This window comes from Hakea prostrata, chromosome 10, assembly GCF_041222555.1.
Source record: "Hakea prostrata isolate BN-2017 chromosome 10, UWA_Hpros_2, whole genome shotgun sequence".
Taxonomy (NCBI): domain Eukaryota; kingdom Viridiplantae; phylum Streptophyta; class Magnoliopsida; order Proteales; family Proteaceae; genus Hakea; species Hakea prostrata.
This window is the reverse complement of record NC_142609.1, coordinates 36,830,981-36,968,816: the sequence shown is the minus strand read 5'-3', so window position 1 is coordinate 36,968,816 and position 137,836 is coordinate 36,830,981. Positions and strand designations below refer to the sequence as shown.

Here is a 137,836-nt window from a genome sequence, read left to right as displayed (position 1 = left end):
ATATACACCTATGTATTATTATTAAAAATTCATAAAGCGATATCTATTGCAGTGAAAGAAAAACAGATACGTAAACATTCTTCTTACGTGTAGGTTTGAGAATAGGTGACCTTAATATATCTCTCTAATGCTTCCATTTAAGGCAACATTAATTCGAGATCTAACCCAGAACCTTAGGAAATTATCTGGTCATGATCCAACAATGAAATATTCTTTTTTAGAACCTGTAGTTTTACATAAGAGTGGACGATAATTATTATATATATAATACGATGTTTCACCTTTGGCTTTAAGAAATATTGTACCGTTGATCTCATACTATGAGACATCGATCTTTGTCAATTCATACAAGAAAACTCAATTTGAGAAATTGAAATCAAATAAACTAATCCCAACCTCTGTTAAGGTATGAACTGAATCAAGTTACATGGCTTGATTTGACCAATCCCATTAAAACCCAGATGAAATCTAATGTCAATATGATGCATGAACATGTGGCCAACATGCTATACTTAAGATGTATAGATAGATGATCCAGGTTTTCTATGCCATTTGGGTACAAGCTAGAGATGCTAATACATGTGAGCAGCGCATAAATCCCCAGCACCAAATTGATAAGTGGCTTTCACTGACACTTAAAAAAATCCACAACTGGGAAGCACAAGAGACAAAGCAGCACTCTCTATGCAGGCCAGATGATTAATTAATATCCTCTTTTTCATAATCTCCTCCATTAAAGTAGGGATTGCTCTTATGTTTAATAATCATGCCGTCTAAGGGGCATTTTTCCTGCTTAATTACATGCCAAATGCCCCTTCTCTCCTCCATTATTTCCTACCAAACCTGAAATCCTGTTCATTTCACCATTACCAAGAACCAACAACTCCTTCAGTCCCAACTTTTGGGTTATTTTTTTAAGTATAAATACAAATCAAATCCACCCCATCTAGGCATTACTTCAAACTTTCAGGTCTCTCTCTACCAACCCAGAATTTTCTTCTTCTCTGTCATTGGGTAAGAGATGAGTCTGATGAGAAGATCTTATGCTTACTCAAAGGTGGAGAAGGAAGACCCAGAAGATATAGCTCATCGGCGAGCACAGTTTTTGATCTACAAGGTCATGGAAGAAGTTGCAGAGTCACAATCGCGAAGGAGACGGCCATGGATTCTGAGGGTGAAGATAAGTAAATTGACTGTGAAGACTGGGAAGAGACTGAAGACAATAAGAAAAACTGTGCTTCTCAATATATCTGCAGCAAGGATTAGCTTGTACAAGAACATAATGGCTCAATTAAAGGCTATGAATCGTTTGCTTCGTGGGGGAGAAGCCATGGTTAGTCTTTCCCATGCTCCTCTCTGCAATTGAGTTTGAGTTTCCTTCTTCTTCTTCATTTTTTATGGGTCCTTTTTCCTTCCCCTGAGCATCAAACTGAGGTGATCATATTTGAATATTCCCAGAAGCAACAGGGTTGTTGTTGTTGTTGTAGTTAAACTAGAATTTTGTCTTTTGTCTTTGTTCAATTAAATAGAATCACAATTATAAGGATTCAAGTTTTTCTCTTCCTCTGAGTTTTGGGTAGTTGAAGCTGTGAGGAAATCATGAAACAGTTCTTAACACAATATGGTTGGCATGTCTGATCTTTCAAATAGAACTAACATGGATGGATTGACTGATTTAAAATTGAAGTTTCCATGACAATTCTATAGCTGGGTTTACAATTTGACAGCTTTTTCCATTTGTCATGTATCTATTCTAGAAGTTTTTTAAAAAATCTCACCATTAGAATATATTTCTTTTTCAAATACAATATAATATGGCACTATTTTCCTCTTTCAAAGAAAAAAATTATATATAGTACTACTTATCATACTATATAAGTACATAAAAGAAACCTGATGATAGTCTCTCAATATACCGATTACCAAGTAGTGAATCTATACATAGTTGTGCAGGGCTAGGTCTTTTTTTGAGATAGTAAGTCTAAAGAAGTCTTAGATTCGGATCTCTGGTTTTTTACACATTTCAAAATTAATTTTAAGTTCACGTTAAATTTAGAAAAACTCATTTAATTATGACATATACTAAAAAGTAAGGATTCTCTACCTTCTAAAGTCACTCTTCCTGATACTTCAAAGGGGTTACCTAGAATGCAAGAACAAAAATGGATTTATGAAAATTTAATTACTGAATCACTTTCCAATGACATGTTTTAGAATCATTTAGATAATAAAGATTTGATTCCAGGTTATGTTTTAAGAATAATGCTATTCTTTACTCTACTCTGGGAAATATGAGAACCAGACTTTGTATCAATGGTCTTGTGGAGGAAAGAAAATGACAAAATCCCCAACATCCCTGGGTGGAAATTCTAAGTGAGATTTGGATCCCATCCTTAAGGTGGGGCTCACGGCTCACCCCTCTATTGGCTGTTTGGCTAGTGGCCCCAGTGAAACCCACTGCTTGACTTAGGTTGGAAACTTCAGCTACCCTACCTGCTTGACCTTGACTGGTAGATCCAATACATCACAGTTGCATTGAAGTGAAGAAAGTGAAAAGAAAGGAAATTAAGCCCAAGAAAATAGAAAGAATAAATAATAAAAAAACCAAATTCTAATGGGGCGTTTGGTAACAGGGTAAGAAAGAGTTTTAAGTATTATTTTGTTCTCCGAAATGCCAAAAACACTAAAAGCATTTGGTAAAATGATTGTTCTTTCTTTTCAAAAAACAAAGAGGTTCAATTTTTGTATTTGAGAAAGCTTTTTACAAAGCAACTTTGACTTGTTTCGTTGTTTTTAAAAACAAAAAACTTGCCTCAAAATTACACATAGATGAACACTTGAACCGAATTTCATTAAACACAACTTTTAATTTCTTCCTGCCTTCAAAAGAAAAATGAAAAATAAAAAAAAATCAAACGCTTTTTGGCACAAATTTTACCAAATGCTCAAAATTGTGCTTATACCCACGTTCTTTGATAAAATGTTAGAAAATGATTCTCAAAAAGAAAGCCACTTCAAAAAGAAAACCCTGTTGCCAAACGCGCACTAAATAAATAAAAAATATCTTTATGATTTTGTAGAATGAGGGAAATTTTTTTTTGATAAAAAGAAGTCTTAAATTAAACATAAAATTGAAAGTAGTTACAAATACTACAAACCGTTCTGTTACAGTTATCCAAAAGGTTTCTGCCATATTTGCATACTCCTCAAAATAAGTCTGGAGCATTGGGTTTGGGAATATAATAAATTTAATCAGTATTGTTATCATCGCTAATTCCAATAACATTGGTAATTCCCCGAGAGTTTATTTTTGTCTTGAAGGCCAAGGTAGTAGGTCTACTAACTGGGTGTTATTTGTCCAAATTTCTTCTATCTTTAACCCTTTTTCCTTCGCTCTTTTCGTAGTAGTCTGATAGCATGAGGGGATTGATTGAAAAAATATTCCTCTCTATTTCCTATTGATGCTATAGCCTTAGGCTATACGGCTTCTAAGTAGAACTTGATTGATGCTTTTACCGTACACATCCGCACATCTTGCGGTCGATGGTTGAAAATTAAAACATATACTACATGAAATCACTTTCTTAAGACCTTCTTTTGCTGTTTTAAGGTATAGCACTAAAAATATCTCAAAAGGGAATGTTAACTTTACTCTCATATTTTCTATATTTTTTTTTTACCAATTATGTATAATTTTAAACTAACACACATCCTTTTCACCACACAATTAGGTGTTGGTCTTGTCTCTAAAAATTAACAAAGTGAAAGCCTCCTAAAAGCAAAGATGACCTATCACATCTTCTGTAATTCACTTCCTTGCAATTACCTGCAATACACTACTAGGATTGTGACATCTAGCGTTTTATTATCTAATGGTCATAATTAAAGCCCAATTAGAAACTATCTCTAGAGAATTCCTTAAGTTTTTCTCAAATTGGTCTCCTTTTTTCCCATCGCTTGTATTACTCCTAAAATTTCTCTTGAATAGATTTTAATTGTTTCCATAGGATACTAAAATGCATGGTGTCACAATCCTAGCAGTCTATTATTACTGGGAATTGTAGGAAAGTGAATTATAGACTACTAATTCTAAAAAAAAAAGTGAATTACACACGATGTGGATCTTGTAAATTGAGGAAATCATATATTTGAGTCTGCGTCTCTCCACACCTTTCGCAACCCCCTTCTCATTCATTGGGCCACTGGGCTTCGAGTCATTGTGATTATAAGAAAAATGGCGAATCCCACTAAAATCCAATTGGAATCTACATAGTCAAAATAATGATCAAATGCTTATTTTCTCCATCATTATTTCCTACCAAACTTAAGGTCATGCAGCCCTCACTATTCAGATCCCAACAACTCCTTCAATCACCTTAACATTCTGGGTTGTTTTGCTTAGACGTACATATCACTTCACTCCATTAGACGTCAAGGTCTTAGGTCTCCCTTACCAACTCTCAAATCTCACCTTCTCTCCATGCCTAACTTCTTCCTCTCTTCCACTGGGTAAGAGATGAGTCTCTTGAGAAGACCTTACGTTTACTCAAGGCTAGAGAAGAAGACAAGACGACACAGCTCATCACTAGGCACAGTTCTTGATCCACAAGGTACTGGCACTAGGGGCAAATTTACAACCACAGAAGCAGCGGACAAAATTGGCAATAGGATTGAAGAACACAGAAAAATATAGGGTTTTGTCACCTCTCCAACTATTTCTCCATTTAGGTAGGATTTTCTTCGCCCAAGCACTTATTTGTCGAGGAGAATCGATCCAATTTGAAGTTGTTGATGTTTATATCGGTCATCATAGAAGAAAACGTGTTGATCTAACCGCCATCAAAGCCACAAATGACTGTTTAAATTAATTTTTTATGTCGATAAGCTCCTAGTGCATCATAAGAACTACAAAAATAGGATTTTTTATTTTTACTTTTTATACTTATAGTTATTATTGTCAATTCTTTCATTTTGATAGTTTCTTGGATTTCATGAATTATGCCTATTTGCACAAATACCTCAACGATTTTCGATCATTAATACATAGGGTACCATAAGCATATCTTGATATATGTGGCAAGCATTAGCTTGTACAAGATAATAATGGATCAGTTCAATGCTGAGTATTGAATCCAAGGAACAATCGCACAATGAAAGAAAGTAAAAAAAAGATTGAACACAAAACACACAAGATATTACGTGGGAAACCTCAAGGGGAAGAAAACCCATGAATGCCAAACAATCTACTAATTTCAACAATCTCGAAAATCAATTACAGATGAGGAGTTACATATTTATACAAAAATCTTTAACCTGAGATATACCAACACCCTCCATATCTCATGGTAGTCTGGGCTGTTGGATGAAGAATTTCTATGTGTATTGTAAACTAAGCCTTCACTCACTTTGTTGGAAACTCCACTCACTCTGCAAGCTCTGTTCCCCATTGGGAGGCTTTCGCCTCCCTTACCACTCTCCACAATCACATAGAATCAGACCCACATAAATAACATTCAAGACTCCAAAAAATTTGCTTCGTGGGACAAAATGTAATAACCCCTGTATTTTTAACCCATGATCCATATCGCAAGTCCGAGTATCTAGGGGTGTCAACGGTTCGGGTTGGGCCGGTTTCCGGCAGGGCCTAACGGTTTCGGGCTGAAAAACACTCAGCCCAAACCCGGCCCATTAAGCAAATAACGGTTTCGGGCTAGTTTCGAGCCGGTGCGGTTTGGGTTCGGGCTAACTAACGGTTTAGAATTGGGTTTACTAACGGTTTGGGTTCGGGTTTACTAACGGTGTGCTTTGAGTACCTTGTTGATATGTGAAATTTATCAAGAGTATGTGAACACATATAAATATTAAGTTATCTTCAAGTCTTTTGTGTTGGGTATTTAAAATCAAAAACCTTTTTTTTACAAAGAAATAAAACTTATAGAACTACTATACAAAAGAAAGCTAGCATTTTGATGAATTTTAATGGGTTGTCTCGCTATTTTCCTCCCCTTCTTGACACTTGTAAAAATGGATCAAAATAAAACATAAAAGATTTTCAAATGATAATACACTTGCTAAATATTTACTAAGCCCATCTTCCAAATGGCGAAAGCTTTGACAAGCTTGTTGTTTGCATATTCCAAAGCAAAACAATTAAGGAAAACAAATGGATATTTGGGGTTTTCTTGTCTTTTACATTAAATTGAAGTTATATTCTATAGCGGGTTTAACGGGCGGATTGGTTGGGGGTCGGGCCAAAGCAGCGGGCCACGCACGGGCCGGCCAGACCGAACCATTGCGGCTAACCCATGCCGGTGGCCGCGGGCATAGCGGGCGGTTCGGTCCGGTTTTAACGGTTCGGGTTAGGTTTTGACACCCCTACGAGTATCCAAAGGTATAGCCTGAATAAGTTGTGGAGTATCTAGATTGAAGTCTATGATCAATACCCTAAGTCCATGGATCTGGATTCTGTGCGATGAAGAACCTGCCTTGCTAGGAATCCGAAGAAAAACCCGTAGAAACCTTGACGGACTAGGAAAGTGGATCATCAGTCGGAATCATGATGTATTTGAAGATGTCCGGAATTGAGGTAAGATCACCCCCACATGTTGTATAGGGTTAAGTTTGAGTTGGGGATCAACCCCTTGAGCAAAACACCCCAAAACTAAAAATACTAGGGGCCAGGTTTGCTTGCGGGATTTTGAACCCTAATTTGCCCCAGTCTTCTCTATATAGCCAATCTCAACCTTTATACTCATTATTGTATTCGAAATTATGGCTGAGGATGGTTAGGAGGTAAAGAGCACGTGTTGGAAGGTGAGAGAAGTGTGGTTTGCAAAGAAGATCCAATTCTTTGTCCGTTTTGCGAATTAAGTGGAAGTAAGTGATTCCACACTCTCTATATTCTTTCCTCATCTCTTTGAATGGTGTGGATCCATCCTCTTTAGTGGATTGGTATTGAGTTAATTGTATTGGTTCTTTTCCCCATCAGTGATCTTGATTAGAACATGTCCGAAAATGGATCCTTGCATTCGAATAAATGACGAGATTGATTGAAGGAGATGATATGAATATTGAATCATTAAAATTCTAGGGTTTTATTTCATGCTTGTATTGTAGGCTCCTTAAGGACAAATTTCGGATTTAGATCATCCCATAATCGGATTCAAATTGGGAGATCAAAAGTCAGAATTTTGGACTTAGAAGTAGTCTGGAATAGGGGCGGTTGCTTATGGCAGTCACTTGACCAACCAACCGCCCCAAGCGACCCGCTCGATCATAGTAGCTCTCTGAAGTTGATTATTGCCCTAATTTGACTCATGTACTTAATGTAACTTTATATTCTATATTTAGGTGATCTCTGAGGTATAAGGAACTGTTGTGGGTGAGGTCTACTTGCATTTTTAGTAAACTTTTTACATATTACAAGTAATGATCACACTTTTATATATATGCGATGATATGCTCTATGATGAACTGTTTGATTTCTTATATATATCATTGCTCTTATAACTTGATGTAGTTGTATCATTCTATGATTAATTAGTAGTCAAATATATGTTGTAAATGATGTTTATATGTATTTTGTTACTTTGTGATATAGAATGAATGGTTGTTTAAGCATGGTTGGTGATGTGTTGTGATTTTGATGGAATGGATATCCATACTGGTTAGTATGGGACACTGTCTACTGATGTCCCCAGCACTATCATGATTGTTGGATGACATACCTAGGGAGTCTATATTGTATGGCTAGGTACCCATACATGCTACTACCCTTTTGGTAATGGGAATTGAAGCCGAATGACCCGTGATAATAGTGACGTGACTCTGTTTCATCCTACAACGTTAACCAATACATGCAGAGATTTAGTGGTCCATTGTTGATCATGCATTGGTAGGGTTGTATATTTAGGGTTCGGGCTCATGGACATCCAAGGAGCGGCCTAGAGTAGTGAGGGATCATGAGAGCATCCGCCCTAACAATATGTGGATGACCATAAGGTTAAGGAATGAAGTCCAATAGCGGTAGCCAGTCCATAAGGGTTCTTATTCCTTGGTAGAGAAGGATATTTGTCACGACCCCAGTTTTCACAGGCTTAGTGGGGCCCACATCATGTACATTCCACTAGGGCACGTGGCAGCTCCTATTCATTAACACCTCTTTATAATCAATAAAAACAAAATGCTACACAAAACATTTTTCTCGGCAAAAGAATATATATCTGGCACATCCAGTTATACAAAAATCAAATGTAACAAAAGGAATATGAGATTACATCTTCAACTTTAAAGGCATTGACAGATGGCAACACCTTGCCTTTATCATGAATCCTGTCAACATTTACAATAATGAGCTTTGCGGCCCAGTAAGCAATAAATGACAACCATGCAACTAAGTCAGGCAGTTCATCATGCATCAATAATCATAAAACATCATACATTCCAATTTTTCCTTTCGTTTTCCTTTTCTTTTCTTTTTCCTTTTTCCTTTTCTTTTACTTGCATTTCAGTTATCTGAAATTATAGTCTTGAGCCAAAGCAAATCCAGAGGATGCACATATCTCTTCACCACCGAAGTGGCTTCGTCTCTTCACCACCGAGTGGCTCCGTCTCTTCACCACCGAAGTGGCCGCTCTTCACCACCGAAGTGGCTCGTCTCTTCACCACCGAGTGGCTTCGTCTCTTCACCACCGAAGTGGCCGCTCTTCACCACCGAAGTGGCCAGCCTCTTCACCACCGAAGTGGCCGCTCTTCACCACCGAAGTGGCCGCTCTTCACCACCGAAGTGGCTTGGTCTCTTCACCACCGAAGTGGCTTCTAGGCACAAGGCCTTGTACACCTCGTGGATTGCCATCGGCATAGACTCAATCTTTTCACTTTTCAGTCTTGCTTCATGCCTTCACATTTGGGTACATAAGTACCAGGACTTACAGAAGCCATTACATTTTCATTTCTTTTTCTTTTACTCTTTTCATCTTCAATTCCAGTATTGCATTACCATACTCTGCCCATTTCAATATACATTTTTCATTTCAATCATCATTCAGTCTCATATGAGTAAAGCTGGACACAATTCCATACAATTCAATCATTTAAACATGAGAGCATGATATCATTCAATCTCATCGAACACGACTCATGTAGTTCCATCATTTAAATATGAGAGCATGATAATTTACATTTAACATGCATAATCATTCTTTCAAATGCATAATTAACAGCTCAAGAATGCTATCAACATTCCATTTCAAGCGTTCAATCAAGTCATTGAGCTGTCATCCAATCCCATGCATTTTCGCACAATACACATAAATATATATCATGCACTTTCCATAAATTGCATCAACGAATACATAAAATAGCTTTTATGTTATCATGTGAAGGAAAACACCCACTTATCATACATAGGTTGGTCAATATTACTTATCTGTTCCGTGCGTGTCCTGACCTTGGTTCCATCATAATCCGCTCTCCCTGCATCTTGATCGATCAACGGCAATTACGAAAACGTAGGAGCCAACAGGGAATTTTCCCCCCTTTTATATTATTTCTCTCTCATCTTCATTTCTCTCTCCTCCCTACGGTTTTCCTCTCTCTCTTCTCTTGTTTTATTTTCTCCACTTTCTCTCCACTCATTCTCTCTCCTCTTCTCCCCACTTCTTCTCTCTCCTCTTCCTTTAATGGCTTCCCTCCACTTTCTCTATTTCTCTCATTTCTCTCCTCTCTCCTTTACATGAACTCCTTCTCTCTCCTCTTCTCCACGTTCTCCTCTAAGGCCTTTAATGGCTTCCTATTTCTCTCTGACTTCAGTTCTCCTCTTGCTTCTGTTTTGATCTTCTTCTCTCTCCACGCCTCTCCCGTCCACTCGTTCTCTCTCCTCTTCTCCACGTCTCCTCTAAGGCCTTTAATGGCTTCCTATTTCTCTCGACTTCACTCCTCTTGCTTCGTTTTGATCTTCTCTCTCTCCACTCCTCCCCGCCCGTAACGTTCTCTCCTCCTCTTACGGTTTCACCTCCCTCTCTCCTCCTTAATCTTCTTCTCTTCTGTGTCTTCTCCACTACGCAGCAACGATCACTCTTCCCCCCCCTCCATTTAGTCAGGCCTCTTAAGTCGGTCTTCTAAGTCGGTTGTGATATATATATATATATATATATATATATATATATATATATATATATATATATATATATATATATATATATATATATATATATATATATATATATATATATATTTAATTATAGGACTAATGGGCTTTGTTATGGGTTTGTGGGCCCGCTGTAATATCTTATGCAGGGCCTACACTGAGGGTTCCGAAAATCATGCCGATCATTTTCTCGTTTTCCGTTCAGTCTAATTCCACTATTGTGGGACCCACAAGCGATGTCTGACCTCGACCACAATGACACGTACACCCACAATAATAAAATAATAATAGAAAAGATGCGGGGCATTACAATACTGAACCGAGTTGGTTTGTGCCGTAGGGGAAGTATTTGGTCTACATGTAGTATGTCGTTGTATGACCCGCATTGGATTAGAAACCCTACCATGTGCCAGTACTCATGCCAATGGTCGTGGTAAAATGGTAAGAGAGTGTTGACCTAAACCCCAACCATGGTTGATTAACGAGGATTGAACTCCTTGCCCGAGATCCCGACAGAGGTAACTTAGTCCATGAGGCATCAAAGTGACTAGACCTACCTAAAGGAGGGCTGGTGTTATATCTTAAAGCATGTCCACTATATATAGACTTGCATAGGTAGACTTATAGCTACATTCATATATTTGCATATCATCCTTTATATATGTGCTTACTTTGATGTACTGATGATATGTATGTGAGATGTGTTTTCATTACTGAGTTCGTTAGAATTCATTCCTTTCTTTGTATGTTAAATTATATTATACAGATGGGTATATTGGACCAAGAAAAGTTCCGTATGACTGGAGCAACTCACGTGAAAAGGATGTGGTGGCGTCAGTGGGTGATGGAGATATATATTATGAAGCCTCTTGCGGATGCTTAGAGTGCGCTTATAGCACCCATTAATGGAAGGAGATAGATCGCTTGGCATTTTGAGAAGTCTTTGGAGCAAAGCTGGATAGTTCCCCACGTTGCTAAAACTGAGGAAAAGACTTTAGTCCAAGAGCAAGCTAAAAGAATAAAACTAAACTAGATTATTTTTGCTTTTGCTAAATTCGATAAATTTTGGACTTGATTTCTTTAATTCTTTTTCTTTGATTCTTTCCTTTGGAGTATTTGGACTCTTGTATGATGTAGCATCTTTATTTAATTAATTGAATTTACTCTTGTTTTTTATATTATTACTTGCATTTATTGTTTATAGATGATGAAACCGTGGATCTTATGACGGATTGCACCCACGGATTGTCGGGTGGGACCAATACCGGCGGGTGGGGTGTGACACAAAAAGCCATGGCTAATCTTTCTCCTACTCCTTTGTATGTAGCTGAATTTCTTCCCCTCATGGGTTCATTTCCTTTCCAAATGATCCTTATCTGATAAAAGACAGAGTAGTTAGTTTGTTACTATTTTAGTTTCTAAAGAGGCATTGGAGTTGTTGGTGTAGATTTTTAATATCTAACAGTGAAATGGAAACATACTAAAGAGAATAAAAAAATTTCTCTTTCCCTGAATCATAATATGTTATTACATGAAATATATTTCCTAAAACATTGTCAATGCTAAATTAAGAAAAATATTACTAATTACTATACTTTGGGTTATTTTGCTTGAAGTACAAATCACACAACCCCATTAGACGCCAAGGTCTCCATTACCAACTCTCAAATCTCACCTTCTCTACATGCCTAACTTCTTCCTCTCTGCAACTGGGTAAGGGATGAGTCTCTCGAGAAGACCTTATGCTTACTCAAGGGTGGAGAAAGAAGACCCAGACGACACAGTTCACCGCCGGGCACAGTTCTTGATCAACAAGGTAATGGCCCAAGCGGAGAATTTACAATCAAAGAAGCAGCGGCCACTGGTTAGAATAAGTAAGTTGAAGGTCAAGACTGGTAAGAGGCTGAAGACAATAAAGAAGAGAGTGCTTCTCAATTTCTTTGTGGCAAGGATTAGCTTGTACAAGAGAATAATGGCTCAGTTAAAAACTCTCAAGTGTTTGCTTCGTGGGACAGAATGCCATGGTTAATCTTTCTCCTGCTCCTGTGTGTAACTGAGTTTCTTCTTCTTCTTTTGCTCCTCATGGTTTCCTTTTCTCTCCTGATGATCCTTGTCTGATAAAAAACAGAGTTGTTCATGTTTTAGTTCTTGCAGAAGCACAGGAGTTGGTGGTGTAGAGTTTTAATTTCAAGCCAATGCCTAAAATGCAAACATACTAAAGAGAATAAAAAATTTCTATCGCTGAAAATTTCTTTTGTGGAATCTATCCCGGAATAATAATATGCTATTATTTTTTTTGGTAAGTGATAATATGCTATTACAAGAACACATTTTCTAGCCCAGATTCAGATCATCTGTAGTCAAGGATATGTGGGCCATTCTTCAGCTGAGCAGAGTCCGGATCAGCTCCCCCAACGGCGAGCACAAAGTGCTCCCCCGACGGTTTCCGACCACACAAAGCAGTGGGGCCCACGGTGAAAACACTTTTTGGAAAAACACAAAAAATTAAATACCCGGGGCCCCACGTTTGGGGGAACCCGCGGGAGCACCGGCCCCCGACGGGGGAGGACTAGATTCAGCTGAGCAAGGATGAGAGACAAACTGTCAGCGAGGTAATTCCACACCATTGAATGATTTAAATTTTAAAATTTGAATTTCACAGTTTTATGGCGCAGATCGATGAATTAAATATTTTATAAATTAAGAAAGAGATTACTAATTCCCCCCCCCTAAATGTCATTATTTGTAAGTTATTGGGAATAAAGGATGATGACTATTACATATAATATCAGGGGGATCGAATCTGACCTTTTCACTGGGAAATGTTGATCGCAAACTTAGTTCACCTATGATGGTGAAAAAGAGCCCTAATTACTATATAAATCATAAGAATGACAATGTGCTCTCACACTTTCATTTCCAACCCCCATCAAACACCCCCTAAAAAAAAGCCATATGGTTTTATTCTATATGTAGTTTTTTACATGCACCCCTCGAAAGTATACTAAATATAAGGCACCTTTAAATTAACTAAATCAAACCATATATATGGACCCTCCAAAGCTAACCATGGTACAGTGTGTCGGTGTCGGCGATATATCGCTGACACACGGCAATATATCATCGTGTCGGTTGGGGGCAGCGATACGACTTATTCAAAAAGTTGACGATAATTGGCGATATATCGTGAAAAGTCAGTGATGTATCGCAAAAAGAAAATTTTTCGGCGATATATTGCCAAATTCACTATATTTACAAGAATTTCATTCGGTTTTTCACCGATTTTTGCCAAAGTGACGACAACAAAATTTAAAGCAAAATGTGAAGCATGAGTCATACTCAACATAATTGTATAATAAATTGTAGAGTTTAATACTTCTCTTCACTAGTTGTGTATTTGTATTCTCTTTACATGTTTACATTAGTTTATATGAGTTTTCCAAATTTTCAGTTTTGACCTCATAAAGCCTGGCATGTGCATATTAGAAACTTTAGATTAAGTGATGTTTTAGACCAGAATAATGCTCCCAGTGTGATTATTAGTCTCAAATTAGGCAACACAACAAAATTCAAGCTAAAACGATCTTAAATACCCCCAAAAACGAGGGTCTAATTTTTATTGACATTCTTGCCAAAAGTTGCTAACATATCGGCAAAATGTCGCCGTGTCGGTGGTGTCGACAGTCACCAACACGGCGATACTGTCCGTCGGACCTTGAAGCTACCACGTAAAAAATGTGTTACTAGTTACTTTTCATCTTTAATACTAAATAAATGGTTTCGATATAGAAGTGGGGATATGTGATTAGGAAACTTAAAAATGGGGTGTCACTGAGACTAAAAGGTTTGTGACGTGTCCCTGTCCCATGTTATGGAGAACATATCTTTAGCTTCATTTATACCTATTACATCCATGTTATTTCCAAAGAGTTCCACCATTGGTTGAATCTCCAATCATACATGCTTTATTTTCTTTTCTGGTGGTCATGCCTCCTCTGAAGACCTGAGGTGGATGACAACTCTCCATCAACTTAGATGGGAGGGTCGTGCTTCAGTGCTGCGCATTAAATGCGCAGCATAGTGAAGCGTACGGTCGAGATCAAAATCTCGATCGAAATTTCGATCTCGACCGTCCGTCTCGGTGTCGAGACGGATGATCGAGATCGAAATCACGGTCGAGATTTCGATCTCGACCGTGCGCTGCACATGCTGCGCATTTAATGCGCAGCATGCAAGTCACACTATAGATGGGATGGCCCTTTTCTTAGTGGCTTCAAGATCACATGTGGACGCCTCATGGAACCCTAAATATAATAGATTTGGTCTAAGTATTCCAATAGAAAATCACTTGGTAATTGTATCAACCCCTTCTAAATTGAAGGATACTTTAGCTCGAGAATCAATGGTTGAAGGTGAAGAGTAACAATTCATTCCTAACATAAAACATTTAAAAACACTAGAATGGAAACAACAAAAGAAGAATTCAACATAAATAACAGTGGGCAGTTTTACTTCGTCCTACAGACAGCAAGTGTCTTATTGTCGTTATTAGCATCATTTAACTTCAATACATAGCATGGGCAGTTTTATAGTTATTTAGGCTAAGATATACCATAGCTCTCAGCGGAATCAGGATTCAATAGTGGGGAGGCCGAATAATAAAAGTTTAGATTGGAAAAACACCAAGATATAGGTAAATTAAAGTATCAATTTAAAAAAAAAAAAATACACGTGATTTTAACCCTAAAAAATTTGCAAACAAAAAAAATATTTGGATAAGAGATGCAAACCAATGGTAGTTGGTTACCTTACAATTATAGCCATTTTATTTACAATATAAAATTAAATAATAAAAAATTACAAAAAAGAAAAGAAAACATAGAATATAAAATCAAATAAAAAATAACATAAAAAATAAGTAAAAGAGAAAAAATAAATAAATAAATTGAAAAAGAGAAAGAGAACCTAATTGTGCAGAAGATTTTTTCCCAAAATTTCTTTAATCCGCACTTATAGAATAAATAAAAAGAAAGAAACCGAATATAATAAATAGAAAGAAAAGAGGAGATATAAGAGAATAAATAGGGATTGAGGAGTTGACATTTTGAATATTTAATAATTTTTTTTTTTTCAAAAATTTTCCTTAACCCACGTTTATAGAAGGAGAATATATAGGAAGAAAATATGTGAAAGAGAAGAGAGAGGAGAATTAATCGGAATCGAGGACTTAGTTTCCATTGGAAATGGCATTTTAAATATTTAATAATAATTTTTTTTTTCAAAAATTTCCTTTAACCCACGTTTATAGAAGGAGAATAAATAGGAAGAAAAGATGTGAGAGAAGAGATGAGAGAATAAATAGGGATTGAGGATTTATTTTTTAAGTAGGGATGATATTTATATCCATTATTTTACCTTTAAAATTTGTTTTCAAATTTTGGGAGGGGGCAAATAGTGATATTTCACATGTGAAAAGAGAAAAAGCTAAAAAAATGAAAGAAATTATTATAAAAAATGAAAAAGCTAAGCAAATAATACAAAATTTTAAAAATCCGGGGGGCCATGGCCCCCGGCCCTTTAGTGGGTCCGCCCCTGGCTATCACTCACTATTATAGAGACTGTTGTAGAGGCTAAAGCTATTAGAGATGAACTTCATTTAGCTTTAAACTCTTATGTTGATAGGGTTATTTTATTTTCAAACTGTCAGTCTATTATTTATGTTTTAAATGATAACCATCAATCTATTGACTGGATGAATATGATTAATGAATATGAGTATTATTGGAGAAATTCAACAGCTTGTTGCAAATTTCTCTTTTGTTGAATTCAGGTTTATCAACAGGTCATTAAACTATACTGCAAATAATATTGCTCGTGGAACAAATGTGTTTGTTCTTAAGTGGTTTGTCATTCTTTGTTTGATGTGTGTAAATAATGATTTTATTTTTCCAGGTTTATTATCAAAGGGATATGGTAATAAAAGATTAGTAAATTTTTGAGAAATTTTTTTTTTGGAATAGCTGATGTAATTGATTATAAATGGCAGAAGGTAGGATACTTGTATGCCAGATGTGAATTCCAAATTCGGATCATCACCCACCATCACAAACCGACGACCCCCCGTCGGGGAGCACGAGTGCTCCCCTTACCACCACAAAGTCCTATGGGAAAAACTTTTTCACTTTTTCCAAAAAGTTGAATAAAAAAAGAACCATCACCAAACCCCTGGCCCCCTGTGTTTATGTGGTCTCCCCCTGTATTTATGTTGGTAAAGTCATGGGCGGAGCCAGGATTCAATATTGGGGGGTCCCACTTATGAATTATTTTATTATATTAAGGATTAAACCACATATATTTTGTAGGGCCCACACATTTTTGACAAAAATAGGTAAATTATTGATGATGATATTTTTTTTTTCAACAAGATATAGGTAAATTAAAGCATCAGTACAAAAATAAATACACATGACTTCAACCCTAAAAAGTTAGATGCAAACCAAATTTTTTTTAAAATAAGAGATGCAAATCAATGGTAGTTAGTTACTTTACTAACTATTGCCATTTTATTTACAATATAAAATCAAATAACAAAAAATTGCAAAAGAAAAGAAAAAAAAATAAATAAAATCAAATAAAGAATAACAAACAAATGAGAAAAAAAAAAAAAAAAAAGAAACAACAAATAAATTCAGAAACAGAAAGAGTACCTAATTGTAGAGAAGATTTTTTCCCAAATTTTCCTTAACCCACGCTTATAGAAAGCGAATAAGAAATAGGAAGAAAGAATTCTAACCAAAAATATAGAAAGGCATAAACGGAAGATAATAAATAGGAAGAAAAGAGGAGAGAGAGGAGAGAATAAATAGGGATTGAAGAGTTGGTTTTTAATTAGAATTACATTTTAAATATCTAAATGATTTTTTTTTAAAAATTTCTTTTAACCCACGTTTATAGAAAAAAAAGAGAATAAATAGGAATAAAAGATGTGAGAGCAAAGAGAGGGGAGAATAAATAGGGATTGAGGAGTTAGTTTTTTTACTATGGATGACATTTATACCCATTATTTTATCTTTAAAATTTATTTTCAATATTGAGAGGGGGTCAAATAGTAATATTATATTTCACATATGAGAAGAGAAAAAAGTGAAAAAATAAAAGAAATTAACATAAAATAAAAATAAATTTAAAAAATCCGAGGGTCATGCCCCCGTCCCTCCCCTGGGTAAAGCCGTGGAGTGCTCCCCGGACGGGTAGCTGATCCGGACTCGTGAAATCCTGGATCTTAGGTGGTATTTTCAATTTGTTATGCCGCCTACACATCGAGACTGCTACCAATGCAGGACGATGACTTGGAGTCTTGGACCAAATCACGCCGTGTGACATGTAAATGTTAAATATTCCTTTGATATGCTAAGAACGTGGTCTACTTTATACTAATTCATGACGAATCAGGAGACGTAAATCAGAATCTGGTGGGCGCATGCGGACTTTGTCTTTGATGACGTGCTTCCAAGTACTAAGCATGATGATCTTAGAAGATTAATGGGCCCCACTTTCCCACTTCAAGCTGACGTGGAAGTAAGAGAAAACGTAAATGGTTTGGCTCAACGGAAATCCGGAATTCAGAACCAAAGACTTGTTTCTTTCTCGAGCAAACCCTGTGAAATCGTTGCCACGGCTTGCTGTTTGGCTTCAAAACGTTCCGCCTTTGCTCTTGTGTTCGTAACCTTCAAAGCGGGGTTCTTATTTAGCGGGCGTTGCTTCTCCCTGCCACCATCCATTCCCTCGAATCTCTCCTTCTCTCTTTAATTCTAGGGTTTTCAGCACCGCTCTGCTCTCAGGTCCGTTATAATTCTCATATCTTTGAACCAATTTTTGTTGGTATCTGTTTCATTGAAGTTAACATTATTATCTTAGCGTGATCGATCATCTTGGTTACTCTTGTTCTTTCTATTTTCTGATTGCTAGTTGGTTATCTAGTGAATTCTCTAGATAATCATTTTATTCGTTTTCGTTTCTCATTCTTGAGCTGTTATAGTCGTTAGGGAAGTTTATTGTGATTGATTTACCCAAATTTTGCTGCTTCGCTGTCGACTCAGTTGTTTTAGGTTGCTCTTATGGAATGTAGTGTGTAGTTATTGAGGTCGAAATAATTTTGTGTTCAATTTATGGGAATGATAATCGACTTTTCGTTGATATTGCAGTGAGATTTTGTTCCGGCTACCTGAATTTGATTGTTTTGGGCTCTGATTGAGTTAAGATGAGTGTGGTGGGATTGGATGTTGGAAACGATAAGTGCGTCATTGCTGCTGCGAAGCAGCGAGGCATTGATGTCTTGCTTAATGAGGAATCCAATCGTGAAACACCGTCTATTGTTTCATTCGGTGAGAAGCAACGGTTCTTGGGCTCTGCTGGAGCTGCTTCTGCAACCATGAATCCAAAATCCACGATCTCTCAGGTCAAGAGGTTGATTGGTTTGAACTTTAGGCAGCCTGATGTTCAGAATGAACTCCGTTTCTTCCCCTTTGAAACTTCAGAAGCTGCTGATGGTGGAATTCTCATCCATTTGCAATACATGGGAAAGACTCAGAAGTTTACTCCTGTTCAAATTTTAGCAATGCTTTTCTCACATTTGAAGCAGATGGCAGAGAAGAATCTGGAAAATCCAGTCTCAGATTGTGTTATTGGCATTCCTTCATACTTCACCGATTTGCAAAGACGTGGATATTTGAATGCTGCAGCAATAGCTGGGTTGAAAACCTTGAGGTTGATGCATGACTGTACTGCCAGCGCACTAGGTTATGGGATTTACAAAACAGATTTCTCCCCCTCAGGTCCTACTTATGTTGTGTTTGTCGACATTGGTCATTGTGACACGCAGGTCTCTGTTGCAGCCTTCGAGACGGGGCATATGAAGATTGTTTCTCATGCTTTTGATAGAAACTTGGGCGGAAGGGATTTTGATGAGGTTTTGTTTAATCATTTTGCGTTGCAGTTCAAAAAAAAGTATAATATTGATGTGCACTCGAATATCAAGGCATCTATAAGGTTGAGAGCAGCATGTGAGAAATTGAAAAAGGTCCTAAGTGCAAATCCGGAAGCACCACTGAATATTGAGTGTTTGATGGATGAGAAAGATGTGAAGAGTTTTATTAAAAGGGAGGAGTTTGAGACGCTGTCATCGGGTCTATTGGAGAGGATTACAGTTCCTTGTAAGAAGGCTTTAGCTGATGCTGGTCTGACTGTGGATAAGATCCATTCAGTTGAGCTTGTGGGGTCAGGGTCTCGGATACCTGCTATCACAAGATCATTGGCTTCTTTTTTCAGAAGGGAGCCTAGACGGTCACTGAATGCAAGTGAATGTGTGGCCCGTGGATGTGCTCTTCAGTGTGCGATGCTCAGCCCAATATACCGAGTCAGAGAGTATGAGGTTGTTGTCTTGACCTTTTAGTTGTTGAATCTTGCCAACTTTTTCCATTTAGTAAAAGCAGTCAGTTTTCAGGAATATATGCTGTTGGGTTAATCATTATGCCTTATGCTTTTATGGTGTGTTGCGTGGTTCAAGTATCTACATAGGTTCTCTATTGAACATCTTGTAGTTTCAAGTAATTATCATGTTTCTGATGTCTCTTCCAAGGTCAATGTCAACTGGATAATTTCTAATTCAAGTAGTTACTATGTGTTTTTTTTTTGTTCTTCTTTATTTTCCCTAAATTTCTAAAACCATTGTAACAACTTCAGATATTTAGAAGGCCAGACCAGCTGGGATGATGAAAGTGAGAAGAGAGGAGAAGAAGTAGAAGATGAAGAGAGAAAGGGGGAGATAGCTCGTGTGCATTGAGACTCTCCCGTATGTACTTTATTTATCATGTAGAATCCAATCTCAGTTTGGGAAAACTTTCCTAAACTGTGTTACGGGAAAACTTTCCTAAACTGTGTTATAGGAAAACCTAAAATATATAGTGCATAAAATCTCCTAGATCTACTAAAATGGAAAATATAGATCTTTAAAAAAAGAAATATCCTAGGGAGATTACTTGTCAGCCAAGTAATGAGAAAAATAGTAAGCAAAATAGAAAGTAACCATCCACCAGTTGGAGCATACTATCTATCTTCAACACTCCCCCCTCAACCTGGAGCATATGTCTCCCATGCCAGCTTGCAACATTCATTATTGAATGCAAGCCCAAACAGTGACTTGGTAAAGATGTAATGTAGTATTATATTTGATTGATCAAAACAATAGCCAAATAGGACATTTCACAGGGAATCAAGTTTAGATTTGATAAACTTAAGATGAAATAGAATTTAGATGTGAAAGAGGGCTGGAATTAGAGTGGTATTATAAGGATAATAGTAGTATAACAATATGAGCAAAATAGATCTTCAAAACAAGAGCAGAAATATGATGAAGAAATTGAAGGGACAATATGAGAGAATTGAGAATAACAGTATAACACCCGGGCTTCACACCGTAAGGTGGAGCAATTGGATCTAATACCAACCTACCTTGATCAAACACAAGGAGTCTCCATAGAGAAGGAATGTTAACAAAACAATTTGATTTCAATTGATGAGTTCTCTTCACCTCTTACATAAGTCTCTTTATATAACATTCTAAAGAGACATAAACATTAATGGTAACATCCAACCACTAGCTAACATCGCCTACCTATTAATAACTCAACTACTACGTAACTCTTGACAAGGAAAGCTCCTTTGACGATGAGTTCTTTTATTTTCAAAGCACAACCCCTTTTATTGACTTTTTAGGAACTAGACTTGGGCTTAGGTCTAGAGCATAGAGATCAAAATATGTGGGCTAATTTTAACCCACTAAAACAGTCCTTGCCCATGAAAGCCGTGGGCTGATTCAGGTGATAGCGTTAGGCCTTTGATGGGCCTAACCTAATGGGCTTTTTCTTTCTTAAATATGTCTTTAATTCTACATCAAGATGTCTCCTCATTGCTCAATAGTAGAAAGAATGGAGTAATAATCTTCTTTTCCAAAACAACATCTTGAACAAATTGGCAATCCACTTTGATGTGCTTAGTGTGTTCGTGGAAGATAGGATTATTGGCAATATAGATTGTAGCTTGATTAACTCCAAAAGTGGACAACATAGGAGGTGATTTAAATGGACATATTGGAAAAGATCAAAGAGGATATGAGAGTGTACATGGAGGATATGGTTTTGGAGAAAGGAATGAGGAGGGGATTTCAATTTTGGATTTTGCTACTGCTTTTGATCTATCTATTATAAATACTTACTTCAAAAAGAGAGATGAACATTTAATTACCTTCAAAAGTTGACAACATAGAAGCCAAATAGATTTCTTCCTAACTAGAAGGACTGATAGATTGCTATGCAAGGATTGCAAGGTGATACGGGGGGAAAGCTTAACTGCACAACATAGACTTGTGGTCTTGGATATGTGTTTAGTCTCAAGAACACATAAAAGGTCTAAGGTAAACTATCCCAGGATAAGATGGTGGAATTTGAAAGGAGAGTACTCTAAATCCTTCGTTAATGAAGTAGTCAAACAAGGAAAATGGGATTTTAAAGGGGATACCAATGCAATGTGGAATGAGCTGGCTATGTGTATTAAGAAGGTGGCTAAAGATGTTCTAGGTGAATCAAAAGGAAAGCTCCATTCCTATAGAGAGATGTGGTGGTGGGATAGTGAGGTTCAAGCTGCCAGTAGGAATAAAAAAGCTAGTTTTAAGACATGACAAAGAACAAAGGATGTTAAGGATCTTCAAAGGTATAGGTTGGATATAAATGAAGCTAAGAAAATTGCAGATAAACCAAGGGAAAAGAAGTATGAAGAGTTATACAATAAGTTGGGCATGAAGGAAGGGGAAAAATCTATTTATAAGATAGCTAAGATGAGGGATAGGAAGAGTAGAGATCTTGACCATGTTAGATGTATTAAAAATGGAGATGGTAAAGTATTAGTTTGTGAGGAGGACATTAAGAAAAGATGGGAAACCTATTTCTCTAGTTTACTAAATGAGCATTCTTCAAGCACTTATGTTTCGGACGATTACACCTTTCACCAAGGCACCAATGTCCGAACTTATATACATAGAATTTCGATGTCCGAAGTAAAAGAAGCTTTAAGGAGGATGAAACTCGGCAAGATACAAGGTCCTGATGAAATCCCAATTGAAGTATGGAAGAGCTTAGGAACCCATGGACTGGTTTGGTTGACTAAGTTGTTTAATAAGATTATGAGCACAGGGAAAATGCTAGATGAATGGAGGAGAAGTGTTGTGGTTCCAATTTACAAAAATAAAGGAGATATTCAAAGTTGTAATAACTATAGGGGCATTAAATTGATGAGCCATACGATGAAGTTATGGGAGAGAATAATTGAAACTCGTTTGAGACAATTAACTACAGTTACGGAGAACCAATTTGGGTTTATGCTAGGAAGATCTACAACGAAGGCTTTTTACTTAATTAGGAGACTTATGGAAAGGTATAGAGAATGTAGGAAAGACCTTCATATGGTATTTATTGACCTAGAAAAAGCTTATGATATAGTCCCTAGAGCGTTAATTTGGCAAGTACTAGAGAAAAGAAGTGTTGCAAGTAAATATGTAGATATAGTTAAGGATATGTATGATGGTTCGATGACTAGTGTTAGAACAGTGGGGGGACAAAGTAATGAATTCCCGATAACAGTTGGGCTACATGAAGGGTCAACTTTAAGCCCAGATCTATTTGCACTGGTAATGGATGAATTAATTAAAGACATTCAAGATGAGGTCCCCTGGTGTATGCTTTTTGCAGATGATATTGTGTTGATTGATGAGACCCAAGAGGGGATTAATACCAAATTAGAATCATGGAGAATAGCTTTGGAATCAAAAGGCTTTAAACTTAGTAGATCAAAGACAGAATATCTAGTTTGTAACTTTAATCATGATCGGGTAGATGATGAGGTGGTGATACTTGACGATAAAGAGATTCCTCAGAGTGATTGTTTTAGGTACCTAGGTTCAATCATAAGTAAAAGAGGTGATTTAGAGGATGAGGTTTCCCAAAGAATTAAAATACGGCGGATGAAGTGGAGAGGTGCGTCCGGGGTCTTATGTGATCGGCGTATTCCATTAAAGCTTAAAGGAAAATTTTATAGGACCGTTGTTCGACCAGCTATGATGTACGGTGCAGAGTGTTGGGCTGTTAAAAAGTATCATATAGATAAATTCAGTGTAGCTGAAATGAGGATGCTAAGATGGATGAGTGGCAAAACTAGGATGGATAAGATAAGAAATGATCATATTAGAGTTGGTCTGGGAGTTGCTCCCATAAGTGATAAGCTTCGAGAAAGTCGTTTGAGGTGGCACGACCACGGAGACCTATAAATGCCCCTGTACGGAGAAGTGATATAATCCATATTGAAGGAACTAGAAGAGCTAGGGGTAGACCTAAGATAACCTTAGGAGAAGTGGTGAGAAAGGATATGTATAGCTTAGGCCTTGTATCTAGCATGGCCTCGAATAGAACTGATTGGAGGCAAGAATCCATGTAGCCGACCACATTTAGTTGGGACAAGGCTTATTGTTGTTGTTGTTGTTGTTGTTGTAGCTTGATTATCACAAAACATTCTCATAGGTTGAGTCACTGGCAGCCTAACTCAAGAAGGAAGGATTGGATCCATACCAACTCAGTAGCGGTTTGAACCATGGCTCTATATTCAACTTTCGCACTCTACCGTGCAACAGTAGTTTGCATTTTTGCTTGCCATGTGACGAGTTGCCACCTATAAACGTACAATAGCGAGTAGTAAATTGTTCATCACCATCAGTCCCTGCCCAATCAGCATAAAAAAACCCAATGATGTCAGTATGGTGATGGGATGATAGACAAGTCCCTTTCTTGTGCTCCTTTGAGATATCTCAAGATACGACATACAACTTCCCAATGTATCTTCTTGAGAGAATGCATAAAGGGACTCACTACACCCAACAAAGGATATGTGAAGTTTAGTAACTGTAAGATATATAAGCTTGCTTACAAGTCATTTGTATTGATGGGGATCTTCAAATTCCTTATTGTTAGTAGAACCAATTTCTGATGTGGATCCATGGGAGTATCTATAGGTTTGGCTGCAAGGAATCCTGTATCAATCAGTCAATTAAGGACATAATTCCTTTGAGGCAAATTGATCCCATTTTTGCTTTGGATCACTTCAGTTCCTAGAAAATACCAAAGTAAACCCAAATCCTTCATTTGGAATTGTTGGTGAAGATAGGTTTTGACTTTGGCTTGACTAGTAGAATCATTGCTAGATGATAATATCATCTACATATACTACCAGAATTATTACTTTAGAATCCTGTCGTTGAATAAAAGACAAAATGATCAGAGTATCATTGTGAAAACCATATTGGAGTAACTATGGAGCCAAAATTTTCAAACCACTCTCCTGGAGATTGTTTGAGCCCATATATTGCTTTGTGAAGCTTGCACATTTCCTTGACATCTCCCCTAAGTAACATGCCCAGAAGGTTGCTTTATGTACAATTCTTCTTGAAGACACCATAGAGAAAAACATTCTTCATGTCCAACTGGTACAAGGGCCGATCAAGATTTGCAGCTAAAGAAAAGAGATAGTGACGCGGATGGCATTAAGTCTGGCAATTGAAAAAAAGGTCTCAGAATAATCAACAGCAAATGTCTAAGGTATAGCCCTTAGCAACTTGTACTTTATTTATCATGTAGAATCCAATCTCAGTTTAGGAAAACTTTCCTAAACTGAGTGATAGCAAAGAAGAAAAATACATAGTGCATAGAGTCTCCTAAATCTACTAGAAAGGAAAATATAGATCTACTAAACAGGAAATATCCTAGGGAGATTACTTGTCAGCCAAGCAATAAGAAAATAGTAAGTAACCATCCACCAGCTGGAGCATAATATCTTCAACAACCATATTGTACCTTAGTGCTTCTCTTGTTAGGTCTAATCCACATGCTTGGTGTGCTCTGCTAGTCTTGACGTTTGAGTGGCATTCATGATTTTTTCCATTTACCTCTTCCTGTGTTTTGACCATCACCATAGGATGTCTGTAGTTCTCTCTGGTAGATTCGTGTCAGATCTTCTTCCCCTCTCCCAGCTTTTGCTGTTAGGCGTGTGAATTGCTTGTCTATGCTTGTTCCCCATTACTGTTGTCTGTTGGTTCTGCTTTTATTGTTTGGCTGCCAAATATGTTATTGGTTCCATTGAATGCAAGTTTTCCCAGGATTACTTGTTTCAATGTCAGTGCTTGTTCCAGAGTTCACTGCACCCAAAAGAGGTGGTTATCCAAGGAAGAAAATCCATTTGATTCCACAGCATGGGATATAGAAACTGGAAAGAGATGCCTAAACATATAAGAAAATAAGTCTGTCTAGCTCTGAATTTTTTGTGGAAAATGCCTTCTCAAATTTGATGTTTCTTCCATCTTTATGGTTCATTTTTGTTCTTAATCGCAATCTCAAATTTTGAGCAAAACACAAGGTCATACTCACGGTTGAATGAAGTTGTACTTCAGTATATATTTAAGAATAACGGGGTTCATTAACTTGTTAGAGTTTAAAAATGGATCTGAAAACTTGATGCTTTCTTAATAGGAATTGGATTTGCTTTGTCCTACAGTTTCGCATATTGTTATCCGAAAAAATGTAAAAATGTTGAAACTTTGTCGAATGGTTTACCATTTTGTGTATATGTTTTTGACATGGTATACACTACACACATACAGTTTGCAGTTAATATGCGATGCATCACCGGGGGATTGGGATGCATTACTATCCTATGCCATGCATTGAAATGAGAAAGACCACTGCACCTGAAAAGGCAAGTGGTTTAGAGCCCAGTCTTCCCAACCAAGGAGATAATGGAAGCGAGTCATTAACACCCATAGGCCTACACCTAAAATTAGCCAATTTACATGTGTTTGTATCCGAAGTTGAGTCACCTTTGAATTTACAGATCCTGGTTTCTTTCCTAGTTTGATAATTCAAACTACGAGACTAGGACTACATTAGACTTCCTTTTTTCTCTGTCTCAAAGCACTGTATTTTCTTGTGACAATGAAGTATTTGGTAACTTTTTATTCTGATCCATGATAGAGAACTTCTTGCTTTTCTCATTGTTAAGTTCTCGGCTGTATGCTAGTTTCAATCTTATCAATTTGGGTCTTCCTTTCAATTGCTAATGACTTCAGTATGGTACATTTTATAAATAATTGAATAAAAAGGGGGTGGGGGGGGGGGGAGACTTTGAAATAGAGACATGCCTCAGGAAATATTGCATTCCTTCAGCATTTATTTTTCAGTAGTTGGGTGGGGGTTATTTCTCTTTATATACTTATAAAATGCAATTACAAAGGGAGAAAAGCAGACATAGAAACCACCACATGCGTGGCCAATGTAAGCTGCCAAGCCCAATATATCCTTCTTTACAAATTTGAAAGTGGAAAAAAATAGAAACATATTTTAACATAAACTTTATCATTTTGATTTCAATAGACAATAAATCAGATAACTACAATAATAGAAACTAAAGAAGTAGCTAACTAGATACCAACTCTCCTGCAGATACCCTTGCTTTGGGCCAATTCTGATCCTAGTTTTTCGGTTTCTTCTGACACAGTATAGGCCTGTAATTTGTTCTCTTCAATAAATTCTTTCTCTACCAAATGAGTACTATGTAGCAACTCATCTAGCTGTTAACTCCAATAGAGATTGACTATATCTTCATTAAGGGGGCCATGCAAAGATCCATTGGGCCCCTCAAAATCTGACAAATATCTTCCACTGGAGTCTGGACAAGCTGTTCCATGGCTGTTTTGGGCAGGACCTGGCTGGACCTGTGAGCCTAAATTAGCACACCAAATAGGCCGAATATGGGCATCTGCATGGCTTGTACTGATGCCCAAATTAAGCCTTGTTTCGGGTTTCCTATAACCAAAACCGTGCGGACCTTAAGGCGCCTGTTCGGATTGACCTCACATTGCATCAGTCTTCTTACTGCTTGCTGCATGCTCTTTCTTCTGAATTTTTGCTACTCTTGCCTTTAGGCTGCCACTTTTGTAATTATTTGTATATCCGTTAGTTCCCCAAAAAACTCAACCATTGTGAACTGGGTTCAAGGATGAGCCGGATCAAGTAAACAACTGGATTAAGGAGGTTGGTTCAGCGCTAGCCTAGGATGAGACTAATTTCGTCCATGCTGGCCGAAACCAAGAAAGGACGAGATAGTTGCAGAAGTTAATGGTGGTTGCTCACTTTCTACATTCAAATTTCTTCTTCTCCAAATTATTGGGAGCTTATTCAGAGTTTGTTTAGGGTGGTTATGGATGAATAGTTATACTCAATCTCTATAAATACTTGGTGTAATGCATTTGCAAGGGACAACTCTCAGCAATGCCAACAACATTACACTTATCTTTATATCTTAGAGTAGATTTCCTTCTTCTTCTTCTTCTTCTTCCTTAGAATTGGCAGTAGAGTACGATGGTGTTCACCATTTGAAAGAACCCCACGAGTTTGGTTGCTTTCTCCCAAAAAGCATCAAAGTCCTCGATATGCCGAGGCAAAGAGAACCCATATAGTTTGATTGTCACATCCCTTGGTTAGTTGCAGACCTTGGCATGCCAGCACTTTCCTCAGCCAAATTTTGTGCGATCAGTATCATATTAGTTTTTCTACACCATGAAGTGGTTTAATCATAAATATTCAATTCTTTCATTGCTTGGTTGAGCTACAACGGTTTACTTGTTGATTATGCCAATACTTTGATATTCTTGGGCTCATGGTAGGAGAACTCCAAGATCTGGTGAGATATCTTGCCTTTCCATTTAGTGAGACGAGACAATGTGCTAGATGAGATCATGAGATGATGTGTTTAGCACAAAGGGTCCCAAGTCCTAACTCTCAATTGTAATTTTGATGATTGGATCTTCATTTGAACTATGAACGTGTGTAATGTATTAGATTTGTTTGAATTTTGAACTTTGAACATTAATATATGAGCATATGATATGTATGGTAGGCTATTTGAAGGTTTCATTTCAGTGTAGTTGTTTCCAACTTTGGGTCCGAAGTTGAACTTAAATATACATTGTTTTTCTCATCTCTGAGGCCACCAATGTGTTTGGAAGGCCTGAAATAGGCTGACAGCAAGTTTCATCCTTAAATGACCCTTAGTACCCCCCCAAGTCGGGGAAAAATTTCCACCAACTTGGTGAGATCTCACCAAGATCTCGAGTCAACTTGCTTTTTTGAGTTGGCAAGGCCTGTGCTCTTTTTTTTTTTTTGGATGAATAAATAATTAAGTTAAACAAAAGAGAAACAAGAACAAACGGTCTTTAAGAGGAAGACCTCAAGGAAGAATTTAGACCCCAGGAGACAACAATAAGCTTGTTCCTTGGGGTGTCATCAGTCGGGGGGGGGGAGCTGCAAGCCAAAAGGAAACATCAAAATAGATAGAGTTCTAGATCAAGTCTTTTGAACAGGATTTGGAAGTCCATCTACGAAGGTTACGCTCCCACCAAAGATGGTGTATAGTGGCATAGAACACTAGCTTACCAACGAGATCACAGATGGAAGAACTGGAAAAGTTTCTCAGAATCCAAGATCAAACACTAGCGAAGCCAAAAGAATGCCTTGGATGGGGCTAAATGGAAGAAAGGGCTTTTTCCAAGATAGATTTGGAAAAAAGGGCAAGAAAAGAAAAGGTGATCAATGTCTTCCGAACCATTCCAACAAAGAATGCATTTTGGGCTAACAGGGATATGATGGCAATGAGGAAGGATTGGGTGGGAAGGGCAAGGTTAAGAGCCCTCCAAAGGGTAAGGGAATGGCGGGGGATATGCCTTTTGAACCAAACTAGGGGGGCCCAAGGGGGTTTGGGGTTGTGGTCATGGAGAAGGTTCCAAGCTAAAGAGGTAGAGAAGGTTTTGGTAGGCAAAGGAAGCTAAATGGTAGTGTCACAGGGAGGGCTGGAGGGGAGGGGGAGAGAGTCCCAAAACTTGTGTGAGAATGGGGAGGGGAGCAGGGGTCTAAGAACCATCAGAAATAAAGGCGGACAAGGGGGTGGATTTGGGAATGCGGTGTCATAAACAAAGCAAGGGCCAAAAAGCAAAAAGAGAATACCCATCGGATGCCACGAGTCAAGCCAAAAGAATGTGGAGGAGCCATTGGAGACAGAGATTGAGATAGCGGAGAGAGTGCGGTGATGCAATAAGAGAAATTTTCCTTTAGACCCATGAAGGGTTGGAGGGCATGGGGACTGTCCAGATGGAATCTAATCAGAGAAGGTGAGAGTAGAACTAGTTGACCCAGATGGAGTCTTGCTTTGAAGCGATTTTCCAAGTAAGCTTAAGAAGGCAGGCCATGCTAACGTCAGAGATCCGGCGAATGCCAAGGCCACCTTTAGAGGTAGGACAACAGATGGTCGACCAACCAACAGGGTGGATGAAGCGTGAGGCTTCACGCCCTTTCCAGAGGAAAGCTAAGAAAAGGGACTCCATAACATGGACAGTGGATTTCACAATAGAAAAGATACCATACCAGTAGAGATAGGAGGATTTAAGGACTGAGCGGATGAGCACCACTCGATTGGAAAATGAGAGGAGCTTGCCTTTCCAAAGTTGAAGCTTCTTATGGATATGATCAAGCATGAGGAGACAATGATGGCGAGTGAACCTACCAGTAATGAGAGGAAGGCCAAGGTAGGTGATGGGAAATGAGCCGGGTTTAAACCCCGAGAGCTGCAGAAGGGAGACTCGCAGATGATCAAAGACACCCTAAAGAAAGAGAGTAGATTTGTCGAGGTTAACTCGGAGCCCCGAGGGAGATTCTGTTAGGTACCTGAATGAGGCTACTTAACAAGGTGGAATAACTCAAGAAGAAAAAAGGGACTTTGAATAAAAGTTGAATAAGAAACAATACATACTACCAATAGTAGGTGATTCCTACGGCTACCCAAGAGCAATTGCTCTCACATAAACTTTCCCAATGCTCAAAACATGTCTCTTCTACTCTTCCTTCCCCCTATTTATAGCAACCATGTTCCTACAATATTAATTAACATAATCATCCCAATTCGAATAGGACTCTTCAAAAGTAACATGAATTCGAATAGGTCTTCGGAAATAACCTGAATGTAATATGACTCTAACCTGAATGTAATATGACTCTTCAATCTAATCCTAAAAAGTAACCTGAATACAATAGGACTCTTCAAATCTGCCAATCGTTTCCTTCCCTAGAACTTAGGGATTTGCTTTCCCTGTCGAGTGTAGACTCGTGATACTAGGGACCTATCAATACTCCCCTCCAACAGTTTCACCTTGTCCTCAAGGTGAAAATCTGAAAATCTCTTCTGTTGGGGTTTAATGGAGTGGGCTTGACCCAAGGGGGTTTCTTTGGGGGTCTAGTGGCCTAGTCTTTGTGTTGGGTTTGTTTGGGCCTTAAGTTTGAGACAAAACATAACTTATTGAGGCCCAAATAACACAATCTTTGCCTCATAGGGATTGGACCAAACCCATGAACCGATTTGAGGTGAACCGAACCAACCCCAAAAACCCTAATACTCCATCATCTTCTTCCTTTCCTGCGACGATTTGCTGCAACCCTAGCTGCCGCCTGAGGTGTTCTGCCGGCAACGATTGAGCTCTTCTTCTTCAATTCAGCGGCAAGAGTCCTCGCAGCCCCGACGTTAATCCGGTAGGCATCGACACCCAAAACTCTCATTCGAATCGACTTGGATTTTTCATCGTGTACTTTCGAATCGACTTCGGCTACGTTTGTCTCAACCACCATACTGTGGTTGTCCAAAGCTGAGATGGATTTCTTATCGCTCTCATCTCTGAACTCCATTCTTAAGGCCTCCGTGAAGTTCGCCCAATCCAGTTTGGCCAGTGTCTCCAGTAGACCCAATCTAACGCATCATCTTCCAGATGTTCGAGTGCTACTGCAAGCCAGTGTTCTTGCTGAATCTGATGTTGCCAGCAAAAGAGCTTGACTTCAATCAACCATTCCTCCGCTCGTTCTTCACCTAGAAAGATCGACAATGTCATCTCACTTCCCTGAGACCGTGAATGCTTTGATACCAATTTGTTAGGTACCTGAATGAGGCTACTTAACAAGGTGGAATAACTCAAGAAGAAAAAAGGGACTTTGAATAAGAAACAATACATACTACCAGCAGTAGGTGATTCCTATGGCTACCCAAGAGCAATTGCTCTCACATAAACTTTCCCAATGCTCAAAACATGTCTCTTCTACTCTTCCTTCCCCCTATTTATAGCAACTACGTTCCTACAGTATTAATTAACAGAATCATCCCAATTCGAATAGGACTCTTCAAAAGTAACCTGAATTCGAATAGGACTCTTCAGAGGTAACCTGAATGTAATATGACTCTAACCTGAATGTAATATGACTCTTCAATCTAATCCTAAAAAGTAACCTGAATACGATAGGACTCTTCAAATCTGCCAATTGTTTCCTTCCCTAGAACTTAGGGATTTGCTTTCCCTGTCGAGTGTAGACTCGTGATACTAGGGACCTATCAGATTCAAAAAGGGAAAGGGCCTAGAGGATGTTAGAGATGGACAAATGATCAGCTTTTGAGAAGATCATAAGGTCATCAGCAAAAGCGAGATGGGTGAGATTAGGGATTTGCATTTAGGAATGGGAGAGATGAGGAGCTAATCAGTATTGGTTTGGAGAATACGAGAGAGAGCCTCCAAAGCCAACGAGAAGAGGTAGGGGGAGAGAGGGCAACCTTGGCAAATGCCAACATGAGAAGAGAAGAATCCCACCGGAGACCATTAGTGATAATGGAGAAGTGGGGAGTGGAGATACAAGTCTCGATCCAGTGGATGAAGAGAGAAGGGAAGCCCATGGAGGAGAGAACATTACTGATAAAGTCCCAGCAAATAGAGTCAAAGGCTTTATGGAGATCAACCTTGAGAAGGGTAGCCGGAGAATGAGAAGATCTATCAAATCCACGGACAATTTCGCACAAAGGAGGATATTGTTTGCATTACTACGGTCAGAGATAAAGGTGGATTGATTCGAGCTCACAAGAGAAGGCATAACCTTTTGACCCTATTCGTTAAGACTTTAGAGATAAAGTTGTAGAGGAGATTACAAAGGGAGATGGGGCGGAAATCGGAGAGGGAAGAGGCACCTTGCTTCTTGGGAATGAGACAAATGAAGGTTTGATTGGTGAAGTAAAGTTGGGAAGTGTTAACGAAGAAACTACGGACAAGGTTGTGCTTAATGAAGTCTCAAGTGGCAAGGAAGAAACCCATGCTAAAACCATCCAGACCAGGGCCTGTGCTCTTGATTTCTTACAAGATGCATATTTGACTTTAATCTGAATTTCAATATCCAAGAATCACATCCTACAGAGCACATAGTTCAAAACACTGAGGAAATACCTTGTATCTCCCAAGTGATCACTCCTGTAGCTCTGTAAACTTTCCCTTGTTTGAGATGTTGATTTTTTGAATAATCCAAGATCTCACATCCTACTCCACCTAAAGGAAGAAAGTGAACCCCTTGTTTCTTCAATTGGCTAATCACCCATGGAAACATTCTTTAGGCCAATTCAGCATAAATTCAAAAAATTGATTCAACTGAATCTAATTCAGATAATCTAAAACACATTAAACGAACCTGTTGTTTGATATCACATGGAGGAAGACAGCTGTGGCACTCATAGCTCGAGGTTTCCTTTTTTTGAAACCTTGAGATGAGATCTCATGCGAGTCGAGATGATACCATAAAACTTCACAGTCTGGATCGAGATCTCGGTTTAACCCATGGTTTATAAGTACATTGTCTCGGTTGAGTCGTCAAGATATCTCAACTTGATCTTAACCTGTCTTGACACACCTTCTGACTGCTGGATTTGGTGTTTTGGCCAGGTTTTTCATCAAAAAGTTGGTCGGATCTCTACCTAGGCTGCTGCATCAATAAGCTGTTTAGTTCGTCTACAACAAGGATCTACTGAATCTTCAGTAGATCCTTGTTTAAGGGATTTTACTGGTTGCAGTTGATTGTCTTCACTGTGATGTAGCCCAGGGTTTGGGTTAGCCTTCCAGGATCCTCTTTAATTAGAACCAGCTCAATAATGGGTTATCAATAAGGGTTAGGTCTTCCTATGGGGTGGTTTGGATATACTATGGGATGGCTTGAGTGGAAAGGGTAATAGATTATGTATCTTTGGCCCTATGGAATGATTTAGGGTTGACAGGAAAAGGGAGGGAGTATCCAAGGGTTAACAAAATTGGTATGGGTAGGGATTTGAGATGTTAGGAAGATCAAGGAAGGACAGGTGAAGGAATTAAGATGTTCGTATGGAAGGGGAAGTATCTTGGATAAGGTTGGGAAGGCAAAGGGAGGGAGGGGCTGAGAGCTGCGATTGGGAAGGAAGGGGTAGTGGAGCATTGCAGAAATAATTCCAAGGTTCTTTCAAGAATCCTGATTTTCTTCTTCTTCGTTTCTTTCTTTTTTCTTTTCAGTTTTGCTGCAAGATTCAGGAAATAAAAGGAAACAAAAAAATTAAAGAAACAGAAAAGGGGGAGAGTGCGGCTGCCGCAAGAAGAGAGGAGGGGTGGTTCTCTTGCTGCCGCAAAGGGAAACGGGGGCTAGGGAGGGGCTGCGAAGGTGAGGGAAGGCTGGGATGGGGCTGGGATAGGGCTGTGAAGGAGGGGAGGGACTGGGGTAGGGTTGCGAGGGTGGGGAGGGTGGGGGAGGGAGGAGGGGTTCTTGATGGATCCTAGAGCAGGGAACAGGTTGGGGAGGTGCTGTCCTTGGAGGGAATGAGGATTTTGGAGGGAATAGTGTGGTGGCTATGTATAGCCTTGCATTAGAAACTTGGACTTGGACTGAGACTCAACAACCTAATAAGACTTAACCACAAAAAAAGAATACTTAGATTACTAATAAAACTCTAATTACTTGCCAACTAATTAGGACCACAGAAAATAAAATAAACATTATTCAGAAGGAATCTTGTAATTAGATTCCAACTAGGGTTTCCACAAGAATTGGACTCTCAAATAACTAGACTTTGACTCAATTAATCAAGGAAAAGAAAATAGATTTAGAATCCTAAAAATACAAGGAATTTAATTAGAACAAGGACACCCCAAGGAGGGACGTGGAAAATGACCCAAATGTCCCTCAGGGCATTCGGTCAGCCCTTGCTGCTGCATGCTCAAGGTGGCTATTTGGGCTCAATTTGTGAGCTTCCATGGGCCTTCTTTTGGTGGTTTTTTTTTTTTTGGGGGGGGGGGGGGGCATGGTTACATCACACTGAAGTTTCCTCGTTGTCCTTTTTCCTTCTTTTTGTTAGAAGCTTCTCTCCTTTGTCTAATATAACTCAACAAGGGACACAAGACAACAAAATCTGATATCTTGTAGCTGGTGCTAGAATAGTAGGAGTTGGAGGAGCTGCTTAGTTATTGATTTTACTCTTACTCTTTTGGCGTAACTTATAAGTACATTGAAGTTGTATTGGCATAACTTATAGGACTTTTGTTCGACGAGCTATGATATACGGTGCAGAGTGTTGGGCTGTTCAAAAGAATCATATAGATAAATTCAGTGCAGCAGAAATGAGGATGCTAAGATGGATGAGTGACAAAACTAGGAAGGATAAGATAAGGAATGATCATATTAGAGTTGGTTTGGGAGTTGCTCCCATAAGTGATCAGCTTTGAGAAAGTTGTTTTAGGTGGCATGGCCACATTCAACGAGACTTATAAATGCCCCTTTACGGAGAAGAGATATAATCCAGATTGAAGGGACTTGAAGAGCTAGGGGTAGACCTAAGATAGCCTTAAGAGATGTGGTGAGAAAAGATATGCATAGTTTAGGCTTCGTATCTAGCATGGCTCAAACATAATTGATTGGAAGGCAAGAATCCATGTACCCAACCTCATTTAGTTGGGACAAGGCTTATTGTTGTTGAACAATTGAACATATTTGATGTCTTATTTGATTTAAACTTTTATGTTTTAATCTATATCAAGCAATGGTTATGTATTTCCTGTTTTTTAAGTCTGCCTGTTCACTCCAGCATATACGGTTTCAAAGTTAGAGTATATTTAGAACTCATATATCCATTTGTTTTCTCACAAAGCTAAGGCCACCACTATGTTTTGAAGGCCTAAAATTGGCTGAATATCAAATTCCAACCCAAATTGAACCCTAATACCCATTGAGCCAGGATTTTTTACTAGATCTCAGCTGAGTTCTTGTGGGATATTGGTTTTTTGAGGGACCGAGATCCCTATTGAGATTGAGATCTCAAACGATGGTGGCGCCCATGGCCCACGTACGCTTGTTTATGTTTGACCGCTACTCCCTAATTGACATTCCATTCTCTAGATTGAGTTTCCTCTAGTGCCATTGATTTCTTTTAGACCTGCACTCATAGGCTTCCATGATACCCATACCACATTCATGTGGTGGAAGGCAAAAGCAAATCAGATGAGATCATTGGGCCCATCCTCCATACCCTTAACCCTAAATTCCTGTGCATTTCTCTGAAGCTTTTCTGGTGAAATTGTTGGATTGCCATTTGATAAAATCCTCCCTGGATTCCTATTAATCTCTTACTGCTAACAGATATATGAGAAAGTATTACCTGAAAGCTATGAACTCAGAACAGCATAACATCAGAATAACTCAGATAAAGCATAACAGCAACTATGATATGGATATAGCTGAATCAAAACAGATTGATTATACTACTGATAAACACTTCTGAAAATAAGATGAAACTAAATAAAACTCAGATAAGCTAGAACAGCTGATGGCTAGCTAACCCCCCAGAGGTTTCCCTCTCCTCAAGCACTTGCTTGTCTCTTTTCTCCTCCCCCCTTTTCCAGCTCCTCCCCCTCCTTTTCATACTTCCCTCACCAATGTAACAAACTCTAACCGACTCCCACTCTCCTATCCAATCTCCTTCTTCCAGCTCGATTGTCTGCTCTGCAGCTCTTGGCCACAGCAGACTCGTGGTTGCTGTCCAATAGGGAATTGCCTCCTGTCCCAACCCGTGCCTCAGATACGAGTGGTGCTATGTTCTCTCTTGTCCCTGCTGTAAGTGATTCTGATTTCCCCTGTTTAACCTTGCATCTGTATACCTGAATAATAAGGGGCTTATCACCATTCCACTCATTCTAAGTAGAGACTGCATTCTCATCACTCACAAATTAAAGACTAGAAATGCAGATGAAACAGAGAAAGGGCCTTTTTAGTGGAAATAATCCTTGGGTTGGATTCTCTACGTGTTGAGACTTTAGTCCAATGATTTTTTCTATGGGTAAATGATGAGTTCCTCCCCTCTTAGTCAAATTAATGACAAGTATCTCCCTTCTTACGCTCATATTACCTACCCTAAAGTGAACTAGAAACTTAGTTTTATAATTAGGGTACGTGCATGAATGCTAGAAATAGAAACTATCTACAAGATTTTAGGTCTCACCAGATCTTGTGGTATCTATCATACAAAAGCAAAATAAGTGACATTACAGTATTTATGTGAACAGTGTTTTGGCCTCTTTTTGGTGCTTCTAGAAGATCAGCTTGGCTAATTTGACCTGGTCCTGTTTATCCAATTGAAGTTGGTTCTGTTCTCCTTTCTCACCACTTCTCTCAAGGTAGTCTTAGGTCTGGCCCTAGCTCTTCAAATTCCTTCAATTTGGATTATATCACTTCTGCATACAGGGGCAGTTACAAGCTTCCACTGAATGTGGCCATATAACTGACCCCATTTAGTTGGGAGAAGGCTTCTTGTTGTTGTTGAAGTTGGTTCTGTTCTGCCCATGTTCCAGGTTACCAAACTAGCAGCCTTTCTCTTTCTCTGATGATTTTGGTTTCCAAGTCTTCCTTTCTTTTTGTTTATCTACTTTCTCATCACAGAGAATGATGGTTGAATTTCTTATATTTGTGGTTGATTTTAGTAACTTGTGTGGTGGAAGACCTACCTGTTATTAGATTGCAGATTTAACTGATTGCGAGTTGTACATGCTAGTTTTTTTTCCCCTGGATATCTTTTATACATGCAAGTGCCCATTGATGTAGGACATATGGTGTATTGGTGCTTATAGATGTGTCACAAATTTCTGTTGGCAGGTGCAAGATTTGTTTCCTTTTTCGATTGGATTCTCCTCTGATGAAGGTCCCATTCACACAATATCAAATGGCATATTATTTCCTAAAGGGCAATCCATTCCAAGTATTAAAATGCTTTCATTTCATCGAACTCATACGTTCCACCTTGAAGCCTTTTATGCTGATCAAAATGAGTTGCCTCCTGGTGTTTCTCCAAGAATTAGCTCTTTCACGGTATGCACACTCAATTGCCTGCCTTTGCTTCTTATTCTTGTGCTTGTAGAGTAATGATATTATTTGATGTAATGCATTAAGTTTTGAATGCTCATTATCCAAACTTGGAAAAAGGTTTTCTTGCCTGTGACTGGTTGACCTCATCAATTTCACCAGAAAGTATCATGGTGTGTTTCCATAGTTATATGTACTCATGTGGTTTATTTATATAAATACTTCCAGATACTTGTTTCTGATCAGCTTAGGTGTCAATGCTTGTCTCCTTTCTGGCTAAAATTTCCTTATGCTACTGCCAAGGTTATCAAGGCAGCAAGGTGACCGAGGCATTTAGGGCACTGCTTAAGCGCCACACTGAGCTGTTGTGAATTAGTCATGTCCACCGGTCATGAAGCCATGAAGGACGGGTGGGGATGCCCAACTGCCGGTCTATATGATAGTACCTAGTCATATCCCTTGCCCATGAAGCCCTGAAGGGTGAGTTATAAAAGGTCTTAGATGATAAAGGACTACATGAGTGGGTTCCCCATTATAATCTTTCAACTCCAGCTTGACTTTGTCTTTGTCATCATTAAGCCTATCACAAACTCAGCAGTGTGATTGTGTCATCTTTGTTTTCTCTTTGAATCCCTTGAGGTGGTGATTAGGTGAAGGCCTGTCCATGGTGTGTTGTTGTCGACTCTTCTTCAGTTCATGCACTTTGCTATTGGTGGTGTCAAAACTGTCTGTTAAACAATGCATACCTGAAGAATATCATTCGTACACAACGGAGTGTGGGAGTGCTGGTTAAAACTAGCTTTGTCAACCATGGCTCTAATGCCAAACATCGTAGAGCTAGAATTAAGATTTACTTAACCCCCAAATACCCACAAAACTAAATTAGAGTGTTAAGGAATATGATCAAAACCAGTCTGTAGATTATGCGTATCCAGCACTGAATTGGGCTATTTTCCGTTAAAAGCAACCTAGTATTCATAGACATGGGTGTTGGGCCTTTGTTTCATAAATTTATTTTGTTATGGGCCTAAAAGTTACTTGTCTTGGCCAAGTACTAGAATAGGTTAATCAATTGGTTAAATTGGTCTAATTGTGTAAATTCTGCCCAACTTAAGTTATAAGAACAGAATACAACAACAACAACAACAATAAGCCTTGTCCCAACTAAATGGGGTCGGCTACATGGATTCTTGTCCTCCAATCAGTTCTGTCCGAGGCCATGCTAGATACAAGGCATAAGCTATACATATCCTTTCTCACCACTTCTCCTAAGGTTATCTTAGGTCTACCCCTAGCTCTTCTAGTTCATTCAATATGGATTATATCACTTCTCCATACAGGAGCATTTATAGGTCTCCGTTGAACGTGGCCGTGCCACCTCAAATGACTTTCTCTAAGCTTATCACTTATGGGAGCAACTCCCCAGACCAACTTTATAAGAACAGAATAATCTTTTTTAATGCTTTGTTTTACTTTTAGCGCACTGTTGTCCAGGTGTTGCCTCGGTGACGCCTTGGTTTTTGTTGTGCTCTGTCTCCTTGCCTCGCCTTGTCACCTTGAGAGCTATGGTTTGAAGTATCATTGATGGCCCATGACTATTTGGGTCTTAGTCTATGTATGGTCAGGGGTCTACTTTGTGGGCCTAAAAATTAAGTACTTAGGCATGTACAAAAATTGGTTAATTAATTGGTTTATTGGTCTAATTATATAAATTCTGCCCAACTTGGGTAATAAGGGCAGAAGATTTTTTTAAATTTTTTATTTTAGTTTTAAGTGTCATTGAAGGCCCACAATTTGGATCCTTGTCAATGTAAAGGTCTGACTTAAAAGGACCTAATTAGTTAGTTTCTATTTTTCTAGTTAGAAGTAAGTTAGGAGTTCTATTTACGTTAGTTCTCTAGCTTATTGTTAAAAATAGCCCTTGGTACTTGATGGAAGGCAGTCATTTATTTTAGATTACAATGAAGTTATTCTCAGTTTGGTCGCCTTTGTGAGTGTTGCTGCTGTGACCTTGTTTTTTCAGTTTGGAAAGTCCACGATTGAAGAACATTAAGGTCCAAGTTGAAGTCAAGCCTGGATTCATACGATTGCTGAAAGGACAGGCTTCTATGACACCACCTCCACTTGAATCAAGCTTCTACAAGGCCCCCCATCTAGGTATCTTGCAGCCACCTAATCCCCCTTCTCATTCCACTTTTATTTTCAGTTTAAACCCCCCCATCCCCAGGTTCGATCACCCTCAATCAAGAATCATCAGATCTCAAGAATCAGCCATCACAACCATCCAAACTTGAGCCACCATACCCTGCACCCCTTTGATCCCCATTGCAGCCAAACACCCAGTCAATCCATGGACCTGCTCTTTCTTGATTTTGACAGCCTTTTTTCCCTCCAAAATCAAGATTCCTCATAGCTTTAGGTTCCACAATACAGATTCGATGAAACTTGGTGAGCATCTCCTAAGTAATCAGCACTAGGATCAATCTTAGTTTCACCCCATTCAACTGTCAATAAGTCCCCTAAACTCTCTCAAGAAACCTATCTCTAGTACCCCTCTCCCCCAGGGGGAAAAAAAAGAAAAAGAAAAAGAAGGCCACTCAGAAAAAAGGAAAACCTATTTTTGGAATTTATGAAACGTCCCCTAGACCCTTTGAACACATTCCAGACCATCCCATACAAACCCATTACAGCCTCTTTGTCCAACTAGGGGCTTTAGAGGTTATTAGTTTAAAATCAATAGGGGTCACCACTTAGAGGCCAATCCCATGGGCCATACCTGAAGTCACCCTAGCGCATTATATTAGTGATGTAGGACCCAAAAGAGCCCTAAAAGGGGGGCCCAAACAGCCCCCTTGAAGCACAGAGCAGCAAGGGCTGGCCGAATGCCTGTAGGGGGTTTTTTGGTCATTTTCCATGCCCTCCTTGGGGTGTCCTAGTGTAGTTAGATTCCTTACCTCTTGAGGATTCCAAATTCATTTTGTTTTCTTAAATTGGTTGAGTCAAAGTTAAAATATTTAAGAGTCCTAATTTTTTCTGGCCTAGTTGGAATCTAGTTTCAAGATTCCTTCTAGAGAATGTTTTTTTTTTGTGGTCCTAGTTGCAGGTAGTTAAAGTTTTACAAGTATTTTGAATTTTTGTGTGTGTGTGTGTGTGTGTGTGTTTGTGTGGTTTGAGTCGAATTAGGTTTTTATGTTTTAGTCCAAGCCCAAGTTCTTTCATCTAAGGCTATGCCCGCACATCTCCTTGTAAACCTCAGTTGAAGTTGAATGAAATCAAACTTGGAGTTGTGGAAGGCATCACATTGCCTGGGCTGAAGGTTTTTGAGTCAAGCAATCTGAAATTCCAGCAAGTTCTTCAACTCAAAGCAACATCCCTCAACCTGTAAGTGCATCCAACCCCCTCCCCTCTCGTCCCAACACCTCCCCTACCCTTCGGCAGACCTAGAAATGCTCCTCCTTCACTTGCAAGCTCTCCCCACCCGTCCCCCTGCCAACGGAACCTCCCACAGCCCTTTCCCCCACCTTGTGGCAACCTTCCCCTCCTCTTTTCTTTATTTTTTCTCCCTTGATTCTTGCAGCTGATCTGAAAACAGAAAGGAAAAGAAAGAAGAAGAAAGAAAAGAAAAGCAAAGAAAAGGAAGAAGAAGAAAGAGAGGAAAAGAAAAGAAAAAAGAGGAAGAAAGAAAAGAAAAGAAAGAAGAAGAAGAAGAAAGAATCAAGATTCTTTCCAAAAAAAAGAAGCAAGAATCAACCAAGAACCCGCTCCCTCCCTAACTGCAAGCTCCCAACCCCTTTTTCCCTAACTGTAGGCCTTCCATGCCTTTCCCATCCCCATTCCATTGATCCTTGCTCATTCCTCAAGTTCTTCCTTCCCATTTGGGTTTGTTAAAGCCTGAATAGCTCTCAAGCCTACCCATATTATCCCTAATTTATGTTGTTCTTTTTCCTATCAACCTTAGTTCATCCCGCAGGATCTTTGGGTACCTCGACCCTAGTAATTTCAAAAGCACCAGCCATTCTCATCTTGTTAAAACCCTAAACTTTTCCCTAAACCTCCCAAAACCAAGATACACAATATATTACCTATTTTCTTCACAAAAACCATCCCATTGGATACCCATAAGTTTCCAATCCTCTCAAAACAATTCCATAAACAAAACCTTAACCCTGTATTAGCCCATTTATTTACTGGTTCTAATTAAAGAGGGTCCTGGAAGGTTAACCCAGATCCCGCGGGTTACATTAGTTGGACCAGGATTTAAGCCTAGTCTAAGTATCTTGCAAGAGCAGGTCCTCGGTAAGTTGGATCAGTGATTGATTTTTAGGTTTTGTCGTAAACCTAATTGGTTACTTCCAATTACGTAAATCAATAGTTCAAACCGCACACAAAGGTATTGCATTTTCCAATCATAGGGCGTTTCCTATTTTTATAGAAATGCCAGAAAGAATGGAATCTCCAATTATAGCCCCTCTGGGATGTCTTTTCTATCTCTTATCACCATTCCACAGTGTATGAGACAAATGTATGCATTTTGATTGGGGGTCATATTCTATGGTTATGATTCTACCCTCTTATGTTTTTTTAATTCCGTCGAAAATCTATTTTATGGTGTTTATATGTTGTGACTAAAAAAAAAAAAAAACACTGCTGCAAATTCAATTCAATTCCAATGGTTGAATTGCAGAACACACTGAATTAGAAACATAGGGGCTGCATGCGAAAATAGCCGTCAGCTTGTCTCCAAACTTGGATTGAATATTGATCTGGATGAGGTGATCTTATGCTGCAGTTTGCTTAAATTCTGACCATCAAAATTCTTACCATGGAGGTGTCCCAACAGTGAAGTGAATGGATGGATGGATTGAAGAGGAGGTGAGATGGAGCGAGTTATTAAAAAATTCAGTTGTGTTTGTAAAATGGAAGGAGGTTCTTGATGATGCAGCCACACAAGTTTCTGAGCAGCAAAAGACCTGCTTGAATGGAAAAACAGCAGCAGCAATCAAGCCAAAATTGGATGGTCTGGGAGGATCAGCAAATAGCCTTCGAAAGTGTCTTCTAGATGTAGTAATAGCAACTTAAGGTATTCAGCATGAGAAAAGATGAACGACAAAGGAGAGCTTTAGGAATAGATGGATTTAGCATCAACAGAAAGGCCTTGAGCTCACCATGGACAAGGGAAAAGCAGCAGCAAAGCAAAAGCAAAATCATGGGAAGGCCTAATGTAGATTACATGCTCACATATACCATTAAGAACAAGCCCAAAAACCAGCCAAGCAAGTTTGTGGGATGCGATAGGTGTGAGAGCTGCCTGGTCTGACAGACCATCACATAAGACCCCACTCCAAATAGAAGCATGAATGAAGAAGAAAAAAAGGCAAAAAACTGTTCATATGAAGGGCATTACAGCCAAGATTTGCTTTATTTGGGATTGCTTTTCAGAAGACCTTATGAAATAAAATCCATGTTCAACACCTGAGATTAGGGGTGTAATTGGATCAGATTCAGATGGCAATGGTATTACCATATCCACATATCTGATAGACTGAGATAATATCCTATCGGTTCTTGGACGGATTTCCGTCGCGTTTGGATAGTTATTTTTGAATATAGGTTTGCCTAAATGGCTATGAAAACAGATTGAATTCAAATTTTTGACTACCTGTTGATATCTTTACCATTGTATTGTCGAGGGTTAGAGTTGAGATTTGAGAATCTTGCAACTTTTCTTTCTTCCACTCTTTTTAGTCTTTGATTTTCATAAATTTTTTACTATTGATTTTATTTTATATTTATTTTTTAACAGAGAATCTAGAAAATAATCACATTAAGTTAAAATTCATAAATATAAGAAAACAAATCTAACAATGCAACGTAATCAGATAATGATCATTTGGAAAGGTGTATCACTTATCCACATCCTATTAGTTTTCAAATGGATTTGGTTCCCAAAAACAGATATGGATGCAGACTTGGAAGCGGATATAATTTATCCATTTACACGGGACCTGGATAGCTTTAGGTAAGAGCTAGGTTTGAAATCTCGGTTTTGAGGCTGGTTTCACCCAGCCTCAAAACCAAGATGGTGGCAAAACTTCAGCCATCTTTGGAGACCTCTTTTTCTTTTTCTTTTTTTTTTCCAGGAAATAGTGGTGATTGGAAACTAAACCAAGAAAATTAGGTCAGTGAAACATGAAGAGAATAGATTGAATGTCAGAATAAAAGAAAGATCCAACTAAACTAAAATTACAGAAGAAAAATTGGGGTTGCAAGAGAGAGAGAGAGAGAGTGAATCAGGGTCTGCACTTACAAATTCCTTGATGATCCCTTTGTAGATGAGGACTGGAAGAGTGATACCAAAGATGCTGGCCATAGCTAAGTTACGACAAGTCCACAAGAAGTTGTGCTCCAAATTCTCCCTTAGTGCATTCCAGTCTTCTATGCATCTGTTCTTATTCACTTCCATTGCCTCCACCCATCTTTGCTGTTTCTGCTCTTCTGCTCTCTCTCTGTCTCCCCTGCAATCTCATGGTCCTGCACTGGTGAAAGTTTTCTATCCTAAATAAGGGCTTCTTTGCTCCTTTAATCCAGGGTTGAAATACCTTGTATCTGAATCAGACTAACCCGATTGACGAAGAGTCAATACTGAAAACTCCAGAGGTAGGTCAAGATGAGATCTTTGATACCTGCAGATCTTGTCGAAACCTGCTAATTTATGTTAGAGATTGACTGAAATGGTTCGAAATGGGTCGATACTGGTGAGACGGTCGAATCTCAGTCAAAACTTCGACTGATATGACCCAAGATATGGTACATTTTTTGGTTAAGCAATTTTGCTGAAATTTCACCTGGTTTCGATCAAAATTTGTACAGTGTGAGAGTGAAGACCAAGGTAGCGCATCCTCCTATCCCTTTCTTGTTTCATATATCTTTTTCATCGTCTTATCCTTTTCTTATGTTCTTATTTTTTATTCAAAGGGAATAAAATGGGCAGTAAAAGTTTCAGTTTTATTCAGTCGCTCATCCTTATTTTGTTGATCCCGGGTGTAAACAATCTACCACTGCTTTCTCTGTTTTGAGTTTGACTTTTTCTGTAGGGTTCTTACAGGCTATTATATATGTTTATAGAGCACAAGCAATTGCTCAAAAATTAGAAGGTTACTAATTAAAAAAGTAAAAAGTCATGATAATAGAAACTAAGGATTTAGAAATTAGGAATAACATAAAAATAGAAACTACCAAATTCTTCGAGTCTTCTGAAAGAACTCCAGGCTATGGTTGTATCTTGTGGATCCCTCCCTGAGTGTAAGTTAGTGTTTGCAGTTGCTTTAGTTGGTGATGCAGTATGTTCATCCTTATTGTTTGATCCCAGGTGTCCAGCACCCTTTTAATTAGTGATTCTCAAAAGACGATGACTGCCCTTCACCAAAAGACTTGAACAGCCTAATGAACAAAAGACTACTGGGCCCCCAGGATTCTGTTTGGAAGACCAGTAATTCCTAGCCTCATTAGGCTGGTCCAACCCATGGTCTATTGGTCACATGAACCAAGCCCTGGTTTTGTGAGCTCTTCTCTCATTATTCTTGAAGTATTTGAGGTATATATTGAAGGTTACTAAATGCTGTTAGAGAATGGAGGAATAAAGAGAAACACTTTGTTGCCTAGATAGGCACCTTGTTGTCCAAGCACTTAAGCACCCCTCCAACACATTGTGTCAAATTGCTACCTTGGAAATTATGGTTCTTGTATAAATTAAGTCTTCTAGCAATTTCAGCTCATTCCTCCAATTTCGGCCAATTTCTTTAATTGTACCAATTTGACTCATTACAACTTGGGAACTAGTATTGTATGTGAAAGGAGTGACATTTGCGACTTGTCAACATTTCCATTATTCTGACTGGAATATTTACATTTTTGTTTTGCTCATTTGATGAGACACTAGAGAAAAAAATTGTACCTCTCCATCTCCCGTGGTATTGAATACCCAAATTATCCTTCTTATTGATATTTGTAGGAGCCATGTCTCACTCTTCCCCCACTGCACCCCCTTATGATGTAACTCCCAAATCAAGGGCCAGGTCCAGGATCGTCTTGTAGCGAACAAGCAGTAATTTTGGGTTTCAACCATGCTGTTTAGGGAAAAGTACAGGTGGACAGCAGCTTGAATTGATCAATGATACCCTGCAGCTAGGGTGTCAGGGGTGTAGGGAACTGTTAGGGTTGATGGGTTAGGGTAAGAGGGTTCTGCCAGACTGCTTTAAGGGCAGGAAGTTAGAGGATTAATCTGACTCTGTGAATTACAGTTTTAGATTTGATCCTCAAAATACAGGGTTTGGAATTTAGGGTTTTCTTCAAGTTTAGGGTTGCTAGGAGTTATTAGAGTTCTAGGGTTAATGGGAGAGGGAATGGGGTTGGCCAGGCTGGATGAAGGTTGGGATTTGCAGGGAATAATTCTGATTTTAGAAGGATTTATAATTTCAGAATTATTTTCCAAGGTTAGGGTTCCTAAAATTAGGGCTTATAATTACTAGGGTTTCTATGGTTGGGTTAGGGATAGGCCTGGGGTTGAGTGTTGGGAAAGGATGGTGATTTGGATGGGAGGTTTGAAAGTTATGACTAAAGGAATTTAGGGTTTCGAGGGTTTGAAGGAAGAAGATGAAGTGCAGGTTTTCAGGAATCTAATGAAGGAATAAGGGCTGTGATGAGGATCGAAGGGGTTTGGGGGGGGGGGGGGAGGTGTTGCAGTTCAAAGGGGAATGAAATAGCATGGGGAATAGGGAGGTTAGGGTTTTGGAATTGGAGGGGGAGGGAAGTAGTGCAAGAAAAATGAGAGAAAAGGGGGTTTGTACAAGAAGTAAGAAGGGGTGGGGTGGGATAGAGCCTTACTTGTGTTGAGGAAGGAAACTCTTAACAGTTCTGTTAGGTACCTGAATGAGGCTACTTAACAAGGTGGAATAACTCAAGAAGAAAAAAAGGACTTTGAATAAAAGTTGAATAAGAAACAATACATACTACCAGCAGTAGGTGATTCCTACGGCTACCCAAGAGCAATAGCTCTCACATAAACTTTCCCAATGCTCAAAACATGTCTCTTCTACTCTTCCTTCCCTCTATTTATAGCAATTACGTTCCTACAGTATTAATTAACAGAATCATCCCAATTCGAATAGGACTCTTCAAAAGTAACCTGAATTTGAATAGGACTCTTCAGAAATAACCTGAATGTAATATGACTCTAACCTGAATGTAATACGACTCTTCAATCTAATCCTAAAAAGTAACCTGAATACAATAGGACTCTTCGAATCTGCCAATCGTTTCCTTCCCTAGAATTTAGGGATTTGCTTTCCCTGTCGAGTGTAGACTCGTGATACTAGGGACCTATCAAGTTCGCTAAATTTCCTTGAAGATCCAAGGTTGCTGCAGGCTTTGAGAGGAAAACAGAAAAACAGTAGCACGGGACAGCTGCTGGTCCCCCACTTGGGAAACACAACTTCAATAGTCTTCCTTCAAGTTCAGTTATTCAGATAATCATAATCTGAGCTGTTACATGTTTGGAGGGCTATTTATTAGAACCCGCTAATCCAATATGAAATTTAATACTAAAACCAAGAGATTAACAAAGATAATCTGGTTTTAATGGTACCAGTCATCCCCACAGCATATAATGCTGCCCCTCAGCCATAGGCTGCCCAAAACCAGTCACATATACATCTGATACCCCTTTCCTCACACCTTCTCTCTTATTTATAACCCCCAACTGAAGTTACTTCTCTCTCACCTCCATGTGGCCTGAACCTAGAGCCCTACACTACCAGTCCCTCGAAATTCACCTTGTCCTCAAGGTGAAGGAAAATTTAAAGTTTGGTCTCACATTCTTGCCGCACAGCGACACCAATTTTGTGTTGTCAAGAACAAGTTTCTTTGGACTCCAACAGATTTGGTATCCTAATAACTGGAGAGAGCACATATGAAGGAAAACTCCAGAAGCTTTAGATGATGGAAGAATGACCCCAGTAAGAAGCTGTTGGAGATGGGTTCAACTGGAAATCCATAACAAAAAGGATCCATATACAAGACATCACCTACTGCACTGAGGTTATTGTGAAACCTGCCATGTGAAGCAGCACCCACAGTAGCTGTCCTTGGATTGGACGAATCATCACTAAACCCCCCCCCCCCATCCAACAGAGCAGCAAAAGAACTTCTTTTTGTAAAAGATCACCTCCATGTGGGACACACATTGGATTCATCTTGAAGTTCCCTCGGACTTGAGTCCCACCCGGTGCTCATCAACCAGAACTAGCACACAGATTAAATTCTTCCCTGTTCTTATCGTCAAGTTTCAGACCTTCGGTGGCAAAAACAAAGCATCTCTCCGTGTGCTTCTTGCACGGATGCTGAAAGGATTCCTCCTTTTCTTCCTCGCTGTTTAGATGGGCTATGGCAGCTGCGAGTGACCTAGCAGTAGCTTTCCCCAAGAATAGACCACCGTTGCCGACAACCCCTCTGAGGTTGTTTTCAAGGGCGAGATGTATCACCCCGCCATTTGAAGTGATGCACCCTCCTACGTCACGGTGAGCAGCCCCTGATAGCCTGGTCTGCAAATCTGGTCAGTCGTCTTGTCGCAGGGGCAGAGTTAGGTCAAGTTATGAAGGTTGAGAACGACGGTTCACATGCCAGTTGGTTCAGCTGGGTTGCTATCGGTTCAATCCTTTGAGTTGTACCGGTTTCTCAGTTGGCTTCTGGTTCAACTGCAATGGTGGGGCTAGAGTTAATATAACTTTGTGTTGGGCCCAAGTAATTAAGGCGATGGGTGGGCCCAAGTGCTTAATGCCATGGATAACAATGATGGGCTGGGGTTAGTAGGGGCTTCCTCAGCAGGCCCATGGTTTGAGCCTTGATTCTTCAGTCCATTGCCCAGGAAATTGGGCTTTTAAGTACTTGAAACTGTTGAGCTTCTTAAGGTACACTTAATGGGTTTAATATGTTGGGCCAACTGCATTGGGCGGCCCAGGATTGGGGAAGTAACTAATCTGACCCTGATTTGGACATAAAACCCCCATCCAACGAAAATCCCTAATTGGACCATCTCTTCCCCCATGAAACTTGCAAAAAAACCCTACTGTGGTCTTCCTCTTTCCCCACCGATTGTGATTCATGCCATTCTCCTAGCTTGAGGTCTACTTGTCGCTCGAAATCACACTGTTTCTGTCTCCACAATGCCGATGAGTCCCTTTTTTACTGGCCTTTTCCAAGGGGGTTTCGCTGGTGCTCACACCGCCTCACCGTTCATCTCTCTGGACTGATCATGTCTGCCCCTCTTTCTCATCCCTTGACCTCCTCTTCTTCCCCTGTGCTATGCCTTTGGCCTTTAGAAATTGCACCCATCCCTTCAACGAAGTTTTAAAGGGTGGTCCGAACAATTGAGCTCCTTCATTTTTTTCTCCAAGTTTAGTGAGAGGTAGCTGTCACCTCCACTCCTTCTCTCCATCCACTAACTTGAGCCTTCTTTCTCTCGATTTTACAGTTTTACCCTGTGATTCCTTCTCCTTGCCACTAATTTTAGTGTCAATTCGATGTCATTTAAACAACGCTCGAATAAGTCTCGTTACCATTATTGAACTCAGTTTTCAGGGCTTCTTTGAAGTCTGTCCAGGTAATCTCCGGCCGGCATTCCTGGTATACCCAATCCATCACGTTTCCTTCCAAGTGTTGGAGACCCACCCAAATTCTGTGCTTGTCCTCAATTTGGTGTTCCCAACAGAATAGCATAACTTTGAGAAGCCATTCTTGTGCATCCTTTTTGCTAGAAAACATGGATTATCTTGTCTCCAGTCTCCATATCCCTTCCTGCGGATTGAAACAGGCTCTGATACCAATTGATAATGCAATATGAAAATTAATACTAAAACCAAGAAATTAACAAAGATAATCTGGTTTTAATGGTGTCAGTCAACCCCACAGCATACAATGCTGCCCGTCAGCCATAGGCTGCCCAAAACCACTCACAATACATCCGATACCCCTGTCCTCACACCTTTTCTCCTATTTATAACCTCCCAACTGATTGTAACTTCTCTCTCTCCTCCACGTGGCCTGATCCTAGGGCGGTAACATAATCATAATCTGCCCTGTTATGTGTGTGAGGGCTATATTTATAGCCTTTTACAAGGAAGGAAATTATAATAGGACTCAACAAAATAAAGGGACTTGGATTAGGACTCAACAAGTAATTCTATTTGGATTGGGATTCCTTCTCACACTAAGACTCAACTCAAACAACTAGAAAAGAAAATCTATTTAAGAACTTCTAAACAAATAAGTTGTAAAATTAAAACTTCCTACTTAAAGAAGGAATCCAACCTGAAAATAGGATTCCTATTGGGACTCCTACTAGGACAAGGACTCTGCCATATATAGACAACCAAGGGCTCAAAATGGAGACTAGGTCTGGACGACTCATAAAATACTGGATTTAACTGGGACTGATGGGACTCCAAAAGGGCTGGTAAAATGACTATTTTGCCTCTTTCTAGGTGCAGCCATCCTGTAGGGCTGAAGGAGAGGAGGCTAATTTTGGGCCTTCTTTCAGCCTTCCATGGGCCCCCCCTTCTGGTTACATCATCTTACTTCCGGTGGCCCTTAGTCCCTTACCCCCTCTCCCCTCCCCTCCATCTGATTTCGGCAAAATTAGACCCTACCTAACCTGCTATGCGTTAGACTATCCTGAACTCAAAGTGGCTCATCCATTTGACTGTGGATATGTTATGTGAGAAATGGACTAAAAATGTTGTCATGCAAGAAATGGATTGGATGAGACTTAGGTAATCTTTGTAGAAACAGGACTGAAAATAATTTCTGGATCTGAACAGCTTAGATATCTCAGCTTCTTTCATTAATAGTCCCAATCAGGCCTTTTCAGGCTCAGAATTGGAAACCAACCTTACTATTCAGTTCCTGTGTCCCAAGCCATTAACATCTGACGAGCAGTTTCCACTTAATCGCCATTGATTAGTCAATCCTCAATCCATTCACATTGATTTCAATGAATTATGAAATGAAAGCTAATGAATTTTGGAGGCAATTACTTTTAGTAGCTTCAAAAACTATTAACCTCTCTTGAAAAGTTAATAATGATCACAGCATCTCACAAGAATGTTCTATCTAATACTTCTTATCTGTTGGGCAACTAATTTTTTTTTAATCCCAACTGCATCTCTGTGTAAACTTCCAAGTGCCTTGTAAGAGGATCCTATCACTTTCACACTCAATAAGGTATATAAACACAAAATACAAGTCTTTGGAGCCATAAATTATTCTATTCAAACTCAAAATACTTCACCTGAAAGGACTTTTTTTTGGGCTTAACTAAGTTATTTAACAGCACATTTGATCCACACAATCTTATTGGTATACTTAATCCCGTTACAACAGTAAAGAAAAATATATAAAGTTCCATACTATCTATCCATGAGCAAAATAAAATTTTCTGAGGCATAATTTGTCCAATTGGTCATTCTTTAACTGCATCGTGCTGACTTCTCATGAGACAACCAGTACTTCTTTTCTGCAGTTTGCTTGTATCATTTAATTTTTATTTCATCTTCTGGCCTTTGATTTAGATTCTCTGTATTTTGCTTGCATTCAATATTAGATTGATGATTCAATATTTCCACAGATTGGCGCTTTCCAAATTTCTCATGCTGACAAATGCAAAGTTAAAGTTAGAATCCAATTAAATATTCATGGGATTGTTACCGTAGATTCAGCATCTGTAAGTATTGAATTTGAGTTTTTACTTCTGTAAAAGTTTTGAGCTCTATGCATTTTCTGTGAAATCTTATTAATTACCTTTTGAATATCATATAGTTGTTAGAAGATCATATTGATAATCCAAGGACAAGGGATAACACTCATTTAAATACGAGAAATTCGGAGAAAGAGTCTACTTCTGGTTCTTCTGATGCTGTGGCAAATGGTGGTGAAGGCATTTCGCATCCTAGGTTTTCAGAGATGCCTGCAGTAAGTTCACCCTTAGTCTTTCATATTACAGTTTATGCTTATGGACTAGGCCCACCACTGGAAAATCTTAATGCATCTAGTAATTTCCTGGTTTCTGGATATGTTACCTGGAGTAGTGATGAATCGGAAGACAATGATTTGAGATGTAAAAGTTACTCACACTATCTTCAACTTATGCAGGATGATGGAATGAGAAAGGGTAGGCACTTGCAGAGACATGAAATACCAGTGAGTGAGCATCCTTATGGTGGGATGTCCAATGCTGAGCTTTCAGAAGCTCAAGAGAAAGAACGTCAGTTGGAACAACAGGACAAAATCATGGAGCAAACCAAAAATAAAAAGAATGCCCTGGAGTCATATGTCTATGAAACCCGCAACAAGGTAGAATTTTGAAGCTAAATATAACATTTACTCCTTTAGGGTTTCATTGTTGGGTCTGAAGTAATTGACCTTTCGGTGCCTAAGCTAATCCAAGAAAAAATGCCTTGCCTGGATGATGTAAAATCTGACCAGGAAATGCAGTAGTAATAGTGTATACATTTAGTTTTGGGCCTTTCCCATGTTGAGACATGGGTGGTGATGCTGTCTATGAATTGGTTTTACAATCAGGTCTATTTTAGGGTTATTCAAGGTTTTTGGTTAAATAGCTAGCATTAATAAGTTGTCATTTTGTTGGTTTTGGGAAATATGTTTAAGTTTCTAATTTCTACCAGAAAAAAAGAAAGTTGTTTTAAATGGAAGTAAACTTAAGGCGACGTGCTAGTTCTGTTCAATCTAGATTGGAGACTAGATTTTGGGATGTTACAATGTGTAATTTTTTTTTGGTTTGGGAACTGGTGACTTTTCATTTTATTGGGGGTGGGGGACTATTACAATATCACTAGGGATAGTTGAACCATGACCTCTTCACTAAGAGGCGTTGGTCATTGCCAACTGAGCAAAACATTTTGGTGGTTGTTCCATGATGTTTTCCATCAACGTTTTATTTCAATTGAAAGATTTTGATGTTATTTGAGGAGTCTGAAAACATAAGTGTGTTTTTACCTTTCCGTTTCTTTTATAATCTTCTTCTCCTTCGTTATCTCCTTTTAAAAGTTTCTGCTGCTTTTGTGCAGTCAGCATTGATCATCTTTTCTTTTTAGTCCATTCACCTACAAATGTGTAAGATCTCTGGATCATTAATTTTAAATTAACTTCTTGTAACAGCTTTCAAGAGAATCTTTATGACAATGGGATGACTTCCCTACTCTGCTGAAAATTGTAAACCAGAATTTCATTTCTGCTGCCTCTCCTGACCTTTCACTGAATTTACAGAAATATGTTTTGGAGTTCCCATCCTTTGATGTCAAGGCTGCAGTTGTCTTTTATTTATCAAATCACCAGCTAGCTGCATTTCAATTTGTACCCACATTGGCAAAATCATCCCTTGATCATAACAACACATTGCATCAGAATTGGGTCTAAGTACTGAAATATTACAGTTTACATCCAAGTAGTGATGTATATGTACTCAGAAATTTAGGACTGGTTTATATCATTGTTTGGACACTCTTTCTCTTTCTCTCTCTCTCACACACACACACACTCTTTCACCATATGTGTCTGATGTGAATCTGCTATTCTTTTTTTTTTGTCTCCCCCGTGTAATGATTGATGTACTGCAATAGATTTTCCATACATATCGGAGCTTTGCAACTGATTCAGAGAAGGAAGGGATCTCCAGAAATTTACAAGAGACAGAAGAGTGGCTTTATGAGGATGGAGATGATGAATCTGAAAAGGTCTATACATGCAAACTGGATATTCTCAAGAAGGTGGCTGGTTTTTTTCCTTGGAAATTGTAACATTGTAAACTTCCTTGGTAATGAAGTTTTTGGTAATATTCTTAGTAATGAATTGGATTTGCATTTTCTGGTAGATGGTGGATCCTATTGAAAGCCGCTATAAAGATGAAGAGGCGAGAGCACAGGCCACCAGAGATCTGATGCAGTGTATTGTAGATCACCGGATGGCTGTGAGATCACTTCCACCAAATGAAAGAGATGCTGTATGGATCAAACTTAAAGAATTGTCTGATAAGGATGTTATCTGAATTATATGAGAAGATTAGTGTTGTGCAGCGGGCATGGGGTTGGATTTACTGCTAATAGATTTTTACTTTGATGTTGCAGATCCTTAACGAATGCATCAAGGCAGAACAATGGTTACGAGATAGAACCCAGCAGCAGGATTTGTTGCCAAAGAATGCTGACCCAGTACTATGGTCGAGTGAAATCGAAAGGGTGACAGAGGCACTACACACGTAATGTCCTCATACTGTTGATCTACATTCAGAATTCATAACTGTGTTATCAGTCAAATCATTCACTGTTGGATCCAAGTAGTTTATCATAAATGAGCATGATATGTCATTGTTGATTTGTTGGGGGGGGGGGGATTTTTTTTCAGAAAAGAGCCATATGCATTTCAATACTGATCAACTGTGATGATTAATCGGTTTGGTTAGGTGACTTGTAAGATTTGTGACCTTTTTAGCAAATATAATTCATGCTGTAGCAGTTTTCTTTATTATTTATTTTTTTCTTTACCTGCTTTCATGCTCAAGAATCTGATGAAATCAATTATGGTATTCAGGAACTGCAGACATATATCAGGAGCCAAGACTTCTTCAAGGCCGGAAAACACAAGGGGACAAGAGCATCCAAATACACCTGATAACATGCGAACTGACTGAGGTCGTGTTCTACAAGTTTTGAGATTTATGTATACTGTTTTCAGGTCCATCGATAATTTTATACCCAGACTTCCATCAGTTCCCCTTGTTGCATTCTCTTGATGAAGAAAGCAGTCCTAAACCTTTCTATTTTAGATAGGTGCCAGCTCTTGCTTCACATTTGAAGGCTCTGCCTCTGCTTTTCAGCATTGTGGTGCTCTTATGATCTTCTGTAGACTATTTCATCATGTTCCAGTGTTATTAATCATTCATCCTCGGTATATCATGCTGCCATGGTTTGGTTGGGCCTAGACCAATTTTGTTTTGATTTAGGTGATCCAGCAGATGGTTAACAATACTGTCGCAGTACTGTCCATTCTGTTGTATTAAATATAGTGGCCCAGTTTAGTTTTAACAATGTATTCCGCAGGTCATTTTGCCATTGGAGATGTAACTCATAGAACTTGATTCTACTATGTCAAGAAGTCCAGGACATGATCCCCTTCTCTCTTTGCCTGGGGTAGTTTTAGTTAGGTCATTGAGTTCTTACACCTCCCAACTCCACCCCCTCTTTGTTTTGTTTTGAGTTTTTAACACGGCATCCACTGTCACCCCACTATAATGGCATAAATTACATGGCACCTACTTTCAAAATTACAAGTTAACCATAGTGAGGATTTTCTGTTAAGTAGGGTGTAAAATGACCTAAATGCCTTTTGGGCAGTAAAATGACTTTCCTCCCATACCCAACTCTTGGGTGGGTGAATACCCAAATCTTAGGTGGGGGAAGCTTCACCCATCTTCTTCCTATTTTTTGTCGAAAATTGCCCACCACTGCCATAAACCACTATATCCCCTCTCTGCCGACGACGACCACTGCTGACCCCATTTAATTACCCTTGTTCTCTCTCTCTCTCTGAGCAAGAACTGAGCAGAGGGATCGCATAAGAATGCCTTTGTGGTTTACCTCTCAAGTAAAGGCCTCCAGGCGATGAGAGCGGAACCTCAATGAAATGGGGATGTTCGAAGTGTTGATTTCTGCAAAGATAGTAAGCAACAGGAAACATTCTGGTCCGGTGCTTTTGGTGAGGGCGGCTGCCAAACTCCCATTCTCTCTGGGCTCGTTTGCCTATATTTTTCAGACGATCATCCATTTTATTCTCTAAAAATCACTCCCGACCAAAATGGATCCAAAAAGAAAACCCTCAAACATGAGCTCCAGACCTCCAACAGAAGAAATCAGAGTAACTATCAATTTGACAGATTTCAGAATACTCCAATAACAGCTCTGTAGGCAGCCGGTAGATCTGAGCCCTAAATGTGATAACTTCCCCTGACCATAAGGAGAACTTTTTTTTTTGGTAATAGACCATAAGGAGAACCAAATTCACATTTTGAAAGGAAGCATTTATAAATCGAAACAAGTCGATGGCTAGGGGCAAAACAACAGTCAATTAAAATCCCCATTTCCTGAACTGGGTTTAGCATCTTAACAACTCAACGTCAACCACACGTGAGAAAATGGGATCTTTTTTTATTTTATTTTATTTTTAATTTTTGTGAATGCATCTGTTAATGAACCGATTCAAAGGGATCTTTTTTTTTTTGGGTTGGTGCTTTGCGAGGGGGGGCCCACCCAAAGGTTTTTGGGGGGGGGGCGGCGCGATAAGAAGCTGGACAAGAAACAAGAAGAAAAGTTTTGGGGTGGGCATGCCGAGGTGGCTGGTGAGGGTGAGGATGGTCAAAGGGCCCACGCGGACCCCCCCCCCCCTTCTTTCGAGTCATTGGGCTAGGGTGGGATCAGAGGCGTTTCGGAGGAGGAGCATCAAGATTCCTCTATGCCGGTAGAGGCGAGGGCCATCAAAGGAGGAAGGTAGCGTGGATATGGGAGCATGGCCACCCGATGAACGCTTGAATGCCGGGGGAGGGGGGGGGGGGGAGGGGAAAAAAAGGGGGGGGGGGGCAAAAAAAAAAAAAAAAAAGGGGGGGGGGGGGGGGGGGGGGGGGGGGGGGGGGGGGGGGGGGGGGGGGGGGGGGGGGGGGGGGGGCGGTTGGGTATGAGAGGGCATTAAATAAATGTAACTAAGTTATTTTACTGTCCAAAGGGCATTTAGGTCATTTTACTCCCATATAATAGAAAATTCTAATCGTGGATAATTCGTAATTTTGAAAGTGGGTGTGATGTAGTTTTACGGTAATTTTTAACTTTTGATCCGAGAAAGAGTTACGGGACCCATATCATATCAAAATAAACAGTTTTTCAAGCACTAACAGTGTCCCTATCGAGGTTCACTTGGGACAATGTCCGTACGTGTTATTTTGACCCTTGAATTCCAATGTTTAGTCGGTTTTTGGAGAACTTTTAATTTTTTAGTTGGTTTTGAATTCCTATTTAAGTCGGTTTTAGGGTTTTAGCTTTGTTTTATTTTTCCCAAATATTTTTTAGAGTTTCTTAACTATAAATAGGTGTCATTATTATCTTGTAAGGTATTTTTCTCTTTTAAATAATAACTTTCATTTTATTAGAGTTTCTAGAATTTTTTGTTTTACACTATACACTGCTACGTTAGGATGCTATGTAATTTAGGCCAAAATAGTGGGTAGACACTAGTTTCACCCCAATAATATATAGTAAGTGTCGTATAAAAAACTCTTTTGTTTTTCTTTTGTGAACTTGCGGTGACTAAACATTCACTCTCCCACAGATTCTCAAATTAGAATTCCAATCCCTTCTATTTTTCAGCAGTCAAGCTTTTAGGGTTCAAACCAAATCTGAACCAAAATGAAATCACATTGAAGTGGAATTGGCTGACCTGATAGATATTTTATCTTTATTTTAAAAATATGTTGAATTCCCTTCTCCATCTTCACCCACAAAATTGATAGGCTTGTCAACCCACAAGATATTAAACCAATGGGTGTACAGTTCTTTTACACCCAAATATAAAAAAAGTTACATTTAGGAAGCTTTCGAGGTGCACTATAATCAAGTGAGTATTTTACAACAGAAGTATGATTGTTTCTCAAATTCCTCTCCTCTTGCTCATCCCTGTTCTTCTTCTTACTCTAGGAGTGGTTCCTTCTTTTCATCCCACTTTGCCAAACGCTTCTTTGCCTCTTCTACCTGAAATCAAACACAAGACACAGGTTTCAGCTATTGTGTTTTTGATCATATGCTAACTAATTCAAATTTTACTGAAAACAATGGCAATTACTTGAAGAGTTACCTCTTTATTCCAGTCAGTCCGAAATGTAACCCACAACAAAATGATGGTCTGCATCACTGTGCCACCTATCATCCCAGACCATAATCCCTACAAACATGGAAAACAAGAACAACTTCAGTTAGGGTTTAACCTTCAGTCCTCACCTGTTTTTCAGGCCTATTCCAGCTGTTTCGATCTGATCTGAACTGGGTATGAACTTAGAATCTTGGCAGATGATAAAATCCCTATTGAAGAACGAAAATTGTTGTACCTTAGCACCAAGATTGAACTTGAAACCCAGTAAGCTTCCCAGTGGGATACCAATCAGGTAATAGCATCCCACATTAACATAAGCAACAAACGTTTGCCAACCACAGCCAACAGCCACACCTTTGAAATGAAACCAAAGTAAAACAGATCATTTCCACCACCACAACAAAAGGGTCTGTTCTGTTTTGATGAGAAACTGAAACAAGCTGAGAAGACATTAATGGAGAGAAAGATGGGTTTACCTGATAAGACAGGTTGAATACCATTGAGTATGAGAGTGATGCCTAGAAGTGGGCAAAGTTCAGAGACAGCATCAGCAATGATTTCACCTTCTGTGAAGCCATAGCTGATTACATGACGAAGTGCAAGCACTACACCTGCTAATATAACTGATATTACGAAAGATATCAGATTCACCACTACCACTGAGAATGCAGCCGATTTTGGGTTTCCTGCTCCAAGTTCATTGCTTACCCTTACACTGTTTTAAAACTGAACTCTTAGTTAATCCCAATTATTAACTTTCTTCACCATAATAGTTGGGAAAAAAAAAATCAACAATGAATTACAGAAGGGAATAGCTAGAGAGTTATGTTTAACTAACCTTGCAGCTGCATTGAATCCCACAGAAATCATGAAAACCCATCCAGATATTGTCATACTGCCCATGAATATATGAATTTGTAAAGCTCCATTTCAAAACAAAAGTAGTTCTGCAGTGAAAGTATTATCACTCTCTACATTGGGGTGGCTTACCTGATGAGGAGCCTGGAGCCTGGTCCATCACCAATACTGAAGAGCAAAGGTATCCAGGATCCTCTGCTCAACATTCAGGATCCACCACCCAAGCAGAAGCAAAACAATTGAAAGTTTTATTTTCACTTACCAAATTGAAAGTGAATCCAAAGCAACTTCAGGGTTTTCCAGCAAACCAGCAAGAAGAACAAGTATCTGCATATACCAAGTCTCCAAGCAAAGCATCACAGCAGATGAAACTGATAGTTTCAAGAACTCTGGCAACTCAGAAAAAGCTTGCACTGTAAACCCTTTCCATGTGTGCTTACATCTCTCACTCGTCACAATATATACAAACTGAGCTATCACAATCAACCACCATGAAAAACTTAACACTAACGAAGCCCCTAAAATCCCCACGCCCAATTTGTAAACTGCAAGCCAACTCAGTAACAGATGCAGAGCTAGTGTTGCAGTGGATATGTAAGCACTAGGAGTAACTATGCTCTGTGCTTGCAAGAACTTCTGGATAGGGAAATTGGCTGCATAAGCGAATATCTGTGGAATTAATCCATAGACGAAAACCGCTGCAGCAGAAGCAATCCGTGGAGATTGGCCTATAAAGATCAAGATAGGCTTGGAGAAAATGTAAATCATCATGAGAGGAATCGCAGTTGCCATGAGAAGAATTGTTGATCTCTGCATGTAGATTCCCAACATTTCATACTTTGAAGCTCCATATGCTTGTCCACATAAGGTCTCCACAGCACTTCCCATTCCTAGCTGTTCAATCAATACTTATTATTCAGTTTTTTCTATCTATAAGAAACAGAGAACTCAGAAATCTGTGTGAATTTATACATATATACCATGAGGCCATAGGTGAGGACTTGAATTCCTGTGTTGCCAAGTGAAGCAGCAGCAAGTTCAAGGTTGCCAAGATGGCCTGAGATGATCTGGGTAGACATGGACATGAAATAGTTAACCATGTAAACAGCCACAGCAGGGGCAGCAAGGTGGAAGAGGAGTTTCAGTTCGATTGAAGTGGCCAATTGGAGACGCTTCCACTGTGGTAGTGTTGTGTCACTGAGTACTTTCTCTAATTGATCACTTGGTTGATGACTAGGCTTTGATGATGTTCTTGGTATTGATGGTGGTGACGATTTTGGTAGAGATTCATCGCTTGCTAAATTAAGGAGAGGTTGATGTATTTCTTCTTGATCTTGTTGGTGAACACCTTCCATGTTGGAGGAGACAATTTCTATTCAGAGAAGGAAATTTGAAGAATAAAAGGATTCAAACATGAACCTTATACGAGTGAATGGCTTATAACAACAGACACCATTTGTACCAGATCACCTACAGAGCAAAAACTTGAACCAGAAAAGAAAAAAAAAATTAAACATCGTGATAGGTCATCAGTGACTCAGATTGAGTGAGTCAATTTTGGTGGGTTCTAATGATTGAGGAAGAAATTGGGGGTTCATTTTTGGTACCATTAAACTGGTTTAAGCTTCTTTTTCATTTATTTAGTAGATTACAAAGATCATCACTCATGTCTTAACATTAATCACGGCACGTTTCTTCATGGAAACACTTCTCTTTGGCTAGATACAAGGCATCCAGTGGGAGTTTTTGTTTGCTGCGGTGTAGATGATATCTACGCGATTCTCAAATCATGACGCATGATATTTTTTGATGTTTGAGATCTAACGACTATGATCGTAAGGGTGGCAAAAATTATAGTATTGGATCTCGAAACTATCATGTATTGCGATCTCTCGCATGACAATAAACAAGAATTCCATCCAATGGTTGTTGCACTTTGTGCTCTCCTATGGCTTCCTGGCCACAAAAATTAGTGGGTCCCACTGGTGAAATTTTTTTTCTTCCAAAAAGTGTTTTTCACCGCGGGTCCCCCACTGGTTTTTGTGATCAGGAAGCGTCGGGGTCGCTGATCCGGACTCGCAAGTTTTGGGGGGGGGGGGGGGGGGGGGGGATATTCTAGCTCCCCACTGTTTTTTGGCCTCAAATGGATTACTCTGGTTAGGTCTATTTTGTTTTAATGTTAATTTGTATGGCTCTGTTTCCTTTTTGGTGGGCTCCTTCTTTTTGTAAACTTCCTAAAGGTCTCTCTTTTCTTTATTACTAAAATATCATTTATGGAAAAACGCATCAATCGGTAGGTGTGCCTTTTGCATCTAAACACAAGATGAGAATAGGGTTATCACCATCGTAGGGTTGTTGGATAGATGTGCCTATTACATCTAAGCACAAGATGAGAATGGAGTTACTACCATCGTAAGTGCTAGGTAGATGTGCCTTTTACATCTAGTTACATCTAGATACAAGATAAGAATAGAGTTACTATCAATGCAGGGTTGCTAGGTTGATAAAACCAACACCTGTTAGTAAAGCTGTAAGTTAATGATTTGGATTCGTTTTAGCCATGATGAAATAGGTCTTTCAACATGTGACGAAAGCTCAAAATATAAGACTTTATTTTATTTATTTATTTATTAATTTTTGTTACTATCATTATTTTTTTTAATTTTTTTTTGGGTATATCAATTTTTTTCTTTTTTAGATCTAAGACCCCGATTTGACTGTTGCATTTTTCAAATCATATTTTCAAAATTAAGTGACACAGCCACATACGTAAAAGTCATCTTCTTCCTTTTTGTCTATGATAATGAGTGATTCAAAGTTAGGCAGCTTCTTTGTTTTTGTCTTATGGAAGTTTACGTAATCATTAACGTAGTGCTGCACTCAGCTATTTCTTTGAACTTGACTTCAGTGATGGGCAATTAATGGGCAGCACTCTATTGCGATAATCGAGATTTTGATCTCGACTGTCCGTTTATCAAGAAGTGTGAAAATATACTTTTGGAAATGGACGGTCAATTTCGATTGTCCGCTAAATGTATAGTCCTTTTTCCACCTTAAAAAAATGGTATGACTATATTTGATCAATTGATCGATCTCAATCTTGAGACAACTTTTATTTATAGTTGGAGTACTAAAGCTGCATAGGTCATTCTCAAGTGGTTTGGTAAACCTCATGTCCCAGGTTTGAATCCCTTCTGTTTCTTGCATTGGACAGTTGTGTGCTCTTTGGCCTGAGCATGAGTCATACCGGCTTCTGTGGACTATATTAGGCCTCCGGTGGGGCTCCGCTGACGGGGCCAGTGCTTGGGTTGGTAGTGCACAGGGCTAATGCTTGCATAGGTCGCACTCGATAAAAAGTCCAAATATTGTGTAGGGGGGGGGGGGGCGCTAGGTCGCCGCTACTGCATCCCCTTTATTTCTTTATCCAAAAAAAGAAAAAGAAAAAAAAGAGTACTAAAGTTGCATACATTACATTTCTTTCATGACCTTATTGTGACAGAAGCCTTATACAATGGTTATATTAAGAGTGCAATAAAGTTAAATTCACCATGCAAAATGTTTTCGGACCTATTTTGAAGTTTAATATGTCCAAATTATCGTTTTCGACAAAAACAAGTTGTACTCAGAATTCATACCTTTTTTTTTAAAGAAGAATTCCATACTTTTCAAAATGACTAATTATGTATGAAACATGTTCAAAAGTCTCCTTTTTTTTTTTTAAGCATTTTTGAAATAAAGGTATTTTAAATTTTTTGAAAAAAATAGAGTTTACACCTTTTCTTTCTTCTTTGTATATCAAAATAGTAGATGGAATTTTACCATTCTTTCTTGATTATTTATTATTATTATTATTATTATTTGGGATAATTACTGTTGCTCCCTTCCTTATAACGGTGTTAAGTTGCCGTTAAGTTTGAATATGTAATGTCTAATTTGCCCTTCATTAAAATTAAGAAATCAAAAGACGATTCTACCCCATTTATAAAACCAAATTAAATGTCAATTTTACCCTAAACTTCATTTATTTTGAATTAATGAAATGAGCAAAATCCAAATCCAGTTTGGTTTCCCACTTTCACAAAACTTCATCTATTTTGAATTAAAAAAATGAGCAAAATCTAAATTCGATTTGGTTTCTCACCTTCACTAAACTTCATTTATTTTGAATTAAATAAATGAACAAAATCCAAATCCAATTTGGTTTTCCACCCTCATTAAACTTCATTTATTTTGAAAATTTTGGTGATATTCAGTTTCCAATTTGAGTTGAATTCGATTTTCCTTCCTCTTCAGTTTCTATTTGAGTTTTATTCAATCATTCTTTATTTACTTGGTTTTTTTGTTTTTTAATTTTTTTATTAAAGAATAAAACGGATTATAGTTTTTTTTTTCCCACAATTAATTAAGGGTTCTACTGTAACTTGACAAAAGGGTAAATAAGTAAAGAGATAAGTATAAGGGTATTTTGGGGTTTTTGAAAAAATATAAATATGCCACATCATAACTAACGGAACTTAACGGTAAGGGGGCAATAATAATTATAGACAAAGTTGAAGGTTGGATTAGTAATTTTAAAAAGTACAGGAGATACAGTAGTAATAAAATCAATAGTCAAGGGGCATAGTAATTATCCCCGCCGCGGGTGGTTGGGGGGAAAAAGGGGGGGGGGGGGAGATTCTTGAAAAATGGAAATTTCACTTCCTTAAATCCAAAAGGTAGAGGTGGTTGCGGGGAAAGGGAAACAGGTCTTGAATCAAGGAACCTGTCTGATGCCTCCCACCCCAGCAAAACCCCCATATTTGGGGGATTGTGGGAAAGTTGGGAAAAGTAAAAAGTGGGACCCCCGCAAAACCCTTTCCTTTCCTTTTCTTCTCCCTCACCCCACTACATGTGAGACCCACATGTTTTTTTTTCCCACTCCTTTTTTCCCACCCCACCTTTGCAAACAAACGCAGCCTTATTATTATTAATGTCTAATTGGCTTCCATTTGGCCAGGTCACTTCAAAATCAAGAAATGCTTTATATCCCTCCCACCAACTTTTGATGCCACAAATCACAGAGGGGGAAAAAGAATTTCTTAAAAGTTTTGGAAGGAATTTTACTTTAACTTGTCCCACAATAATTAATTCGTTACCAACAGCACTTCAAAGGGATTTTTATTCCTGAACAAATCCCAGACTCCTAGATTGAGATTCCTTTGTTTCACATTTTACAGCAATTACCCCCATTTAGTTTTCTGTATTTTTCACTTGTTATGTTTACTTTTGGAACAGTTAATACTCTGGGATCAAGAACAAAAAGCTTCATCTCTTGTTGTGTTTTGCATATTGTGTTTTTAAGTTACTTTCAGTTTCATACCAATAATAATAATAAATCCCAGATTCCTAATGCTATAGACAACAATTATTGTAATTTATTTTCATCTTTTTCAGTAATCAAAAATCCATATTTTGTGTAGAATTTTCTTTTTTCTTTTCAGAATTGAAGTTTGATCCAATCAGCTTACGAATACAATGAAAACATTCTTAGGAAATAGCTTTATATATAATTATCTAAACATACAACAAGCTTTATCCTTGACCCGAAGATTTCTCAAAAACTTTTTTTTGATACTTTGTCATAAATGATCGTTCTAGATCCGGCAATGTTTTCTTTATGTACAAAATGTCAATATCTTGAGAATAACTCAACCTTGATGGTGATATGCTTGATCCCAATTTGAGGTGAATCAGAAAAGTTAGAGATCTACTTTTGCTTTCTTGAAGATAATGATCTGGTTATTTTTTATTTTGGTAAAAGTGATCTTGTTATCAATAAGAAATACTATACACATCATGATTTTAGTGCATGTCATTGTATTTGAATATGAATCATTTCCAAATTTATGCAACACAAATAAAACATTGGAACAGATCAATCACAATATTTTTTTTTCTTTTATTGAAAAATATTTATCAATCAAATATCAATATTGATCACCTTCAAACCATGGCATGATACTTTCTTTTCTTTATCTCTTCTTTCGATTGGTTGAGCTCCTTGAGGAGAGGAGAAAATACAAGCCAAAAGGCCCCTTCTTGAAAGAATGAGCTTTTGAAGCACTATTTTTTTTTTTTTTTGGTAAACAACACTTTATTCATTAAAGAAAGAAAAGTACAGATATATAGCTGCATGAAAACACAAGGTTCAAACCGAACCAAGGAGCGGAAAGCGACCAAATTGTCATACATGCAATAGACAGGGTCATCCTGAGTAAGGGATGGGTCAAGCCCAATATACCATTAGAAAGAAAGCTGCAACAAATACAACACCAAATAAGCACCGGCAACTACATAGGAAAACAAAATACACGCCTCAAAGATGAACACATAACACGCCTTAAGGGCGGACAGACAACACGCCTCAAGCGCGGACACGAATACACAACATGCTTCAAGGACGGACACAAAAGTCGTTCGGTTGAAACACTATAGCTAGTGCAGTTAGTCTTGATGACCTTTCAAAGCCAAGTGCAATATACACTACCATAACTTTGGAAAACAGGTGGAAGCCTTCTCATTATTATCTCTGCAATTTCTCTTATTTTATTAGATGGATCACAGCTTACCCTTAAGATGACTAAAGAAAAATGTCATCAGATATAATTGTAAAGACAGTGGAATATAAAATAACTAGAAAATCACACACAAAGAAATTGATTGATGAAAAGGGTCTGCATGTAGAGCTGAGAATCTCAACTAATCTACAAAAGGCCAAGATGGTATTTGTTTATTTCTTTGTTTGAGTACAAAGACACTTTTTATTAATACGGGATTGGAATATTACATACATCATTCATGAGAACAAAACTAATGACTTCATCACTAAAAAGTATTTGTCATTTCCAATCGAGCAACCTTGCAACGGTCAAATATCTATATATCTCAACAAACCCAAGTTTTGCTCTTGGGAGAGCAGAACTTAAGATCTCTTACTCATGAGTCATGAAGTTCTTTGCTTCAAAAATCAAATTTTGAGAACTCTTAAGCCAAGAAGGGGACAATTTTTTCCAAAAAAATATCAAAATACATATATAATATTAGGAGAGATACACAGAGCAACAATTGTGTCATATATATGAATGATACAATCAAAAAAAAAAAAGGAATAGGCATAGCACACCAATGGGTTGGGAAAATGGTATGATTCATGTGAGGTCTATGTGGATTTTTTTTTTTTTTTTTTTTTTTGGGGGGGGGTGTGGGTGGGTTAGAAGGGGAGAGAATTTCAGTATGAGTCACATTGTTTATACAAGAATTTGAAACAATCTCATCATCAGATACACAATCACGCCGGAATCTCTCTTCCCCGGTGAATTTCAAGGGATTGAACACTGTTCCTTTCCTTACAAGAACAACATATGAAGAACTTCATAAGCCCAGACTCAGAGATCTGGATCAGTCAAGATAAACTAGGCCAACTCAAGAATGCCCAAACTTAAATTTTTGGAAGGGGTCTGCTGAAGCAAATCAATCAAAGTTAGGAACGCCTGACCAACCAAAGGCCAAACTGACTGACCCAATCCAGATTTTTGAAACCCTGACATGAATACAGTATAATGGACGATCTCTCTTTTTCTTTTCTTTCCTCCTCTTTCATCTTTTAGATTTTTTCTTGGCAGTCGCTCTCTTCTTTGACCTTTTGTATCCTTTTCCACTCTCCTGTGAACAAGAATATAGACTAAATGTCAAACATGTGTAATGGGTAAGCAGAAGATCAAATCCCTTTTTCTTTTCTTTTTTCATAGCAGTAATAAGTTAAACCCAACCCCACTAGCTTTACCACCACATATAAATTCAAAGAAAGTTCACAGCAAGACCAGCAGGATATTATTCTCTTACTAAACAATAGTGTATTTTGGAAAGCAGATAACCTGGATTTGCAGATAGGTCAAAAAACGTGTTGAGCCAATAAGTGTGTAAAATCAGAGAACCTACCTAGATGTCCTTTCAATTCACAGCCTCAACTGCAATTTAGGTGGGATAGATCATAGATGATAATTACTCCTCACATTTCATGACCCTATTTCAAATATAAAAGTTCACCATACGCTTGATGATGGTTATGGTTTAACAATCCCACAGAGATTGCCACAAGCTCACCGCTCACCATCTCTTTTTTGGTCTTCCATTTTATTTCTTATTTTGGCATAGAGAATTCTAGGAGGGTATCAAATAACCGATCAGTGAAAATATTATGGGAAGAGGTATGTCTATCTTATAATCAAGAACCAGCCATCCAATAATAAAAGCTAAGCATGACCATCCTATGCACAGACGGATCAGAACATCAGCATGAGATTTATCAAGTATGTACCTTCTTGTAATTCATGTAGGCAGCTCGCCCTGTCAACTGTTGTCTACTTTTAGAGACATAAACCTGATGACCCAGAGATAAGATCATCAGAACATAAACTCTAAACCAAATGGGAATTAGCAAAAGTTCTCTTAAACTTCCAAGGGAGAGAGCACTGAGAATAAATAGAACACAAGTTTGCCCCAAGGAAAAGCATAATATAGTATTTATAGTTACCCTTTTTCCATCCTGGCCTGTGTACCACTGACTAGCAGAACGGCCTGCTGCATGAACTCGTCTTTTGCCAGCATTTTTTGGAATGGAAGCACTGGTTTTGGGGTTGACCCATTCCCCATCCGGTTCAGAGACCTCTTTAGCGTCAAAACTTCTGACCTTCCTTTTGCCTCTTCTTAAACATCCTTCCAGAGGTTTCTTCCCAGCACCATTGACTTGCTGACAGACACTCTGACCAAATTGACTCCTGAGGTGACACGAGTAAATAATGTCAAAAAAGGAATCAAGAAGTTTTGAACATCAGAGACTACAGAAGATGTAATTTGAGATGGACTACCTGTAATCAATGATTGACACATCGAACTGCTGGTTCCCTGTGTTATTACCATCGCCGAGAGGGAAGAAGTTAGGTAACCGTTCGCGGACTAACTTTTGGATACGTGGGTCTTCATTATAAAAATACTGATACGCAGGAGGAAAAGTATGCATATTCCCACAATGTTTCACATTTTCACTGATACTACTCTTCTTATAACAACCTTCAGAGTTACTGACAGACAAACCTTTCTCCAGATCCGCCACATTCTTATCCTTCACTGACCTGAAATATTCATCACAAAACTCATCCAGAGCTGGTGTTGGAATACTTGGATTCTTCTTTGGACTGAAATCTTTCCATAAATCCTCTGCTGGAAATGTACTTGTAGAAGCATTAGGCCTCTTCTTTTGATTCTCTGCCATAGAGTGATCTGGATTGCAGTTCCTTTCTTTTGCAGCAGCATCATTCATACCAGCATCTTGACATAGGTCTTCACTGGTAGAAGGTTCATCTGAATCAGAATCAAGTAGCTGGAATCTTCTGAGAGGACTAAGAGTTAACTTTGGAAACATCAACTTGCTTCCACCTTCCTCCAAATTAGCAGAAGTTGATGCATTTGAAACTTGTGTTCTTTTCTGCACTTCATTATTGCTTATGGACTGTCTCGTCAAGAGCCTGCGGGCATTCAATTGAAACTTTGAAATGTTCCTTGTAGAATGATTTTGTATTGCTGAACGTCCAACAGTTTCTCCTAAGAAAAATTTAGAAAGAGAGAAAATCCGGTTCAATGAATACAGAGAAGGAAAAACAACAGAAACAAGCTCAATGACTGTCAATTCAGTCTATACTTTTTCAAAAGAAGGATGATATTAATTACTAACAAATAGGCATCAACGGTTGTTGAATCAATAAGCAGCAGTCCTGTTGATTAACTGGGCAACCACAGAGTGAAATAGATGGATCATAAAAACTGCCATTAAAAATGTAAAATTTGATATCCAATAAAGAGCAATACTATTGGACACTATGTTCAACAACATAGTCATTCTAATAACATATCTCATATAATTAAAAAAAATATTAGTAAAATATCATATTCTTTTTATGTAGAATAAGGGAGGTAACAGAATGCAGTTGGCACCTGCCAGCTTTTAGCAAGCTAGTGCCTAGTGGCATACACCAATAATAGGGTAGGACAGAGGAGGACAAGGGGGTCTTTTCCAAAGGAGAGTGGAAGATGCATGCCAGGCATGCTGGTGGCATACACAATCTTTCCATCTAAAAAAGTTCATGGGGAAAAGAACACTACCTGTGTGCAGCATGATACCCTGTGCCCAAACAAAACCGCACAAAATGACCACCAGAGCCCGGGAATTTCCACCTCTCCACAGGGATGAAGCAGTCATTTCACCCATCCATGTCCGAGCACAGAGGCAGCACCCCACACATCCAAATAGCATTCTTTCTTCCTTATCATATAGTGTAACAAAGAAGCCAGTGTATTGCTGCCCAGCCAGAACTAACACTTAGAAACCCTGGAAACCCAGGCAACTATTACTTTATAAAATGTCTAGACCAGTGACAACCAACCTACTAAGACTAGCTAATTGCCTAGGTTCATCGTTGACAATAAAGATCAGTTATACAAGCAATTAGAGAAGCCGGACTACTATATTTCATGCAATTATACTGCTTCATTTCTCTTTTACACATTGAGTTTCTGACCATGATGGAACGGTAACCCTAACAGATTAAATGGAATTAAGAAAATGATGTAGTTGGTCAATTTTTTATTCAGTGCATATGTTTTCTGATTTTAAATGATTCATTAAAGAAGAGCAAATGAATATAAAAATCATGAATGAATTCAACAAATAAACATGATCAACAAAAATCAGCCTGGCAAATAAATTGACTGACCACCATTTGAAGTCCAAGGAGTGACATGAATCAAGATAGGCCAAATGACTGTATTACCTGTCGCCAGTTTAGAAGTGAGATCTCATCAAGCAGCAACCCTATCGGGTTAGGTGGTACACCAGTCTACCATATATGGACCTAGGCAACTTCAAATCATTTTAGGTAAGTGGATCATCAAAGAACAGAGAACAATTCCAAGGTGGTGCTTTCATCAATCTAATATGAAAGCTACTTTTCTCAGTACTTCTTCCACCTCCCCTCCTCCCCAGCATACATGCAAATCACATCATTGAGCAAGCTCAGAGTCCAGTAAAGAATCTTTTGACAACTGAACTGCAGCAACAAAATCAGCCTTATCCTAACCAAATGTGTCAGCTACATGGATCCTTTCAAAAGAAAGTATGGAAAAACTCAGATGCACACCTAGAAAGAACAGTAAAACTAGGAATGAAGAAACAAAACAAGAAAAGAGAGAAATGAAAGATGAAAGTAAGAAGAAAGGGGATAATCCAGGAAATTAGGAAAATCATGGCCAGCTGGTGTTGATCATATGGATCCTCACCCTTCAATAAACTATCTGAGGTCAGACACTCATGCTTGGCACACCCAGACCATGCACAATGCTTGTCATTCTTCACAACCTCACCTAAGGTGATTTTATGCCTGCTCTAGCTCTCTTGGCTCCTTCAACTGAATCAGATCACTCCTCCTTATAGGGCCATAAGCAGGCCTCCTTTGAACATAGCCAAACAACTTGACTGCAAGGTATGGATATAAATTGTCACATGGACATCACAATCTGTGTCAAGAGGACTTTACACATGGCTCTCTTGAAGCTAGCCACTTGGCCATTCTTGCAACTCAAATGAAAGGTGAATCCATATACACAAAGTCCCCCAAAACTACTCAGACAGCACCACTACACAGAAATTGGAATATCTTCATTATCTGGCATAGAAATGACATGCTTCCATGTGCATTGGAAAGAGAACTTGATTTTCTATGTGTTTCTAGAGACATCAAACATTCACCCATCAATCTAGCGACATAAAACATTCACCCAAGGCTATTTATTGCTTCCAACACTTTGCAATACTAAAGTGAAATGTTCCATACTGTCGCATAGGCCCCTACATCACTGTCATCATGCTTAAGAACTATCTTAAGCACTATCAGGTGACCAAAATGCCTTTGTGAGTGATGCCAAATACTTGATTGACCTCTGTGACAGTGAACCATTTTTATGCATTATATTGACAACGCCAATCATTGCACAATTACTACCATCTGCACTGCGTGTTCAACAGGAGTTTTATTATTGCTGGAGGGTCCATGAAGTTGACCCCAAAAAGCCACCATACCAGAGTTTAATTTTCATAAAGTCTATCATAATATTCCAACCTGTCTTCTCAATTCCCTAGGCTTAGTTCATAAGTTGATTTCTTCTTCTATGTTCTTTAAGTAGACCTCTTATGTGTCGATGTGGGGGTCCAGAAGTTTGTGTTCAGTAATTAATTATACTTGGTATGGATTCTAGGCAATCTAATGCTTTATTGGACCTAGCATCTAGATGATTGATATCTGGATCAAAGAATTACTTTTATATTCTATATAATCATGTAATACAAGAATAAAAGAAACCTTGTCATCAAGGCACTACAGCACCTAGACCTAGTAGCCCAGTGTTGCCTTGGTTAACTAGGCGATGCCTTGCCACCTAGCTGGTATCTCTTCAGTTTTTATCAGCAATCCTCCCCCTGTGCAGGACACTTGATGCCATTGACTATGACAAGAAATATTTGAAGAATGAATTGACAATTGGTTTCCATTGGAAAATGGCAGGTGTGCTTGATCAGTTTTATCCCTCCTTTCTCCCAAATCTCATTCTTTTTTCTGTCTCTCCCATATTTTTGTCCACCTATCTCCTTTCTAACTTTTGACATTTTTTTCCCCTTGAGCCACACCATCATCCAATAAACCCCTTCACCCTTTTAAGTTTTATTATTCTAACCTTCTTATCTCAGATTGGATCCACAAATTTTCAGGTCTAATATTCTGCTCATGTCATCCATGCAAACAAAGACCCAACATATCCAGAACCCAACCCTAAACTTATTCCTAAACAAAGATAGCATAGTAATGAATCTGCTTTAGCAGACATCAGCAGCCTACAGACTGTAACCTCGTTTTTTTTTTTCCCACTTAGATGATTAAGGTATTCTTTACTTGATGGAAGATCAAAACTAGCGTGCATCAATGTCAAGATCCAGTTTCCTGATTCTATTGACTCCAGTTATGATGAATGTCAAACTAATGATAATCTGGTTATTTCTTGGCCATTTAATTCTATGGAATCTCAGATCTACGAATATTTTGCATAGACTGCTGAAATTCAAAACTACTCCTCAAAGACATATATGGTCACAAAAACAATGCACCTTTATGAACTGTAGTAGAATCTTTCCCAACAATGCTCAGATCAATCTTTGCATCAACATTTGGGGAACATGAAATGGAAACAGGATGAATCAGGTCAACATCATCCCCAACGGAAAAGATTGAGGAATATTTACAAAAGGAAGAGAAAAATATAATTATTCAACTTCTGACATGTATCCAAAATTCCAAACAGAATACTCAGGAGGGTTTTTTACTCTCAGCATATTGTGGGTGGATATGTGAATGAATGGTGCTCCTACCACCCAAAAAGAAGAATGGAGGGCTACCAAAGATGGTGGAAGAAAATTAAGTTTTGTTTGAAGGAAAAGGGCAAGAGAGAGGATCCCTTCCTCAATTTGACAGAAATTAGCAATAAAGTTATACTAAAGATAGGCATTGGATCCTTCACCTTCATTTGAGGGTAATAAGGAGAAGAGTTCAGAGAATCAACCAGTGGCTGACAAAAGTACAAATATCTTTCAAGAAGTTCCCCAGCCAGTGACAACACATCAATCCAATAATTCTAACACCAGCACTCAAGATGGCCCTACTATTCTTGCTCATTACTCTAATTGTATGCATCTGGTACTGCATATCGAGCTTCTATAACCGCTTGGACAATAGAATCAGGTGCTACTGACTATCTGAGTAGTTCTCCCAAATTCATGACAAATATTAAGACCAATCATGACGAATTGACATGGTTGTTGCTAATGGAGCTCAGGTTCCAATTTGAGAAGTTGGAAAAGCTAAACTTCTCTCGCTCGTGTATTGGTGTTTTGCTTGTTTGTCAATCTCATCAATTTATTATTAGTTAGTATGCTCACTACTGGCTTGAACTGCAATATCATCGTCATACTGCAACATTCTAGGATAAGGTCATGGGGTAGGTGATTGGTGAAGGAAATCACAGTATACTCTACATAAACTTGCTGCTCCATCACACCAAAGCAAAGAAGAGTTCTTTTTGTCTGTGGCACATGAGACGGGACATTTCTCAGATCAAGTGCTTCCCACAAACGCCCCAAGGGGGGGCCCCCGGAAACCGAACCAAAGGGGGGGGGATGTAATAGGAAGGCAAAGGAGGGCAAAGGGAAGAACCAAGGGAAGATGGGGGGGACAGAGAAAACCCCGGCGGAGCGGGGGTCACGGGAGGGGGAGCCCAATGTGTCGGTGATGGTGCTTGACAAAGGAAGAGGAACGGGGCGGAAAGGGGATTGATGCGGATCACGCAGAGATCTGAAGCGGGATCTGAAGGTGTGGTGTCCAGTGGGTTATCTCTAGTTTGTATAGAGAGCAGAGGGCGAACTCCCGATTGATGATGCAAGCTGGGAGAGCAACACGGAGAGGGAGAACAAGTAAATCCGTGTGTGTGTGTGATTTCTTCATCTATTGTGATTGATTATCGCGCGTAGGTAGTTTCAACAGGCAGAGCTGTGATTCTGAGTTTGTAACTTTGGTTAACCTTGATTATATTGCTAATTAGTGTTTGAAAGGAATCGGAGCTAATTATTTGATTGATTCAGTATCTTATGCTCAATTCAGTTAAACCAATCGAGAAACCTAATCTAGGGTTTTACTCAAATTAGGTTGGGGCTATTGTTGTAATTGATTAATTGAAGTTGTTTATGTGTAATCTCTTCTCTATTCATTGAAATCAATTTCGATTTGGCAATTTGACCGTGAAGTGGTTCGGCCATGGGGGTTTTGAAATTGAGTTAGGGCTGATCGTAGGTTTGGACAGTGATATCATATCTCAAATTTATGTTTGAAATTAGAATCTAATTTGCGATTGACTGATAAGTGGTTGGCTTGGTTCTTTGAAAATAAATTGGGACTTTATGCAAAGTAGATTGCATATATGAAATTACGTTTGAGTTTAGTTTATAATCTGAAATCAATTTGATTTGTTATTCGATTATAGTTGTATAGAAATGAAATGATGTAACTAGTTATAGTTAACATTTCTTAGTAATTATTATTGAACTCTTGATTTAGATAAAAATTAGACTCTATCCTGTCCTGGTCAAACGATATTATTATATATCATTATTTCAGTTTTTGGATTATTTAAATTGAAACTTGATAGAGTTAGTAATATCTTGTGTTACTGTTTTAAGATATAATCTGATTGTATTTTCTTCATTTGTGTGTTATGGCTCCTACCCGGTATGAGTTGGAGAAATTTGATGGTAAGGGGGACTATATGGTGTGGAAGAATAGGATGCATGCTATTCTTGTACAAAACAAATGTCATAAGGCATTGAAGGTTGATAGAGAACTTCCCTTGTCCAGATGATGAAGAGAAGGAAGATATGCAAGATATGTGCTATAGCACTATCATTTGCATTTGAGTAACACCGTAATGAGAAGGGTAAGAGAGTGAAGAGGGCCAGGTTTGGCTAAACTTGAACAACTATATATGGGCTTCTATACCTAGTGTTACATTATTAAAAGAACAATTGTTTAGTTTCAAGATGGATGCTTCTAAGTCTTAACGATAATGTAGAAGACTTTTATAAATTGTCATGTGATTTGGCTGATTTGGATGAAGAGTTATCGATAATACCCTGCTGTCCTATTGTTGAAATCTTTGCCGATTCTCATGTTGGTGTCAAGAATGCTATTAAGTATGGTAGGCAATCTATAACCCTTGATGATGTGATGGAAGCATTGAAAATTAGGGATATAGAATTGAAAACTGAGAGGAAAGTAAAGCATGTTAGTGATGGCTTGTATGTTAACTCGATAATAGAACCATGCATGAAACTAAGAAGAAGTTCAATAATAATAATAATAAGAAAAAGAAGAAGTTTGTTACAAAGAACACTAATGTTAATACAAATCAGAATTTTAATGGAAAGTCTTATAACAACAAGAGGGTCTGTATTATTGTAAGAAGGAAGGTCACATAAGAAAGTATTGTAAAGAGAGACTTCAAAAGTTGCAAAGTGAAAATGGAAATGAGAGAATAGAGGCCACACATGTGGGATGTTACAGTGATGCACTAGTGGTTTCAACTTGTAGTGATCATGATGCTTGGATCTTAGATTCAGCGACCTTTCATATGACTCCTAGAAGGGAGTGGTTTATCACTTTTGAGTCCCTTAGAGGTGGTAAAGTATTAATGGGTAATGATCATGCTTGTGATGTTATGGGGATTGGATCAATAAGACTTAAATTGAATGATGGGACTGTTAGAGACTTAAAGGAGGTGAGACATGTACCGGACTTAGGAGAAACCGCCGTCCGAGTCAGCTTGATTCTAGGGGTTTTCATACACCCAGGGAGGGTTCTCTTAGGGTTATGAGGGGTAGTAGTGTAATTCTAACTGCTGATTTGAAGAATGGTTTATACTTCTTAAATGGAAGTGTGGTTTTAGGGGCGCACAGCTCAGTGGGGTTCTTAGTGAGGTGGAGCTATGGCATAAGAGATTGGGTCATATAAGTAGTAAGGGACTTGGACACTTGTACAAAAGTGGCGATAAGTCTTAAGAAGTTTAGCCCTTTGACTTTTTGTGATGTGTGTGCCATGGGTAAGCTCCATAAGACTAAATTCCTCATTCTTCATATAAAACCCTCATGTACTTGAATATATACATTCGATTTGTGGGGAAGTCCACATGTACCTTTATCTCTTTCGGTGCTCAATATTTCTTGTCTATTATTGATGATTACTCTAGAAAGACATGGCTGTATTTTCTTAGGGATAAATCAGCTGTCTTTGATAAGTTTCTAGAGTGGAAAGTATTGGTTGAAAATCAAACTGAAAAGAAAATTAAGAAACTTAGAACCGATAATGGTCTTGAATTTGTGAATGAAAAGTTTCGATTTTTGTAAGGAACATGGTATTACTAGACATAGAACATGCACCTATACCCTCAGCAGAATGGAGTGGCCGAGAGGATGAATAGGACAATCATGGATAGGGTTAGATGCATGTTGATTGAATCGGCCTAAGTAAGAAATTGGGCTGAAGCCGCTAGACAGCTTGTTATGTCATTAATAAGTCTCTTGTTCCTCGTTGATTTTGAAACACCGATTTTAGGTGGAGTAAAGTGATACCGATTACAATTTGTTGAAACCTTTTGGTTGTGTTTGTTTTGTTCATCAAAACAAGGGTAAACTTGAGCCTAGGGGTAGGAAGTGTATCTTCCTAGGGTATCCTTAGGAGTTAAAGGATATAGGCTTGGTGTTTACAAGATAAGAAAATTGTAATTAGTAGAGATGTTAAATTCAATGAACTTGAATTTCTGAAAATTGATTCATCTAGTGTTAGACCTAACTCCAATGATCTAGACAAGGCTATATTTGAGGTGGAGTTAGGGGATAAGTCTAAAACTGTTGTTGATGAATCTGATCCTATGATTGAGGATGATGATTTGGAAGTTGGAAGTGATTCTTTTGATGTTAAAGAAGAGCTTAAAGATGAGGATCCTTTAGATGGTTATTTGTTGGCAAGAGATAGGTCTAGAAGGGAGATAAAGAGACCTTCTAGGTATGCTAATATGTGTGAATCTAATGGTGGTCCAGATCTGATTTCTTATGCTTTAAATGTAGCTGACCAGCTTGAGGGAAGTGAGCCTAGAACCTATAAAGAGTCTCTTGGATGTGGGGACAGCAAGCTTTGGCTTGTTGCCATGAAAGATGAGATGGAATCTTTAATGAAAAATCAGACTTGGACTCTTGTAGATAGACCCAAAGGAAAGAAACTAATTGGTTGTAAGTGGGTTTATAAATTTAAGGCTGGAATTCCTGGTGTTGAGCAACCTAGATATAAGGCAAGACTAGTAGCAAAGGGGTATTCCCAAGTTGAGGGAATTGATTATAATGAAGTGTTTTCACCGTGTGAAACATACTTCTATTAGAGTGCTCTTGCCCTAGCGCTCTCTTGATCTTGAACTTGAACAATTAGATGTGAAAACCGCATTCTTGAATGGTAAGTTAGATGAGCATATTTATATGGTTCAGCCTGAGGGTTTTGTTATGAAGGGGAGTGAGACAAAGGTCTGTTTATTGTTAAGATCATTATATGGCTTGAAACAATCTCCTAGGCAATGGTATAAAAGGTTTGATGAATTCATGCTTAAGAATGGTTATAAGAGAAGCTCCTATGATAGTTGCATTTATTATTGTGAGTTTAGCACTAATTCTTTCATTTATCTTTTACTTTATGTTGATGACATGCTTATTGCATCAAAGGATAAATCTCAGATTTGTAAGCTTAAGTCTATGTTGAAATCGAGTTTGAAAAAAGAAGGGGCAAAAGGATTCTTGGCATTGATATTCATAGAGATAGGCCTAGTGGTGTTTTGACCTTGTCTCAAAGTTGATATATTCATAAACTTGTTAACAAGTTTGGACATGATAATATTAGGACGATAATACTCCTCTTGGTGCTCATTTTAAGCTTAGAATGGATTCTATTGCTGCTGTAACTAATAGACCATATCAAGAATGTGTTGGTAGTCTCATGTATCTATGGTTTGTTGTAGGCCGATATGCTTATGCTGTTGGTCTTGTTTGTAGATACATGAGTAGGCCATGTGATTCACATTGGGATGCAGATGTGGTTGTTGAGATATCTGAAAAATTCTGCATCTTATAAAATTGTTCATGATAACTCTTGTGTTGATAAGTTAGACATTGTTGGATATTGTGACTCAGATTTTGCCTCCGATTTAGATAAGAGAAGGTCCATACCGGATACTTGTTTACTCTTGGTGGGAATCTAGTGAGTTGGAAGTCCACCCTTCAACATGTGGTGGCTCTTTCAACCACCGAGGCGAGTACATTGCTTGTCCGAGGCGTGAAGGAATGCAGTGGCTAAGGGGCTTCTAGGGGAGCTTGGTTTTCATGACTTGCATTCTTTGGTTTATTGTGATTCTCGAGTGCTTGTGTCTTGCTAGGAACAAGTGTGTTTCATGAAAGAACAAAGCATGTTGATGTAAAGTTACATTTTATTAGGGATATTATTGCTAAGGGTTTAGTTGATGTGTGTAAGATTGATACTTCTATTAATCCTCAGATATCATGACTAAGGTTGTACCGCTAATAAGTTTAAATCGCCTAAACTCATAAACCGTTATCCCTATAAATTGTTTTACATTGTTTTATATATTTTATTTGATGGGTTGTGTTCTCCGTATATGCATCGGCAAAATGACGAGTCAAGGTGGAGAATGTAATATGTAACAGGGGTTAGCAGGGGCAGTATGGTCTTTTTCATGTAATAGGATAGCTTGTCTTATTATTATGTTCTGAGGGCAATAGGGTAATTGCATACCTAGAAGAGGATATGTATTTGGGGTTTGGTTTGTCTCATCTCATTCGCACGAAATCACCTCTCCCTCTCGTTGCCCGCATTGCCTGGCTCCGGTTTTCATCGGAGGGTTTCGAGCCCTAATGTGTTCTTGGTGATGGTTCTTTGCTCTTGTACAAAGCTAAGCAGGATACTGTTGTGCGTAAAGGCTTCGGTATTGATGCTCTTGGATTCACGCAGGAGATACTTGAAGCTCTGGTTGCATCTTGACTCAGGTGTGGTTGTTCCATTGTTTCGGTTGTTATCTCTAGTCTTTGTATAGAGTATTGTCATTGTCTAGGGCTGTAACCTTCCTCTGTTATTTGATGATTGCATATGCTTGGTGAGAGCATATCTCATCCTTGGATGTAGGTCTCTGACCGAACCAAGTAAATCTCGTCTTGTGTGTGTGTGATTTCTTCTTTCATTCTATTGTGATTGATTATTCCGGGGTTGCCAAAAAAAAGGAAGAAAAAACAAACCCCTTTTTTTTTTTTTTTTATGCATTGCAACATGTTCTTACTTGAAATCGAAATAAAATGGAATTTCAAACATTTAATACATAAGACTATATCCTTACCGACAATTGTGTCACTTAAACAAAATTATCACCGAAACAGAGGATTTCAACTTTTCGTACCTGTAAGTGGTTCCTCCAGCGATGAGACCTCTTCAATATCATCATCAACATCCAGCGAAGGTTGCACCAGTTGACGTTTTTTAACAGCAGGCGACCGACTCGCTGGCCCTCGCTTCAGGCGCTTGAGAACAGGCGGTGGAGCTTGAAAATCGTCATCTTCTCCGAGAACCTGGAAGCGTAGATTGCTTGAAGATTTTGTAGCCTGTTTGCAAACTGATTCTTCTTCGGGAACAGCTTGGGGCTCTGAATTGAAGTCTAAATCAATGCCCAGAGAGAACGATGGGGCTTCAAAATCATCCATGGAGATGATAGTGCCAAAAGATGAGATGGGTTGGGATTTGGAACTCACATCGATAACTCTGTTCTTTGAATTTGAAGAAAGAAATGGAGGGAGAAATAGAATCTTAAAGAAGTAATCTTCTCTGTAGCGCCAAATCGGAGGGTTTGCAGGCAGGGTTGAAACTTGATAGTATAGAAAAGGTAACTAGAACTCCGGTCTGATGTTGAACCAAGTTTTTAATGGTTTAACTCTGAAAGAAAACCGGTTTAGGAAATAAACCAAATTATGGATAAATGGTTTGTGGCCCTTTCTTAATCCAAGTTTATGGCTAATCAGGCTCCTCTAGTTCGTGATTTTGTCAATCATTGTTTATCCTAGGGTTGAAGATGTATTACGTCAATCAACATGTCAGTTGGTTGTTAATGGCTAATACCTCTTAGCGAAAGGTCGTAGATCCGACTGTGATGATTAGTGCATACTAGAGTATTTGCTCTACCATGTTAAACATGCCATGACCCAATCCTATCGGTGTGTAACATAGGTGATTCTCACCATTGTTACCTCTACATCTATTTCACGACCTCAAATGCTCAAGACATTCACCCACCACCAACCCACAAGATGTCCCAACTAAACCAAAATATGCAACACCCTACCGGCACATGACTATCACATGCTCCAAAAGTGCATGAAGAGGAGGAGGAAAAGCCTTTCAAGCTGGGAGAGGAGTTTGGAAGGAAAACTCAACCTTACCAAGGAGCTCACACTCGTGGGAAAAATAATGGAATGTAAGAAGTTTAGGAGCCCAGCACTAGATGAACGCCTGCTATCCGCGTGGAATATGAAGCAATCAGTTATAGGCTTTTCTGCGAGTAGAACGAACATACAACTTCATCTTCAAACCCTTGCAGAGATTTACTAAATGTGATTGACGATGGACCATGTTGTGTGTGGGGGGTAATCTAATTATTTTGGAAAGATGGAACCTTGAAGAGAACTAGGAGTTACACATTTGGAACTCTAGATTCAACTCCACGGTGTCCCACGGTATCACACATTTGGAACTTTGGATTCAACTCCACGGTATCCCACCGGAGCTTCAAAATCTAAAGTTTGCCATGGAGTTAAGAAGAAGGAACCCGACGGTTATGGAAAGAAATGTGCTCCCATGAAATTAGGAGTACACAATCATGCTACACGTGGAAACCATAACCGACTTCGAAAGATGAGGAGAAAACCCTACGATCGGACGACCACCGATAAAGAGCACAAACGAATCTAACGGTCGTGAATGGAAGGTAAACCCTACATAAGCTAGAGGTTCTCACACAACAGAGGTATCTGAATCGTTTTCAATTAAGCATTGCACTAGCCAGGGTTCTATGGTGACCCATTGCTGACTTAACTTTCAAAGGTGGCTTCCCGACCGCGTGGTCGAACCACATCTAATTTGGTTTTGCAGGCTAGCGTTGAGGAATCCAGAGGCTAAACGGTTTTTGGCCTCATCAACATCAATACATCTTACATACTTTGCTGTTAATGCTAATAGATTATTTCACCTTCTCCGTTTCTCTTTGATACATTTCCCATTTCATTTTTCTTCATGTTTCATGGGTCAGCTCCATCATATATACACAGTAGTTCATCTACTTCTTCATTATTACCTTAAAAGTTTTTCATTTTTTGAGTAATTGGAAGCTTCTACTGGTGAGGAGGTAGTAGTTATGACTAATGGGAGTATCCCAGTCAAGGATGTGCCGGCAAGGTGAAGAAACATTTATTGAAGTAAATTATTTACTGTTGTTCTTTGCATACATCCTTAAATTATCACCAAAACTGTAGGTTATGTTTAGTTACCAAAGACAAAGAGTAAGGGTGAATTTAAGTATCACGCCCAACATCCTATCTGGAGAGGATTTTTTTATTTTTATATGAGGTTCATCCGGGCCACCTTGCGCGCATCACGATTACATCCTCAAGGGAACTTTTATGTGAATGAGTGCAAACCCAAGTCCTCCCCTAGGGAGGTTGGGCCTTTAACCGCTTTACTAACCCATCATTGGCAAGAGATGAATTTCTCTTCTTCACCTTTTTTGTCATTTTTCTTCAATACTTCATCTATTTTATTTATTATACTTCAAGTTTTGCTCTATTTGGTGCCATCTCACCAATTAGGTATTGGAAATCTATCAACAAAACGAACCGGCTTCCAACCAAAGTGCGATATATCGCCCAGTTCGCCAAGTTAGCCACACAGCGAATAGGGTGATATGGTGAAATATCGCCGAAATTTGACAAAATTTTGACCCCCATTTTGGACGTATTTTTTTATCATTTTGAGCCCAAATTTGATACCTATCCTAATTTGATGCCAATATGTATTAAATTTGAATTATTTTCTATAAATTTTTCAGTTAATTTCTCCTACCTAGCCACATTCAACATATTACTTTATGAGGCCTAAATCATTGGGACATAATTGGAATGATTACCGGTTCACTCTGAAGATTCTATTACAAAATCCCTTCATAATTTAAATTATTTTATGTATATACTCTTCCTTAACCTCATTTGGCATGTTGACTTTTGAAGACTAAATCACTAGAATATAATTAGCAAGATTGTTCATTAATCTTGAAGATTTTGCTATAAAATGTCTTTCTATTTGAATTATTTCTAGAAATTATTCTTTGTAGATTTTCCTCCTAATTATATTTAGCATATTACCTTTTGAGTCTTGAATCATTGGGATAGAATTGGTAAGATTGTCTATTGATTCTAAAGATTTTACTGTAGAATCCGAGAGAAATCACCTAAAAATTGCAAGAAATAACATAAAAATCGCAAAAAAAAAAAAAAATATCTATATTTTTTATATATCTTGATATATCGAGAGAAATGGTGAGATATCAATGAGAAATCGGCAATATCCCGCCATATCAAATTTCAGTGCTGGGTTCATTTCGCCTAGCACCAAAATCACTGAATTTCGACAATATATCGCTAAAATTCGACGATTTTTCTTACTTGCTTCTAACAAGTACAAAAAATACAAAGCTGAAAAGGAATAAGGAAAGATGTTAATATAAGGAAATATATCAATGAACCTCTTTTTAGCATTCAATTGGAGTCTAGTTTTAATCATCATCTGTTGTAATTCGGTTCATTTTTGGATTCCAAATTGATTTGAATTACTAAACAACTTTTCATCTGCGACGACAATCATGTGCCTTTCAACTCCTTTACGAAGATGTAATCACCATGATACAATGCATGTAAAATATAAGGAAATTGTTACTAAAACAAAATGCATCTAATATGGATGAATTCATAATAAAATCATCATACATTTAACATGATATTTGTTTTTATTACCCCCTGTGCTTAAATATCTACAACACATTTTTCTTCTTCTTGTAGTTACCTTTTCTTCACTGGAAAAAACGAAAAAGTATCAATTGTGTTTATAAAATTCAAACAATTTAAGACATTGGAGTAAACCAATTATTGAAAGTTATTAAGTCGGTCGGTGATCTAGGGGTTGTATGGTAACGATTTTGGTACACTTATTTTGAAACATTTGCCATTCTTGGTATGGGAGTCACTGAAATTTTGTATGGTAAATTGGTCTAAAATTAGTTTGTCCGTTCAGCAAAAGTGTGCCGAAACAAGCATATGGGACACAAATTGGTTGTGCCCAAGAAACTTTAAATTGGAGCTTCTTGACATAAAAGCAATTTTGTCCCAAAATGCGGGGCACAATTGAGGCTCGTGTTTGTGCTTAGAGTTATCCATGTAATTTTTCACCATAACCCTAAGCTCTTTGCTCGTCTCTCTCGACGCTCTGTGGTGTCTCTCGTGTTGTTGAACCCTGGCTGGTCTCTCTTGACTCTCGCTGATCTCTCTACCCGAAGCTGAAGCCATTTTTGTGTAGCAAAGCCCTCTCTGTTTGGAAGTATCTCTGCAATTGATCTCTCTTCAATAGAAGACACAACAACCCACTTTTTCATCTTCAGAAGACACAAGGACCCACTTCTTCATCTTCATTCAATTGCGAGTGTAGGTATTTTCCACCTGTGATGATTGTTTCCTCTTCTCCCTGTCACACCCCACCCAACCTGGATCCGATAATACCCGAATACCCGAATACCCGTGGGGGTGATACATTGCAGGATCTAGGTTTAGTGACAAATCCATACAAAACATGATATAGCATAATTAAATGAACAAGAATAAATCAAGTTCAAGTAATAAATTACTAAATCTTAAATAATGATTACAATCATCTATTACTTCAAATCAAAACTAAACATCAGAGTCCTAGAAGAGAAAGAATATTTAAAGTTGCAGCGAAAAATCATTTAAGGAAGTTCTAAGGAAAAGAAACTCCATAAGAGCAATCTTGGCATGAACATGAAGCGTCATGAGCTTCCACTTCTTCTCCGACAACGCCCTCCTGGTAGCCATTTATCAAAGGATCCTCAGCATAGGAGGGGTCCTCATAACCTGTAGAGCAGTCTAAAGAAACAAACAAAATAAAAGAATGAGTGAGGTAACTAACATTCATGTCAATACATTCATCCATACTCCATATCATAATTCATAAAACAATCATGTATTTAATAATATAAACAATAAATGCATGGTGATGATATGAGGTTCCTAACTCTATAATGTAGTCTCTAAAGTAGACACGCATTAAGTCATACACCAATCTTCTTTGGGTGGTCTCATCACTCTTCCCTCACGGCACTCAAGCACGTCTATTGGGTTCTCTGTGGCAATTGGGTCAAGTCACATCAATCCATGGCTGGGGTATAAGTCATCACTCTCTCACATCATCATTGGTATAAGATCTGGCACGTGTCAAGGATTACTCTAAGCCCAATGCAAAGTCATACGGTCTCATACTACATATGGTCCGGATACTTCCCCTATGGCACCAACCAACTCGGTTCAGTATCTTTTCCCACCTAGAGTCAACGTATCCTATGGCACCAACCAACTCGGACTACGTTGACCCCTAACCCTATGGTCATCCACATATAATGGACATGATGCTCTCCATGTCCTCTCACGGGTCATTTCACCGGTCTTGAGCGCCCATGAGCCCTTGTCTATTATATGCAACCCTACCATCTCATGATGACAGTGGGCTTGCTTGATGCTCACAGGACCCAGCCACTGACATCACGGGTTAACCGGTTTCAATACCCCTACCGGAAGGGTAGTAGTACTCATGAGGTCACCTAGCCAAACACTTCTAGACATGCCCTACATATGTCAATCAGTAATTAAGGAAAGCGCCAAGGGCACCATAGGAATGCGTCACATACCGCCTCATCTGGTATCCTATGACAGAAATGCCAAAAGGGCATTCCCCATTCCCCAATGTTACCTAGACAATCACATAAGATCACTAGGGCAATGGGCGAATCTTCTTCATCTTAGTCGAAATTTTCTTTCTAAATTTGATGAAATATTTGGCTTAAGGGTTTCTGCGTCACCACCGGTATCGATTCTTTTTAGATTTGATGATATTTTCCTATATCACTTTTCATTTTCCCTCTATCATTCTGCATTTTAAGTTTAATAAAGGAAATTTGCAATTTCTTTTAGTTTTTGGCCACTCAATGTTATTTGTATATGGGTCATCACGGTATTCTGTGTTGTCTTGGTGGGTCATGGGTGTTTTAGGAGTGGTGTAAGGAGAAAGGCAGCTTTTTGTTCATGCTGGTTTATGGGTTTCGAATGATTCTCTGTTTTGAGTCCATGGAAGCATTGACTGTTCATGGGTGTGTTAGGAGTGGGGTGTAACTGTGTCTTGGTTCTCCTGATTTCCTGTGCTGTCATAAAATTATCCTTATCCTATTTGATGATATTAATTCGAAGAATGCTTTCCTTGGAGATATCTGAATCTTCCAATATGCGTTGATAAACATATTGATTTAGTACTGAAAGCTTGATGATGTTGGTTCATAGGGTATAATTTTCATTTTAGCTACTGACTTGCTTTGTATCTCCACTAGTTGAAGGGTTTTTCCTGGGTGGTCACCTATTTTTGAGTGGCCCATGACCAAGAATTGAGTTGTTTCCCATGTATTTTTGTTCTGCATTACTTTCCTGAGCCATCCATATGTTCCAGTGTGGGGGACAACTATGTTTCACTAGTTAGCTGATATTTGAACCAATTTTACCAGATTGAAAATTGGATCATTGGGTTTCAATTGCCAAGATATTTAAGTTTCGTGCCTTGGTTATTAGAATTTTGTCTGTGTTGGAGCTGTCTTTTGACTATATAAATTATGGCTCCTTTATATCTGTTTAATCTTACTTGTTTATGACAAAAGACTATATAAACAGTTACCTGAGTCTTAGTTTAAACTAGCATTATAATCCATAAGTTTTGAAGTTTAAGTTGCAACATTACCACATAAGGCAAGTGACATCTATGGATGGGTACTACAATGTGCAGATATATAATCTCAAACAGTAAACAGTCTGAAGCTTCAGGTTATATATATGGATCACAGACATTGAAATTTCTTCTATTATGCTTGTTCATGAAGTGTGTTGTGTATGTGCAGAGGAGAGAGAGAGGTACAAGGGATCAGTAGTTTTCATGTTATCTAATGCAGTTCTTGTCGCTTGAATGGCTCTCCTGAAGGGATGGTTGGGATTAAGGTACCAATGAAGAAAAGAAACAAAATATTTTAAACAGTGGGGAAGTTGGAAAACAGTTTGCTGTTTTGGACAGACTGCTTTCTAGCTTCCCTACAGTTTGTTTTCTTCTTGTGGGATTGGGGTTGAGAAGTGATTGGGGGCTTCATGTAATTGAATAAAGAGTTTCTTCACACAAGGGCTAATTGTTGAATGAGATTCCAGGAGGATATTATATGCTTTTAAGTAAGGTATCGAGTCTATGGACCCTCCTATTGTTCTTGATGGTGGGCTTTGGGGTCTTCCCATTGTTCTTTTTAACTTTTTCTTTCTTTATTTTCATGAATTCTATTGTTAATTTTCTTCTAATATCAATTCAGTTTCCTGGTTACCTGGAGGTTAATGAATACTATGTATATACTTCATGGCTGTCCCTAAGAGTTTCCAGTTCATTATGCCTGTTTTCTTTAAGTTAATGATTGTGGATTAGAACCTGAATTATTTTCTATCACAAAATTTTGAAAATAAATGACTTAAGTCCTTCGAGGTGACTTTCTTGGGTCTTCTGAATGCTTGCAGCTGTGGAGGTTTGGTTGATGAAGAACTTGAGTTTTACAGTAAAATGGTTAGACGATGCAGAGAAAATTGTGATGCAAAGACTCAAAGAGATTGTTAATGTGGTTGTTTGGAGGACTCTTTTGGGTAGTTGTAACTCCCATGGGAATGTGGAGATGGGTGAGAGAGTCATGAGGAATTGGAAATGGAGAAAAGTATAACAGAGATTATGTTCTATTGTTTATGGAAAAATATTCGAGTCCTCAACTTTCCCTCCTAATTCAATACTTAATATTTATGTTTTACAATGACTTTAGGCTCTAGACAGTTTAACAAATGTAAAAGTTCCCCTAATTGTATATAATTGTAATTCAAGTTTTAGAACATGTATTACCGACCAATGTTTATGAAAATGAGGAATGGAATAGCTTCATTGTGTTACTCTTTCCTCCCCACCGTTACCTACTATCAACATAAAGAAGTTGGTTTGCACTATCAAATATTATTCACCTTAATCTATTTTCCAAACAGTTTTGCAAGTTAGAAAAGGACAACACTCTAGACTTTTGTTTTTTATTTTTTTCATTAATTTTTGTTGTATACCTATAGAGACAGATGCAGCCATGGCACAAATGTTGTAGGTAAGACAGAGGATCAAGGAAAGGAGATTGATGTGCCTCACTGAGTGAAAAGATGGAATTTGGGCTAGAACCATTGTAAAAGCTCCCAATATGATCACAATTTTAGAGAGTTTCATGTTTTCATGTGAGCTTGATAGCAAGTAAATTAGAATATGATATATGTGGAAATATATGCCAGTGTTATTTATCCTATGTTGGAAAAGGAGGTTATTCTTTTTTCATTTATTTTAAAAATATTTTTTTCTCTCTAAAGAAAGGGCAAGAGAGGAGCTGGAATGTAAAGAACAAACATACAAATTTTATATCTGAATCAAGTGGTTGTGCTGTGAGTTTGATAGAGTTCAAATAATCTGTGAAGTTGACATTTTAGATTTTTGTTTTCCATTTTCTTGTTCTTCTCCACCTTGGTCTTTTGATTGGTCTCCTGAATGATCCTTGAAGTTTAGATTGCTCAATTTCAGTGGACCACACTGTCGGAAAATGATATTCTTATAAAACCTAGAATAGGGCAGAACCTTGTGAAGTTGCTTGGAGGATGATTTGAAGTGGGCTCATCTTCATTTCATTAGACCTAAATCTGTTATTGAAAACCCTAGATAAGACCAAATATATATGCCACAAATTCAAGTTCAATGTAATGTTCAATTTTCATATGTTCTGCTGCAAAAATAATCATAGTGCCCTACAAGAAAAATACAAGTATGACAACAAATTCAAGTTCAATTGGTCGTTCAATTTTCATATCTATGTGTGACATAGATATTCTGTCAATTGATGTGAATTTACCTTTTTTTAATTATTTTATTAAAAATAAAAAAGATACCCATTTTGTACATTGACTTTGTACATATCATACAAGATTCTATGCCAATTTTGCTAGAGAAACGTATTCATTTGTGTCCAATCATACAAGATTTTAGTATAGATTTTGTGCCAAAATTTTCCCAATTCGGCACAAAAGCATAAAAAGTCGAATTGAGAAATTTGACAGAGAATCGTTATCTTACAATCTCTTAGTTTCCTAAAAGTTGGAATCTTCTTGCCAAAGGATATTTTTTCTAGGCATGATATTTTTTCTAGGCGTGAGTTAATGAAGCAGTCTTGTTATTTTGTTTGGCATGCTCGTAATGAAGCCATCCAAAAAAAAAAAAAAAAAATCCATCCTTGCCCAATTGTCATTTGAAGATAATTTCAAAGTGGATAGATTTGTGAAACATTACAATGATATCCCTTAGAACCAAAGAAAGATTGATCCAACACAGATAACTTGAGCATGTGCATGCACCTTAACCAAATTGGTCAATATCTTCTCATACTTTCGTCTTAATTGCAGGCACCAATGCAATTTTAACACATCCAACTTCAAATGATCAATAGGCCACACTTTCATAGTTCGTATTCTTCCTGGAAATTAGAATCAAACGATTTTTTACCCTTTTGTTCCACATGAGATTTTTGTTCTCATTGAGCTCATCTTAGGACACCTGCATAAGCAAACACCAATGTAAGGAATGCAAGGAATGAACCATGTTAGGGATGGCTGTTTTGTCAAGTTCGAGGTTGTAAGTGTATTTGTCAAAAGCAAGGCTGCATCTATGTTGTGGACCCAATCAAAGCTCTTCTAACAGCTTGGCGAAAGTATAAATAGTGTTGCAATGGAATGTGCACCTAGAGCAAGTTTGACAATGAAATCGTCTCTTCTGTCATTATTCTCATCATATGAGACACCTAGCCTTTATCTTCTTTTTTTTTTTGACCTTTTTGTTATGTCAATACTTTTCCCTAATTTAGAAGTTACTATTTGCTAGGATGAAGATGCCTCTAATTTTGTGATGATGAAGGCTGAAGAGTCTTCTAGGAATATTAGGAATAGTATTTGATGTTATTGTTTTGGTCTTGTTGTACTTGTTTCTTCTTTCAAACCCCCCCCCCCCCAAAAAAAAAAGGAAGAAAAATGTTAAACTAAAATTTGTTTTGCACAACATGTTGGGTGTTTGGTGAAGAAATCTAAAGAAGGCTGATTTTGTCAATGCAGTTGTTTTTGGGTTACTTGAGGCATAGTAATATACAAATTCAAGAATCACAGCCACATAATACTCTCACCAATTGCCCATCAGATGGAGACATTTTCTTCACAACCAAGAGGGGCATGGCCTTTCTATCTTATATCTAAATTACTAGATATTTCTCTATCTTTATCACTCTTTTTTCTTTATGGATGATGCTTCAAATGTGATGCCCTATGTACACTATGGTTGTGTTGGCATTGCAACTGGGGGGATTTTCTTGGTTGTAACACCACCAATCTTTTTTGTTATTCTTCTCCTTTTGTTCCGAAGAAAAAGAAATGTCTGAAACTAAAAACCCAATAAGTTAACTTTCCTAATAGATCCTTGACATTCGACTTGAAATAAATGGCGAGGTTTAATAACACGATAGTGTTGGGTTCGGGTGTCTTGTATTATAGGGTTCACATAATTAATTACAATTTGATTGTATTTGTAATTGGAAGGGCTATAGGACAATTACTTGTACATTGATAAAATTGTAATTATATGGGGACTAGGGTTTTGGGTTTCCCAATAAATAGTCTCCGTAGAATAATTCTAGAAGGATCTATCCCTGGAGGGGATGGGGCAAACAAAAGGTAAAACTTTGTGAGGTATAAGAGTGGTGAGATTTTCACGAATATTGGAATCTCGTTTTTCTCTTTGGTGGATGTAGGCAATTTTGTCGAACCATGTTAAATTCCTTGCCGTTGTGAATGCGTTTTACTTCTGTTCTTTTTCAAGGTTCAAAATGTCGTCGATGTCGCGTGTCGATGGAAGTTGACACCATCGACACGAAGACATATTGCAACATTTCAGGCGACTTTTGGATTGGTGTCGGTGAAAAATTGACCCCCAGTTTCCGTGGGGGGGGGGAGTGTACTTGGAGTCATTTTGGCCTGAATTTTCTTGTGTAACCTAATTTGAGGCCAATAAACACACTGGGAGGAAGTTTTTTTTTGTCCAAAATATCACCTAAACTAATGTTCCTGATCGGCACATGCTCGACTGTATGCGAGCAAAACTGGAAGTTTGAAAAATTTGCAGATCTGTGTGAAATCCCGTTTGATTGGCCCAAACAATATAATAGCCAACAATAACAAAGCAAGATGTACTTGTAGATGTCGAAGATCAGAGCAAAATAGGGTTACAATGCAAGAAATAGGAGAAAGAAGCTTTGGAGAAGAGAGAGAAAATGGCAAAATATTGCCAAAAAATGTTGACCAAAATTCAGCTAAATATTGGCGACACTTGCGATGTATTGGGGACTTTTGGCGGCATATCAGCGACTTTTGGAATTTTCCATGTCACATATGGGATTTGTCTAATTCCATCGACATGGAGATACATCGCCGACATTTTGTACCAAGTTCTTTGTACCAAGTTCTTTTTCGTGATTGTGCAACCTTCCCCAACAAGTGCTATTAGAGCAAGGTTTGGTGGATTGTCGCTAGAGGTATGCAGAGATCCAGGAAGAAGAGGAACAATACAAGGAGAACAAAGAAGGTTTCGAGGTATAATTGAAGATATGATTCTTTGGTTTTAGAGGTCATGAAATTGTGTTTTTCCTTATTTATCACAATTATTCAAACTGCGCGATCTATCATAGTTGAGAATGTGGGAAGTTTAAAAAAGGAGTTGTGAGTTGTGACAATCGGTTTTGGTTGTTGAGTTGAGGAAATATTGATTTTGCTTCAGATCGTGGATCGAGGAAAAAATAAAAGTGGCCATCGGTGCTTTGGTCGTAACGAAGAGAGAAGGAAAAGCTTGATTGTTCTGTTTGAAGTTTTTTTAACTTATTTTTGGTTTTGATAGTATTAATGTGAGTAATGATTATTAGGGGGATAAAAAAGGTGAAGACAAGTTAGGGGGTGAAGGCAGGACCAAAAACGGGGACAAACAAAAGAAAAAAACCATTTCATTCAATGGGAAAAAACAAAGAACTTTTGCTTTTGTAGAATCCATTTTGTACAAGTTGTTTCCACAAGATTTTGTGTGAATGTGTTTTATACATGGTTAGGTGTTCTTATGGTTTCTGGCCATTTTAGACTCAATGGAAGTGACCGATCGAGGAGATTTTGTTTCGTTGGTATTGATCTTGTGGATTTGTATAGGGATCAATGGTTATTAAGGTTGATGACACGTATTGTGACACATATTAGGTTTTTTTCCGCTAAAAGGGTCATTTTATAAAGTGAAGAAGAAAAAGAAAAAAAAAATACAGCAATTAGAACCTTAAGAGGAACCAACCTCGCTCACCCGCAACAATAGTTGCCCCCAATACACCTTTCCTCACTGGTTCCTACTCACATTTGATAACTATTAACCGTTAGAATTGGGCACTTAGTGACATCCACTTTTGGTTCAATGACACACAAAATGTCTGGTTGATGAGTCATTAACAAAAGTTTAAAAGCCCTCCTCCCAGATGCATTACCAATGCCGTGAATATTCCAAAAGAAAAGCTTCATAGTAACAGTTAAAGGAATGTTGAAATAGATAGAGCTCCAGTTAACACCCGACAAAGGGTGCATGCAAACAAAATTTGTAAGTTGTTTAGGTGCCAAACAAGGGCAAGTCTAGGAATCAATGGGTGACTTTGGCTTCGAATTCAGTGATTGGTGGAGATCTCTTGGAGCATGCTATAAGAATGGGAGAGGTGAGCCACATCACACTGTATAGCGACAATGAGTTGTACAAGACACCCCATATGAGGGGGTGTGCACCATGATGGTTTTAGTGATGGAGGTCAGGAAAAACATCTTTGTAGGGGATGTAGACCATGCCGTAAGGTGTGGTAGATACATTGAGATGGGTAATTGCAGATTCAACATCATCAATGGTCTTCTTTAAGGTGGTTTGTAGAATTCAAGCCAAGGTGGAGATTGTTGGATTTAGGTGTCTTATATTATTAGGGATATTTCTGAAAAATCAACCAAAACCCTAGCAACCACTCCATCTCAAGCTCTTCCAAGAGTTCCACAGCTGTTAGGAGTACCACAACTGATCACACACTAGCTACTATATCCAAGAAGGACTCTACAATTGGTACTCACAAAGACTCTTCCAAGAGTTCCATAGCTGATTAAACACTAGCTACTACATCCAAGAAGGACTTTATAATTGGTATTCAAAAAGACTCTAGCCAATTCAAAGAAGAGTTTGATATAGATTACAATTGCTACAAAATTGTGGTCAATATTTTATGTAATATAAAACACCTATCTTCATGTAAACAAACATTGTAACTTAGGGTATCTAGAAGACCACAACTACAAGAGTCCTGGAACACTGATGAACAAAAACTCTATTTCTATTTAAGGAAGCCACATACACAACTCTTTACAATAGTGAAAACATCTGAAACTCTCCCGTGGACGTAGGTTGAATTCAACCGAATCACATAAATCTTAATGCTTCTTTCTCTCTCTGTCTCACACGCACACTATCTCTCCTTCTCCTTGAACCTCTCTCTCTCTCTCTCTCTCTCTCTCTCTCTCTCTCTCTCTCTCCCTCTCTCTCTCTCCTCAACCATCATTCTCTAGCATATATTCTAGGGGTCCATAAAATTACAGTTTGGTTGTATTTATAATAGAATAGGTTTTGGGTTAATTACTTGTACGAGGATAAAATTGTAATTATGTGGGAATGACAGTTTTGGGTTTTTCTATAAATAGTCTCGATCTGTAAGATAATTCTGGAAGGATCAATCCTTGTAGAGGATTAAGGTATCCATCTTTATAGAGGATGGGAGCAAACAAAAACGTAGTAATTTTTAGGATTATCGAAATCTTTTCTTTTTTTTCTTCTCTGGTGGATATAGGCAATTTTGCCGAACCACGTTAAATTTCTTACAGTTGTGAGTGCATTTTGCTTGTGTTCTTCTTTAGATTGTGCATTCATCTCCAACAGGTCTTTCCTTATTTACCATCATTCCAGTTAGGGGTGCAAGTTTGGCCTTGGCGGCCCTGACCCGCCCTAAGCCCGAATAGGGTTTGGGCCAAAGATTTTGGCCTAAGGGCGGGTTAGGGCCAAAATATTCTGGCCCTGAACTAGGGCCAAGGGTGGGCTTGGGATTACTCTCTGGCCCGCCCATCCCATCCGCCCATCAGCGATTTTGGCCCCGATTCTAGCTAGCCCTGATTTCGGCCCTGATCTCGACCCTAATCTTGGCCCTGATTCTGGCCTTGATTTTTGGTCCTGATTCTGACCCTGATTCGAGCCTGGACCCTCCACCCATATGGAGAGGAATTAATTATTTACCATGGATTTTTTCTGGCCTTGATTCTGGTCCTGATTTTTATTTTGGACCTGATTCTGACCCTGATCTTGTCCCTAATCTTGGCCTTGATTTAGGCCCATGATTTTGGCCCTGATTTGAGTCTGGACCCTCCACCCATATGGAGAGGAATTAATTATAATCCACATGGGTGAATATTTGACAATTGTCAAATTTTTAAATAATGATCATGTTTTGTAAAAAATTAATAAAAATAAATTATATATTCATTACAATGTAGTAAGCATCAACTTGATTTTGGCCTGATCCTGACCCTAATTTTGGCTCTAGTCTTAATGTTAATTTGACCCTAATCATGTATTAGATTTGTACCTTAATCTTCACATTAACATTGATATAACTATAAGTCTCGACTTTGACTTTCAGTCATTTTGATCATATTAGACTATGAGTTCACTTTTTATATTATTTTTAAGATAATTTTTATTTTTCGAACTAAGTCATTTTTAATTCCAAAAAATCATTGATTTTTTTTTTTTGGGACTAAGGCGAGATAATATATTATAAATAATAAAAGCTACTATATAGAGAATTAATATCTAACAAATCTAGACCTCAATTTCTCATCATGAATATTGACATCTTTCTTTTGCCTCCAATGTGATATTTCAGTAGAAGGGGAAAAAAATATTAAGGATAGATAACTATGTTTGTAACAAAAATATAATTTTCTTTAACTACGAAAAAAACATCAATACTAAATTATCGTTGATTTACTTGTTAACAAAGTTTTGAATTTTTTTTTTTTTTGTTGAATAAGGATATCAATGGGCGGGGTTTTTAATTTCCATCACCAAAGTAACGGGAGAGGTTTTCAATTTTCATCGTCAAAGCAATGAGAGACTTTCAAAGATCAATATAAAATTATGGAGTATGAATTTATTTATGTTTAAAACAACGTTATCAACTTATTGATTATTTATCATTTTGTATGAGCTTGAATCATTTTATATTTCTATGAATTTTAGTTTACTTATGATACTTTTATTTTTATTATTATTATATATTTTTTTTATGAATTTACATTTGATATTTTAAGTCTAAGGATAGGACCAATTAAGGCTTGGGCCAAGATAGGGTAAATCAGGGCCAAAGACAAGGCTAATCAGGGTCAAAGTCAATTAGGACCAGAGATAGGGCCAATTAGGGCTAATCAGGGTCAGGGCCAATTAGGGCCAGGGACATGGCCAATTAGGACTAATCAGGGACAATCAGGACCAATTAGGGCCAGAGTCAAGGCCAATTAGGGTCAACCCATCCTGACCTTGCCCAATTAGGGCCAATTAGGGCCAATTAAGGCGGGAATGGGCTTGGCTTGGCCCTGTAGGGCTTAGGGCCAGGGACAGTAATCATTGGCCCTAAACTAGAGTCAGGGCGGGAATTGGCTCAGATTAGAACATATAGGGCTGGGCTTGGGATTGCAAAAGCCCGGCCCAACCTGGCCCAGTTGCAGCCCTAATTCCAGTTTGTAGTAAGCCCAGTTTGGCCTAGTTTCTATCATTTCATTGGACTTACTCTCCTCTCAAAAGTTTCATCCAAAAAAGAAAGGAAAATTTACCTCTCCTCCACTTATATTTTAAAATAGTCAAATTATACTCTCTTTTTTTATTTTTTATTTTTTATTTTTATCCTTTTAGTCTATTAAAGCAATTTCTTTTTTGTTTTTTCATTTTTTTCTTTCTATAAGAGTCCATCATAGGTGATTAGGTGTGTTTCTATTATTTATTTTTTCCTTCCCTTTTTATAGAAGCTTTTTATTTTTATATTTTAATTTTCTCTTTGATCGAGGACTTTCTATCCGCATCGAAAATAATTACACAATTTGGTTGTCGACTGGAAATTGATCTTTCTGTTTCTCGGATGGATTTTTTTCGGACTTAGAACAATTGGTCAAAAACCCCAACCTCCATTGAGAATCATGGATTCTTATAAAAGAGGGAGAAATTAAAGATACATTTAATTGTTTAATGTATTGATAAAAATGGCGAAAGAAAAATAAATAAATAAATACATTGAATGGTACCCAAGAAAAAGGGGACAAGAAAATAAAAGATTAAAAATTAACTCAGGTATGCATTCCTACCAAGAGAGAGAAAAAGAATAATAAAAAGAAAAATCAACAGAATGGCTAAAACAATTCATTCTAACCGAAACCGAACTGAATAACCAACTTAAATAATATTTTTGTTCTTTATCTTAAAAAATTAATAATAAAAAATTAAATAAATTAAATAAATAATAAATAAAAAATCCTTCTGTAGTCCTATCCGTCAACGTAATTCAAATTTAAATGTGTCTTTTAATCAAAGAAGTATGATCGTTAGCAGTGGATTATTTTAATTTTAGAAAATTTCAGATGAACCTCTTGTGCTTCCATTGGAAAAAAAAGCACCCTCTCCAAAATCGACATCTTACGAAAGACCCCTCCACTTTTAATATTAAAGACCTGATAATCGAAAATGTGATTTTACGTTTTTATCCTCACTTAAAAATGTCGTTTATAATTTCTATCTCTAATTTATATCTATAATTGTGACACGTGGCAATTAATTATTCAAAGGTCAAGAGTAGAACCCAATTAAGAACTAAACCTAATAAATCCTTAAAATTAAACCTCAAGAGAAGAGGAGAGACGAATTTAGGAGAAAATTTAGGAATTTATTAGATTCAATTCTTAGTTAGGTTCTAATCTGGACCCTTAGATGATTAATTGTCACGTGTCACAATCTTAGATAAGAATTACAGAGAATTGCAAGGGTGAGAATTGTAGAAAATGTAAACCCATTTTGAACACGTGTAAAATGACCATTATACTCCTGTGTAAATGACCAATAATAATATCATCCTATTGGTTATCTTACTCTACGTGTACAAACACTTGGGTGACTTGTCAATGCAGGGTTGGTAGAGTGGTAAGATCCATACTTCTCAAGCTCCCCTTTGAGGATGTGATTGATGTGCGCATAAACTGGCCAGAATGAACCTCATATACCAAAAAAAAAAAACGTTGGTCTATTATGATGGGATACATCTGATGATAATGACGAATGAACTTCATATACCAAAAAAAAAAAAAAAAAAAAATGGTTGTTGCTCCATTGTGATGGGATACATCTGATGATGAAATCAAAAGCCACGTTAAGCTTCCCTCAATTTGTACAAAACCCAACGATTACACTAACAAATTTGATTTGTTCTTATTGTTTTATCCATTTGATCTGCAACAATTATGGAGAACAACCCCAAGTTAGAAGAAGCAAACAAACAAAAAATAAGAGATTAAAAAGAAAATTTGCTTCTTTTTTACCCTAATTCACTCTTAATCTCACTCTTGATCATCTTTATATACAAATGGTTTTTGAGAACAAGATGGATCAAATCCAATATCAGTAGTCCTAACGAGAGTTCTGAGGGGAAGACCGTAAAGATCACTCAGGAATGCTCTGAAGCGCTGGTCTCCAAGATCTGTGTTGAGCTTGCTGATACCTGTCAGCAACGTTGATCAACTGAGCAAGCATCTGTTGTAAATCACCTTTCCCTGCCAAATTCTGGAACTCCTCCTTCGTTATCTGCATCTTCATCACCTCCTTCTCAGCAGCAACAGCAGGAGAAGAACCCACTCCTGCTCCTCTTCTTTTCCTCTTCTTGATCTTTTCCAACCTTAATAACATCTCATTTTCTTCTTCTTCTTCTTCATCTGTTTCATGAGTTTCTTCTCCCATCCATCCAACACGTCTGGTATGGTGCTTCACTGATTTCGGCGTGGCCCAATCGTCTGCAGTTCCCCAGTTGTCGCCTCCCCATATAATTTCTGATTCATGTCGAAGGCAATTCCCCATTAGCTTCTTGGGTTTCTTAAATCTGTGAGGAATTCTCGCAGTGAACAGAGATTGAGCCAAGTTTGAGTCTTCCCATTTTATAGAGAGAAATTGAGTGGTAATGGGGTTATTGTATCATACATGAAGGGTATAAAGGTAAATATATAGTTCATCTTCAGCATGAATCATGACTCTTGGATACCACGTAGGATTAGAACTCGTCCTACCTGGCAAGGAAAAGGTTGCTCTTGTTATCTTAATCCATCAAGAATATTTTATTGTCATTTTTTTCCCACCAATATTTTGTATAGTGTTCACGTCTGAAATTGATAAAATAATTTAAAAATAGAACCTTCACTGGATATGATCCATGATGTCATTGTCTCACGCCAATTTCTCTTAGAAATGGCTTCAAGCTTTCAAGTAAAGGTTTTCTAATGGTTTGAATTGGAAATGGACTGGATCGGTTCAGTTTGGTTTGTCATTTGCAAAGGTCGAATCAATAACCTCTCCACTGAGAAGTATGAGTCTTATCACTCTACTAACCCTGCATTGACAATTCAAATCAATTGAAAAACTCTAAGTGAATCAATTGTACCAATTTTTTTTCCAATTGATGCATCTCCTCTCAAGGCAATGTATCAATATTATCGTGAACAATTTCTACAACACATTAGGAGAAAAGCTCAACAAAGGTCCAATTGAACACTAAACTCTAAACCACAAAGGAATTTTTTTATTTTTTTATTTTTAAAATGGCGTGTCTAAATTTGCTATTTTATGTGTTCAAAAAGTCCTAACTTCTGTTGACCATTGCTATTTTTTTTATATTTTTTCATTTGATTCACTTCTTAGAATTTGGTTCTCATTGTTAGCTTTATAGAAATCTTAAAAGAATTTTTAAACTAATATAAAATGACTTGCCATCATATTATTTTATAGAATTTCTATTATTTTACATGTTCTTTTGACTACACATACGACATGAAGTGTACCTTTTAGTCTGAAAGGCAATAAAAGATAAGTTCCATCGAAAAGCAAAGAAAGATATATTATGAAGATAAGATAAGATAAAATAAAATAACAATTTAAAAAAAAATTTAAATTTTGGCAACTTTAATTTACAACTAAACCCTCCACTATGGCCTTTCACAATTTACTGTATTCTCTTAATTGCATGCAATAACAGAAATGAAGATTTTATATGAGTAGACAAAGAGTCGAGATTCTTTACTTATAAAGGTAGAAGACTATATTATTTTATATTCTACCATACATTTAGGATGAATTCACTTCTAAAAGATAAGGTAAACTAATAGTGGACCCTCTTCTAGAATGTGTGGTAAGATTAGTGTAATTCACCACACAATTAAGAAGGGGGTCACCTCCGAGTACTAATATGATGAATAAAAAATAGGCCCTCTCCTAAATAGATGATAAAGAGGTAATAAGGAAAGTACTGTCTAATTCCAACTCTTCCACAAACCGCAAAATACATTACTGGCCATATATATTCTTCGCATAATTTGTATTTGTAAACCTCTATACATTCTCAAAGTATTTTTTTTTGTTGGGGGAGGGGGGAGCGGGTGTTAATGTTCTCAAAGCAGATCAAACACAACCATGCTAGACTACTAAGCTAATACATCAAAATATATATATAAGCATGTACTCCTCTTTTGTGGTAAATATTTTATTGTCCATAATTATTTATTTATTTATTAAGTATTTTTTCTTTTCTATTGTTTATTATATCTTTACCTATTTTTTATTGGATATTTCTTTACCTATACATTCTCAAAGCCTTATTTTTTTTGGGAGGAGGGGGGATGTTAATGTTCTCAAAGCTGATCATCCACAACCATGCCAGACTACTAAACTAATAAATCAATTATATATATATCATACTATTATATAAAAGCATGTATTCATCTTTTGTGCAAATCTTTTGTTGTCCTTATTTATTTATTAAGTACCATTAGTTTTTTATTGTCTATTATTTTTTTATCTATTTTTTATCAGATATTAAAAAAAAAAATCTCCTAAATTTTAACCCTTACTCAATGATTTTCATTTTCGATTTTTAAACCTGATTAAGAGTATATTTACAAAAAAAAAAAAAACCCTAATTCAGAGGAGAAGGGAAGAAAGGAAAGATTTTAAAAAAGTTTAGTTTGAAAGAAATAGGAAATAAATTTTATTGCAATTATTAATTTATAAATCCTCATCAACTTCCCCGTAAATGATTTCTCTTACATGGCAAATCCTTAATAAAGAAAATTTCGTTTAAATTAGACATTCTACAAAATTAACCCCCAAATCCTTTTTTCCCCTATTAAATCTAATGCCCCTTCATAATAAAGAAAAATTCATGTGTGTGATTTATTTTCTGTGGATCTGGAGGAATAAAGATGTGCATGATATCGATTATGTCCGACCTGGAAATGGAAAGTTAATAATTGAAGATTACTTCACCACAGTAAAAGAACCATGGGGATCCTACAGAAACCACCAAGTATTACAAAAAAGTGTAATTGGTTTAAACCACTAAAGGGTTGGTTTAAATGCAATACTGACGCCTCTATTATCAAACAAAGTCAAATTACTCAAGTGGGAGGAGTTATTAGAGACCATAATAGAGCTTTTCGAGGTGGATTCACAAAAAAGGCGCGATGTAATGAAGTTCTAGAAGTTGAACTTTTGGCACTGAAGGAAGGATTGGCCATTGCTCTCAATATGGGAGCAAGGCCTATTGAAATGGAATCTGACTCCCGCCAGGCTATCCTGTTTCTTCATCATAATTTGAAGATCCAAGGAAAGTATAGAAACATTATTATTGATCTGTCAAAGATTCATATCAAATGGACATGTTCGTTTCACCCACATTAGACGGGAAGGAAATCAAATAGCCAATTGGTGTTCAAAAATATTCTATGATGAAATGGAAATCTTGAAAATCCTACAAAAGTTACTTTTGGAATTAGATGAACTTCTTCAAGTTGATATGTTGGTTGGACCAAATTAGTTTTTTCTTTGTTTTGTTTTCTGTTGAGTCATGTGTGACCCCATTCTTTCTACCCTCCCTCATGAGCCACGACAGCTTTTATATTTTTTTAGGCAAATCATTTGGATCCTTATTTCTTCGAGATATTAAATTTTTTTATTTATTTATTTATACTCTTTATATTATTGCAATAAATTAACCTAACATAACCAATATCTCTATATTTTTTCTAAATTATTTGCATCATTATTTTTTGGGAAAATTACGTGATTAGCTGCTTTCAGGTTTTCCCTTACAAAAATAGCCAAAATAGTGTTTTCTCACCTCTTTGGACACTTTTACCCCTAAAATTGATCGTAACGGCATAGGGATGAAAATGTCCAAAGGGTTTAAAAATAATAATAACTTTTCCCTTTTGGACAAAATAATGATTTTTTCACTCGATGTGATCAATTTTAGGGGTAAAAAAAATCAAAAGAGGTGAAAAATCAATATTTTGGCTAGTTTTGTAAATTCAAACTCAGTTTTGATTATTTTTGTAAAGTGAAACATTGAGTGGCTAATTTTGTAAGAGGAAATCTAAAAGAAGCTAATCACGTAATTTTTCCTTATTTTTTCAAGATATTAAAATCTTTCTTATTTATTTCCATTCTTCATTTTCTTGCCATACTTAAACCAAGGAATCTCTCTTATCAGTATCTTTAGGTTATTAAAATCTTTTTATTTAGTTACGTTTTTATTTTTTTACCATAATTATATAAATTAACTCCTAAATTTTACTTGTCATGTTAAATCTAATACCACTCTCTCATGCACTAGTGACAGCTTTTATATTTTTTTGCAAATTATTTGCATCTTTATTTCTTGAAAAGGTAGTACTGTATTTGTAATTATCATATTCTTTTTTTCGTCAAGAATATATATGGCACTTTTTCATATGGTGCGAGACTCTTCTGCACCCATCTTATATGATCATATCCAATATTGTAGGTTATTTTTGGTAAACACGAGGCAATAATATGAAATTATGTACTATTTTACTATTTTATCTTTTCACAATCCAGTTCAAGTTGATTCAATGACTAAAGCCTCACTTTTTTCCCAAATGAATCTCGTATATGTACTTTTTTTAACATTTCATTATTGTGGATAAAACATTTTATTTATTATTAAAGTTTTTGTTTTGAAAATGAAATTCATCTAGATTAGTTTATGGGCATTTCAACTATACCTTCATGTAATTTTATATTAATTTAAATGTGAGGCGGAGTTTAGCCCCTGTCCCAAAAAGATTCCTCATTAATATATTATTTTTTAGAACTAAGGTTCGCCCAGGCTATTTTATTCGCATCTTGTCAGCTATATCCTCCGGAGATAGCTTTTTACGTACAATTTAAAAGTAAGGTGGAGCTTTGCCCTTGGTCCCGAGAAGATTCAAACCCTTGACCTCATAGTTATGGAGTACAAGTCATGATTTAATTCACCTCGATTCTGTGTCTTCTTGCTTTTGGTTTCTCCTTTCATCCTTTTCACATCTTTTCTAGGATGAGATGATCTTGTTAGCTATTCTTGTACGTGGATGTCCTGAGTTTTTCATAGTCTTGTTCTTGCGACCAAATCAACTTTGATTTCCACCTTTCCTGTGTTAAGATTATGGATATAAGCATGAGCTTTTATGATTGTAATTTAGATTTAAGGGTGCAATTTTGACAGCCTAATCTATCTTGGCCTGCCTTATGTTCCAACAAGCTTTGTACTCTAAATTATAGCCCTAGGTTAAGGCTGGATTTCATGGTGGTACTTCGATAGGGCCAAGGACAGGTTAAGATTGTAGGCCAAGTCTTGATTGTAAACTGTGGATTGTCTTAGTCGAGCCAACACTGGCAAAGAAGAAACCTTTACCAAAATAGAAGTTTTGAATTGAATCTTTCAAATTTTAAAGAGCGAAATCCATGCCTTAACAAGATGTATATGTTGAGAGGAGACAAGAAGATAAACTAAATGTGAATGCCATCGTCGTTGTCTCCTTTGATTTTTCTATGCTTTATTTATTTATTTATTAGCTGATTCATTTATTTACGTTTTTTTCTTTTAATTTTGCTACCTACTCCTTTGAAGTTGATTTTTCTTTAAAAAATGAGATACTTTTATAAGAATGAGATGATTTCCAATCATAAAAGATAGTATTTTGGGTTTTGGACAAGTGTTATAAGGATAATATTTTTCTCCTACTATAATTTTTCTATATAATTATAAATTTATGAGTTTTATATATATATATATATATATATATATATATATATATATATATATATATATATATATATAAATTAACGATCAATTATCTCTTTTGAAAATCATTTATTAATACAATGTATAAAATAACATGAAGAACACTTTGGTCCCTTCACGTTTGAAATTTGAATATACTTAATGGCGGCTAACATGTTAGTCTGGTTGGAACTCACACGTAATATATTGTACTTAGGAGACCCAACAAAGTAGTACTTGAAAAACTTGAAAAAATTGATTTTTTTTTTGAAGTCAAAAGTTCAATACTTCATTCACAAACTTGAAAGAAAACACAGACACAAACACCAAACAAAAAGAAAAAAACAAGAGCTAAGGGATGGGTCGAACCCAATAAACTCTCAGAAAACCGGTTGTGACAACTACAGAACTAGAAACATGATAAACATATCTACCACTACCACTTGCGGACACACTACAAAGGTGGACACTGACGCAGACATAAACATGCCACAAGGGCTTACATTCCATATGCCTCAAGGACGGAAACAGAGCACGCCACAAGGGCGGATACAGAACACCCTGATAGGCGAAAACAGAACATGCCACAAGAGCTTACAAACCACACGCCTCAAGGGCGGAAACAGAGCACGTCACAAAGACGACCGAACATGCCACAAGGGCGCCAACTCAGTTGTTGAAACAAAAAGCACCGGATCTTGTTTCTAAACTTCCATCTTGAAACCGCAAACATGGATATCACCAGCAGAAGATGAACACAAATTGGCATAAAAAACACCAAATTCGAGAATACACGACCAAAGCTTGCATCAACCACGGTTCTGTTTTTTTTATTTTTTATAACCTAAAACGTTAAACAGTGAAACACAAAAAAAAAAAAAAAAAACAGAGATAAAACAATGAGGAAGATGCAGAGGAAAACGTTGAGAGTGAAAAAGAGAAAGAAAATTAGAGGTGGAGAGAGGCGGAAATGGATGGAAAAAAGTTGATCGCCTCAGGCGAAGAGAGGCAGAAAGAGAAGGAGAAAGAGGTGGAGAGCTTCAGTTTGAGATGAAACAGAGACGAAAAGATGATGGTAGAGAAGGAGTAAGGCGGAGGGAGGTGGAGAGAGGCGGAGATGGAGGCTGAGACAGAAAAACGGGACTGAGAGAGGCGGAGAGAGAGGTTCTCCGCCTCCTGAGGGCGCCTAGGAGTTGGCTTAAGTGCCCCCACATTGGGATTCTTCTGGGCTTCCACTGTCCCCCTCCGTAATTGCTTTTATTGTTTTGCATCCACTTGGTAAGTTCCCTTTACTGGTTGGGCTTAGCATATATAGAAAGAATAAATAAAGCTTTAGACAGGTAACTAATGAGCAATCTCAGATGTTACTGGTGAAGCCCAATTTTGATAACTAAGAACTCTTAGGAACTTCAACACAGATCGATGAGATCTTGGATTGATACAAGTAAATACTACAAATTCTTTAATTATCAGGAAACACAACCTTTTTTTTTCTTGGTAAACAAGAAACCAATCAATCAAGCACATAGAAATGAAGTCACAAATTCTTCAATGTTCTTATCTGAGCTTCCCCCTTCCTCTAAAGCCTCTCGAGCCAGCCCTTTCCATTTAAATGCATTTCTCTTAATTTGTTCTCTTCTATCTCCCTTATCCATAACTTTCTTTACACATTTCTCTATCTCTTCCTTCCTGGCAATCTCTTTCTCATCCAATTTAACTCTCACTCCTACTTCCCATACATCCACCACAAACTTAGCATTCATGGGTTGATCTGCCCACTGTGGCATCGCAACCATTGGCACCCCCAAGCTAAGAGCTTCCATCGTTGAATTCCATCCACAGTGAGTAATGAAGCATCCTACTGCTTTGTGGTCCAACACCTCCAACTGGGAACACCATGCAACCACCAATCCCTTCTCTGACTTGTCTTCAACCAAGCTCTTAGGGAGCTTTTTTTCCTCAGATTTTCTCACGACCCACAAGAAATGGTGGTTGCTACTACTCAAAGCCCATGCTAGCTCCTCCATCTGCACCTCTCCAAGTACCGCACTACTACCAAAGGATACATAGATTACAGATCCAGCTTCCCTCTTGTTTAGCCATTCCATGCAAGTCCCATTTCTGGACTCAAAAAGATTCAAACCATAATCTTTATCGTCTTCTACCCGCTTGTCCAGATAAACTGATGGCACAGTTGGTCCAATGGTCTTGATTGGATATAGATTTGACATCCATTTCAGTACCTAATGAAATTTCAAAGTGGTTAAAGATATGCAAAGCAATTCATATTTGAGAACTACCTACCCCTTCGTCGTCACAATGGGATCTTCAATTTCCCAATTGAATCCTAGAACACATCAATGATGCATTTTTTTCACCTTCAGAAATTTAGGGTTTCTATTTCAACCGAATCCCTCTCTAATCTGGACAATATGTGGACCACGGCTGAAAAGGATTTGGCCGGGAGCTCAAACCTGCTTGTGCCATTACAGAGGTTTTATTTTTTTATTTTTTGCCAAAGCCTTAGTTGGCATGGACTCGACACGAGGAGTTCATCAAAGATTGATGAGTATGGGTCGCTTATTTAGATAAATGGCTATGTGTTCTGGTTTTCAATGTTCTAGGGTTTGTTTGTCAAGCTTTTTTCTTTAGGGCTTCATCCCACTGTGAAGGAGCAGAATCCAGCCATGACAGCAACATAAGAAGTCTGCAAATCACAATAAGGGGGAAAATATTGCAGAATAGAGAAATTGCAAAAGGTTACTCAATAATGGAATAGAAATTTGATAATCCTGTTTCCCATCCTTGTCTCTTAATTTTTTATTCCTCCAAAGAGAAGTAGCAGAAGGTTAAACAAAAACCTGTTTTTGGTTGTCATAGATCAATAGCATGATTTTTCCAAAACCAAGAATCGTAAAGGCGAAACCATGTTCTAGAAACCTACTAGCTTTTTTAGTGACCCACTACCCATGGTTTGTTGTTGGTGCAAGAATCCCTCCCTCCCTGGGATTAGGCTGTAGACGACGAAACCATTTTGACAGTGATAATCTCCAACTAAGGTGTGCAAATTTGGAGTTAAGGATTAAGGCAAAACTAGGGGTATCCTTTTGAAAATTTGTAAATATTAAATCCTTTAGCGTAAATAAAGAATGTTATATTTATGACACAACCCCGTTCTTTTAATTAAGACCGGGTTGGTTTTTGAAATCTCTACAGTTTGCTCCCCAGAGGATATAGTTGATGTGCGCGTAAGTTGACCCACATGAACCTCAGATTTAAAAAAAAAAAAAAGAAAAAGTCCGATTCATCTCTGTTTCATTTTCTACAAGTTCAGCAGTACTACCAAAGCACGAATGCTTAACTATTCATATTAATGAACGACATATTAAACAAACTGAATAGAGTGATGGAAGATCTACATACCTCCTCTTCCAACTTGTCGAACGTGTTAATGAGAAGACAATCTGCGTTCTCAGCATTTAAAAACTGGTTCAAAACAGCATCGAGTAAAGCTGGATTTGAACCCCACTTGTAGATGAAGGATGATAAATCATGGGCTCCTAAAATTGGCAACCCAGGTAGGGAGACAGTGGGTCCTTCCACAGGAACACTTACTAGCCCTTTCTTCACATTGTAGTAAACAGCATCATTGGCACATGACTGAGTGAAAAATGAGGCTGTGAGCAACCCAAACCGCTTGGCCACATCTAGTGCCCAAGGTACATGAGAGTCATAGATGAGACACCTGAAAGGATAACCAGAGCTTTCCTGTTTCTTGATCAATTCAGCTAAGGTTTGTGAACCCACTGCTTCAAGACGCTCAAAATAAGCTGCTGGGCTTTCAGCTTCCTCCATGCCACCTTCATCAAAGCCATCAGAGATACCCACAACCCTAATATTTCTGAGTTCATTGTGTACAGACTTAGTGAGGAAGATGGTCATGGCTAGAGTAACTTTGAGTCCCTTGGAGGCTAACCGCTTACAGAACTGCACCTGTGGGTTTATGTGACCTTGACCAGAAACTGGGAATGCTAAAATATGGATTTCATCCCCAGCAGCCTCTTCTTTCATGTTCAGCATCTCTGTGTCTCTCTATCAGGGCAAGAAGTGAAGAGATTGAAAGATTGGTAAATATCTTTCCAGTAAAAGAGATGTGCTCTCTGGGTTATATAGAAACATGAAAGTTATCCTTTACTATGAACCAAAGCCGTTTAGATTCATTGTTTGACCATTCTTAGAAGGCTTGATTGCCTCAGAGGCTGTAATTAAAGAAAACAATCAGACGCCAAAGAGGAAAATTGGAACTCGGGAGCCAAGTCAAGGAGGTCTCTTTTTTTTCTTTCACGTGATGTAAGTAAGTTTTCCTTGGGGACAAAGTGAAGGAAGTTGGTCTTGGATAATGTTTTAGGGCATGTTTGGTTACAAATCTCTAGATTCATAAATGTGAGATTTATACCGGTTTTGATTGTGAAAAATTTGGATTCTTCTTTTCACAGTAAAAACGTGAAATTTGTAGATTTATGGGTATGGGTCTGGATTTCACCCTGACAAAAAAAATGCTAAACATTTATGTATTCACAAAAATCACATCAACTAAACAGTTTTTACGATGAATCTCACAGATTCAGGTTAACCAAACAGCTAGTTTTATGAACTACAACTCCACAAATTTAAAATCTATAGATTTAAAATCTTTAGACTCATGTAACAAAACAGATCCTTAACATAATGGACTCCGATAAACTGATTAAATTATTAAAAGACATTTAAAATTGCTATCTGAAAATAAACATAAGATGATAAACAGCAACGAATACTGTACGGTACATCAGCCCTTACAAATTTTTAATGAGAAGAACACAGCTAATCAAGCACACTGAAGTGAAGCTACAAATTCTTCAATGTTCTTATCTGAGCTCCCACCTTCATCTAAAGCCTCTATGGCCAGCCTTTTCCATGTAAGTGCATTTCTCTTAAGTTGTTCTCTTGTATCTCCGTCATTCATAACTTCCTTTACACATCTCTCTATCTCTTCCCTCCTAGCAATCCCCTTCTCATCCAATTTAACTCTTACTCCTACTTCCCATACATCAGCCACAAACTTCGCATTTGTCGTTTGATCTGTCCACTGTGGCATCGCAATCATCGGCACCCCCAAGCTCAGAGCCTCTGTGGTTGAGTTCCATCCACAGTGAGTCATGAAGCAACCAACTGCTTTATGAGCCAACACTTCCAACTGAGAACACCATGCTACCACCAACCCTTTCCCTTGCATCTTATCCTCATCAACCAAACTCTTAGGAAGCTTGTTCGCCTCGGATTTCCTCACTACCCACAAGAAATAGTGGTTGCTACTCCTCAAACCTGATGCGAGTTCCTCTATGTGCTCCTCTCCAAGTTCAGCAACACTCCCAAAGGATACATAGATGACAGATCCAGCTTCTCTCTTGTTTAGCCAATCCATGCAAGTGTCCTTGCTTGACTCAAAAAGACTCATACCATAATCTTTGTCATCTTCTACCCGTTTGCCCAGATAAACTGATGGCACGGTTGGTCCAATTGTCTTGATTGGAAATATCTTTGACATCCACTTCAGTACCTAATAAAATTTCATCAAGTGGTTAAACCATGGATAACGAAAAAGATTAGCATGAAAGTGAAGATATTCTGATAACCAGTAGTAAATACCTCATCTTCCAACTTGTCAAATGTGTTAATGAGAAGACAATCTGCTTCCTCTACGTTTTTAAACTGGTTCAGAACAACATTTAGAAATAACGGATATGATTCCAACTTGTAGACAAAGGATGGAAGGTCATGGAGTTCTAGTATTGGCAATCCAGGAAGAGAGACAGTGGGTCCTTCTACTGGAAGGTTCAGTAGTCCTTTCTTCACACTGTAGTAGATGGCATCATTGGCACAAGACTGAGTGAAGAATGTGGCTGTCAGCAAGCCAAAACGCTTGCCCACTTCTATTGCCCAAGGTATAACAGAGTCATTGATGAGACACCTGAAAGGATAGCCTGAATCTTCATGTTTCTGGATTAGTTCAGCTAAGCTTTGTGAACCCACTATTTCAAAACGCTCAAAATAAGCATCTGGGCTTTCAGCTTCACTAATGCCACCTTCATCAAAGCCATCAGAGATACCTTCAACTCTAACATTGTTCACATCCATGTGTGCAGACTTGGTGATGAACCGGGTTGTGGCTAGAGTGACTTTCAGTCCCTTAGAGGCTAACCGTTTACAGAATTGCAGCATAGGGTTTATGTGACCTTGGGTAGGAAATGGGAAAACTAAAACATGGGTTTCATTCCCAGCACTCTCTTCCTTCATTTTCTGGGTTTTCTGCATCTCTCTCCCCCTCTTAGAACACAATTGAAGATAATGTGAAGCAGTTAGAGTTGTAGCTATATATAGAAGGAATTTAGCTGTTCAAATACTGACGCTTATGGTACCCTTTGAATATCAATCTTGATTTCCAAAAACCTAACTCATGGGTTAGTTCTCAACCCTGATCCCTGCTCTTTCCAAGGGGTTAGGGTACTTTTTTTTTTTTTTTGGCAGGGTTTAGTGGAGGTCAAGGAATTTGACATCACTGCTTACGATTTCAATTCAAAATACAACAACTCACAGCTGATGTGATAGATTTATGTCCGGCCTTATAACGTGAACCTGGGAAAGAAAACACAATTTTGCATGGGTCATGCGCATTAAATGTATGATCGTAACTGAAGAAAACACAATTTTGCATGGATCATTCGTATTAAATGTGCACGACATTCAAGTCGAGATTTTGGACCGTCAGATCCGAAAATTCAGTCGAAATTGAATCTCGACTTTTAAATTTCAATGGTCGAGACAGCCGATTTGACGGCCCAAGCAAAGTCCAAGAAAACAACAAAAACAAACCGGAAAAAGTCACAGTAATTTAAAAATTTTGAATGGTAAGCATCAGCTTTTTGTGACCACAAGATTGAGATGGATGGCTACAACTTTGATGAACCAAGGGCTTTGGCAACAGCTAGCCCAAACGCTTCCACATAAGAAAGTAAATAAATCGAATTACAGCTAGACCATCATTATGGGATTTTATCATTCATACTCTAATTCTTGTAATACAAATAATATAAATAAATTTGGTCTGGCTCACATAGGGCTCACAACCATTACAATATTTTCTTTTTCAGATAAAATACTTATGTCTATTTTGAGACTTGAGAAGAAGTGAGAATGATCAAACCCCAACAAATTATTAAAGAAAACTTTAGACTTATGAGAAGCTAGAAAGCTTTTAATTATTTTGTTGAAACGGACTAGAGTGGCTTTAGATTTAGGCAATGCAGGCTATGACCTCCTCTATATTTCTCTTGGTCTATAATAAAAGAGAAAATTATATGTACACCTGATGAGTTTGCAAATTATTACATTTACATCTGCTAAATTCTATTTAATGATATTTAAAATCCTTATGTTTCAACTTTTAAGTATCATGAACCCCTATCTTGAAGCTTACAGCACTGAAAATTCAAAGGAGAGAGAACAAAAAATTGGAAGAAAGGGGTTGGAGAAAAAGATGAATTTTAAAGGAAACAATAATCAGAGTTGGAAGTTAAACATTCTTTATTGTTCTCAAAAAACCTCAACGATTATATTTATATTTGAGTGCAATTGTCCTCTTTTCATACCCTTCTACTCCTTAATAATCTCTAACATTACTTACCCTCACACTGAAATTTCACCCTTATAAACACTTCATTACAATTAATCAATTGATTTCTCCCATCTATGACATACTCGTAACATTAGGGTGAAGAACAACCATATGACTGACTCTTAAATAATTTTTTTTCAATTTTTTTTCACCTATAAGAAAATTTAATGAAGGTAAATTTATCTTTTTTGTTTTAAAGTTAACAGTGTTAGGTCTTGGGAGACTTTTGTAATATAATAAGTTCCAAAACGTATAAACTTACTAGTTTGCAAATTTAGGAATTACATAATCTAGGAATATATATGTAATTTTTTTTTAATTTGGAGAAAAATTCTAAGAATACACATTCATAGGTGAAATCATTCATTATAACTTTAAGCTGCGGTTTGTTTGAAAAGGTGGGGTGGGGGAAAAAAATATGTGGGCCCCATATATAGTAGGTAAGCGAGAAGAAAATGAAGGAATTTTGTGAAAAAATGAAATGTTAATTGTGGGTTTCACTTTTTACTTTTTCACACTTTTCTACAAAGTCCCACACATTTTGTAGGGTTTTGAAAAGGTTTGGAGTGGAAAAGTTGGCTTGTCACCTCATCAGACAAGTTTCCTCTAACTTTCCCATCTTTAGCAACCAAACAAACTACACTATTAGGATTTAAAAGAAAAGGAGTCCGGATCTGCACCCCGTCAGGAGAGCACTCCCGATGGCTTTACCACAATAAAACATGTTGAGACCCACAGGGATTGGTGATGTTTTTGTTTTTTATTTTTATGTTTTATTATTTATATCTGTGGGCCCCACATATTTTGTGGTGGTAAAGCCTTCGGAAAGCACAGAGTGCTCCTCTAACGGGATGCAGATCAGGATTCAAGGAAAAGTAACAAAAATTTAATTTTTTCAAGAATTTTCCCATCCCACCTCTATTCCAGCAAATAAATGCAGCTTTAGTAATAGTTGGATGTAATACATGTTTGGGCTTGATAAGTGGCTAAAAAACTCTAATTAAAATGAATTACTTGTATACCAAGAAATAAATATGAATTGCTGACTCATTGAAAAGAGAAAACCTCAAATTTCAACATATGATCTCTAACTTTGTCCCCAAGGAAAGTTCATCTCTCATGAATCATGAAACTAATGAAAATGAAAAAAAAAAAAAAACACTAACTTTGACCCTAGAAGACTTACTTCAAAAGATTTGTGAGCATGATTGTTTGGACCATTTTCATTGGAAAGGTTGTCAATCTTTCCACTACCTCCAGTGTCGATTGTGCCACATGAATAAATTGACTTTGTATTAATAAGAAAAGTAAAACTTTGACCAGAAATTGGAAAGATATAAAATATGTGTTTGGTAACGTTTCTGTTTTGAGAAATCAGTTCTTATGCTAAAAGACCGTTTTTTAATGTTTCTATGCTAAAAGACCGTTCTTTGCTTGAAAATGACGTTTGATAAATCCGTTATGAAAATATTTTCAGAACACTAATAATAGAATAAGTTGGTTTTTTTTTTTTGGGTTGAAAAATAAAGTTGGTGTTTGATAAACTCATTTTAAAGCTTTAATTTGAACAAATTTTATGATGTTATTGCAAAAATATTTTTACGTTTCTTTAGAACACTTTTCTTAGCGGTTTGTTCTTAAAGAATAAAAGAACAAACCGTTTTATTGAACGCTTCTAACCCGTTCTTCCATTCCCAAAAAACAGAAGAACGCCAAAAATGTTTTTTAAGAACATTATCAAATGCACAGGAAGAGAAAGTATGTCAATTTTGCCAACAAATACTCCTTAACTTGGCACCCAAGTAGAGCCATTTGTTCAATTTGGTCTCCCAATTTTCTTTTGCAGGTTTCTCCGAATGCCCAACCAATTAATCCATCACCAATGATTCATGGTAAAAGAGAACTTTTTTTTTATTATAAAACCAAAGTAGTGAGCCACATTTTTTAACTAAAAAGACAATTTAGATACCTAGCAATTTCTTCAGTTCTTCTCCAATTGGGAGAGTGAGAGAGATTCCAAAAAAAAATAAAAAAAAACTATACATGCTTGCAAACTATTACGCTGCATGCTTCGTGGAATTTATTCAATTGTGTTTACATTCTTTATATTTCAACTTAAATATTAAATAGACCTTTAATGTAGAATAATGAGATTAAGTAATGACTCACCATCTATTTTATTTATTAAAATTCCTAAAAAATATCCTCATTTACCCTTGAAACTGTTTTGGTTTGCAAAGAAATTAATAAAAAAAAATTTTAAAAAGAAAAAAGAAAAAAAGAATGAAAGAAAAAAAGAAAGAAAGAAAGAGAGAGAGAACAGGAGAAGGTGAAGAACAACTATAACTAATTTAAAAATTTTTTTATTTTTTTCATTTATAATTAAAAAGATTTAATAAAGGTAAATATATATATTTACTAATCTTAAAATTAACTGTGTTAAACATACATAAGGGAGTATTTGTAATATAATAAGAATATCGAACTTAAATCCGAGTTGAATTAATCAAATTAAATTGAACCGAAATTATTTTTTTGATAGAGGATCGACCATTTTTTGATTTTTTTAATTTTTTTTTGGGTAGAGAATGAGAAGATGAACCGAATTAAATCAAAGTGGATCTGAAATCTAAATTGAAATCATTTGAATCCATCCAAATAGCGGTTTTCGTTTGATGCAGTTCAGATTTGGATTAATGATTTGGATTCGAGTTGGATTTTGAGACAATTACCAACTTGTTATCAACCGCTATAACCCATTTTAAATAAAAACAATGGATAAATATCACTTACCTCCCCTCATACCTGGACAAATAGCACTTACACCCTCTTAGTTGGATAATATCACTTACCTCCCTTCTTACCTAGTAAATATATCAAACATCTCCCCCTATTAACTTTCTTCTTTAAATTTAACTTTTACCATTAAATATTTTTCTAAAACCCCAAACTACCCTTAGTTCAAAATATTTTTTATTTTAAACCCTAAATTACCGTAATCACCCTAGCAGTTAAAATACTATACTACCCTCAATTAAAATAATTGTTAAAAATTAAAACACCATAGTTAAAACTCAAATTATCTTTAATTATTTAAAGCCTAACATACTTTTTTTTTTTATAATATTTATCAAGCAATTAAAAAAAATAACTAATGAGTTATTTAATCAGTTAAATTTAGCGTGTAATGTTCACGATAATTTTTACCTAGCGTGTTATACTCTTTTTAAAAAATATTTATCAAACAATTAAAAAAAACCCAAAATAGTAGTAAGTGTTTAATTTTATCAACATACTTTTTTTTTTAATTGCATTTTTAATTTTAATTGATAGTAGTACGTTTTTTTTTTTAATTGTTTGATAAAATTAAAAAAAGAAAAAAGAAGGTATGTTGGGCTTTTAATTATTAAAGATAATTTAGATTTTAACTATGGTGTTTTGGTTATAATAATTATTTTAATTGAGGGTAATTTAATATTTTAACGGTTAGGGTGATTACGGTAATTTAGGGTAAAAATAAAAACGCAAGGGGCCCCACTAGCGCCCCAAATGGATTTCATGGAAAATAATCTAATCTTTCAATATGTTTATAGGGTATAATCGTCAAAAAAGTTCAAGTAATGCAATCAAAAACCAATGGGGTTGGCTTTTCATAAGGGGTGCATGCTAGGCCCCATTTGGGGGGCTCATAAAAAAATATATTTTTAGCCAAGGGTAGTTTGGAGTTTTAGAAAAATAAATTTAACGGAGAAAGTTAACATAGAGAAGGTGTTTGATATATTTGCTAGGTAAAAGGGGAGGTAAGTGATATTATCCAACTAAGAGGGGGTGTAAATGCTATTTGTCCAGCTAAGAGGGGAGGTAAGTGATATTTACCCTACAAAAATTTATAGGTCTTGGATCTTGCTTTTTGGGCTTAAGGTCTAAACAAAACCACTCTAACCTCTTTAACAACTTGTACCAAAATAAAACTTCTTTAACCTCTTTAAAGAGTAAAATAGCCAATTTTGATCGACAACTTAGATGTGATCATGGCCAATTCCAAGAATATCATATAAATAAATAAGCCAATTTTGATCCACAACTAAGATTAGTTAGGATTTATAAATCGCATTTAAAATTTTGAATGGATCTCTTGATGTCTAAAATTACATATTTCATACTCAAAATTTCAAATATTTGTTTAAATCCAAAAAAATTCTAAAATCTGCAAAAACAAAAAAAAAAAAATCAATGTAGCTCTATTCTAAATATGTAAAATACATGCTTTATACTATAAGATTTCACACATAACTATGCTCATCAGATTAATTGATCTATTTTCAGTCTTACCCGTGTCCTTTGTTCTCTAATTGCTACCAGAAAAGGAAAAAAGTTGTCTTTGAGTTTCTATTTAAACTGAGTCATCGCAGAAAAAGGTGTAAATAGGAAAAGGAAGAGTAAAGATCGATTACAGGAGTTGCATCTAACTTATAACAAACAGAAACAAAATTGAATTGAGAGGAAAACTGATAGATCGATTACAAAAAAGGAAGATGCACAATGCTAAATAGAAAAAGGAAGAGTAAGAGGATCTATTATAGAGATTGTGAAGAAATAAAGATTGAAAAGATCGACTAGAAAAAATGAAACTAAATCAAAATCACGACTCCAATTATGGAAAAAGAAATTGAAATAGATTAGGAAACAAATTCATCCAACTTGTTGATTTCAATGTAAGATGTGAGTCTTTTCTTTTCATTGCAATAGTGAAAAAGGCGACATCCTCATCCTCCTCATTCTTGTCGGAGCCATTGACTGATTGCAGAGGATTCAATAGACAATTTCCTTAAATAACAATACATTAAGGGTAGTTTAGAAATTATGAATTATTTAACCATGACTTAACGGAATCTACCAACGAAATGGAACATTATGCCATTTTATGAGACATTTTAGGGTGTCTTCTACCAATGTGATATATTTTTGGGGTATTTATAATTTTTTCTATATATTTTGAGACGTTCCTGAAAATTTTCCTTTTGTTATTATACTTATACTATATAATTATAAATTAATTCAATGATTATTGTTATTATCAGAAAAATTAATGATTGTTGTCATTGTTATTATTACTCTTCAAATATATTTGTTTTAAACATATTTTTTAAAGTCATCGATTGTACAATTGCAACATGGAAAAAAACAAAAGTACTTGACTGAGGAGTTGAAAGGATAAAATGGACTTTTTCCACATTTAATGATACTTCTAAATCTATTGAGAGAATGCTTTGATCTCAATACCTTTTCCTTTTGTTCTTCTCAAAGTCAATACTATTTCGCCGGAGTAAATCAACAAATAGAGATAGAAAGGAGTTATTGTATGAACAGGTGATACCAAAATGTAGAGGTTTCAAGCTGATGAGTAAAATAAAAACAATACATCAGCTGAGTCAAACCATGGTCGATCGGTTCGTCCTGATCAGGACCGGAGCGAGTAACCCAAATGTTATTTGAGCAAGAAGAAACCTAACTATTATAAAAATAAAAATATGAAGACAACGCTTCTATTAAAAATGAACCTTAGTTGAAAATCCATGTGACTTATATTTTTTAGTGCAACAATAAGACTCTCATTAACAGGCGTCACGTTGTAGTAGAGATCATTGTTGTTTTGTTCTTTTGGGTAATTCCAAGAATTATAACATTCACACTGAGATTAATTTCTTTTCTCTTAGATTATTGCTGTTGTTGGTTGAACTTACATTTATACTGCGAAAGGTTTGTCTTCATCACGATGCACATTTTAATGGGGTTAGAGACAAAGAAGCAAGATCTTTAAGAAGTAATTCACCCACAAATTTTCTTGATTTGGATCTTTATTATATTTTAAATGGAGACAACTGTACTCTTTGAAATCTAAAATTAACTATAAAATATAAGTTTTTAAGGATATAATTGACATTTAATATGATTTCTATAAAAGAGGGTAATGCCATTTTTTTTATTTATTAATTTTAATAAATGAATGGACATTACATATTCAATGTTAACAGTCACTTAATACCGTTAGAGTGAAGGGACAATAGTTAGTAATTTTACAAAGAATAAGATTTAATTAGTGATAAAACCAAAGTACAAGGAGACAATAGTAATTATTCTTTTTTTTTTTTTTTTTTTTTTTTTAATCAATTTCCATTATCATTTTGTGACAAATTTTCATTTTTGTTTGTGTTTGATATCTATTCAAAAACACTATTTTTTTTTCTTTCTTTCTTTTATTCAAAAGAATGAAGGAATTTAGAGTTTGGGCTGGCGACAGGGTTGGGACTTAGGGAAAAAGGGTTTTTGGTTGAATAAGGGGGGGGCGCCCCCCCCCAAAAAAAACAAAACCCCCCCCCCCCCCCCTTTTTTTTCTTTTTCCCCCCCCCCCCCCCCCCCCCTAGTGTTCCTATACAGGATATTATTTAGCATATTACATAGCTAAAATAAGTCCACCCACAACAAAGTCAAACCAGAACAGAATTGGCATTTTAAAGACAAACAGACTCCGGAGTTGCTATATGTGACTATAGTATTAATCAAAAAAGAAAGATCACTGGTTCTCATAGTCCTTTATAACTGCTTGCATTTCACCTTGTGACCTCCTTCGTTTTCTAAATCTAAATACTGAAACTGAACTCATGAAGTTAGATCTTTTTAGTAAAACAAAAACCTCATATGTTGTCTTTTACTGGCTTTCCTGCAATCACAATAATGTTATCATTAATCGAAAGAGTCTTCTATCTCATTATCTAAAAGACTAAAATGATCAATGCTAGGCGACAATTCAACCTTCTTCACCTCATTAAGCCGGAACATCATGATATGCAATAACTTATTGGGGTCAGGAGATGCTCTCCAAATCCAATAAAGTTTTGCAAATGCCAACGATAGTAACAAGTGACCAAAATAATATTAAAAACATAGTTAAGTTGGGTATATATCCATTCCACAGATCTAGCAATATTAATTCAAAGCTCAAGAATGGAATTCCCCTTAAATTCCTCAAGCCTTGAAAAAATGAGCAATCAAAAACCAAATGCCAACTAGATCCCTCATTTTGATTGCCAAAAAAACTAATGTTGCAACCAACAAGAGTTTGGTCTTACTAATTAAGGGGTTAACCTCTTTTTTTCGATTGATTACTTATGAAACTATTTCTAATATCAATCCTAAGAAGCTTGATAGCATGCTACAATTTATCAATTCTTCAATGGAAACTAGAAATTAATGAGGAAAAATTAGGTGGATTGATAAGCAATTTAAAAGGTTCATCAAAAATATACACTTACAAAACAAATTCCTGCAATGATTTACTCCAATGTCTGAGTGTTCAAAGTTTTATCATTCTAGAAAAAGAAAAGTTTTATCATCATAATTCTTCTCTAGCAGTGATAAAAGGTGAACTCAGAAAAACATGGATCCTAAATTTTTCACAACAGTGAATAACAAAGAAATATCATGCATATTTTGTTTAATTGCTCATACTAAATGCACGTTTTGTTCTGTTTTAATTGTTTTTCTTGGGTAATTACTTACTGATAAGGGTGAATGACACTTACTTCCTCTTTTATTTGTTCCAATGATACTTAAGACCCCTCTTAGTAGGATAATAACAGTTGCACATTTACATACCCTCTCACTTGACAAACCTAACAAACCCCTTCATTCTATTTATTCTCACAATTAAGTGGTAACTTTGTTATTAGATGTTCTTTAAAAACCCAAAACCCTTATCTAGGAGATTTTAGTGTAAACCTGAAACTATCCTCAATTATCCTAATAGTTGTAGATTAAAAAAACCTTCAATTGCCCTCAGTTAGACAGTTGATTTGATTGCTAAAACCCAAGAATGCACCTATAATGTGAAACCTAAACATATTATTTTCAGTTAAAAAAATAGAAGAAACCGACATCAACTTCGACCACCATTTTCCTTCAAACTTATAAAGGAACAATAAAAAATCCAAAATTTGAACGATCTGTTGAATAAGTCAGAGTTATTAGGTTCTCAAAAACAGAATAAGATGAGTTCCACTCAACTCCAGAATTATATTATACTTGTTACTCTTTTTTAACTTTATTATAAAAATTAAACCCTTCCTATGGTGAGCATTACAATGAAAGAAATTCTCTCTCAACAAACTTCAATTTGATATATTATATTGTATCAGTTGCCACTAACATACGATCATGTAAATAATTTCTTCCTCTTATGAAACTTCAACCCAAACTACCATTGTTGCTTCTTCTCCCCTAACTTCTCCTTCAAATGTTATCTCTCTGTTGCCTGTCAAGCTGGATAGAGGTAAGTACCTAATCTGAAAACTACAGTTCATGCCACTTCTTCATGCACATGACCTAATTGGTTATGTTGATCACAGTGTATCCCTCCTTCTCCTCCTAGAACATTATTTTCTTCTTTTAAGTTTCTCTGCTACTGCATCACTAACTCCCAACCCAGCTTACCTGCAGTGGCTGAAGCAAGATCAAATCATCCTAAGTTGGGTGATTGCTTCTCTTCATGAAAAGTCTCTCTTCATACTGTCATTCGCATAAATATATCTCATGAAACATGGTGCACTTTGAAGCCTATATATCCATCTAAGTTGCAAGCTCCTATGAATGCAATTGAAATACTATCTTTCTCAACTGAAGGAAGGCAACTCTTCTATGCTAGAACACATTCAAAAGACAAAGATCATAGCTGATAACATCACAGGTTCACATCCTCTGCGGCCAAATATAGAACGGCCATCTAGCAGCCTTGAATGTGAGTATGACACGTGTTTCAAGAATCACGTAGCCATTGGATGATTCATACCAAAAATTTGAAAGAAACTCCAACAAACCGGTACTAGTTTGCACGATTCAAAATCATCCGGACCGAACATCAACCAATAACCCTAAACAACCGTGAGTAGAAGGCAATGCATTGTCGTTGCTTTGTTTATCTATGCTATTGTAGAGACTTGTAGTTTCTTGATCTCAAAGGCAGTAGATTTGAAAGTCAAGCGATCAATTGTTCTCGAAGAGTGAAATTCTCGAAAGATTTCGACTAAAAGCAATATCAAAACCAGATTGCAGATTCTTTGCAAGAGTGAGTTGAGCCAATTGAGCCGCCATTGATGTGAAACAGAGAATAGGTGTGTTTGTGCTGGTAAACCCGATTATTTAAGAATCCACAACCTCCTTCACTCGTGATTACTCAAGGGTGTCACAGTTCACTTGTTCAATTCTAATCAAATCAAAATGGTGGTGAGACCAATGGCTGCCATGAGTCCATGACCAGATGAGGTTGTGGTTATGGCGACAAAGCATGTTTGATATGTGAATTAGTAGGTTATTTGATAGCTTTCTCAATTAGGGTAGCATTTAGTTGTCGTTTTTGGATATGCCGTAATGAAATAATTCCCTCTTTTATGTGATAGAAGAAGGATAAGCTCTCACAGTTGGGATTGTGACATTGGGTATGCTTTCAACGTTACATTCTTCTTCTACTAACATTGGTTGTTGAGATAGAGACCTTAAAACCAGTTGCTTGTTGCTGGTGGTGGTGAAAAACTCTCAGAGATTCACACGGGAACAAATGGGGCCAACATCTGATCAGTTTTACTTGGGAACATTGCAGGCAGTGGCAAGGAGGTAATGAAGTTGTTGATTCACCTTATCACAAACCAGCCGCATTTGAATGTCATAGATTCACTGTCCAAGCCTTCAACTGCATTCCTTACCCCCATTGAGCAATGCTACTACATATACAATTTCGACATCTCCGATGACGAACTGGATGGATATGAAACATGCAAACCAGTACTGGTTTTTTGGAGTTTCTTTAAGTTTTTTGGTCTAAATCATCCAATGGCTAGGTGATTCTTTAAACACGTGTCGTACTCACATTCAAGGCTGCTGGATGGCCGCTGTATTTTTGGCAGCAGAAGATGCGAACCCACTTGCAGGTGTAACCACTCCTGTTTCAAATAGAAAATAGTCTACAAGATGAGAGTTACTAAGAAACCAAACTCGTCAAAAAGTTTATAGTAGTCCAAAACAGTGAATTTTTTTTTTTTCAATGAGATAAAACAAAATATAGATCTATTAAAATAGTAACTACATTGTCTTTTGTTTTGGCCTTCCTGCAATCACAAGAGAATGAGAGTTAGCACACGGCTTCTCCATCTCATTAGCTAACAAACTACAATGATCAAAGTTAAGGTGACAATTCAACCTTCTTCACCTCATTAAGCCGAAACATTATGGTATGCCTTAACTTAGTGGGAAGGAGATGCTCCCCCAAATGCAATATAGTTTCAAAAATTCCAAAAATAGTAACAAGAGATTGAAAATAATATTAAAAACATAATTAAGTTAGGTATTTTTTCATTTCAGAGATCTAGGGATATTAATACAAAGCTCGAGAATCTAGTTCCCTTCAAGCTCCCCAAGCCTAAAACCAAGGGGACTGGCTAACCACACATTTTATGATTCCTCATTAAGATTGCAAAAGAAACTCAGACCAACAAGAGTTTGGTCTTAATTGAGCTTAAGCAGTTAAGGCTCTTTTTTTGTTTTTCAATTGATTATGAAACTATTTCTAGTATCAATCCTAAGAAGTCTAATAATATGCTCCAATTTATTAATTCTTCAATGGAACCCAAAAAATGAATTAAAAAAATTAGGTGAATTAATTAGTAATCTAAAAGGTTCATCACAAATATATACTCACAAAATAAATTGTTGCAATGGTTTACACCAATGTCTGAGTCTTATTGCTCGATGTCTTATCATTCTACAAAAGTTTTATCATCATAATTCTTTTCTAACAACGACAAAAGGTAAACTCAGAAAAACAATGGATACTAAATTTTTAGTGACAACAAATAATAAAAAATATCATGCATATTTTGTTTGCTCATACTAAATGCATTTTTTTTTTCAATTGTTTTCCTTGTTAGGTAAACAACACATGCCTTATGGTAATTACTTACTAATAAGGGTGAATGAATGATACTTATCTTCCTTCTTATTTGACCAAATGACACTTAGATCCCTCTTAGATGAATAATAACTGTTTCACACTTACATACCTCTCAGCTGGCAAAGCTAACAAATCCCTCCATTCTGTTTATTCTCACAATTAAGTGGTAACTTTGTTATTAGATATTCTTTAAAACCTCAAACTATCCTTACTTGGGGGATATTTTAGTGTAAAACTCAAACTACCCTCAATAATCGTAGTAGTTGTTGAAAAAAAAAAAAGAGAAAATTATCCTAGTAGCCAAAACCCTCAATTACCTCATACACTTAATTTGATTGCTATACTACAAGAAAAAGTGCTAGTTGCGACGGAGCTTTTGCCACGGAAAAAGTAAACCGTGGCAAAAAGTCTACCTATTGTCATGGTAACAAAATAACCGTAATATTTAAGTGCCTATATGCTACAGAAACAAATTTCCATGGCAAAAACTCCATATATACTACGCACAAAATTCCCCTTGTGTCTATTTCTGTGCAACAGCCCGTAGAGGCTCCCAGATGATTTGTTGAATGATCAAGTATTGCTTTGAGCAAATTCCTTATCCCCTTTTGAAACATTCCTTGAAATGTGTTGCATTTCTTATTTTTATTTATCATGTACTCTTGGATCAATCTCACATTGAAAATGAAATAATGGAGAATCTTCAAGTCCCACGACATGCATTCCAATTAGAGCTGTGCCAGTAAAATAGTTCTCGATATCTTGAATGGAACCTTCATATCGGTTTACTCTCATTATAATGTTTCAAATGAATGTAGTACTAATCAAATATTCATATCTTAATTGTGTATGCTAGCATTTCTGATCATGATTTTGTGGTGCAGCCTACTGTTATAATCATTTCAGTGGTTACTTGGTGTCTCTCTCTGCGCTGAGGCATGTTTATCTGGTCAAGGTTATGAGAGGAATATGAAAGAAGTCGATGGACATAAGGCATTACAAACTGCTAAAGGAATAACACAAGAAAGAGATCCCAAATTTATTTTTCACCTCCGCCTTGTAAATGCTGAGCAGAGGAGGGTGAATACTGCTGTTCTCTATGCAATGTAGTTTCTGAATTCGGAAGCTAATTCTAACATCAAAGGATGGATCTTATTGGCTCGACTATTCTCTGCTCAAAAGAGATACACGGATGCTGAAGCGACCATAGATACTGGTAAACTGGAGAGTTGGATAAGGGAGATTTACTACGGACCAAGCTAAACTGCAGATTGCACAGGGTCAGTTACAGAATGATGTTAACACATATGTACATCTGCTTGCTGTTCTTGGAGTTCGTGAGGATTACAGAATTGGGTAGGCTGTGTAGCTCAACTGCTCAAGTATAACTCTGATTCTCTAGGGTGCTTTAAGATGTTGTTTTGTAGCTTTAAATTTTTCTTGTTTCATGTTATCACAATGTGCTTTTTAGAGTTTAAACCTTGCTCTCGGGATGTTACTGTAGTAAGTCTTAGATTCACTATATTGCCACAGATCCTTTTAGTTTTTTATGGTGCCACTGGTTTGAATATTCTGCCACTGCCAAGAGGATTCAAAGACCCTGATTCTTCTTAATGTTGACTTAGTTTTTAGACTATGGTGATGGTCTTTGCACTACCGGCCATTCTTAATTTGTATCAACTGTATGATAGATTTTTGTGATGTAACAAGAAAGTTCTGTATTCTGATTTGGATCATGAAAGTTCTACTTGAAAATTTTGAGTTATAGTGCTGCATTTTGTGCAATTTGCAGAGGATTTACCACTGAACGTTGTGCCCTATATTAGGTACCATACATGCCAATGCCATTGCTGGGTTCCTTATGGAACTTGTATAGATAAGATTAGTTGTTGCTCATTTTTTTTAAATGCTGTATAGAAACCTGTGTGATCTCTTAAGCTTGAAAAGAGAAAAAAGAGAATGTTATACTTTTGTTGTAATTTTTTTGATGGAGAGTCCCTCATGTCAATGTGCTCTGGGTTCCGACTCTATCAGAAAGTATTGCTCTAGTAGTAATATATAAGCTATAGGTTTCATGGGTTCATCTTAAAGCAATGAGTAGTTGCATATTGGAGTTTCTGCATTTAACACACAGCATTTCTGTTGCACTGAATTAATGTCTTATGCAGTTATGTTTCTGTATTTAATGTTGCACTGGTTGGTACCATGCTTTTGTCAGGTTATGTTGCTTATTACACAGATAACTTGATTAGAAGGTGCAGTTATGATCAATACATATGGGCTTCTGCATTACTCTATTGGGATATTGTCTACTTGTTTTCCTCTCCATCTTGATGGTGCTCAGTTGTACATTTGAAGTCCCATGGCCATTACCAATTAGATTTGCACATCCAAAAACAGAAAAGTTTCTAGCACTTAGAGTGGGGATCGAGTATGTGGAACAAGCACAACTGATTCAATGATCTAATTCCTGTCTTTTAAAACAATGCACAATTATTTTTGTTGTATAATTGCACAAGGAGATCTGCTGAGACTATTCATGACAGAATCTGATAATTTTCAAATTTATGAATGTTATTATATACTTTTCATCAGATTACAAGTCATCTTACTAGGTCTAGGAGAAAGAGAGAGGGGATGTGAAAATGAGAATACTATTTAAAAAAAGAACATTCAAAAAAAAAAAAAGTATTTGCAACGGTAGGAAAATACGGTAGCAAAAAAGACAAAGACGTGGGACCCTCTAAACAAACTATTTGCTACGGTAACCTAATACGGTAGCATATAGTGAAATAGTTGCCTTCGCAAATCTTAACCGACGGAATTCCAACGGAAAGGTACTGTCAGGTTAAAGTATTTGCTACGGTACCAGAGCTTCCGTGGCAAAAGCCCTTATTTGTTGTGCTAATATCCAAAATGCACCTATAATGTGAACCCTAGACATGTAATTTTCAATTAAAAAAAAAAAAAAGAAAGAAAAAAAAACCGATATCAGCTTCAACCTCCATGATTCTTCAAACTTGTAATGGAACATTCACAAAATTCAAAATTTGAACAATCTGTTGAATAAGTTAGAGTCGTCAGATACTCAAAAAAAAGAAATGTATTGTACTTAGTAACTCTTTTTGAATTTTATGTTAGATTGAAACCTTCCTATCATGAGCAAGACAATGAAGGAAATTCACTCTCAGCAAACTTCAATCTGAAACTTTATATGGTATTAGTTGCCGCTAATATAAGTCACCGAATTAATAATGTCTTCCTCCTATGAAACTTCAACCCAAACTACCTCTCTGCTTCTTCTCCTCTAATTTCTTCAAATATTATTATCTGTTGCCTGTCAAGCATGATCGAGGTAACTACCTACTCTGAAAACTACAGCTCACGCCACTAGTTCTTCATGCGCATGACCTAATTGGTTATGTTGATAGCAGTGTCTCTCCTCCTCTGCAACATTACCTTCTACGTCTCATGTCTCATGAAGCATGGCACACTTTGGAGCCAATATATCGATCCCAGTTGCAAGCTTGTGTGATGCAACTGAAATACCAATTTTTCCAACTTAAGGAAGTCAACTCTTCTATGCTAGAAATTGTCCCAGTTTCGTACAGCTAGTTTTCAAATTCTACCATCACTAACGGTAATTTGAATTTGAAAAATTTCTTTTAGGAATTTGAAACCAGCTAAAATAAGGTTGCAAATACGCGCTCTCTCTCTCATCGTCGTCTTTCCCATCTCATGTCTCCTCTTATTTTCACACCAAAAATACCCTTAGTTACAGTTCTAATTTACGAAAGAGCCATCACCGTTATTTTTACAGTTTTTTCTTTTTGGTAACAAATAAATGGGGTTTAGTAACTAAAAAAGAAAACTACTCAAGTATGCAAATCTTATCCATCCGCCAGTAGGATCTCCTCCAATTCTTGGGGTGGATCCAGAAAGAATCGCGAAGGTTCCTCTAAAGAAATCGGTCTCTTTATGATCCAGTCAGCAGCGTAGTTGGACTCCTGGTACGCATGTTGGAATCTAATTCCTTCATAGCTTCCAACTTTTTCCTTTATTGCATGCACCACTCTTGCTACTTTCCCTTGTATTCTTGTATTAGGCTTTAACAGATCAATAGCTTTGAGAGAATCTGATTCCAAATATAAAGGCATGAAATTCTTTTCGCGTGCAACGTTAATTCCATCATAGATCGTCTGCAATTCAGTTTCTAAAATATTCATCTTCATTTTTCTCTTCACGAATCCTCCAAGAAAGCTGCCTTCTGTGTTGCGAATTACACCTCCTATCTGACTGTATTCTCCTTTGCATAGTGATGCATCTACATTTATTTTGAACCATTATTCCTCAAGATTAATCCATCCACCAACACTTCTAAGGCATTTGGGTTTTATTGTTTCCTCTCTATTCGTTCCCCACATCGATTTAACTTGGTTGAAGAGGTCCAAACAAAACTCTCCACCGTTTCCTGGTATGGTGAATATTTTTTTCATGGCTTTCTCTATTTCTCCAGCACCAAATTTTATACACCACACAATTGAACTTTATCACCCAATCTGGGTACCAACCTTGACTTTTTCCGGATATATTGAGCGTTAGCCTGTCCTTTTGATTACTCCTAAAGAACTATGTTTGTATTGACTGTGGCAGTAGTCTATTCCAAATGCCAAGAGCAAATGAACAATCTCTAAAAATGTGAACTGTACTCTCTGATTCGCATAAACAGAATCTGCATGATGCATGAGATTGAAGCTTCATTTTTCTTAATCTAACATTTGATAGCAGCCTATTGTGATTGAGAATCTACAAGAAATTACAAATTCTGTTTGGCATCTTGAGTTCCCATAGTTTCTTCCAATAATTTTCATTGAATATTGAATATTGTATATAACAGGGGTATATCTGTCTTTTGGCTTAGATTAGGATTGGGATGTCTTATGTATAAGTTTCTAAGGGCAGTTTTGTCTTTACAACATTATGTATGTGGTTTATTATTTGGGGGTTTAGGAGAGATGAGGCATTCGGTTCATTTTATTCTATTCTCTCTTCCTCTCTGTTCTCTGCTCTCGGTTTGCTCTGATATGCGATAGAGGTTCTTAGGGTTTGAGGTTTCGGTGCTTATTCTTGCTGCTGATTCAAGAACTGGTGAAGCGTGGATTGTTAGAGGGTTGCTTGCTTCTGAAGGTGTGAGTGTCTCCTTGCTGTTGGTGTACTCGATACCTTGAAGAGAAGACTTGGCTGCTGTTGTGTAATCAGGTGCATACATTTTGATTAGCTTATCTTCTTCTTGTTTAGTTCATGCTTGGGGTTCTTATTGGGTAGATTACGTAGTGCTGTAACCTCCTTCTCTAGCTATTGGATTATTGCATGTTTGATGAGTTCTCAACTCATCCTTGAATGTAGGTCAATTGACGGAACCAAGTAAAAGATTGGTGTCTTGTCTCTTTCCTTTTCTTTCTTTGTTTCTTGTCTCAATACCGCTGCTATATAGGTGATATTTCTTAACAGTTTTGGCATCAGAGCCTTATTTCTTTTCTTGGCTGGATCTGTTAACTCTTGACTAACCTAAAATACTATGTTGGTATGTGTTTCTGTTAACATTGAATACTATATGTTGTTTCATTGATTGTTTCTTAACCTTCTGTTGCTTCGGTTCTAATTTCTGCTAAACCCTAACTCTTGGCCGAAACCCTAACCTAGGGTTTTACCTAAATAAGTTTAGGGCTTTGATATAATAGATTAATTGGAGTGGTTTGCATATAAAATCCTCTATTTGTTGATTAAAATTGAAATTCAATTTGGCCATATAACCTAAACAGTGGTTCGGCCTTAGGGTTGTCTTCCATATTAATTGGGGCTTTTATGCAAGGCATGTTGTTTATATGAAATTCATGCTTTCATGTTTATAATATGAAATTAATCATAGTTTTAATTTTTTGGTTATAAGTAGCATATGGTTTGAATCTGATTTTCTATTTTTTTTGCTTACTGTTAACAACTGTTAGTTATTATTATTGGAGATTTATAATCTGAAATACATTAGAAATCATTTACTTGTTCTCTTGATTAAATTCTGATTTTATCATACTATACATTTCAGAAATTGTTTAATTAAATTCTGAAATTGGTTAAAGTAGATAATATCTTGTGTTACTGATTTAACTAGTTAGATTTGACTGTATATTCTTTAATTCTTTTGTCATGGCTCCTACCCGGTATGAGTTGGATAAATTTGATGTTAAGGGAGACTATATGGCATGGAAGAATAGGATGCATGCTATTCTAGTTCAAAACAAATGCCATAAGTCTTTAAAGACTGATAAAGAGATCTCATTGTCCATGACTGATGAAGAAAAGGAAGATATGCAAGATATGTGTTATAGCACTATCATTTTGCATTTGAGTAACACCGTGATGAGAATGGTAAGAGATTGTAAGACTGCAGCCCAGGTTTGGCTTAAACTTGAACAACTTTATATGGCTGCATTTATACCTAATGTTACCTTATTGAAAGAACAATTATTTAGTTTCAAAATGGATGCTTCTAAGACTCTAATTGATAATGTAGAGGACTTTTGTAAATTGTCATGTGATTTGGCTGATTTGGATGAAAAGTTATCTGATAATACTCTTGCTGTCCTATTATTGAAATCTTTGCTTGATTCTCATGTTGGTGTTAAGAATGCTACAAAATATGGTAGAAAGTCTATAACCCTAGATGATATGATGGAAGCATTGAAAATTAGGGATATAGAATTGAAACTGAGAGGAAGGTAAAGCATGTTAGTGAGGGCTTGTATATTAATTCTGAAAATAAAAGTGTGTATGAAATTAAGAAGAAGTTCAATAATAATAATAATAATAAGAAGAAGTTTGTTGCAAAGAACACTATTGCAAGTGCAAATCAAAACTTTAATGAAAAGTTTAATAATAACAAGAGGGTTTGTTATTATTGTAAAAAAGAAAAACACATTAGAAAGTTATTGTAGAGAGAGGCTTCAAAAGTTACAAAATGAAAATAGAAATGATATGATATGATGGAAGCCACACATGTGGCTAATGTGACTAGTGATGCACTAGTGGTTTCATCTTGTTGGCCTTCCTGTAATCACAAGAGAATGAGAGTTAGCGCACGGCTTCTCTGTCTCATTAACTTACAAACTACAATTATCAAAGCTAGGGTGACAATTCAACATTCTTCACTTCTTCACCTCATTAAGCCAAAACATTATGGTATGCAGTAACCTAGTGGTAAGGAGACGTTCCCCAGATGCAGTATTGTTTTGCAAATGCCAAAGATAGTAACAAGAGATGAAAATAATATTAAAAACATAATCAAGTTGGGTATTTTTTTTCCATTCCAGAGATCTAGGGATATTAATACAAAGCTCGAGAATCCATTTTGACCACTCATGTTTGACCCAACAGGCTAAAAACAAATGCCAACTAGATTCCTTATTATGATTGCAAAAGAAACTAAGACCAACAAGAGTTTGGTCTTAATTTAGCTTAGGTTGTTAAGGCTCTTTTTTTGTTTTTCAATTGACTACTTATGAAACTATTTTTAGTATCAATCTTTAGAAGTCTAATAATATGCTCCAATTTATCAATTCTACAATGAAAACTAAAAAATGAATAAGAAAAAAAAATTAGGTGAATTAATAAGTAATCTAAAAGGTTCATCACAAATTAATATATACTCACAAAATAAATTGTTACAATGGTTTCCACAATGGTTTCCACCAATGTCTAAGTCTTATTGTTTGATGTTTTATCATTCTACAAAAAGAAAAGTTTAATCATCATAATTCTTTTCTAACAGTGATAAAAGGTAAACTCAGAAAAACAATGGATACTAATTTTTTAGTTACAATGAATAATAAAGAAATATCATGCATATTTTGTTTGCTCATACTAAATGCATTTTTTTTCCCAATTGTTTTCCTTGTTAAAATAAAAAACACATGCCTTATGGTAACTACTTACAAATAAGGGTGAATGAATGATACTTTTCTTCCGTCTTATATATATTTGACCAAATGACACTTAGATCCCTTTTAGATGGATAATAACAGTTGCACACTTACTTACCCTCTTACCTGGCAAAGCTAACAAATCACTTCATTCTGTTTATTCTCACAATTAAGTGGTAACTTTGTTATTAGATATTCTTTAAAAACTCAAACTATCCTTACTTAGGGGATATTTTAGTGTAAACCTCAAACTACCCTCAATTATCCTAGTAGTTGTTGACAAAAAAAAAATCTTATTAGCCAAAACCTTCAATTACTCTCAGTTAGACACTTAATTTGATTGCTAATTAATACCTAAAATACACCTATAATGTGAACCCTAGACATGTAATTTTCAATATAAAAAAAGAAAAAAAACCGATATCAGCTTCTACCTCCATGATTCTTCAAACTTGTCATGGAACATTCACAAAATTCAAAATTTGAACAATCTGATGAATAAGTTAGAGTCGTCAGATACTCAAAAAATAGACTTAATAAGATGAGTTCCACTCAACTCAACTACAGAAATGTATTATACTTGTAACTCTTTTTGAATTTTATATTAGAATAAAACTTTCCAATCATGAGCAAGACAATGAAGGAAATTCTCTCTCAGCCAACTTCGATCTGAAATTTTATATGGTATTAGTTGCCGCTAATATAAGTCACCGAATTAATAATGTCTTCCTCCTATGAAACTTCAACCCAAACTACCTCTGCTTCTTCTCCTCTGATTTCTTCAAATATTATTATCTGTTGCCTGTCAAGCATGATCGAGGTAACTACCTACTCTGAAAACTACAGCTCACGCCACTAGTTCTTCATGCGCATGACCTAATTGGTTATGTTGATAGCAGTGTCTCTCCTCCTCTGCAACATTACCTTCTACGTTTCATGTCTCATGAAGCATGGCACACTTTGGAGCCAATATATCGATCCCAGTTGCAAGCTTGTGTGATGCAACTGAAATACCAATTTTTCCAACTTAAGGAAGTCAACTCTTCTATGCTAGAAATTGTCCCAGTTTCTTACAGCTAGTTTTCAAATTCTACCATCACTAACGGTAATTTGAATTTGAAAATTTTCTTTTAGGAATTTGATACCAGCTAAAATAAGGTTGCAAATACGCGCTCTCTCTCTCTCTCATCGTCGTCTTTCCCATCTCATGTCTCCTCTTATTTTCACACCAGAAATACCCTTAGTTACAGTTCTAATTTACGAAAGAGCCATCACCGTTATTTTTACAGTTTTTTATTTTTGGTAACAAATAAATGGGGTTTAGCAACTAAAAAAGAAAACTACTCAAGCATGCAAATCTTATCCGCCAGTAGGATCTCCTCCAATTCTTGGGGTGGATCCAGAAAGAATCGCGAAGGTTCCTCTAAAGAAATCAGTCTCTTTATGATCCAGTCAGCAGCGTAGTTGGACTCCTGGTACGCATGTTGGAATCTAATTCCTTCATAGCTTCCAACTTTTTCCTTTATTGCATGCACCACTCTTGCTACTTTCCCTTGTATTCTTGTATTAGGCTTTAACAGATCAATAGCTTTGAGAGAATCTGATTCCACATATAAAGGCATGAAATTCTTTTCGCGTGCAACGTTAATTCCTTCATAGATCGCCTGCAATTCAGTTTCTAAAATATTCATCTTCATTTTTCTCTTCACAAATTTTCCAAGGAAGCTACCTTCTGTGTTGCGAATTACACCTCCTATCTGACTGTATTCTCCTTTGCATAGTGATGCATCTACATTTATTTTGAACCATTCTTCCTCAGGATTAATCCATCCACTAGCACTTCTAAGGCATTTGGGTTTTATTGTTTCCTCTCTATTCGTTCCCCACATCGATTTAACTTGGTTGAAGAGGTCTAAACAAAGCTCTGCACCGTTTCCTGGTCTGGTGAAGATTTTTTTCATGGCTTTTCTCTATTTATTCAGCACCAAATTTTATACACCACACAACTGAACTTTATCGCCCAATCTGGGTACCAACCTTGACTTTTTCCGCATATATTGAGCATTAGCCTGTCCTTTTGATTACTCCTAAAGAACTATGTTTGCATTGACTTCGGCAGTAGTCTATTGCAAATGCCAAGAGCAAATGAACAATCTCTAAAACTGGTGAAGTGTACTTTCGATTCGCATAAACAGAATTTGCATGATGCATGAGATTGAAGCTTCATTTTTCTTAATCTAACATTTGATAGTAGCCGATTGTGATTGAGAATCTACAAGAAATTACAAATTCTGTTTGGCATCTTGAGTTCCCATAGTTTCTTTCATAATTTTCATTGAATATTGGATTCGATATAGACTCCTTCTCCGCCTCAAGCATCTGATACGCCATTTTGTTAGGTTTTTTTATTAAAAATCTATATTAAATTTCAAAATTAGTTTTTGCATTTCTTTTAATTAATTATTTTGTTAGTGTGTGGGACCCTTGAGGTAAGGGTGGTAATGAGGCACCATGAGTAAAGGAGGCCCTTCATGACCTTGGTTATGAGGCTCTTCATGATATTGGTCATGGGTCTTAATGGTCTTGATCATGGTTGTGTGGTGGGGTTACTTGAAGGGTGGAATTTACTTCAATTCTAACTCTTGACCATCAATTCTCATTTCAACTTCATGACCATTCATGGCCATTACCATGAGTGGGGTAAAGGTTATTGAATGGATTAAATCCAATTCATTGCCTTACGAATCCTAAGGGGTGTAAGGTGAGGTTTGGGCCTATATAATCCCAACATTTCCTTGCATGTGGTGTGCAAATGGAGACACTCCTCACTCACATTGTTTGTTTTACAAAATTCATTTCTTTCTTGAGTTGTCTAAGTGTTGTGCTCTAGCTTTTGGCTCCTTGAAGGGACTAGAAGAACTACCTTATCTTCTAGTTGGAGGTTGTTTTATCTTGAAGGTGATGGTGCGAAGAACCCTTGGTAGTAGGGTGCATCAATTACCTTAAAGACAGCACTCAAGGTGTGACTCAACCTCATTGATCGGTGGTTCGTTTGGTTGCAACATCAAGCTCTTCGGATTAGCTAAGGATCTTCATCTTGTTGGGATAATTGTATTACAAATTCTACAAAATACAAAAACTGAAATTGCAAGTTAGGGATGATCACCGATAAGATGGAATCTCCCAAGGACAAGTGTAAAACTTGTGTGGAGGCTAAGTTAACCAAAATGCCTCAGAAGATTATGGATAGAAAGAGTGATCTCTCGGAATTATCCATAGTGACTATAAGTCATATGAGTCAAGGAGATGAAACAATTATGTTTTCACCTTCATAGATGATCATTCTAGATATATCATGGTATATTTGCTCAAATCAAAGGATGAGGCCGGAAAGGCATTTATACTTACAAAACGGAAGTTGAAAATCAACTTGGCAAGAAGATTAAAAGACATAGAACCGATAGAGAGACTGAGTATTTTAATCTTGATAAATTTTGTGAGGAAAATGGAATTATCCATGAAACCACCGCTCCTTACCAACCGGAATCATATGAGGTAGCGGAAAGGAAAAATAGATCTCTTAAAGAGATGATGAACTCCATGTTATTGAGTTCTAATGTACCACTTGATATGTGAGGGGAAGCCATGTTGACATCTTGTTATCTTTCAAAAAGAATAGGGTGTACAATGGTAAAAGAAGGCATATACGCCTTAGACACAATCTTGTGTGACAGTACATAGATGAAGAAATGATAGCTATCGATTATGTGAAGTCAGAAAGGAATCAAGCTGACGTGTTCACAAAGGCTATGTCTGTCAAAAACTTGTGTATTGCATCTACAGGACTGGGGTTAATGCCTAATCCTCGGGTCACATGATGGATACCATACCTATGTGAAGAGGCTAAATACCTAAATTAGGTTCAAGGGGTACAAACGAAGTCATGGGAAGACCGGTTCAGTACTACTATTTATAATTATTCCATTCTAGGGTGTAGATGAAGGTAATAGTACTACCACAAGGGTAAGGTTGAGCGAAGCTCTTAATTAGTCTAATCCCAAGGAATGTGGGGGTGTGTTAGTTGGGGTGCACATCAGAGACTAACCTAAGTGGATGTAGGTGGTTTGGCCGCAACAATGAGAACTTATTGGCGAGTTCTTTAAACATTCATGAATCCAGGATAAGGGACATGGCCAGTTCAAAAGTCCAATGTGTAGTGTAAAAGGTAGCTCCAAAAGTCGACCTTTAGGACATGGATGATGGGGCGGTCTGCTACACTAATGAGGAAAGGTTCAAGGAGTCTGACTCTACCCGTACTCTGTAGCGCAACTCATTAGACCTAGTGTAGGTTCAAGTCCGAAAGACACCTACAACGATGTGTCCTTTAGTATCTAATAAAATCACAACACGAGTCCTTTTTTGCAATTTTGAAACTTGTGGGGGATTGTTAGGTTTTTTATAAAAATCTATATTAAGTTTCAAAATTAGTTTTTGCATTTCTTTTATTTAATTATTTTATTAGTGTGTGGGACCCTTGAGGTAAGGGTGGTAATGAGGCACCATGAGTAAAGGAGGCCCTTCATGACCTTGGTTATGAGGCTCTTCATGATATTGATCATGGGTCTTAATGGTCTTGATCATGGTGGTGTGGTGGGGTTACTTGAAGGGTGGAATTTACTTCAATTCTAACTCTTGACCATCAATTCTCATTTCAACTTCATGACCATTCAGGGCCATTACCATGAGTGGGGTAAAGGTTATTGAATGGATTAAATCCAATTCATTGCCTTAAGAATCCTAAGGGGTGTAAAGTGAGGTTTGGGGCTATATAAACCCAACATTTCCTTGCATGTGGTGTGCAAATGGAGACACTCCTCACTCACATTGTTTGTTTTTGATGCGTCCAAAATCTGCTCAGCCCTTAGATCTCCTCGTGATGACCTGCAAAACGAAAGCGTTAGATGTGGCCCAACCGCGGGGGTCGGGAGTCCACCTCCGAAGGCTAAGTCAGTTGATGAACTTAATCACAAACGGCTCTGCTAGAAGTACAGAGCTAAGGAATGAAGAACTGGGAAAGGTGATCTAGATCGTAAGCCGCTGATAGTTTAAGCCTATCAGTATGTATCTGAACCTGAGTCTCAAATAATGTGTTTTTTTGATCCTCCTCACCTCGTATGGTAGTGAGGTTTATATAGAGTGTACCTTCGAATCTCCTTCGTTGGATGCACTTGAGCCTTCTTCGGGTAGTCGTTGGATCTTAGCAGATAGATCCGTTGAGCAACAGACTTCTACTAGTTTGGACTAGTAGAGGACTCCTGAGATAACTCTTTAGGTTATGCGATGATTATCCCTTCGATAATGGTTAGCCGCAGCCGTCAATTCGAGTCTGCCATCATTAGGGTAATTACCCTAATCCATAAGTAGGATTAGGGCGTGCTTGTAGCTGAATCAGTTTTCTTCTTCAGCAAGCCATCTTCTGGATCCGGTTCGCTCGGGAGTGAGTCGGTTCCCTCTGTCTCAACCGGGGTCGAGGGTCGAACCAGGTACGAACCCGGTTTGATCATAATTTCTCCGTATCAGTTTTACAAAGTTCATTTTTTTCTTGAGTTGTCTAAGTGTTGTGCTCTAGCTTTTGGCCCCTTGAAGGGACTAGAAGAATTACCTTATCTTCTAGTTGGAGGTTGTTTTATCTTGGAGGTGATGGTGCGAAGAACCCTTGGTAGTAGGGTGCATCAATTACCTTAAAGACAGCACTCAAGGTGTGACTCAACCTCATTGATCGGTGGTTCGTTTGGTTGCAACATCAAGCTCTCCGGATTAGCTAAGGATCTTCATCTTTCAATTGTGTTGCAATTTCAGTTTTTGTATTTTGTAGAATTTATAATACAATTACCCCAACACATTTTAATGGAAAAGCAGCCATCTGGAGATGGGTTCCAGAGAAAAATGTCACAGCCTTCCTCTTCCTTTGGTGTTGGATGTTCTAGAATTTTTGTGCATATTTTCAATGGGAGGAGATGGCTGAAAGCGATCTCATTGCCATTCATAATTGTCATCAACATAATTGTAGATTTTTTCTTTCATCATATCTTTTGAAATTTGACTTGTAGCTTCATCTAGAAGGCGTTTCCCTGTTGCGATCCAATTATCCTTCCAGAAAAAAATTCTTTTTCCCATTACCTACCATAAATTTGCAATTTTTTTGAACCATTTGAGTCATCCTACTCATCGCTTTCTTTTTACAATTTTACTATTCAGTATTTAGTATTAGTATTTACTTTTAGTATGGGAAAAGAATGGATCTTTTTTTCGGTAATCGGAAAAGAATGGGTCGAAGTCGTTGGTTTATGACCCAAGGCGAACCCAATCACCAGATGGCTATTGTTTCTCTTTGATTAATTTAAAAAAATAAATAAAAAATAGAAAGAAGAGCAAATTATGTATAGACCCCTGGGTATGTCATCAATGCATACACCAGCCCTAGAGAAAAATCAATTATAAATGCCCTCTTATTGTTAAGGATTGGGCTTAAGTGATGATGTCATCACCAACTCTATCTTTATGAAGAATATAAGGATGACTTGTCGGACACCAAAAATCAGGGTTCTAATGAGTGAAGGTGGTGGGTTGATTTCAAGGAGGGAAAAGGTGAAAATGGTGGTGGCCAGTAGAGGCAGGGTAAGTGGTGGTTTTCGCAGCAAGCATAGAAAAAAGATTGATATGTTAGGTATGGAATGAAACATAAAAATAATTTAATAAATTGATAATAGATAAATATTTTAATCGTTTTATTTTAAGACTTAACTAAGACTAGCTAAGACTATTAATTGTGTATAGTATTGCATTGAATTACATATATGATATTACTTACTTAAGGGAGACGACAAGAGTTTTCCCTAACTTCAGTGACAACAACAACAATAAGCCTTGTCCCAACTAAATGGGGTCGGCTACATGGATTCTTGCCCTCCAATCAGTTCTGTTCGAGGCCATGCTAGATACAAGGCCTAAGCTATACATGTCCTTTCTCACCACTTCTCCTAAGGTTATCTTAGGTCTACCCCTAGCTCTTCTAGTTCCTTCAATATGGATTATATCACTTCTCCGTACAGGAGCATTTATAGGTCTCCGTTGAACGTGGCCGTGCCACCTCAAACGACTTTCTCTAAGCTTATCACTTATGGGAGCAACTCCCAGCCCAACTCTAATATGATCGTTTCTTATCTTATCCATCCTAGTTTTGCCACTCATCCATCTTAGCATCCTCATTTCTGCTACATTGAGTTTATCTATATGATTCTTTTTAACAGCCCAACACTCTGCACCGTACATCATAGTTGGTCGAACAACGATCCTATAAAATTTTCCTTTAAGCTTTAATGGAATACGCCGATCACATAAGACCCCGGACGCACCTCTCCACTTCATCCACCCTATTTTAATTCTTTGGGAAACCTCATCTTCCAAATCACCTCTTTTACTTATGATTGAACCTAGGTACCTAAAACAATCACTCTGAGGAATCTCTTTATCGTCAAGTATCACCACCTCATCATCTCGCCGATCCTGACTAAAGTTACAAACTAAATATTCTGTCTTCGATCTACTAAGTTTAAATCCTTTTGATTCCAAAGCTAATCTCCATGATTCTAATTTGGTATTAATCCCCACTTGGGTCTCATCAATCAACACAATATCATCCGCAAAAAGCATACACCAGGGGACCTCATCTTGAATGTCTTTGGTTAATTCATCCATTACCAGTGCAAATAGATATGGGCTTAAAGTTGACCCTTGATGTAGCCCAACTGTTATCGGGAATTCATTACTTTGTCCCCCCACTGTTCTAACACTAGTCACTGAACCATCATACATATCCTTAACTATATCTATATATTTACTTGCAACACTTCTTTTCTCTAGTACTTGCCAAATTAACGCTCTAGGGACTCTATCATAAGCTTTTTCTAGGTCAATAAATACCATATGAAGATCTTTCCTACATTCTCTATACCTTTCCATAAGTCTCCTAATTAAATAAATAGCCTCTGTTGTAGATCTTCCCGGCATAAACCCAAATTGGTTCTCCGTAACTGTAGTTAAGTGTCTCAAACGGGTTTCAATTATTTTCTCCCATAATTTCATCGTATGGATCATCAATTTAATGCCCCTATAGTTATTACAACTTTGAATATCTCCTTTATTTTTGTAAATTGGAACCACAACACTTCTCCTCCAATCATCTGGCATTTTCCCTGTGCTCATAATCTTATTAAACAACTTAGTCAACCAAACTAGTCCATGGGTTCCTAAGCTCTTCCATACTTCAATTGGGATTTTATCAGGACCTTGTGTCTTGCCGAGTTTCATCTTCCTTAAAGCTTTTTTTACTTCGGACATCGAAATTCTACGTATATAAGTTCGGACCTTGGTGCCTTGGTGAAAAGTGTAATCGTCCGAAACATAAGTGATCTAGCATGGAACTCAAATAGTAATAAAGGAAATAAGGGAGAACACAATTTTTTTTCCTAGGGAACAACTTGTGTGGGAAAAACATGTGAAAACGAAAACTCAAAGGAAATGATTAAGAACCATAGGGGTGATGATGTAGTGATCCCAAGCTCGCTCATACAGTTTGGTAGTCCCCATGTCCCGGATTCGAATATTTTCTCATCCTCTGCTATTCCTGCTTTGGGAGGGTCAATGATCCCGAGCTCTTTGACTTAGGCATGGGATTGCTATGGGCTTTTGTGGACTATATAAGTCTTCGACAAGGCTATTTTGACCGGGTTTTGCTTGGGAGCAGTGACTACGTAGCACTTCTCTGAGCAGCTCATAGTCAAGATGGAAAGTTCGGTGCTAGATTAAAATTTGGCCATGGATTTTGCACATGTGCTATTTAAAATTATTAAAAGTGAATTTCTCGGTTTTTCCAACTAACCCAAACGGTTTGGTTGAGTCAAACCGAACCGAACAAACCCTCCAAGTTTCAAAATCTTGAATTCGTTCCAAAACCCATTCGTCTTCGTTCGAGTT

The 137,836-nt window shown here is 37.3% G+C and overlaps 5 protein-coding genes across 5 annotated transcripts; 1 reads left to right on the top strand and 4 right to left on the bottom strand.

Annotated features, from left to right (window-relative positions):
- The first annotated feature begins 17,758 nt into the window (after positions 1 to 17,758).
- On the top strand, positions 17,759 to 55,155 carry LOC149002707 (heat shock protein 70 (Hsp 70) family protein). Its single transcript, XM_089137224.1, has 10 exons — positions 17,759 to 17,988; positions 18,352 to 19,577; positions 37,306 to 37,518; positions 51,191 to 51,286; positions 51,382 to 51,534; positions 51,715 to 51,915; positions 53,202 to 53,348; positions 53,453 to 53,581; positions 53,706 to 53,836; positions 54,169 to 55,155. Exons 2-10 carry the CDS (start codon positions 18,408 to 18,410, stop codon positions 54,266 to 54,268), a joined length of 2,340 nt encoding a protein of 779 aa, XP_088993350.1. The 5' UTR covers positions 17,759 to 17,988; positions 18,352 to 18,407; the 3' UTR covers positions 54,269 to 55,155.
- A 1,875-nt stretch (positions 55,156 to 57,030) lies between these two features.
- Positions 57,031 to 59,912, bottom strand: LOC149002706 (protein DETOXIFICATION 40-like). Its single transcript, XM_089137225.1, has 7 exons — positions 59,328 to 59,912; positions 58,610 to 59,241; positions 58,328 to 58,384; positions 57,966 to 58,204; positions 57,725 to 57,843; positions 57,475 to 57,561; positions 57,031 to 57,371 (listed from the first exon to the last, which is right to left on the bottom strand). Exons 1-7 carry the CDS (start codon positions 59,700 to 59,702, stop codon positions 57,309 to 57,311), a joined length of 1,572 nt encoding a protein of 523 aa, XP_088993351.1. The 5' UTR covers positions 59,703 to 59,912; the 3' UTR covers positions 57,031 to 57,308.
- A 5,673-nt stretch (positions 59,913 to 65,585) lies between these two features.
- Positions 65,586 to 78,964, bottom strand: LOC149002705 (uncharacterized). Its single transcript, XM_089137753.1, has 5 exons — positions 78,535 to 78,964; positions 67,254 to 67,986; positions 66,920 to 67,163; positions 66,704 to 66,766; positions 65,586 to 66,048 (listed from the first exon to the last, which is right to left on the bottom strand). The coding sequence occupies exons 1-5, from the start codon at positions 78,833 to 78,835 to the stop codon at positions 65,983 to 65,985; spliced, it is 1,407 nt and encodes a 468-aa protein (XP_088993879.1). The 5' UTR covers positions 78,836 to 78,964; the 3' UTR covers positions 65,586 to 65,982.
- Positions 78,965 to 103,446: 24,482 nt separating this feature from the next.
- On the bottom strand, positions 103,447 to 106,191 carry LOC149002704 (UDP-glycosyltransferase 74E1-like). Its single transcript, XM_089138166.1, has 2 exons — positions 105,535 to 106,191; positions 103,447 to 104,354 (listed from the first exon to the last, which is right to left on the bottom strand). The coding sequence occupies exons 1-2, from the start codon at positions 106,189 to 106,191 to the stop codon at positions 103,629 to 103,631; spliced, it is 1,383 nt and encodes a 460-aa protein (XP_088994292.1). The 3' UTR covers positions 103,447 to 103,628.
- A 723-nt stretch (positions 106,192 to 106,914) lies between these two features.
- LOC149002703 (mogroside I-E synthase-like) lies at positions 106,915 to 108,447 on the bottom strand. The gene is made up of 2 exons (XM_089138172.1): positions 107,800 to 108,447; positions 106,915 to 107,710 (listed from the first exon to the last, which is right to left on the bottom strand). Exons 1-2 carry the CDS (start codon positions 108,445 to 108,447, stop codon positions 106,979 to 106,981), a joined length of 1,380 nt encoding a protein of 459 aa, XP_088994298.1. The 3' UTR covers positions 106,915 to 106,978.
- Positions 108,448 to 137,836: the final 29,389 nt, after the last annotated feature.

Excerpts from the sequence above, each read along its gene's own strand:
- LOC149002707 (XM_089137224.1), top strand. The coding sequence starts at position 18,408 with ATGAGTGTGGTGGGATTGGATGTTGGAAACGATAAGTGCGTCATTGCT. Across the intron at positions 19,578-37,305 it reads ACCGAGTCAGAGAGTATGAG|GTGCAAGATTTGTTTCCTTT; the intron begins GTTGTTGTCTTG and ends TTCTGTTGGCAG. Across the intron at positions 51,287-51,381 it reads TTACCGTAGATTCAGCATCT|TTGTTAGAAGATCATATTGA; the intron begins GTAAGTATTGAA and ends AATATCATATAG.
- LOC149002706 (XM_089137225.1), bottom strand. The coding sequence starts at position 59,702 with ATGGAAGGTGTTCACCAACAAGATCAAGAAGAAATACATCAACCTCTC. Across the intron at positions 57,844-57,965 it reads TATTCAACCTGTCTTATCAG|GTGTGGCTGTTGGCTGTGGT; the intron begins GTAAACCCATCT and ends TTCATTTCAAAG. Across the intron at positions 57,372-57,474 it reads GGACTGACTGGAATAAAGAG|GTAGAAGAGGCAAAGAAGCG; the intron begins GTAACTCTTCAA and ends GTTTGATTTCAG.
- LOC149002705 (XM_089137753.1), bottom strand. The coding sequence starts at position 78,835 with ATGGATGATTTTGAAGCCCCATCGTTCTCTCTGGGCATTGATTTAGAC. Across the intron at positions 67,987-78,534 it reads GCTGGAGGAACCACTTACAG|GAGAAACTGTTGGACGTTCA; the intron begins GTACGAAAAGTT and ends AATTTTTCTTAG. Across the intron at positions 67,164-67,253 it reads GTGTCAATCATTGATTACAG|GAGTCAATTTGGTCAGAGTG; the intron begins GTAGTCCATCTC and ends GTGTCACCTCAG.
- LOC149002704 (XM_089138166.1), bottom strand. The coding sequence starts at position 106,191 with ATGCTGAACATGAAAGAAGAGGCTGCTGGGGATGAAATCCATATTTTA. Across the intron at positions 104,355-105,534 it reads TCGACAAGTTGGAAGAGGAG|GTACTGAAATGGATGTCAAA; the intron begins GTATGTAGATCT and ends AAATTTCATTAG.
- LOC149002703 (XM_089138172.1), bottom strand. The coding sequence starts at position 108,447 with ATGAAGGAAGAGAGTGCTGGGAATGAAACCCATGTTTTAGTTTTCCCA. Across the intron at positions 107,711-107,799 it reads TTGACAAGTTGGAAGATGAG|GTACTGAAGTGGATGTCAAA; the intron begins GTATTTACTACT and ends AAATTTTATTAG.